At 38.7% G+C, this 144,179-nt stretch overlaps 2 protein-coding genes across 6 annotated transcripts; both read left to right on the forward strand.

The window, feature by feature from the left end:
* Positions 1-3,502: 3,502 nt before the first annotated feature.
* Positions 3,503-119,441, forward strand: LOC148851519 (protein GIGANTEA-like). Of its 5 annotated transcripts, none has more exons than XM_088946831.1 (13): positions 3,503-3,708; positions 4,139-4,495; positions 23,325-23,396; positions 23,620-23,674; positions 23,807-23,949; positions 24,172-24,440; positions 49,075-49,133; positions 89,558-89,798; positions 89,879-90,032; positions 91,019-91,228; positions 92,899-94,452; positions 118,157-118,225; positions 118,342-119,441. In XM_088946831.1, the coding sequence occupies exons 2-13, from the start codon at positions 4,409-4,411 to the stop codon at positions 118,654-118,656; spliced, it is 3,228 nt and encodes a 1,075-aa protein (XP_088802957.1). In that variant the 5' UTR covers positions 3,503-3,708; positions 4,139-4,408; the 3' UTR covers positions 118,657-119,441. The 5 variants fall into 5 exon arrangements, with proteins under 5 accessions (XP_088802957.1, XP_088802955.1, XP_088802958.1 ...); XM_088946832.1 differs by having other exon boundaries at positions 3,576-3,708; positions 4,258-4,495; XM_088946829.1 differs by lacking the exons at positions 118,157-118,225; positions 118,342-119,441 and adding an exon at positions 97,421-97,828.
* A 14,489-nt stretch (positions 119,442-133,930) lies between these two features.
* LOC148851520 (small ribosomal subunit protein uS13z/uS13y/uS13x) lies at positions 133,931-138,812 on the forward strand. Its single transcript, XM_088947323.1, has 4 exons — positions 133,931-134,001; positions 134,145-134,305; positions 134,583-134,771; positions 138,445-138,812. The coding sequence occupies exons 1-4, from the start codon at positions 133,999-134,001 to the stop codon at positions 138,548-138,550; spliced, it is 459 nt and encodes a 152-aa protein (XP_088803449.1). The 5' UTR covers positions 133,931-133,998; the 3' UTR covers positions 138,551-138,812.
* Positions 138,813-144,179: the final 5,367 nt, after the last annotated feature.

A 144,179-nucleotide genomic window follows, 5' to 3' on the forward strand; every position in this document is an offset into this window, starting at 1 on the left:
ATCCGTGCTCTATCATCAGCTATTGATTGATCCAGTTTGGAGTGCGTTGTCATTCTCAAGGCCAAACTTGTTCTTGTTAGGCATTCCATGTCACATGCTGTCAGGTAAAGTAGTTTTCTTCGGTAAGTGGGCAAGACACCAATATGCACGCATATACAAAAGATAGTTGGGCCAACTTGGGCAATATGCTATGCCACATCACTAGTTAGTTACAACAGTTTTGAATTCTTGATTTGGTTTCATCCTTCAGTATGGTGGGAGAGAAACCTAATGCTAATTTCGTCAAACCAGTACGGAGGGTCCTTGCCCCCCACCCCTCCCCCACCCCCACGTTTTTGTTAAAACGATGGTTTTCTTGGTCCCACCCAAACCCTCCCAACTTATTTCTCTCCAAACCTTACATCCTCTACTCCCTATTCCATTCCTTTCTTTTCTTTTTTGTCAAGAAGACTAAGGGAAAAATAATACCAGAATGCTCTCCCTCCCTCTCTCACTTTACTTGTGTTAAAAAGTTAAATAACTTGCCACCCCCTAAAATAAATTCCTGACCTCGCCACTGTTTTTTATGATGGTGTTATAGAGTAGGAATGGTAATAAGGTAGGTTTGACGAGGATTTTTCAAACCTAGAGGTGTAAAATGGGTTGTGCTAGATCATCACGACACAATCCGCATGTGGCCTATGGGCCATGCCTCCCTTCTTTGTGATATTTTGGGGGGTTGGCCAGGCATGGCCCATGGCCCGAGTCTGTACAGGTCGGTGTTGTGTTGTGCTATGCCATGGGCTGGGTTGGTTCATGGGCCGAGCCTTAGGCTTGGTTGATGATTGGGCTAAAGCTATTTATTTAAAAAAATTTAAAAAAAATCTTAAAATTTTTATTTTATATGAATTTTGATGTATACAATTGTTTATATGTACAATAATTAAATAAAATTGAAAATAATTGTTTATTTTATTAATATATTATATACTTATATTGTTATGTAATTATAATTTATATATATATATATATATAATATAACTATATTAATAAAATATAGGGAAAATTTCCGATAGGTACTTTGTACTTTAGGTTGAGTGCCAATTTAGTACCCAAACTTTACAATGCGACAATCTTGTACCCAAACTTTCATTTTGTGACAATCTAGTACCTATCGTTAATGGACTGTCAGTTATGTATATCATGTGACCTCATATGCGATTTAAGAATTTTGAAAATATCAAAATTACCCTTAGAAAATACATCGTTCATCATGGCTAGTGGGAGGATAAAGAGTTTAAGACCGTCCATCTAATGGACAACATACACATGCTGTTATCGTGATCTTCATCATTAGTCGCTCTTGCTTTCCTCATCTCTGTTACTCTTTTCCGATGGAAGCAGATGCAGGCGGAGTTGCACTTGCAGGTCCCACCTCCATCTCTCTCTTTGTATTTCTCTTCTCTTGGGGCTCTTCTCTCTCTCTCTCTCTCTGTAGCTTTGCAAAGATATAGGCAGATGAGTTTCACGATGGCATAGCGGCCATGTTGGGTCTCATCGCTTTGGCATTATTGATCTTGGCCTGCACTCACCGAAAGCCTTCCACTAATTTGCCTCATCTGCTCCATCATTAGTCCTCTATCTCTATCTGAAATGTAGGAAAGGATGGAGTTTGGTTTCTTGTGCCATTCGTCTAACACCGTAAATATAGCAAATGATTATTGTTTATATGTAATGCCGATTGTTAGGGCACAAGTCCGAACCATGGTAGCCAACTCCATGGTTAGTTCTGGTGTTTAGTTCTTTTTCTTCGCTCGATTTTTCTCTGGTTTTCACTTTTGTGTCTCAGATGTATTAACCTGCATTTTCTGGTGTGTTTGTTTTTGGTTCTAGTTTTTAAAATGAAGCATCTGGGTTATGTCCTAACCTGAACTCAGACAATGCGACAAGAGATGATTCTATTAGCTTTTTTTTGATTTTTTGTCTTTAGATAATGGTAAGGAATAGTGGCGGTGTTCAATGGAGACGATGAATAGTAAAAAATTAGATGAAACTTAAGGGACATTTGTGTCTTTTCCCATGATACTTAATGGTAAGTTAACGCCAGGTACTAGACTGTTGCAAAACGAAAGTTTGGGTACTACATTGTCGCATTTTAAAGTTTGAGGTACTAAATTGACACTCGACTTAAAGTACATGGTACCTATTGGGAATTTTCCCATATATATGTTTGTGTGTGTGTGGGGGGGGGGGCTAGCCCACGGGCCATGAGAGGCACGGTCCATACTGTCAGGGCATGCCGGCCTAGCACACGAATATGAAACCCCAAACTCGGCATGACTCGTGATAATCGAGACAAAGTGTAGGCAGCACGACCCAATTTACACTTCTATTCAAACCCTCTTGCACATGAAAATGCAAAATTATCTCCAACCCTACTCTCCCCACATTCAAGGGTAAGGTAGGTTAGGTTTAGAAATTGCATATAATTTCTTGTTATTTCTTGTTATATATAGGTAATAAATAGGTAAAATAACATGAACAAACAACAAATTTCCCAATTATTTGATGGAAACATGAAAAAAAAAAACACATATACTATTAATTATCTTTCACATAAGATTTAAAACATTATTAAATTAAATAACTAATCCAATCCATACCTATATGAGTTATAGAATCCCAAAACCTATTCTCGCCCCAAAATCCATCCACGGGTGTAACTTACCCACCGGATATGATATAAATTACCATCTACACACATATCATTGAGTCCCAATCTCCTGCCCCACAATACTTTTGCCTATGTCTACTCAGATATTATTGCAACCACAGATGAAGAGCATCTCATCCTCCTATATATCCTCATATAGAATTATGCGCGCGGAGATGTTCCCAGATGCACGAAGATGCACGAGGTAGTGATATGTGGCTGTAGACGTGGGCAAAAGTCGTAGGCAGGAGAATTTGATGCTATTATGCAAGGTCGATATGTGTCATGCTCTGGCTCAGCTACGACGTCGACGTGGATGCACGTTCTAAGGCCACCAAACTTCCTTTTGATAGTTTTGTTATATCCTTCTTTCATGTTTCTGGTGCTGTGAATGAGTTATCACACGTGCAGCTCGTTTACCCCACCTGATGTAAATGATGAACATGCGTCCATCTCTCTCAGGATGTACGACGTTGAGTAGGACATAATCCACGGAAGAGTTGCCAAAAATATCTAAGTAGATTTCTTAAGAAAATTAATTAACTATTCACCACAATCTTATTATCTCATTATTTTATTACTAAACATCTTCGGAAGGCCAATTTGGTCCTTTCACCGTCCACCCGAACTAGTTGACGGTTTTGACCACTTTGTCTCAGAAATATTTTAATATGGCATGTGGATGCATGTTCATCATGTATGTATGGGGTAAAAGTACATGCAGGTGGATGATAGACGATGCATGCAGTGACATCCATCTCCAATTGGTTGCAAAAATATCAATGCCACGTATGCAAAGATGCAGAGATCGGGTGTGCCAGCTTGGTTTAACTCGGAACCGGCGAAAGATTTTCCTCTCTCTCTCTCTCTCCATCCACAATCCCTTTAAAATGTTCTGAAAAAAAATCATTTTCGATTTTTCCATTAGCACAAGCTCAGAGAGAAGCAGACATAGAAAGCAAAGCCAAAAACAACAGAGTTTCGTGACTCTATACGTACTCAGAAAGCAAAACCAGGTAGGCTGTCATCGTCTTTTTTCTTATATTTTTTTTTTTCAGGATTTTTGTCAAGAATTCCGTGATTTTATATGTATATTTTTCTTCTGGAGTTCGGGTTCGACTGACATTGGTAAGGAGATGTTTCCTTTATCCTTTTCTTTTTTCTGCATTCTTTTGAATCCGGATGCGATGGATTCCAGTTGGAAGAAGGTTCTCTATTTGGATTATAGAGAGAAAAATGTCTCTGTTTCATGTTAGCTTTTGAAGTGGAGGCTCAGTGATAGATGTTTTTTTGTTCTCCTTTTTGGGCTTTTCTGATTAATTGATATTGTTTTATATTATGGTTTCTTTTACTGTTGATTCTGCATAAACTCAAAGTGGAATTATCTATCTGGATATTTTAAATGGGTTGAAAATTTTGAAGTGTAATTAGATTCATTTTCTGAAGCTATGAAGATGATGAAGATAAGAAACGTAGTTTTATGGAAAGACTCATGGGCGGAAGTTATTATTTTGTAATCGAGAATTGAGATTGATACTTTTGCCGTAAATAATTGTTTCGGAAAGGTGGAAGTGATGCTCTGCTTCGAGTGCCAAAATACAGATGTCTTATTATTGACTAGTAACCAGTTGAAGGTAAAGCTTGAGGTTTTACCGGCTTCTGTAGCATTTAAATTGCACCCATAGGCTTGGCGAGGTTTTTCTAGGAGAGACTCCCATGTCTAGTTCATGTGAAAGGTGGATTGATGGTCTCCAATTCTCCTCGTTGTTCTGGCCTTCATCACAAGATGCTCAGCAGCGGCAGGTACATTAAATTTCATAAGTCTCATCTATTATTATATTTATCTTTATTTTGTTGACTGACCATGTGCCAGATTATCTGTTTTACTCTTATATCTATTATGTCTTTGATTGGTTAACTGCAAAAATGGAAACAGGTGAAATAGGTTAATGGAATATATGAGCATAGCAATTTTATGATATAGCAGGAAGGAATGTTTCATGCTAATTGTGAAGTTCTAGATATCTTCTTTTCAGAAGCAATTCAATTTGGGTGGGAGAGGAAAACATAAATTTAAATGTACAGTTCAATTTGGCTTTCATATCAATGCAATATATCTACTGCAAAGTATATGATCGCTCTAAGAAGGAAACTGTTTCAAAAGCTCTATCGTTGGGCAAGCTGTTATATTTTTCTCCTTGTAGTCCATCTGGATATATATGGGCTCAAATCTTGACATTTGCAAGAGGATTTGGTAATTTTATTTTGCTGAGAGAGCTTTTCAGGGTTCCCTCTAATAAGTCTAGCAGTAATTCATATCTGACTTGTCAACAGATCTTATTTTCCTGTTCTTCCCCCCCTCAAATAGAGGGATGGATATGGTTCATCTGGATCAAATTATCAGTTGAGCCCAAGTAAGGTGTCTTTGGTTCAAAGTTCAAGCTTGCAGATTGTAAGTATAACTACCTTATACACTAGGGTGGGTGGGCTGCATATTTCCTATTATGAAGGAAGACAGCCTGGGTAGCATCACCTGTATTAGTTGCTTCCATGCATAGCTATCCAATTCCATATCAGGTACCAAGTGGAATAACTTGTGATGCAAGCAATTCCCCCCCCCCCCCCCAATGACTACTCTGTACTACACGGAAACTAAATCAGGTTTAATTTGTAATTAACAACCAATCTTATCCTAAAAAAGTGGGACCTAAATCCAAGAGTAAATCAAAGGAGGATATGATTGAAGCCATAACAGTTAGGACTGCACATTTGGTAAAGACTTTGGACCTTTTCTGAGAATTCTCAACCAATGACATACTAAGGTCTTGGGATGAAGTGGCACAAACAGTTAGAGTGTTTGGTATGTAGAAAATGTAAGATTGGAATGGAAACCTCCAACTTTAAATAGACTGGAGTTGAACTTTGATGGCCGCTTGTTGGGCAATCCAGGAAGAGCAGGCATAGGGGGAGTATTTAGATACAACTGAGGAGTGGTAGTGACCTTGTTTTCAGGACCAATTGGCTTTGGAGACTTGGTTCAGGCTGAAATATTGGCTCTTACAAGGAATAAGATTTGCAGTACAGCATGGAGTGAGGGAATTCGAAGTTGAAGGAGATTCACAATTAGTCATTTCATGGACCAAGAAAATCAATTCAGTCCCTTGGAAATATAGACATGATTTCAGGGAAACTGATCTCCTAGCAAAGAGGTTTAATTCTAATTTCAGATGGGTAAGGATACGAATGGGCAAAATTGTAATCTGATGTAATTTGGTATGGTGGATTGCTTTAATAACTGTACTAAGTATCTGAATTATTAATGAAATCTTTTTTGCTGATAAAAGAGAACACGACCTAAATCAATTAACATAGTGAAAGTCTTTATAGTGAGTCTTTTATTTGAGATAGGAAATTAAATTAGAAAGGTTGGTTATTAATAACATGGGTCTCACACCATTTGAAGTGGGTACTCTTTATTGAGAGATGGAGGATAAACACCCTTACCTTTTTTTGAGAGTGGAGGTAGCCATATGTCAAATAAAATTTCTCTTAGATTGGATACTCTTTTCTGAAAGGGGAGGTGGCCACATTTATTCTGAAGAAGCTCTTTGGTCTGAGGTCCTTTGATGAACTAACATGCTTATCTTTTGCATTTCATTACTTTTAGATTGAGCTCTGCATTGGTCTGTTTGCATTTCTGCTCTCTTCAAGAAGATTGTGCACGATGTGTTTTAGTTGCACTTTCCAAATAGAATACAATATAAAGAGGGGAAGTTATTGCTCTCACTTATGGGTTTAGAAATAACCTATTTGGGAATTAGTTACTGGCAAATAAAATCTGAAAATCATGTATAGTGGCACTCCTAATGACATATTAAGTATCTTCCCTTTTATGGTAACCGACTGTCCCTGAAAAATTCATGTACAATTGGTGCTGTTTATTCTTTTTACCTATATGTCCAGTGAACTGGGGTTTTCTAAGTACATTTGTTAGGACCATCCACACTCCTAGCCAGGTCAAGGCAGCCAGTGAACCAGTTACGGCTGGACCTAATGCTGAATCCAGAATGAAGCCCCCCATCGAGAAGTTTTATATCTGCAAGCCACATCAGCCATGCCAGCCTAACAGTCCTCCAAATTAGTTATGCGAATCAGAGGCAGCTACTGATTTTTGAATATTCTGGTTGTTATTCTGACAATCTGTTAAGATACGTAACGGTCCCTCTGTATATTTCCAGCTTCTTTAATGAAAGGCAGAATCGTTTTCCCCCGAAATCATTCCCTTTCGAGAAGAGTCTTACCTCCTATTTTGAGCAGTTTGGGGAGATGCAATCATTACAGCCATGTTAGGCCCAATTTGATCCAGCCCTTAAGGCTAGGCCCAAAATAAATTAGAGTGGAAAGCTTACGAGAGAAGGCTATACGCCAATAGGTTTTTGGCAGGAGGCCACATCAGCAGAAGTTAGCATAGATCCCAAGGCCTAACCAATTTGATTTGATGTAATAATGATTATATATGAGCGGGCTGTTATAAGGGAGGGTATGAAAAATCAGTGAATTCTCTTTATCTTCTCATTTCTTCTCTCTCTACTCCCTCATCTTTGTTTTCAAGAGAGTGGTTCCTCAAATAAACCCCGGTCAGGCAATTCCTAACATCTGGTATCAGAGCAAGGTTGATGCCTAACACTAGAGCAATGACTATGGATTCCCATATGGATTAGATGGAGGTTGAGCTACATTGTTTTAAAAGCGCAAGGGCCAATTTGCGCCTGAGGCGCAAGGTGAGGCGCACGCCTTTTTATGAAAGGCGCAAAATTACAAAAAAAAGCTAAAAATAAAAAAAGTCAAAAAATTCCAAAAAATTTAAAAAAATGCAAAAATTTAAAAAAATATTAAACATAATGCTAATAAAAATATAAACTTAAATTTTAAAATAAATGATTTAAAAAACCTATTATCTAAAATTAAAATACATAAACATAACATGTAAAGTGTATTCAAATGAAAATTTAAAAATAAAAGCAAACATATAAAGCATTTTCAAGCATGTAAAACCCACAATCTCTTTTTTTTCCTTAATTTCATTGCTTCATGTAGTTAATGTGATTTGAAACATATTACATTCTTGATTCTATGAGTCGTCTTTGTAGCCCGCCCCTTGAGGCAAGCCCGAACAAGTCTATGTTAGCGTCTGAAATTCTTATTTCTCACATAAAACGAGAAGACGTAGCTGCTCAAACCTGAGCAATCCAAACCACTTCCAACTGCAGCCACTCACTTTTGGAGTTAGAAAGGAACCCTCCAAGCCTTGAGTTCCACACCCAAACAACCTCTTCAACCTCTTCAACCTGTAACTGGAAACTCTGTAGTCGGCTAGGGTTTTGGGAAAAAATTCTGTAGTCCAACTTTCTTGGCAATATTCGGCCAGCTTCTGACTCTCCAAACCCTCTATCAACTAGGCAAACAAGATCTCTGATTGATCAGCAATTTATCTCTCCATACACCTTTCAAGTTATTTAAAAGAACAAGTTTGTCAAGTCTACGTTGTGAGTCTTGTGAGTTCTCAAAGCATTGTAAAAACACTTATCCTTCAAGTAATAAAATATCAACTATTCCTTTTAATATTGTTCACTTTGAAGTAAACCAGTCTTCTAAAATTGATATAAACTTGGTTAAAATTAGAGAGAAAAGTAGAAGAAAGGTAGAAGATAGTAGTACAAAGGGAGAAGATGGAGAAAAGAAGAGGAAGAAGAAGAAGAGTTCGATAATCTCCTTTCTCCCCTCTCTGATCCTTTTGTTAATCTTCATTCACTAAGTTAATTACAAGTATGCCCTAGATGTGATTCAGACCAATAAAATTAGCAGAAATCTTTAGATTAGAGTAGAAAGAAGGAAGAAGAATAAGACAAGAAGAAGAAGAAAGAAAAATGGAGAAGAAAGGAGGAGTTCGATAATCTCCTTTCCCCTACTCTAATCTTTTTATTAAACTTACTTAAGTTACATAATTTACAAGGAGTCCCTTAAGTAGGCATACACATCAGCAATACACTTAAAAAACAAAACAGAAGCTAAAGGCCCATAAAAAAAGAAGGCTCAATAAGAAAACATAACAAGAATAAAAGGATAGATACTAGGGCCCATTCGACCCAGTCTCTCTACAATAGTCATTTGGGTCATTTGTCTTTTTGTTCATTGAGTCAATTGTTTCCAGAGTTATTTAAAAGAATAAGTCTGCCAAGTCTACGTTGTGAGTCGTGTGAGTTCTCAAAGTATTGTAAAAACACTTATCCTCCAAGTAATAAAACATCGACTATTCCTTTTAATATTATTCACTCTAATGTGTGTGGGTCCTTCACAGCTATCCCCATTCACTTAGAGGGGTCCTCTTTTGAGGTCTTCCATTCTTGTTCCTCTCCCTCTTACTAGTCCTCCAGTTTTTACCACTCATCCTATTCCCCAAAGGTGGTACTAACAACAAAGGCTAAGGCAAACATAGGTTGATTCAACACCCCCAGTTGAGTCTTAGGTGCTTCTAATTATCGAAGAGAGGACATGTCCAATATCTTCACCACTAGCACCTTCGTTTGTAGACCTTGACCTACCCATTACTTTGAGAAAAGGTAAGAGGAATTGTACAACTCATTGCATTTCCAAACATCTTTCCTATTGCTTGTTGTCCCCATCCTACTATTCCTTTCTAACATTTTTTTCCTCTCAACCCATCCCAAGGTTAGTGCCAAAAGCCTCAGCCAAACTAGAGTGAAGGGATGCTATGAGGACTGAAATAGAAGTACTTCATAAAAATAATACATAGGATATTGTTGATTTGCCAGCTGGGGAGGAACTTGTTGGGTGCAAGTGGGTTTTCACTATCAAGCATCATGTAGATGGGTCAATTGAGAGATATAAGGCTCGTCTTGTTGCTAAGGAATATTCCCAGGTATATGGAATAGATTACATGGAGACTTTCTCTCCAATTGCTATAATGACTACTATGAGAGTTCTTTTATCCTTAGCATTGAGCTGTGTTTGGCCTCTTTATTAGTTTGATGTTAAGAATGCATTCCTGAATGGTGATCTCATTGAATAGGTATATATGACCCTTCTTTCCGGTATATATGGTAAGGAGATGCAAGGTAAGGTGTGCAGATTGAAGTCACTTTATGACCCGAAACAATCTCTGTGCTTGGTTTGATAGGTTTAGGGATACTCTTGTTTAGTTTGGCTACACTCAGACTTAATTAGGTCATACCCTCTTTGTTAAGAGGAGAAATACTTTGATTACATTTCTTATTGTTTATGTGGATGATATTGTGGTTATTGGCAATGATACAGAAGAAGTTGATGTTCTCAAGAAGTTCCTCAATTCTGAATTTGAGATTAAAGACTTAGGGGAGTTGCGATGTTTTCTTGGCATTGAGGTTGCTAGGTCCAAAGAAGGTATTTTTATTTCTTAGCGGAGGTATGTGTTGGATCTTCTTACTAAGACTGAAAAACTTGGTGCTAAACTTGCCTCCACCCCTACTGATGTGAATCATAAACTCTCGGCTAATGATGAAGAGCTTTTAGCTGACAGGGGAGTGTTTCAGAGACTATGGGGAAATTTCTTTTTCTATGTATGACTCGTCCAGACATTTCATACATTGTGAGTGTCGTCAGCCAGTTCATGCATACTCCTAGAGACACACATTTGGCTACTATAGAAAGGGTGCTATGCTATCTTAAGAGAACCCCCGGGAAGGGTATATTATTTGCTAAACATGGCCACATGAAGGTAGAAGCATATATACAGGTGCTGATTGGGCAGATAATGTGGGTGATAGAAGATCCACATCAAGCTATTGTGCTATAGTAGCTGGAAATATTGTTTCTTGGAGAAGTAAAAAGCAATTAGTGGTTGCTAGATCTTCAACTGAGGCTGAGTATAGGGTTATGGCTAATGGAGTTTGTGAGTTGTCATTGGCTTAAACCTCTCCTTGATGAGATGGGTGTTTTATGTGACCAATCATTGATGTTATATTATGATAGTTAAGATGCTATTAATATTGCTCACAACCCGTTTTATCATGATAGAACTAAGCACATTGAAGTAGACAAACACTTTATATGGGAGAGAGTGGCTTTAGGAGATGTATACCTTCATTTTGTTGCATCAAAAGAACAACTAGCAGATTTTCTGACTAAGGGAGTTCCAAAACAAAACTTCAACATTATGTAAGCATGTTGGGCATGATTGGTGTCTATGCTCACCTTGAGGGGGAGTGTAGTGAGAATGGGTTGAATGGACTTTAGTGATTTATTTCTTTTAAGTCATGTATTTAGTTTATGTTCTTTGTAGAGGAGATGGGCCGAATGGCCCATACACTGTTACTGTTATTTCATGTTATGTTTATGTTTCCCTCTGTAATGGGCCTTATTCTGGGCCCATACTCTATAATGTTCTGTTTTTGTAATTTCTTGCCCACTCAAGGGCCTCTCTATAATATTTCAAAATAAAATGTTTAGAGTGTTAGAAGGAGATTGAGTTCGAACCTCTCACTCTTTAACTCTCATTGCCGCTAGCTCTCTCTCTCTCTCTCTCAACTTTTTAATCTTCTCCTGTTCATTTTTCTAGTTTTGCATCTAATCTCAAGCAGTCCTATACTTCAAGGGGATTGTTTTCAACTTTGTATCAGAGCGGGCCAGAGTTTGGCGTGACCCTCATGTGGTTGTAGTCCAACCAACTGCATGAGGATGTTCTAGGGCTGGAAGTTTAAAGTCATTCACCTGGTTCTTGGAGGTCATTGGAGAAAAAGGTGTTTGGCCTGGTTTGAAGTTCAAATCAGAGATCCACTTACTGTAAGTTATCTCAGTTATTGATGGGTTATTTTTGTTGCTTGGGAGGGATGTTAAAGTATTCAAAACCCTCCTCCATTCTGCCCTACTATTCGGCTGTTGTTGGACTGATTCAACTAAGAGATTTCTGGGTTGTTTTGGAGTGCAGTTCGGCTGTTGTTGGACTATCAAGTTGCTGAAACTGATTTGGACTCAGTGGTACTAGTCCAAAAATTCTGTCCAACCTTTGTCAAGTTGCTGAAGTGGTTCCTACTAGTTAACAGTAGGGTGTTAACTACTGCACACAGAGTGTTTGTCAAAAGGCCTCTTAAGGATTGTGGACTGTTATTTCTTCTCTTTGGGACAACGGTTGTTGGGGACCTGAAATACTGTGTTTGGAGGTCTGTTGGTTGTCCCTTAAAGGCTGAAATAGTATTTCTTACTCTAGAAAGTGTTGCCACCGAGCTGGACTGTCACGGTTATCAAGACTGAACTGTTTTTTGTGAGCTGGTTGTTGTTGCCGATTCAGCTAAAACTAAGTTCATCAAGATTCCCTGTACCTTGGAAAACTTATTAAAACCCTAATTGGAGCCTTTGCGTGATGGATTCCTCGGACCTTGAAAGCAAGAGTGCTGCTGAATATGGACAGACTTTGGGAACCCCAGCCAATCCTATGTTGGCTGTAACTACATTTCAACTTGATGGGACCAACTACCTGGCATGGTCACAATCAGTGAAAATCCATATTTGTAGCAGAGGAAAATGGGGTTTTATTTCTGGGAGAAAGAAAGCTCCCCCAGAAAATGATTCATCTTATGAGAGATGGGTGCAAGAGAACTACACAGTGATTGGGTGGCTTGTGAATTTAATGCAGCCACAGATTAGTCAACACTATCTTTGAATGAACTCGGCTAAGGAAATCTAGGATAGTGTTGCAGAAACCTATTCCCAAAAATTGAATGTTGCCAGAGCCTATAAACTGAGGAGTGATGTGAAGAATCTAAGGCAGGGGGAGAAATCACTTGCAACATACTTCTCAACCCTAAAATCTCTATGGCAAGAGATTGATTTGATAGAGGCTGTGACATGGGATACCCCCAATGATGCTGAAACATACAGAAAATTAGTTGAAAGGAACAGGGTCTTTGAGTTCCTAACAAGGCTGAATCCTGAATATGACATCACAAAGTAGAACATTTTGTCCAAGGAAAGTGTTTCATTGTCACAAGCATATGCTTTGGTCAACAGTGAAGAGACTAGAAGACAAGTACAGGTTCAAGGAGTCAGCACCAATGATCATTTTGCAAATATGGGGTTTAAACCCAAAGGGATTATAGGAGCTCTCAATGGCACAGGAAAGAAGGAGGTGGTCTGTGAATATTGCAAAAGCCGAAACACACCAAGGACAAGTGCTGGAAATTGCATCCCAGTCTTGTCCCTATCCGATTCCAGAAGAAAAATGATAGTAGAAAGACAGGAAGTGCACATGCAGCCACAGGTACAGATACAGAGGTTGAGTCTGTCTGTGCACAGTTGACAGCCATGAAAGCTGAGTATGAGAAGTTTGGAAAGATGATCAACCAGCTTGAAGGTGTAATTTCATCATCCAACCCTTTGGAAGTTTAGCCACCACCGCATTTGCTCACTCAGGTATAAGAGCTTCCATTAACCATGCATCCACCTCAAGTAATCCCAAGACCCCTTAGATCATAGATTCAGGTGCTTCTGATCACATGAGCAACCTTTCCACTCTATTTGTTTCGTATGATTTGCTTCCTGGTCGTGACAAAATCACCTTAGCTGATGGTTCACTTGCCTATATTTTTGGCAAGGGAACTGTCAAGCCTACAGACTCCTTACTCTTATCTTCCACTCTTCATGTACCTAAATTGAATACCAATTTATTATCTGTTAGTAGCTTGACCAAGTCATTGAGTTGTTGTGTAACCTTTTTTCCTTGCTCGACACTCCTGGCCAATGCCTTGATCATCCCAAGAATTCTGCCTTTGGTTCTACTTTTTCAGAGTCTGTCAGTCAAATTATGTTGAGTCATTGTCGTTTTGGTCATTTACCTTTTTCTGCTTTGAGTCATTTACTTCCCGAATTGTTTAAGGGAGTCAGTGTGTCCAGTCTCAATTGTGAGTCATGTCAGTTGTCAAAGCATTGTAGAAACAATTACCCTGTAAGAAATAAAAGAGCTTCTTTTCCTTTTCATATTGTGCACTCTGATGTGTGGGGGCCTTACCACTTATCTTCTATGGGGGGCTACAGATATTTCATCCTGTTTATTGATGACTTTTCTAGATTCACTTGGATATACTTAATGAAATCCCATGATGAAGTCCCAAGACTTGCGAGGCAATTTCATGAGCTTGTTTTAATCCAATTTGATACCAGAATTAAAGTTTTCAGATCTGACAATGCAAAAGAGTACTTTGAGAAGAGCTTATCCTTGTATCTCTCTGACATGGGGGTTATTCATCAAAGCTCTTGTGTTAGAACCCCTGAACAAAATGAATCAAAGGAGGATCAACTATCTCATTCAGCTTGCCCTAGTGCTCCTATTTCTTTACCTCCTCGTCCTACCCATAATCCCAAGGTGTATCAAAGGCAAAGATCCTGGAATGAGCAAGTTGTTTCCCTTACAACAGATGAGGCTCATACACTCCCAATCACAGATGAGATAACAGGTACTGCTTCAGCCCCTTTGGAACCATCATTCCCAGATCTTGATGTCTCCATTGCTGTTAGGAAAGGAAAGCGGAAGTGCACTGCACATTGCATTTCCAAACACCTTTCCTATGATCTACTTTCTCCTTCATACTTTGTTTACCTCTCTTCAGTTGTTTCTAACCCCATTCCTAGGTCTGTGTCAGAAGCTCTTGGGATTCCAGAATGGAGAGATGCCATGAAGTCTGAAATGGATGCTCTACACAAGAATGATACTTGGGAGGTGGTGGATTTGCCTGAAGGGAAGGATCCAGTTGGGTGCAAGTGGGTCTTTACCATTAAATACAAGGCTGATGGGACTATTGAGAGGTACAAGGCCAGACTTGTTGCAAAAGGCTACACACAGACATATGGGATTGACTACTTGGAGACCTTTGCCCCTGTTGCCAAGATAACATCTGTGAGGGTTCTTTTATCTCTGGCAGCTCACTTTGATTGGCCTCTTTATCAGTTAGATGTAAAGAATGCATTTCTGAATGGTGACTTTCATGAGGAGGTCTACATGTGTCTCCCTCCAGGAATGTATGGGAAAGATATGCAAGGAAAGGTATGCAATTTGAAGAAATCACTTTATGGCCTCAAATAATCTCCTAGAGCCTGGTTTGAGAGATTTAGAGCTGCACTTGTTAAATTTGGCTATGTTCAGACACAGTCAGATCATACTCTCTTTGTGAAGAAAAGTGGATCTCCAGTAGTGTATCTCATTGTGTATGTTGATGACATGATAGTGACTGGTGATGATGCCTTAGGTATTCGGGCCCTTAAGTCTTTCCTCTGTGCAGAATTTGAGATTAAGGATCTGGGTGAGTTGAGATACTTCCTTGGCATAGAAGTTGCTAGATCCAAGGATGGGGTTCTTATTTCCCAGAGGAAATATGTCATTGATTTGTTGTCTGAAACTGGAAAAATGGGTGCTAGACCAACTGCAACTCCGATTGATATGAGTCATAAAATTTCAGCTTCGGATGGGACATTGTTGGAAGACAAAGGGGTCTTTCAGAGACTTATTGGGAAGCTTCTGTACCTGTGCATGATTAGGCCAGATATTGCATATGCTGTCAGTTGTATTAGCCAGTTCATGCATGCTCCTAGAGATACTCATATGGCAGTAGCAGAATGGATTTTGTGCTATTTGAAAGGCTCTCTAAGAAAAGGAATTCTATTTACCAAGCATGGTCATCTGAAACTTGAAGCCTATACTGATGCTGATTGGGCTGGAAATATTGATGATAGAAGACTTACTTCAGGGTATTGTAGTCTGGTGGCTGGTAATGTTGTCTCTTGGAGGAGTAAGAAACAGTCAGTTGTGGCCCGATCCTCTGCAGAAGCAGAGTATAGAGCCATGGCACATGGAGTATCGGAATTGTTGTGGCTAAGGTCCTTAATGGAAGGACTTGGGATTGATAATGACAAACCCATGATGTTGTATTGTGATAATCAGGCTGCCATCAACATTGCTCACAACCTAGTACAACATGATAGAACAAAACATATTGAGGTTGATAGACACTTTATTCGAGAAAGAGTCTTTTTCGGTGAAGTGTGTCTTCCATTCATTACTTCGGACGGACAATTGGTAAATTTCCTCACCAAGGGTATTTCCAAGGCAAGGCTTTCAACATGACACTAGCAAGCTGGGTATGATTAACATCTATGCTCAGCTTGAGGGGGAGTGTAGAGGAGATGGGCCGAATGGCCCATAGACTGTTATTTCATGTTATGTTTATGTTTCCCTCTATAATGGGCCTTATTTTGGGCCCATACTTTGTAATGTTCTGTTTTTGTAATTTCTTGCCCACTCAAGGGCCTCTATAATATTTCAAAGATTAATTTAATAAAATGTTTAGAGTGTTAGAGGGAGGTTGAGTTTGAACCTCTCACTCTCTAACTCTCATTGCCGCCAACTCTCTCTCTCTCAACTTCTTAATCTTCTCTTGTTCATTTTTTGGTTTTGCATCTAATCTCAAGCAGTCCTATACTTCAAGAGGACCGTTTTCAACTTTCTTTTAGTTATGGGTCTCCTTGTTTTCTTTTAATTATTTCTTTAGTGCTGGCCGCCCCATTAAGGGCATCCAGGGAATTGTACTCAGTTTAAAATTAAGAGAATAAAGGACATCTTGGGGGGGGGGGCTAGAGAGAAAGGATTGAACTCTTCTCTCTTCCCTTCTCTTTCTTCTTCCTTTCCTCTTCTTTTTTCTTAACAGTGTGGCTGGCCAGAAATAAGAGGAAGAGAAGAGAAGAGAAGAGAGGAGGGAAGAAAGAAGGGTTTTGCTATGTAACAGTGCTGGCAGTGCTAGGCTTTATTTTAATATATATAGGGCTGCAGAAATAACAAGGGAAAAGACCCTTGTGCCCCTGAGTACAATAACAGACATAACGGAAAGAAAAACGAAATAAAAAAACACTTTAATTTGCCAAATAGGCCTTAACATCTGCAACTAAGTTATTTTAACATTAACACTCCCCCTCAAGTTGGAGCATAGATGTCAATCATGCCCAACTTGTCACACAAATCTTTGTGCCGCACATGATGAAGACCTTTGGTGAAGATATCTGCAAGTTGCTCTTCCGAGTTGACATATGGTGTGCACACTTCTCCACTTTCAAGTTTCTCTCTAATAAAATGCTTGTCCACTTCAATGTGTTTCGTCCTATCATGCAGAACTGGATTAGCAACAATATTGATGGCAACTTTATTGTCATAGTAGAGTGACGTAGGATTGCTTACTGCGAAACCCAGTTCACCTAACAGATTTCTTATCCACATGATTTCTGCAACCCCATGAGCCATCGCTCTATACTTTGCTTCAGCACTGGATCTAGCCACCACACTTTGTTTTTTGCCTCTCCATGTGACAAGGTTTCCTCCTACAAAGGTACAATAACCACTGGTAGACTTTCGGTCATTGACTGCTCCTACCCAATCTGCATCAATATATACTTCCACTTTTAAGTGACTGTGTTTCTGGAACAACAAACCAGCTCAAGGAAACTTCTTGAGATATCTCAAGATCCTCTTTACAGCCTCAAAGTGAGTTGTCATCGGGCTGTGCATGAATTGACTAAGGACACCCACTACATAGGCAATATCAGGCCTGGTCATAGACAAATACAGAAGTCTTCCCACGAGTCTCTGGAACATCTTTACATCTTTCAAAAACTCTCCCAGATGGTGATTAGGTTCAACAGGTGAATCAGATGGTTTTACCCCCAACTTGCCTGTATCTTCTAGTAGATCTAGTACATACTTCCGTTGGGAAATAAAGATGCCCTTGTGAGAGTGGGCAACTTCAATTCCAAGAAAGTATCGTAAGGGGCCTAGATTCTTCACCTCAAATTTAGTGGCTAAGAATTTTTTTAGTCTCAGGATTTCAGCCTCCCAATCTCCTGTGATCACTATGTCATCCACATACACAATAAGAGCTGCAATTTTACCTTCACCTCTTTTTACAAACAAGGTATGATCTGACTGGCATTGTTTGAATTCCATTTGTTGGACTGCTAAATGGAACTTACTAAACCAAGCCCGAGGTGATTGTTTCAACCCATATAGGGACTTTTTCAACCTGCACACCTTTTGTTCATTGCCTTTGGCACAGAACCCTGGGGGTTGGGTCATGTACACCTCCTCTTCCAAGTCACCATTCAAGAAGGCATTCTTGATGTCCAATTGGTGAAGATCCCAGTCAAGATTTGCTGCCAAGGAAAGGAGAATCCGGATGGAGTTCATCTTCGCTACTGGAGCAAAAGTCTCTGCATAGTCCACTCCATATACCTGTGTGAAGCCTCTTGCTACCAGTCTAGCCTTGTACCTTTCAACAGTTCCATCAGTCTTGTGTTTCACTATGAACACCCACTTGCACCCCACTGGTTCCTTCCCTTCAAAAAGGTCTACCAACTCCCAAGTACCATTTTTGTGTAAGGCATCAATTTCTTCCTGCATTGCATCTGTCCATTCAGGTTTTGACAAAGCTTCTGCTACAATCTTAGGAACGGGAACACTATCCACACAAGAGAAAAAGGCACGGTGCGAAGGTGAAGCATGCTCATAGGACACAAAATTAGAGATATGATGATTAGTGGTACAAGATCTAACACCCTTTCTCTTAGCAATAGGAATATTAAGATCATTGGTGACAGGGGAATCGACATTTAAAGGAGCAGATATATCAATGGGAGCAAGTGTACCTGGCTGATGAGACGGATCTGCCTTGGGTGAATCCGATGATGTTGGTTGCATAGTGTCTGGCTCCATGGCTCTTGAACTCTGCTGGCTCTTATGGCGACGATGAAAAACCCGGAATGGAGGAGGATCGGGTAAAGGAGGTAATTGAATTTGAGTCGTCGCCTGTTTCTCCTCAACCCTACTCTCCCCTTGAGGAGAAATCGAGAAAAACGGTTGACTCTCAAAGAAAGAGACATCAATGGAAACATAGTACTTGCGAGCAATGGTATCATAGCAACGATACACCCAAAAACACGCATCGGAATGGTGGACAGCGGAGCTGTAGGGAACAAGAGCTGATGTGGGGCCTTATACTCTAGTAGCCGAGAGGGCATGCGATTTATGATATATGTCGCACACAAGACTGCATCCATCCAAAACTGTTTTGGCACATTCATATGAATCAGCAAGCCACGAGCAACTTCGAGAAGGAGACGGTTTTTCCGTTCAGCCACACCATTTTGTTGGGGTGTCCTGGCACAAGAGCTTCGCTGAAGTGACCCACTCGAAGCAAAGAACTTCGTGAGATCACTATGGAAATATTCCTTTGCATTGTCCGACTGGAAGATATGGATTTTCGTTTGGAACTGAGCGAACACCATGCGTTGAAAATCTTTCACAATTTGCGGCACTTCATAGCAGGTAACAAAATACTTATAGCCAGCCGCAGTAGGTAGAGTAACAGGGCCTCAAACATCAGAATAAACAATATGAAATGGAAATTCAGATCTTTTATTTCGTAAAGGTAAAGAACTTCTACAATGTTTACTCAACTGACAAGTTTGACACTGTAACTGACTCACTAACAAGGACTCAAACAACTTTGGGAACATAACTTTTAATGACTCAAAAGAAAGGTGACCTAAACGACGATGCCATAAATAGGCTTGACTCTCACTTGACGAACTCGTGGACTCAGTCGCCACTAGACCAGCATTATTCTCCAACATGTAGAGACCATCTACCATGCTTCCTCTACCAATCGTCTTCCCCGAGGTCAAATCCTGAAACACACATGAAAACGGAAAAAAAGTGACTGAGCAGTTCAAAGAGTCAGTAAGACTACTAATGGACAACAAATTAATAGGTAATTTCAGAACGTGCAGTACATTAGGAAGAGTAAGGCCAAGTGGGAGAGGTATGGTGCCTCGGCCAGCTATGGTAGAAAAAGAACCATCAGCCAGCCTTACCTTATCTCTCTTAGAGAGAAGTTTATATGTCTGAAACAAATTTGACTTACCGGTCATGTGATTTGAGGCTCCGGAGTCAATAATCCAAGGAGAATCAGTAGTATGAGATGACACATGGAAGGCTGTGGCATTACCTGATGTAGACGCAAATGAGGTAGGAGTAGGCCCAGAATCCATCTGGCGAAGAGTCCTACCATACAATTCCAAATGTTCACGGAAAGAGTTGATAATATCTTCCTTAGGGTCAGAACTGGGATGTCTCTCCTGAGTTACTGAAGGACTAGTCTCTGTCGATGCCATATTAGTTGAATTATACCTTTTTTGATTCTGCTGGCCTGGTTTCTTGCTCTGATCAGTTATTGACTTCTTTCCCAAATCCTATGCCCATTTAGGTTTTCCATGGAGATCCCAACATGTATCTTTCGTGTGTCGTGTCTTATGGCAGTGAGTGCACCAAAGCTTGCTCTTATCATCTGATTTTTTTTTTAGTGTCACCCCTTTTAAAGCCACCTCCGACATTTGTATCTGAATTTCCTCGGACAGCTAGGGCAACTGACTCCCCTTCTACACCATTCATCACACTTCTTCTGCTTTCTTCTGACTGTACCAAGGCATACACCTCCTGGACTGATGGCAAGTCTTTACTACCCAAGATCTGCACCCTAATGGACTCATATGACGGATTCAGCCCTAGGAGGAAGGCAAACACTCGTTGCTGTGATACAAGTGACTTATAGGCCTTTGCATCTTCATCACACTTTCAATTCACATTCTGATAGTGATCAAGTTTTTTCCATATTGATGTCAAATCAGAATAGTACATCGAGAGACTCCTCTCCCCCTGCTTGCAAGTAGAGGATTCAGCTTGTAGTTGATATATCTTGGCATAGTGTCTTTGCTCTGAATAGGTGGACTTCGCTTGTTCCCGTATCTCACAAGCAGTTTCAGCCCACATAAAGGTCTTCCTTACTTGTGGCAGCATTGAAACCAAGAGCCAAGACATCACCATACTGTTCTCTTGGTTCCACCTATCATGCTCAACACTTCCATACTTCGGTTCCTTCACTCTCCCATTGATGTATCCTATTTTCCCCCTAGCAGTGATGTAGAGTTTTATTCCCCTAGACCACTCAAGGTAATTCAGACCATCAAAGGGAATAACAGCCATGGGAAAGCTCATATCCATTCCCCCACTCACTCCATTGTGGCTCCCTGAAATCTCTGAAATAGCAGAATTCTCAGTCGACATGTTCAAGCAGTTAATCGGTCCCAAACACCGGACTTAGGACCCCTCCTTACTCCACAAAACAATGCTCCATGCAGTTCACACCCACACACTTGGGTTTAACAACCGGGTTTAGCACAAACAGTCCCAAACTCCGGACAAAACAGATGTAATATTCAGTAGCTTTCAGACCTGTATAGTTTTAACAGTCCCAACCTACCAGAATTCCAGAATGTCTAACAACCAGTAATCAGCAGGAGAGATCCTTCTTACTTATAGTCAACTAAAACAATTGAGAAGACAGGTCATCTTTGACCTACGTTTGTCTTAGCACATGAACAGGATCACACGATCCAAAAAAACAGGGGTTACACAGGTTCGACCGCATTCAGCCGCCCAAACTCATTGGGTTTTCACTCGGCACATGATCGAGGAGGGTAAAGAAGAAAAACAGGGAGAACTGTACCAGTTGTAGCTATTTTTTAGTCCAGAATCAGATTTCTGTTCTGCCCAGGTTCTGCTAGTCTGTTCGATCTGCTCTCTTTAATCAGTATTCCTGCTCTGATGCCATCTTGACAGTGTGGCTGGCCAGAAATAAGAGGAAGAGAAGAGAAGAGAAGAGGAGAAGAAGAGAAGAGAAGAGAGGAGGGAAGAAAGAAGGGTTTTGCTATGTAACAGTGCTGGCGGCGCGAGGCTTTATTTTAATATATATAGGGCGGCAGAAATAACAAGGGAAAAGACCCTTGTACCCCTGAGTACAATAACAGACATAACAGAAAGAAAAAACGAAATAAAAAACACTTTAATTTTCCAAACAGGCCTTAACATTTGCAACTAAGTTATTTTAACATTATTCTAACATTTTTTTTTATATTTTCTGAATTATTGCAGGTGTATTTCACAACTGATATTTCAGCAACTTTCCTCGATATAAGAAGGTTCTCTTAGAATCCCAAGTGATATTGACCTTGTATGGCATGGGACCCACCATAATCTTGGTTCAAAATAATTTTTTAAATAAAATCCAATACCTTATTGGTGTGGGGCCCACAATGGCCCAATATAGTGAATCGTCCACTAGTGTTTTGGGCATAAGTGAGCCCAATCCCAATAATGTCTAACATTATGTACTTGGGTTTTAGATATCCTATGAATGCAAGTCTATTATTCTGAATTGAGAAATGTCTATTAGGGATTAGCTTAATCAAACACTTGTACATAATCTCTCAACCATTAATATCAATACATTGCTGATAGGAAGGACCTCTTCCCCACTTGCGAAATGCGGTGTCACACTCCCCATTTAGATGGATCTCAAGATTAAAACCATTTGCAAACCTTTGACAAAATAAACTATTAATTAATATAAATACATTTTGCAAATCTGATTTCAAAACAAGTTGAAATCCACTACTTGTAGTTTTTGGTTTCCATTATATAGTGTAAACCCGGATATTCTATGTCCAACAAAGTCACTGATCCTATCACAATGATCACTCACTCAAATACCATTCTAATCTGCTCCAAATGCCCATGTATTTGACCCAAGAAGGATCTCACTGGTTGGTATATCAAAAGCGGATTAGTCTTACACAGTGCAATATCATTATCAAGCTAGGAGATCACTTGCAACTACTTTCTAGATAACCCACCATTCTCCAAGGTCCAGAACTAAACTACAAATTGTCTTGTTCAATGTTTCATAAATACCAATTCCTATGCCTTGGGTCCAACCCTAGTAGCCAAGACAAATTGCTCCACAGTCTTGGGTAGTACAAGAATGTCAACCTTGATGATAAACTCCCCAAGTTTATCCATTGGTTGAGAACATTTAATCTTAAATAATTATCATAAATTTACAACTTTATTCATAGAAATATACTAAATGGCACATGAAGTAATAAATGTAACTGATTTTATACATAATAAATCTCAGTTTACAACACACTATTGGAGCTAAGGGCCATCACATATGCCATTCATCTTAAAAGCTTCATCTTTCCAAGGATTGAAAGACATACTCAATAGTCTAACCATGATATCCATTGGAGTGCTCTCCTTAGGCCTCATATTCAGCCTTGACATCCAATGGTAAAGGAAATAATGCCTCCTTTGACTCACAATTAGTTCTATCGAGTAGATTAAGCACTCTGGCATTTGCTTCCTTTTACTAGTATCCAGAAAACTTGTGAAGGATTTGTGGTTTCATGCATACTGTGAACAGAAAATATATCTTTATCTTGAAACTCTGGTCTTATTAATTAATGGCATTTATTGACTGCTTACTTTTGCTCAAATGAATAAAAAAACTTATTTTATAAAAAATTATTTCCTAAATATATTTTTTAATCTTCTGATATTCTGTCAAGTATTGAATATGTTTTGCTAATTTCTCCTCTTACTCAACCATGTTTCTGCTATATTTACAAACTTACATCTTTCATTTAGGCTCAAATTACTGCCTATGTTGAATATTTTGGTCATTTCACATCAGAAAGGTTTGCTGAAGATATTGGTGAGGTATGTTGTAAATTTTCTTTTCATTTTTCTGTTACTTTTGGCTAGTTGGTAAATCTTGCAACAAGAATCTACCCAATTACTTGAATCATAATGGCTACAAAAATGAAAACATGCATAAAGAAATTAATGTAACAAAACTGCTAAGAATAAATTGTTACTGATGTGAAGATGTTTCTCTTTCTTAATTTCTTAATTTATACTTTTTCCCTTTTCCATATTACAGCTTATCCGGTGTCACTATCCATCACAAAACAAATGCCTATTCGATGAAGTTTTGGGTATGGGAATCTTCTATAGATATTATATGAGAACAGATAGACCTCAAAATATCAGTCTGATATTTTACTTTCCATTTCTTGTTTGAGGCAGTAATACAGTACACTGACCTTCCACATGTGCTTGATCTCCAGCAATGTTTGTACTTCATCATCCAGAACATGGGCATGCCGTTCTTCTTCCACTTATTTCATGTATAATTGATGATACATTGGCGTACAATAAGAATTCCCCCCCATTTAGTTCCTTCATTTCTTTAGTCTGCCCAAGCAACGAGGTATTGGAACTACCCGAGCATATTAATCTTAGAGTGCTTATCAATATTTTGTTTGTATTCTTCTATGGACTTTATTCTCATAGTGTACTCTAGATTGAGCTCATTGCTTGGGTTTTGAAAAGCTCATGTTTGTGTTGCTTTCGTCGCTGTTTATTTATTGAATAGAGAACGGACAGCTTATCGGACAGGAATACATTCTAACCAAACATTTTTTATTTACAGTATGAATATTCTGAACAATGGGCTATGGCATGTGGGGAAATTTTACGGGTATTAACTCATTACAATCGCCCAATTTACAAGGCTGAACACCAAAATAGTGTTGATAGAAGCAGCAGTGGTAGTCATGCTACAAGTAGCTCTACAAAGGAGGGAACCTGTCATTCAGCTCTGCCACAACAAGATAAAAAACCTTTACGTCCGCTGTCTCCCTGGATTACTGATATACTGCTTGCCGCACCTTTGGGTATTCGAAGTGACTATTTTCGTTGGTGAGTGGACTTGATTCCTTCTGTTCTTTTACTTTCTTCTTTAATATGGTATAGTTGCATTCATTTAGCAAATGCTTCCTGTGGAGTTATAGCACTTGTGGAAAAATGTCTTGGTCAACAGTAATCTAGCTATTTTCTTTCTTGACATGTAAGATGGGATAAGAAAGCTAATAACATGGTAGGAGAAGTGAACCAGTCTTCTAAAACTGATACAAACTGTTGTGGTAGTCGATCCCTTTGATCTTGATCTTCCCATTGCATTCCGCAAAGGGAAGAAAAAGTGTACAACCCATTGCATTTCACACTATCTCTCCTATAGTGCCTTATCACCCTCCTACAGACATGGGAAATAGTTGATCTTCCTACAAACAAAGAGACAGTCGGATGCAGATGGGTGTTCACTGTGAAGTATAGGGCTGATGGTAGTATAGAGAGGTACAAGGCAATGTTAGTTGCAAAACGGTATTCATAGACCTATGGTATTGATTACCTGGAGACTTTTGCACCAGTTGCTAAGATGAGCTCAGTTCGGATTCTCTTGTTTCGAACAACTACCTATTCATGTCCTCTATTCCAGTTTGATGTTAAAAATGCATTCTTTAATGGTGATCTACTTGAGGAGGTATATATGGACATTCTAGTTGGTTTTTATGAGAATGTTGGTAAGAGAAAAGTTTGTAGGCTAAAGAAATCACTATATGGTTTGAAACAATCACCTAGGGTATGGTTTGACAGGTTAAGAGAAGCATTTATCCGTTTTGGGTACACAGACTCAATCCGACCATACTCTCTTTGTAAAAAGGAGAGAGGCACTCTTGTCAATATTGATTGTATATGTAAATGATATAGTTGTTATAGGAAATGATCCGAAGGAGATTAATGCACTCAAGAAGTCACTACAACAAGAGTTTGAGATCAAGGATCTAGGTGAACTGAAATACTTTCTAGGGATTGAGGTTGCAAGATCTAAGTATGGGAGTTTTATCTCTTAGAGGAAGTATGTGTTGTATTTACTACAGGAGACTGGGAATCTAGGAACTAAACCAACTGATACTCCTATTGATCCAAATCCAGACATCTCCTATGTTGTTAGTTTTGTGAGTTATATATGCATGCTCATCAGATTCAGTACTAGGAAGCCATTGAGAGGATACTTGCATACTTGAAGAAGCATCTTGGCAGAGGGATTCTTTTCTCAGACCATGAAAATTTAAAGCTGGAGTCCTACACAGATGCAGATTGGGCAGGTTGTTTAGATGATAGGAGATCTTCATCAGGAGTATGCACCTTTGTGGAAGGAAACTTGGTCTCGTGGAAGAATAAAAAACAATTAGTTGTTGCTAGATCAAGTATAGAGGCTAAATATAGATCTATGGCTCATGGTGTTTCAAAACTACTTTGGGTGAGATCTCTACTGAGTGAGATTGGAATAAAAACTGAGGAGCCCATGATGTTATATTGTGACAACCAAGCTGCAATCAATGTTGCCCACAATCCAGTTTAGTATGACAGGACTAAACACATTGAGGTTGATAGTGGTACAATTGCTTGCCTTATGTTTCTTTTGAACTACAATTGGTTGATGTCTTCACCAAAGGGGTTGCAAAGAACAAGCTTGAATACAATCTACACAAGTTGGGAATGTGTGACATTATTCCCAACTTGAGGGGGAGTGTTGAGGTTTTAGACAAATTGTGTAGACTATAGTGGTGCTTTTTTATTATTTATTGTTTAAGTAGGAAGTGGGGACCACAACATTCATTTTGAGTCCTTTTTGAGTAGTTATTTTAATTGTTTTATGCTGTTTTATGTGTTAGCCGCCCTATAAGGGCATATTGGTCTTTGTACTCTATTATTTTAGATTATAAATAATAGGAAGAGGGCGGCCAACATGATTGCTCTCTTTTCTCTCTCAAATCTCTTCTCTTCCTTTTCTCCTTTATTTCAACACCTTTCTACTTAACAAACTCAAACAATTTTGGAAACAAACAATGCAAAGAGTTAAAAGAAAGATGATCCAAATGATTGTGCCATAGCATATTCTGACTCATTGAGGCAAAGCTATGGTTTAACTTCTAATATCATTTTATGAGCACATGGTTAACATCTAAAGCTAGGCCATTGTGTTGCATACATGGCTCACAATATCAGTGAGATTTGGCAAAATTCTAGCAAAATCTCTCCATTTTGATAGGTGGCATTACAAGGCATCTGTCAACAAGGCGATGAAATGAAGGAGCGAGCTGGAGATTTCCAAGTAGCTCTGAAATGGATAAGGAAGATGGAAATTAAAGCAAAAGCTTTTGTACTTGAGGAAGTAACGACCAATAGAACAACATTGATGAAGATCCGGGAAGACAAAAGAGCTTTTATTTCGTTAATAGGAGACGCCATCGGTTGGCTGAAAGGTTTTGTTGATGGAACAACGCATTTTGTTAAAAAACAAGATTGGAGAAGTTCCTTTGGTCTACTGGGAAGAGTTATGAAGTAGAAATGACAAGAAACATGAAAGGATGGTTTGTCGTTATTATAGAGTACTTTAGGGTTAATAGAAAATATTTGATTTGCGTCCCAGAGGGTAGGGAGAGAAGAGGCTGAATGGTTTTTGTTGATAGTTTATAGGAGTTGTTGACGAGACAGGAGGCAAATCAGTAGATGACAAAAGGGGTTTACTGTGAAGATGTGGAGATACCTGAACCGCATCTCTTTAGAAAGGAACCAAAGGGAGAAAATTCTGAAAGTATGAGCTCAAAGCTTGTTTTAGCTAGTTCAAATGGAAGCCAAAAATTGTTCTTGGGCGAGAAGAAAGAAGCTTCGAGGCTGCGGCTAGTTCTTACAACTACCAAAGATGTTACAACGGCTGGTTCTCACACTCAAGCACTTGTTTTTGTTATTCCTTTTGATGATCGAAGAGCTATTCTTGATGTTGGGGAAGAAAAGCTTGTAGTATCGAATAAAGAGTCGGTGGAGACCTTGGATGGTTCGGTGGTGATTGAACATTAGCACTTATCCTATAATCAGATGGAGGTTTCTCATGAGAGCTTTCTTGATAGTGTAGCCGGAAAGAGATAGGTGGAAGAGGAGAGAAGTGAAGAGAAGAGAAGAGAGGAGAGAAGAGAGAAGGTTTGCAATGTAACAGTACTAGCGGCGCCAGTGTTTATTTTACTATATATAGGGCGAAAGAAATAACAAGGGAAAAGACCCTTGTGCCCCTGAGTACAATAACAGACATAACATAAATAAAAAAACGAAATAAAAAACACTTTAATTAGCCAAACAGGCCCTAACAACTGCAACTAAGTTATTTTAACATTATTCCAACACTCCCCCTCAAGTTGGAGCATAGATGTCAATCATGCCCAACTTGTCACACAAATCTTTGTGCTGCACATGATGAAGACCTTTGGTGAAGATATCTACAAGTTGCTCTTCCGAGTTGACATATGGTGTACACACTTCTCCACTTTCAAGTTTGTCTCTAATAAAATGCTTGTCCACTTCAATGTGTTCCGTCCTATCATGCAGAATTGGATTAGCAGCAATATTGATGGCAACTTTATTGTCACAGTAGAGTGACGTAGGATTGCTTACTGCGAAACCCAGTTCACCTAACAGATTTCTTATCCACATGATTTCTGCAACCCCATGAGCCATCGCTCTATACTTTGCTTCAGCACTGGATCTAACCACCACACTTTGTTTTTTGCCTCTCCATGTGACAAGGTTTCCTCCTACAAAGGCACAATAACCACTGGTAGACTTTCGGTCATTGACTGCTCCTGCCCAATCTGCATCAATATATACTTCCACTTTTAAGTGACTATGTTTCTGGAACAACAAACCAGCTCCAGGAAACTTCTTGAGATATCTCAAGATCCTCTCTGCAGCCTCAAAGTGAGTTGTCATCGGGCTGTGCATGAATTGACTAAGGACACCCACTGCATAGGCAATATCAGGCCTGGTCATAGACAAATACAGAAGTCTTCCCACGAGTCTCTGGAACATCTTTACATCTTTCAAAAACTCTCCCAGATGGTGATTAGGTTCAACAGGTGAATCAGATGGTTTTACCCCCAACTTGCCTGTATCTTCTAGTAGATCTAGTACATACTTCCATTGGGAAATAAAGATGCCCTTGTGAGAGTGGGCAACTTCAATTCCAAGAAAGTATTGTAAGGGGCCTAGATTCTTCACCTCAAATTTAGTGGCTAAGAATTTTTTTAGTCTCTGGATTTCAGCCTCCCAATCTCCTGTGATCACTATGTCATCCACATACACAATAAGAGCTGCAATTTTACCTTCACCTCTTTTTACAAACAAGGTATGATCTGACTGGCATTGTTTGAATTCCATTTGTTGGACTGCTAAATGGAACTTACTAAACCAAGCCCGAGGTGATTGTTTCAACCCATATAGGGACTTTTTCAACCTGCACACCTTTTGTTCATTGCCTTTGGCACAGAACCCTGGGGGTTGGGTCATGTACACCTCCTCTTCCAAGTCACCATTCAAGAAGGCATTCTTGATGTCCAATTGGTGAAGATCCCAGTCAAGATTTGCTGCCAAGGAAAGGAGAATCCGGATGGAGTTCATCTTCGCTACTGGAGCAAAAGTCTCTGCATAGTCCACTCCATATACCTGTGTGAAGCCTCTTGCTACCAGTCTAGCCTTGTACCTTTCAACAGTTCCATCAGTCTTGTGTTTCACTATGAACACCCACTTGCACCCCACTGGTTCCTTCCCTTCAAAAAGGTCTACCAACTCCCAAGTACCATTTTTGTGTAAGGCATCAATTTCTTCCTGCATTGCATCTGTCCATTCAGGTTTTGACAAAGCTTCTGCTACAATCTTAGGAACGGGAACACTATCCACACAAGAGAAAAAGGCACGGTACGAAGGTGAAACATGCTCATAGGACACAAAGTTAGAGATAGGATGATTAGTGGTACAAGATCCAACACCCTTTCTCTTAGCAATAGGAATATTAAGATCAATGGGGACATGTGAATCAACATTTAAAGGAGTAATGGGAGCAAGTGTACTTGGCTGATGAGACGGATCTACCTCGGGTGAATCCAATGATGTTGGTTGCATAGTGTCCGACTCCATGGCTCTTGAACTCTGCTCGCTCTTATGGCAATGATGGAAAACCCGGAACAGAGGAGGATCGGGTAAAGGAGGTAGTTGAATTTGAGTCTTCGCCTGTTTCTCCTCAACCCTACTCTCCCCTTGAGGAGAAACCGAGAAGAACGGTTGACTCTCAAAGAATGAGACATCAATGGAAACATAGTACTTGCGGGCAATGGGATCATAGCAACGATACCCCTGTTGAGATGAGGGGTAACCAAGAAAAACACAAGGAATTGACCGAGGGTCAAGTTTACCACGAGTAGGTGATAGGTTGTGGACAAAACAACGACACCCAAAAACACGCATCGGAATGGTGGACAGCGGGGCTGTAGGGAACAAGAGCTGATGTGGGGCCTTATACTCTAGTAGCTGAGAGGGCATGCGATTGATGATATATGTCGCACACAAGACTGCATCCATCCAGAACTGTTTTGGCACATTCATATGAATCAGCAAGCCACGAGCAACTTTGAGAAGGTGACGATTTTTTTGTTCAGCCACACCATTTTGTTGGGGTGTCCTGGCACAAGAGCTTCGCTGAAGTGACCCACTCAAAGCAAAGAACTTTGTGAGATCACTATGGAAATATTCCTTTGCATTGTCCAACTGGAAAATATGAATTTCTGTTTGGAACTGAGCGAACACCATGCGTTGAAAATCTTTCACAATTTGTGGCACTTCATCTCGAGATCGCATAGGGTAAACCCAAGTGTATCGAGAATAATCATCAATCAAAGTAATAAAATACTTATAGTCAGCCGCAATAGGTAGAGTAACAGTGCCCCAAACATCAGAATAAACAATATGAAATGGAAATTCAGATCTTTTATTTCTTAAAGGTAAAGAACTTCTACAATGCTTACTCAACTGACAAGTTTGACACTGTAACTGACTCACTGACAAGGACTCAAACAACTTTGGGAACATAACTTTTAACGACTCAAAAGAAAGATGACCTAAACGACTATGCCATAAATAGGCCTGACTCTCACTTGACGAACTTGTGGACTTAGTCGCCACTAGACCAACATTATTCTCCAACACAGTGAGACCATCCACCATGCTTCCTCTACCAATTGTCTTCCCCGAGGTCAAATCCTGAAACACACATGAAGACAGAAAAAAGGTGATTGAGCAGTTCAAAGAGTGAGTAATACTATTAATGGACAACAAATTAATAGGTAATTTTGGAACATGCAGGACATTAGGTAGAGTAAGGCCAAGTGGGAGAGATATGGTGCCTCGGCCAGCTATGGTAGAAAAAGAACCATCAACCAGTCTTACCTTATCTCTCCCAGAGAGAAGGTTATATGTCTGGAACAAATTTGACTTACCAGTCATGTGATTTGAGGCTCCGGAGTCAATAATCCAAGGTGAATCAGTAGTATGAGATGACACATGGAAGGCTATGGCATTACCTGATGTAGACGCAAATGAGGTAGGAGTAGGCCCATAATCCATCTGGCGGAGAGTCCTACCATCCGATTCCAAATGTTCACGGAAGGAGTTGATAATATTTTCCTTAGGGTCAGAACTGGGATGTCTCTCCTGAGTTACTGAAGGACTAGTCTCTGTCGATGCCATATTAGCTGAGTTATACCTTTTTTGATTCTGCTGGCCTGGTTTCTTGCTCTGATCAGTTATTGACTTCTTTCCCAAATCCTGTGCCCATTTAGGTTTTCCATGGAGATCCCAACATGTATCTTTCGTGTGTCGTGTCTTATGGCAGTGAGTGCACCAAAGCTTGCTCTTATCATCTGATTTTTTTTTAGTGTCACCCCTTTTAAAGCCACCTCCGACATTTGTATCTGAATTTCCTCGGACAGCTAGGGCAACTGACTCCCCTTCTACACCATTCATCACACTTCTTCTGCTTTCTTCTGACTGCACCAAGGCATACACCTCCTGGACTGATGGCAAGTCTTTACTACCCAAGATCTGCACCCTAATGGACTCATATGACGGATTCAGCCCTAGGAGGAAGGCAAACACCCGTTGCTGTGATACAAGTGACTTATAGGCCTTTGCATCTTCATCACACTTTCAATTCACATTCTGATAGTGATTAAGTTCTTTCCATATTGATGTCAAATCAGAATAGTACAACGAGAGACTCCTCTCCCCCTGCTTGCAAGTAGAGGATTCAGCTTGTAGTTGATATATCTTGGCATAGTGTCTCTGCTCTGAATAGGTGGACTTCGCTTGTTCCCGTATCTCACAAGCAGTTTCAGCCCACATAAAGGTCTTCCTTACTTGTGGCAGCATTGAAACCAAGAGCCAAGACATCACCATACTGTTCTCTTGGTTCCACCTATCATGCTCAACACTTCCATACTTCGGTTCCTTCACTCTCCCATTGATGTATCCTATTTTCCCCCTAGCAGTGATGTAGAGTTTTATTCCCCTAGACCACTCAAGGTAATTCAGACCATCAAAGGGAATAACAGCCATGGGAAAGCTCATATCCATTCCCCCACTCACTCCATTGTGGCTCCCTGAAATCTCCGAAATAGCAGAATTCTCAATCGACATGTTCAAGCAGTTAATCGGTCCCAAACACCGGACTTGGGACCCCTCCTTACTCCACAAAACAATGCTCCATGCAGTTCACACCCACACACTTGGGTTTAACAACCGGGTTGAGCACAAACAGTACCAAACTCCGGACAAAACAGAGGTAATATTCGGCAGCTTTCAGACCTGTATAGTTTTAACAGTCCCAACCTACCAGAATTCCAGAATGGCTAACAGCCACTAATCAGCAGGAGAGATCCTTCTTACTTATAGTCAACACGTTGAGAAGAAATGTCGGGGGAGGTGAAAAGGTTGGAGGGGCAAGTGTTATGGGTAACTGAAAAGTTACTCATAAAGGATTTTTGGGGTCTCTACTCGTAAAGGAAAATAATTCAAATTGTTTTGAAATTAGAGAAAGGAAAGAGGGTAGGAATTCAATTATAGATGATTTACAATTTGGGGCCACGTCAGATCTGAGGTTGGGTCCAATTAATAATAAAAAGGAGCAGGTTGGGCCTTGGAGTCCTAAATCAATCGCGATAGGTGAGAACCATATTACTGAATTAGGCTGGGTTGTTGGACCAAGTAAGAGGAGATCACGCGAGGCTTTAAGTGGCCAGGCGAGTTGTGAACCCGAGTTATTGTATAGGCCATTAGAGGATGGTAATCTTTGTCCATTGTCTTCCCCAACCATTTTTTCAGAGAACATCGATTTGAAGAGGGACTTTTTACTGTGCTATCCAAGGGCTGATTCTCAAGGTTCCCATCACACTTGATCAGAAGCGTTTCAGTTTTACCTTAAGGGAGGACAGAGGGTGAGGGCAGGCACGACTAAGTAGCTGAGTGCGATAAAGGTGATAAGTTTTAAAAACCCAGCCCCCTCTCTCTTAAAGGAAAAAGGAAGAGATTTGTGAATGGTGATTACTAAGTTTGTTTGTTCTGGTGATTTGTGTGTCAAAGTGCTCAGAGATTGAGGCATCTTTAGAAAATATTGACTCCCAAGCACTGTTAGTGGCTACTGGAATCGACACTTCACAAGGAAGGGGCTACTGATTGATCCAAAAAAAGGGGGGCCTGCTGACAGGATTGGGTTTGTATCTTTTGGGAAAGGTTCTCACAGTGTCTTAGACGAGGTAAAGGAAGGAATTAAAAATGCTTCAGATGTGTAGTTTCTGTTTGTTAATGAGGTGGTAGATCAACATTTTAAGCTTAGAAGTAAGGGGGACATGGGAGACCATTTGGAGAGAATTGAGGTGGGAGAAAACGCTGAGGAGGAAGGTGATAAAAGAAAGAACTCTGACTTCAATGTTTTAAAGAGTACCCTTTGTCCCAGTGAGACTGTTAGCAGGGAGTTGGAGGAGCAAAGTGTTAATGCCGATGCTGAAGTTGAGAATGAAGATGGGATGGGAGGCTAGGAAATTTCAGGTGATAGTGAAGTGATCGGAAACCAAGTTGAATGCTACACCGAGGATGTTCGAAATTATGAGGAGGTAAAGATCGGAAGGTTGGGTGTTGCTTTGGGTTGAAGGAGCAAACCTGAAGAGGAGGGGGAACAAATCAATGAGATAATCAGCAAGAAATTGCCTAGTTCAAGAAATCATAATATTGTGCTATGACAAAGATTTTCTTTGGGCTAAAACTCAGCCTGAAAAGAGTAGGACCTACAAAAAAATACAAATGGGTTTACAGGAGGAAAAGTATGAGAGACAATGGGACACATGGTATTGATCATAGGGGGATATCGGGGCAGTTTCAGTCGTCAACCCCTTGTTGCCGAAGGAGCAACAAGAAAACAAATCGAGTTGTGGTGATTCCAAGTCTGTGGCGAGACAGATGCCACAAAATAATAAGAGTAGTGATGGGGAATCAGGTGGGGTGACCCTCCAAAAAATAGTGGATAGAGAGGAGTTTACAGTTGGAAAAAGCTTGGGTCTATTTCTTTTGGGGTGGTGAGGAGTTTGCTAGAAGGGCTTTTGAGGATTTTGAAAGGTAAAGAAAGGAAGAGAAGTTGAACAAAAATGCCCATTTGAAAGGAGACAAGGTTTGGGATGAGGACGTTTCAATCCAGGATGACATGTTCACAGAGGAAGACTGAAGTCATGGCTACAACAAGGAGGGGTTTATTTTTCTATTTAGTTGACGGGCTGATGGTCTATGTCTTATTGGGGATTGGCTTGGGGTCTTTTTCTTGACCTTAGCTTGGAGTTGATTGGGTGTTCCCTTTTGTTAGCAAGTAGCTTGGGTATTGGGCTTTTAAAGGGTCTTTGACACTGCTTTTCTTCTCTAGGTGATATCTTATCACCTCTTTTATGTATCTCTTTTGTTTTTAATAAAATTTTATCATTATTCTTCACAAAAAAAAAAAAAATTGACTCACTGACTTTGATCCATTACTTTTGCTACTAACATGATGACTCTGGTAATTCAGAAACGCATTTAGAAGGTAGACTCCATTCACTTCATTACCACTCCCAATCTTCTCCCTTGACTCTAGATCTTGCAAAACACAATTATTAGGAAGAAAAGTCACTAAACAGGATCACTTAATTAGATGGGAGGTGGTATGTAGGAGGAAAGTGTGGTGGTCTTCGGTTGGGGAGATTGAAGGAAAAGAATTGGGCTTTTTTAGGGAAATGGCTCTTGTTATCACATAATATAATTCACCCAATTAGACTAATAATTGGGTTTTTTTTTTGTTAATTGGGTAAGCCCCATTCAGGAAATCACGTAGATGTTTCCTTAATTATATCTCTGCTAGGGGCAGAGAAAACCTTTTGATTCCGATTCAGAAGTAAAAATGAATAGACTTGTAGAGAAGATGGGCCGAATGGCCCATAGACTATCATTTCAGGTTATGTTATGTTTCTCTCTGTTGTGGGCCTTATTCTGGGCCCATACTTTGTAATATTCTATTTTTTGTATTTTCCTGCTCACTCAAGGGCCTCTCTGTAATTTGTCAAAGATTAACTTATTAATAAGATGTTTAGAGTGTTAGAGAGGGGTTATGTTCGAACCTCTTACTCTCTAACACTCATTGCCGCCAGCTCTCTCTTCTCTTCCTCTCTTGTTTGTTCATTTTCTGGTTTGCATCTAATCTCAAACAGTTCCATACATCAAGTGGGCTGTTTTTCAACTTGGTATCAGAGCGGGCCATTGCTTGGCGTGTCCCTCATGTGGTTCTAGTTCAACCAACTACATGAGGAGGTTCTAGGGCTGAAAGTTTACAGTCATCCGCCTGGTTCTTGGAGGTCATTGGAGGGTGCCCAAGTTTCTATACACTTGGAGAAGGGTTCGGTGACCAGGAAGAATCAGAGAGCAAGTTGTTTGGCCTGATTTGAAATCAGAGAAAAGGACTTTCGAAGTTATCTCAGAGAACAAGTGTTCGGCCTGGTTTATAGTTCAAACCAGAGACTCTCTTGCTGTAAGTCTTTTCTCAGTCCTTTGCTGAGTTATTTTTGTTGTTTGGGAGGACTATTAAAGCATTCAAAGCCCACATACATTCGGCCCACTGTTGCTGGACTGTTTTTCCGGGTTGTTTTGGAAGTGCTATTCGGTTGATTATTGGACTGCCGAGCTGCTGAAACTGATCTAAAACTAAGTGGCACTAGTCTCATCTTCATCCCAGCCTCTTCTTGGACCTATACTGAACACCTTGAAGTGGTTTCTTCTAGTTAACAGTAGGCTGTTAACTACTACACTCTGAGTGTTCGACGAAAGGTCTCTTAAGGACTGTGGCCCTGTTTTCTTCTCTTTGGGACAACGGCTGTTGAGAACCTGAAATACCTTGTGATTGGAGGTTTGTTGAGTGTCCTTTAAAGGGTGAAACAGTAAAGAAAAAAACTACCACCGAACTGGACTGTCACAGTTATCAAGTCTGAACTGATTCTGTGAGCTAGTTGTTGTTGCCTATTCAGCTCAAACTAAACTCATCAAGACCCCAGTACCTTGAGAAACCTATTAAAAATCCTAATTGGAGCCTTTACATGATGGATTTCTCAAGCCTTGAAAACAAGAATGCTGCTGAATATGGACAGATTTTGGGAACCCCAACTGATTCTATGCTGGCTGTAACTACAGTTAAGCTTGATGGGACCAACTACTTGGCCTGGTCACAATCAGTGAAAATCCACATTTGTAGCAAAGGAAAATGGGGTTTTATTTCTGGGAGCAAGAAAGCTCCTCCAGAGGATGATCCATCTTATGAGAGATGGGTACAAGAAAACTACACAGTGATTGGGTGGCTTGTGAACTCAATGCAACCACAGATTAGTCAGCATTATCTGTGGATGAACTCGGCTAAAGAAATCTAGGATAGTGTTGCAGAAACTTACTCACAGAAGTTGAATGTTGCCAGATCTTACAAACTAAGAAGTGATGTGAAGAATCTAAGACAGGGGGAGAAGTCACTTGCAGCATACTTCTCAGCCCTAAAATCTATATGGCAAGAGATTGATTTGATAGAGGCCGTGACATGGGATACCCCTAAGGATGCTGAAACATATAGGAAATTGGTTGAAAGGAATAGGGTCTTTGAGTTCTTGACAGGGCTGAATTCTGAATATGACATTACAAAGCAAAACATCTTGTCCAAGGAAGATGTTTCATTGTCTCAAGCATATGCTTTGGTCAGCAGTGAAGAAAGCAGGAGGCAAGTGCAGGTTCAAGGGGTCAGTATCAATGATCATTTTGCAAATATGGGAATCAAACCCAAAGGGGTTACAGAAGCCCCCAGTGGCACAGGAAAGAAGGAGGTGGTGTGTGAATATTGCAAGAAGCCGAAACACACTAAGGAAAAGTGCTGGAAATTGCATCCCAGTCTTGTCCCTATCCGATTCCAGAAGAAGAATGACAGTAGAAAGACAGGAAGTGCACATACAGCCACAAGTACAAATACAGAGTTTGAGTCTGCAAGTGCACAATTGGCAGCCATGAAAGCTGATTATGAGAAGTTTGGAAGGATGATCAGCCAGCTTGAAGGTGTAACTTCATCATCCAACCCTTCTGGAAGTCCAGCCACCTCTGCATTTGCTCACTCAGGTATAAGGGCTTCTGCTAACCATGCATCTACCTCAGGTAATCCCAAGACCCCTTGGATCATTGACTCAGGTGCTTTTGATCACATGACCAACCTTTCCACTTTGTTTGTGTCATATGATTTGCTTCCTGGTCGTGACAAAATCACCTTAGCTGATGGTTCTCTTGCCCCCATTTCTGGCAAGGGAACTGTCAAGCCTACAGACTCTTTACTTTTATCTTCCACTCTTCATGTACCTAAGTTAAATACCAACTTGTTATCTGTAAGTAGCTTGACCAAGTCATTGAATTGTTGTGTATCCTTTTTCCCTTCTCACTGTGTGTTTCAGGACCTGAAGTCTCGGAAGGTGATTGGGAGTGGCCATGAAGTGAATGGAATATACTTGCTCGACACCCCTGGCCAATGCTTTGATCATCCCAAGAATGCTGCTTTTGGTTCTACTTCTTCAGAGTCAGTCAGTCAAATTATGTTGAGTCATTGTCGGTTGGGTCATTTACCTTTATCTGCTTTAAGTCATTTGCTTCCCAAACTGTTTAAGGGAGTCAGTGTGTCCAGTCTCAATTGTGAGTCATGTCAATTATCAAAGCATTGTAGAAAAAATTATCCTGTGAGCAATAAAAGATCCTCTTTTCTTTTTCATATTGTACACTCTGATGTGTGGGGGCCTTACCACTTATCCTCTATGGGGGGCTACAAATACTTTATCCTGTTCATTGATGACTTTTCTAGATTCACTTGGATATACTTAATGAAATCCCGAGACGAAGTCCCGAGACTTGTGAGGCAATTTCATGAGCTTGTTTTGACTCAATTTGGTACCAGAATTAAGGTTTTCAGATCTGACAATGCAAAAGAGTATTTTGAGAAGAGCTTATCCTTGTATCTCTCTGACATGGGGGTTATTCACCAAAGCTCCTGTGTTAGAACCCCTGAACAAAATGGAGTTGCTGAGAGAAAAAATAGACATATTGTTGAAGTTGCAAGGAGCCTTTTATTTGCCTCACATGTTCCCACAAGATTTTGGGGTGCTGCTATACTTACTGCTACCTATCTAATAAACCGTATGCCATCCAGGGTTTTAGGGTTTAAATCCCCCTTCAGTCTTCTTCATCCAGATAAGGATCTCTTCCCAATTCCTCTTCGTGTGTTTGGTTGTACCTGTTATGTTCACATTCCAAGTGTGCAGAGACACAAGTTTGAACCAAAAGCCCACAAATGCATCTTCCTCGGTTACTCCCCCACACAAAAGGGTTATTGTTGTTTTGATCCAAAGACTGGCACCAGACATGTCTCTATGGATGTTACCTTTGATGAACTTTCTCCTTTTTATGGTTCCTCTCAGGAAGGACATTGTCAACAGGGGGAGAGTCTGTCACAAGTTTTTGCTCTTCCCCTTCCTGTCCCAGTTCAGTCTCTTGACAAATCTGTATCCTCACAAAATGAATCAAAGGAGGATCAGCCACTTCATTCCTCTTGTCCTAGTGCTCCTATTTCTTTACCTCCTCGTCCTACCCATAATCCCAAAGTGTATCAAAGGCAGAGATCCAGGAATGAGCAAGTGGTTTCCCTTACAACAGATGAGGCTCATACTCTCCCAATCACAGATGAGATAACAGGTATTGCTTCAGCTCCTTTGGAATCCCCCTTCCCAGATCTTGATGTCCCCATTGCTGTTAGGAAAGGCAAGCGGAAGTGTACTGCACACTGCATTTCCAAACACCTTTCTTATGACCTACTCTCCCCTTCATATTGTGCCTACCTCTCTTCAGTTGCTTCTAACCCCATTCCTAGGTCTGTATCAGAAGCTCTTGGGATTCCAGAATGGAGAGATGCCATGCAGGCTGAAATGGATGCTCTACATGAAAATGGTACTTGGGAGGTGGTGGATTTGCCTGAAGGGAAGGATCCAGTTGGATGCAAGTGGGTTTTTACCATTAAATACAGGGCAGATGGGACTGTTGAGAGGTACAAGGCCAGACTTGTTGCAAAGGGCTACACACAGACATATGGGATTGACTATCTGGAGACTTTTGCCCCTGTTGCTAAGATGACATCTGTGAGGGTTCTTTTATCTCTGGCAGCTCACTTTGATTGGCCTCTCTATCAGTTAGATGTAAAGAATGCATTTCTGAATGGTGACTTACATGAGGAGGTCTACATGTGTCTTCCTCCAGGAATGTATGGGAAAGATATGCAAGGAAAGGTATGTAAACTGAAGAAATCTCTTTATGGCCTCAAACAATCTCCTAGAGCCTGGTTTGAGAGATTTAGAGCTGCACTTGTTAAATTTGGCTATGTTCAGACACAGTCAGATCATACTCTTTTTGTGAAGAAAAGTGGGTTTCTAGCAGTGTATCTCATTGTGTATGTTGATGACATTATAGTGACTGGTGATGATGCCTCTGGCATTCTGGGCCTTAAGTCTTTCCTCCGTACAGAATTTGAGATTAAGGATCTGGGGGAGTTGAGATATTTCCTTGGCATAGAAGTTGCCAGATCCAGGGATGGGATTCTTATTTCACAGAGGAAATATGTCCTTGATTTGTTGTCTGAAACTGGAAAATTGGGTGCAAGACCAGCTGCAACTCCTATTGATATGAGTCACAAACTTTCAGCTTCGGATGGAACTTTGTTGGAAGACAAAGGGGTCTTTCAGAGACTTCTTGGGAAGCTTTTGTACCTGTGCATGATTAAGCCAGATATCGCGTATGTTGTCAGTTGCATTAGCCAGTTCATGCATGCTCCTAGAGATACCCATATGGCAGCAGCAGAACGGATTTTGTGCTATCTGAAAGGCTCTCCAGGAAAAGGAATTCTATTTGCCAAACATGGTCATCTGAAACTCGAAGCCTATACTGATGCTGATTGGGCTGGAAATATTGATGATAGAAGATCTACTTCAGGGTATTGCAGTCTGGTGGCTGGTAATGTTGTCTCTTGGAGGAGTAAGAAACAAACAGTTGTGGCTCGATCCTCCGCAGAAGCAGAATATAGAGCCATGGCACATGGAGTCTCGGAATTATTGTGGCTAAGGTCCTTAATGGAAGAACTTGGGGTAGATCATGACAAACCCATGATGTTGTACTGTGATAATCAGGCTGCCATCAACATTGCTCACAACCCGGTACAACATGATAGAACCAAACATATTGAGGTTGATAGACACTTTATTCGTGAAAGAGTCTCCTCCGGTGAAGTGTGTCTTCCATTCATTACTTCTGAAGGACAACTGGCAGATTTTCTCACCAAGGGCATTTCCAAGGCAAGGCTTCAACATGACACTGGCAAGCTGGGCATGATTAACATCTATGCTCAGCTTGAGGGGGAGTGTAGAGAAGATGGGCCGAATGGCCCATAGACTGTCATTTCAGGTTATGTTATGTTTCTCTCTGTTGTGGGCCTTATTCTGGGCCCATACTCTGTAATATTCTATTTTTTGTATTTTCCTGCTCACTCAAGGGCCTCTCTGTAATTTGTCAAAGATTAACTTATTAATAAGATGTTTAGAGTGTTAGAGAGGGGTTATGTTCGAACCTCTTACTCTCTAACACTCATTGCCGCCAGCTCTCTCTTCTCTTCCTCTCTTGTTTGTTCATTTTCTGGTTTGCATCTAATCTCAAACAGTTCCATACATCAAGTGGGCTGTTTTTCAACTAGACTAAACTATCATTTTTCAACAGAAATTTCCTTTGAAAATTCTGGTATATATTCCCTCTTTGTTTGAGAGAAAACTAGCAAATAAATAAACAATTTTTTTGTACATAACAAGTAAATAGTCATATTTCATCAATTAGGCTGCAAATGGCCTTTAAATTGTGGTTATGTGCATTGCCATGCTGTGAGGAACCATAATCAGCCAACTTTCATGAACAAGGCTGTAGATGGTTGTCTCCCTCACATAAGGTAATGGTTTTCAGGGTCAAAATGAAGTAAGGAACCATAATTAGCCAAGTTTCATAGACAATACTATAGATGGTTATCTCCTTACATTTATTTAAATATGAAACAAGGAAGAAAGAAAGGAGTGAGGAATAGAAAGAATATGGTCTTCCATCTCATGTGGGAAGCACAAGGAGTATCATAGTGAAGGGGTGTAGGAAGAAAACAAGATTCCCTGCCTTCTTCTTCCATTTTTTTATGCTCTCCACTCCAATCTTCTTCTCTTTTTTCTCTGCACTTATTTCTTAGTGCTAGAAATCCTGCAGATAAATTAAATATTAGCCAACGAAATGGCATTAGCCCCAAGTTATTCAACAGGCCCCACATATGCTTATTGCATCTTTCTTTTCTTTTATTATTTGTTTTTACTACTGCTGAATCCTCAAATATTTAAATAGGATTGTCTTCTTCTTTTTTGACTGCTATTAAAAAAAGCTGAGTCATTAAATCATTAAATAGGATTGTTTTTTTTTTTTAATTTCATCCCTTTTTTTACTACGGTCACCAACAAAAGACTGAATCCTGAAATCATTAAATAGGATTTCATCATTTTTCTTGACTACTTAACAGAAAAAAAAAAGACTGAATCCTGAAGCTATTAAATAGGATTTCATCTTTTTTCTTGATTACTGTCAACAAAAAAAAAAAAATACTGAATCCTGAAGCCATTAAATAAGATTTCATCTTTTTTCTTGACTACTGTCAACAAAAAAAAAAAAATGAGACTAAATCCTGAAATTATTAAATAGGATTTGATCTTTTTTATTACTACTGTTAACAAAAAAAAAGGCTGAATATGATTTTGCCCCCTTTTTTTTTATTGCTGCCAACAAGAAAAGGCTGAATATGATTCAGCCTCTTTTTTTTTTTTTTTGATTTCTGTCAACAGAAAGAGAAATAAAGGCTGAATCTTTAAATCATTTAGTATGATTCTTTTTGAAAGGATTCAGTTCTAATATTCCCCTAATCTTGAAAATTTATTTATTTATCTAATGTTTAGAATTGTGATTTTTTTTTTTTATCACTGATGAGAGAGACTTTATTTGATCTTTAACATTGTGCTTTGAGGTTGTTTTACATACATTCCTATTCTCCCTGAGAATGTTTAGGGTTACCCCTATTTTAGTTCAAGAAATTTAGTGATCTCCAGGTGTAGATCACCATTAAAGATGAAAAAAAAAAACAGATTAACGATAATAAGATTATAAATTAGGATTTATAAAAAATTCTTTAAGATCAAAAAGTCTTTAATGGATTTGATGATCTCATTGATAATTAAGAACCCAAATAATTATCAAGGTATAGATGATTAGGGATGAGTGGTTCTAATGGTCTCCAGGTGTAGATCATCATATAGAACCAGTGATGATTAGCATCAAATATTAATAAAAATTATCAAGATTAATGAATTTCAAAGATTGGTCGAGATTAAGGCTCTGATGATTTAAGGAATGATTAGAATCTATCAAGATTCTATAAACGATTAGAATCACTTGTAGGTTCTAATGATCTCCAATTGTTGATCATCATATAGAATCTATCAAGGCTTAAGGAATTATGGAAACAAATGATTAAAATCAATTATAGGTTCTAATGATCTCCAAGTGTAGATCATCATATAGAACCCATAAAGATTAGAATCAAGAATCAATGTTTGAAGAGTTAGCAATATAATTGATTAAAATCAATCAAAGATTGAAAGTTTTGATAATATAGGCATAGAACCTATCAAGAATTAAATTAATCTCAAAGATTTAAAAGACTTTTTAAACAAATGATTAAGATCAAGTACAGGTTCTGATGATCTTCAAGTGTAGATCATCACATAGAACCCATCTAGAACCAATTTTTTTATCAATATCAAGAATCAAATTGTGATGAACAAAGATTTGAAGATGATTAAACAAATCAATCAAAAATAAAGGTTTTGATGATCTCCACGTGAAGATAATCATTAAGACTCACAAAATCAAGTTTTTTTTTCTAATTTAAAAAATCCATTTAAATAAAGGTTGAAGATTAAGAATATGGATGATTAAATGCATAGATCATTATATAGAACTGACCAAGCATTGACAAAAATCAAAGTAGATAAAAAAATCAAGATTAGAGGTTCTGATGATCTCTAAGTTTCATCATGCAGAACCTATAAAGATTAAAGCAAATGATTCAAATCAATTATAGGTTTTGATGATCTCCAAGAGTAGACCATATAGAACCTATAAAGGTTAAAAAAATCAAAGGTTCAAACAATTATCAAGATAGATGATTAAAGATCCAATATTTATAAAGATTAATCGAGACAAAAGGTTCTAGTGATCTCAAAGTGTAGATCATCATATAGAACCTACAAAGAATTAAAGAAAAAAAAGGTATGTTTAATGAAGATGTGGCTGGACCTGAATATAGGTTGTCTGCGTACCCATTTGCAATGTTCAAAATATCGATACGCTCGATACGCCAGTAGGGGCGTATTAGGCGAATCGATACTGTTTTTTTTTTTTTTTACTTTTTTTTTTCTGAAACCGGTTCAGGGCTCCTCCACCCCTTGAACCGGTCAAACCCCCGATACAGCCACTATAGGGGCGTATCGGAGGGGTCCCAGAATGATACGTATCGGTCGATATGGGCCGATATGTGTCTTTGAACCTTGCCCATTTGGGATTAAGCCAATGTAGTTCATGTGTTGCTCCAATAGTTTAACCATATGAGAGTGATTAGTGGGGTATTTTAGCAGTTTTACCACGTACTAATAACATTGGTGGTTTACCCAAGTAGTTTAGCCACATGTAGACATGGTGGTTTTACTCATTAGTTTAACCAAATAAGAGCAATTGGTGGTTTGCTTGCTTTGTTTTTCTTTTTTTGCCCTATGCCCATGTTTTTCTTGGGCTTATCTCAACAGTTTAACAATGTAAGAGAGATTGGTGGACTCTCTCATTAGTTTAACCACATAAGAGGCATCGGTGGGTGGTGAAGTTTATCTTCATGGTAGTAGAAAATTAAGCATAAAAATGCTTAAGGAATTTTCCATTCACACAAGGATATCTAGTTTGGCCTTCAGGGTTAGGTAACTCATATTCCCCCTTTTGGAAAACTTTAGTGATGATGTATGGACCCTCCCATTTGGGTTCAAATTTTCCCGAAGTCTTCCTTGTGATTATGATAGGCCTTTTGTGACAATTAGCAGTAAATCTCCCACTACAAATGATCGATATCTCACCCTTTTATTAAAGGTGCCTGCAACTTGGGCTTTGGTAGACTTCAAGTCTGTTGAGCTATAAGTCTCGTTTCATCAAGAGCTTCATGTTTAGCAAGCCTTATCTTTACATTTTCTTTTGGATGTATGGGTTGTGTTGCAATCCTTAAAGAGTCCAATTGAACTTCTAGAGGAAGAAAAACTTGCCCCAAATATCAAACTATATGGTATGCATGTAGTGGCTGTCTGCATTGTTGTTCGATATGTCTAAAGTGCTTCAGGGAGGCATTCATGCCAATCTCTTTTGTACTTTGATACTATCTTCTTAAGTATTTTTCAAAGAACTTTGTTGAAAGCTTTTGCTTGTCCATTTGATAAGGGGTTATAAGCTACAGATTTAGCATGCTGGAATTTATATTCCTCACCTAACTTTATAATAGCCTTGCACTTAAAGTACGAGAAATTATCCGATATAATTTTAGAGGGAATTCCATATTTGTATATGATATGGTTTTGAATGAAGTTGGCAATAGAGAATCAGACAAAGAAGAACTAAGTAAAACCGAGGATGCCCTGATTGAGATTTCTCGAACTCTAGTGTAAACAGACGGCCCAGCCTATGCCCCTTCCCTTTCACCTTCCCAGTGTACCGGTCCTATATCAAGCAACCATCATGAGAAAAAGGTAAGAACATTTCCTTCATCAACAAGCTGGCCAACAGAAATCGGTATAGTAGTAAGGTTGGGTACTAAGAGGGTTTTGGAGAGAGGGAAGGATCTGGTTAGTGACAGTTGAAGGGACAGATCATTACTACCAATGATGTCTAATTTTTCGCCATTAGCAGTAATAATATGTTTATGGTGAGTTTTAGTGGAAGGGTTTGGGTGATTGAGGTAGGCTCCTGTCATATGGTTGGTGGCACCTAAATTTATAATCCAAGCATGTGAAGGGGAAGAACAATATGCAAAAAACTTACCAAACAAGCCAATAGCAGAGAAAGTAGAGGAAATAGCAAAAGATACCAGTTGCCGAACCCTTTCTTCATCCATGACACCTGTTGTCCTTTCATTGAAGACTCACCCTTGGTGGATACAATGTCTGTTGCTTGCCCATTTGTTGCCTGGTAGGCCCGGGGCTAAGTCTTTTTCTAAGAGCCCTTAGTTGGTCGGACTGGACAGTCTGGAATGATGCGACCATGTTGCTTGCAATAGGTATAGACATTCTTCTTATAGTGAGATGCAATATGTCCAAAACCCTTACACTCATAGCACTGGGTTTTGGAGAAATCCTTGGAGGTTGGCTTCTTACCCCCATGAGCAACAAAGGCTGTTTCAGCCCCAACTTTAGTCATCTTCCCATCAAACCCGGCTGTAGTGAGAAGTCTAGTCTATTCCCTCAGAAGTTCCCCTAAAATAGAATCCATATCTGGAAGTGTTCCCCCACTCAGAATGTTGGACCTAGTTATCTCATATTCTGGTCTAAGTCTCATCAAGAACCGAGTCACCTTTCTCTTCTTAAAGTGCTTCTGAAGATATTTGACACACTATACTGGATCCAAGGGTTCAATGTGAACAATCTCATATTCAGCCCATAAATCAAGAAACCAGAATAATACTCCTGTATCCTTCTATCAATAGAACTCAAAATCCAAGAAACAAGTTTACCATTATCCAACTTTCATTGTTGTAAAGCCTTGGCCTTGGTCTCAGTTGGTTTGGTGACCATTCCATTTAGATATCCTTTTAAACCCTTTCCTTCAACACAAAAGTCAAAGTGGAACTTCCACATCCCATAGTTCTGTCCATTCATCTTCACAGGAATGATATCACCTCTGTCTGAAGCCATTACAACAAGAAAGTAGTACAAAATAGGGTTCGACTGAAATTTAAAGGAACTAAATTGAAGTAAAACTTGATCCAAAAATGAGCTAAATAAGCTGTAATCAATCCAAGAGAGTAAAAAAATTGAGAAAGAAACCCCTTACTTTCATTGGAGATTGTTTAAGATCCAATGAAAAGGAAAACTTAACACAGTCCAGAAACGTAGGGGTGGCAACGAGCCGAGCTTTTCACAAGCTGTTCGAGCTGGCTCAAATATATATATATATATATATATATATATATATATATTTGATATTTAATATATATAATAAAATTATAAAAAATAATAAATATATAATAAAAATATTATATTTATTAATTATTTTAATCCTTAACTTTTAAATATCAAATAAAAATATTTTTATATAATTTTTTATTTTTATAAAGTATTTTTCTCAAAATCGAGCTCGAGCTCGAGCTCAAATCGACCCCTATAGAAAAGGAAAGTCTGGGTGCAGCCGCCTAGAAGAAAGGTCCAGATCTCTCTCAAAACTTCACGGATCTCCGTAAAACTTTTAGAATATGTTGAGAAGGGCTAGGCAACAACTCCTTTCAAATCTTGCTGCAAACAGATGTCAAATGAGAGTGATCCAATAAAATCTCTCTCTCTAGATGTGCAGAAAACAAAAAAGAGGTTCCTGAAGAGATCAAAACAGTCTAGGACCATTCAGTAGAGATGTAAGCTCTCAATAGGTCACAAAAACAAGGTGGATCATAGAGAAAGAGGATCAAAGGGCAACCTGCTCTGATACCATGTGAACTGAATTGAGAGCAAGAAGAAAACAGATTTAGGGGTGTCAAGAATAGTTGACCCCCACCCCAAAGAGTCTCTTTTATATTAAAGAGATAAAAGATATGTACAGTTACAAAAATGCCCTTACAGGGCTGAAAGATAAAACGAACAAATAAAATAATAAGAATACGATACTATACAACAAGGACTACTCTAATAGTGTACATCAAGATATATCTTCACAGTAGCATTACTAAAAATCAAAACTGTCCCATGACCTTTTTCCCTAATCATTGCGTTTTCTAGGATCTAGTGAAAAAAAGGGCGATTGGGCAAACATAAGTTGTAAATAGAAGTTTGGGAGATTTACTATGTTGTTTAGTGAGTGATCATGTCACACAATGGGATTTGGTAATGCCTACAAATGAATTTGCCTATAATAGCTCTGTGGACTAGAGTACAGATTACAGTCCCTTCAAGAAAGAAATGGGAATTCAGCCTAAGAAGCTGATAGATCTAGTTCCTTTGCCATCAAAAGCAAGACCAAGTAGATCCATGATGAGGTTATAAGGAAGATTTCAACCATCAATGGAGCCTCTAAGTCTCATGCTGACCTACAATGCAGGTTAGTTAATTTTAATGGAGACATGGTAGTATAAAAATTAGGCTTGAATGTGTACCTAAAGGTGTTTACAAGAAGCTGCATTCAAGAATAGGGGGCAATTTATCCAGGTTAGGTTGGGTTGAGATCAACCCAAGCCCAACCCAAGTTTTTGAACTCCACCCTAACCTTCAACCCTACCTAGTCAACCCCAAACCAAACCCTCAACCCTAATGACCTAATTCACTTGGGTTGGACCCAACCCAAACTATCTCCTGTCTTCTTAAAATCTCTCAAACTATCTTAATCTTTGATGAGGCCAAAAAAAAAAGAAAGAAAAGGAGTAAACAAAAGAGAAAACGTGAATGTATTATGTATTTGTATGTTTTTTCGTAGTAGGACCCCAAATTGTTGCTTTTGGGTAGCTTTGTTGACAGTTTGCATCCAAGGGCATTTTCGTTACTTTTATAATTCAGATACTAGTCAGGGACAGTTGGGTGCACATCTGTTGGATTTCGGTTTCTTGGGTCTTTTTATAACAAAAGTTATCTTTTGGGCTTTTGTTTGATGTTAGTTTTGTTCTTAAGGAGTTGTTTGTGAAAGGGACACATTCTAGGGGCTTATGTGTAAATATATTAATTGGCTTCTCCAACAAATCTTTGAGTCTTATAAAAGAAGGGGGAGCCGTTTCTATAGAGGTCTTTTTGGTTCTTTCTCTCTTGTTTGAACTGTAGCTCAACTCCAACTAAGATTTTCAAGTATTTGGAGCTTAGGTTTTAAGGAGTCAACCCACTTTGGCATAGAGTACATACCTTCTATTGTCATGCTTACTTTGTTACTTTTCCCTTTTGTTATTTCATTGGCCAAGAGGGCATTCTTGTAATTATACATACATGGTTAATTTTCCTTTTGTTATTTCATTGACACCCTTTAGTTTGTACACTCTACTCCCCCATTCCACATTCTCCTTGGAAAGACCTTAGTATAGATTTGTGATAGGCCTCCTTAAAACTTATGGGGGAATGGTTCTATATATGTTGTGGTTGGTTGCTTCTGAAAATGACTCATTTCATTTTGGATGTCTTGCTGAATACTACATTTAAATAATAGTTGTGTAATGTATGCAACATCAGATGTCTTGCTGTAAGGAATGAAATGAGCCATTTTGGGAAGCAACCAACCACAACATATATAGAACCATTCCCCAATAAGTTTTAGGGAGGCCTATCACAAATCTATACTAAGGTCTTTCCAAGGAGAATGTGGAATGGGGGAGTAGAGTGTACAAACTAAAGGGTGTCAATGAAATAACAAAAGGAAAATTAACCATGTATGTATAATTACTAGAATGCCCTCTTGGCCAATGAAATAACAAAAGGGAAAAGTAACAAAGTAAACATGACAACAGGAGGTATGTACACTAATACTATGTTCAAGCATCTCTCTATTGAAATAGTTGACTTGTAACAAGAATTTTTTCATTATCAGTTTTTCTTTCTAGCCATCTACTCTTTTCATCTTACTTTAATTTTTATCAAATAGTGTATAGTTTGGTGGTAAATATTAATAGTCACGTCTCATTAGCATTTTTGTTTATTAATAGGTGTGGTGGGGTCATGGGTAAATATGCAGCTGGTGGAGAACTCAAGCCACCTACTATTGGTTAGTGAAAAGCATCTTTTATCATTAGTTCATAATGATGTAATTTAATATGTCCTCATTGATATCTTAAGTGGTACCTTCATTGTGCTAATATGGAATATTATTTTTTTCAGCAATATTGTATTTGCATTATCAATTAGGGCATAGTAGGACATTATATTCAAGCATTTAACATTTAATTGTGTCATCCATTTTCTTAATTTCATAATTTCTATATGGAGTGGAGTTGAATACCTACTCAGTCTCTAACATCATGTATAGTGTTGCATGCAGATAGGGTTTAGAGATGTTGCTATAAGAAAGGAATCTAGTATTTTGTATGTAAGAAATAAGAAGCTTAAGAACATTTAAGGACTACCTCTATAGAATGGTATAAAATGGTGTTGATGTTGTATGTGTCTATTGTTCTTACAAGTTTTACTTTATTTACTTGTAAGTTGTAAGCATAAATGGTGATTGAATAGAATTTAGAGAAGAATAAATAGTTTTGTTAGAAGTCCACTTAATCCCATCATGGCTTAGTTTATTAAGTTTTATACTAATGTAGAAGATTACATAAATACCCTTGATTAGTATAAAACATAAAAGGACAAAAAGGCCCATAACCATAAACATTAACACCCTCAAGCTAGGTGAAAATGTTGTACATCCCTAGCTTGCACAAATTATCTTCCAACTTCAACTGAGAGATTCTGGTTAACAATCAGCCAATTGATCACTTGACTTTACAAGTAGAGAAACCTCTCCCCCAGCAACCTTTTCACATATGAAGTGTCAATCAACTTCTATATGCTTTGTATTCTCATATCGAATAGGATTATTGGCTATGTTTATTGTAGCCTGATTGTCAAAAAATAGCTTCATAAGGCCTACAAAATCAATCCTCAATTTTGTAAGAAGCATTCTTAGCCAAAGCAACTCAAAATCTATGTCCATGGCTCTATACTTAGCCTCCACACTCAATTGGGCAATGGAAGATTATTTCTTGCTTCTCCAAGAAACAATGTTACTGCCAACAAAGGTACAATAACCCAAGGTCAATCTTCTATCCTCAACCAATCTAGCTCAATCAACATTGGTGTAGGATTCTATCCAAGGTTCAAGTATTGGAAATGCAAGGTGTCAAAAAGGCAATTTTAAGAGACGTATTGGGATACACTTTGGATCCACTAGAAAACTCAAGTAAATATTAAAAAATATATTAATAATAATAAATACAAGTTGATATGATTATAAATAAGTTATTTAAACATAGGAAATAATACTTTAATGGTTTTATAAAAAGTGTGAAACATCCATTGAAAAATGATGGAAGAAGTAAAATGTGTGTGTGTGTGTGTGTGTGTGTGTATATATATATATATATACCTTAATTTTCGGAAAATCAATATAATTTGTCTTAAAATATGTGATCAACACTACATTGTTGCAGTCCAAACTGTTGTATCATACTACTAAATTGACCAAACCAAACTTGCAGTGATTGCTCCATATACACTTCCTCCTAAAAATCATCACGGAGGAGGCATTCTTGACATCTAACTAAAATAACAACTACTCATAATGAACTGCCAAGGAAATAATTACATAATAACCTATACCATAAGTATGGGTATAACCACTTGCCACCCAATCGTGCTTTATCCCTCTCCACACTACCATCAGCCCAATGCTTCACTGTGTAAACCTAATGACAACCTACTACCTTCTTCCTAGGATGGAGAGGAGTGAAATCCCTTGTATGATTTGAGACGAGCATAAAATTTCTCATCCATTGCCCGCTTCTAGTTTAGTGACACAAGATTTTCCTTAACTGAGCTGGAGACATATACAAAAAAGACAAGGGACACAAACTTCCAATAGGAAAGAAACAAATGAGCAAAAGAAACATAACACGAGATAGGATGTTCAGTACAAGAGCGTTTACCTTTTTGAAAGGAAATAGGTTAAGTCAAAACCAAAAGGATCCTTCAATTGTGAAATCTGTGGTGGCTTGACAAAAGTTGGAGTTGTAGGTAAGATTAATCTGCATGGTACTTTCATGTACACTTTGAATGGTCATGTAGATGCGTCAATTGTTGAAATTGGTAGGGAAATCTCTATGGTAGGAATAGGAAGAGGATGTGGAGATAAGAGTGATGTAATGACTGAAAAATAGGGAATGTTTTGAAAGGAGACATTAGGAAGAACAAAGGACAGAGGAAGAGTAGGACTATTTCACTTAAGGGCTCAAGCATCAACTTTATCTAGCCTAAGGCGAGCCTATGAACAAAACAAACACATCCAAAAACATAAGGGTGAAGAGGAAATAGAGACAGAAGGAAAAAGGAGAGAAAAGGGAGATTCACTATTAAGGACCTCAGAGGCATACAATTAATAAGGAAACAAGACATAAGTACAACATCACTCCCATAAATTTTAGGATCCAGCATCAGAATTGGAAGGGCCCAAACACAAGCAATATCAAGTAAATGTCTATTATTTCATTCAGTTACACCATTTTGTTGAGGTGTATGCGAACAAGAAGATTGATGAATAAAACCCTAGGAATCAAAAGGAAAGAAATATATTGAACAATTTTGAATGGGATTTCATTAAATGAATCCATGTCTTTCTAGAATAATCGTCAATAAATGTAACAAAATGCTTAAATTCATTGTATGGATCAATACAACTTAGACCTCAAACATCAAAGTGAACAAGAACAAAAGGACTTGATTCTCTTTTATTTTCCCTTGGAACTAAGGATACTTGATGTGCTTTCTAAGTTAGCATGACTCACATTGTAATTCACTAATAGGCACTAAACCATAAGCTAGCTTTTTGAGAACAAGAAGAGATGGATGACCCAACCAACAATGCCATTGTAGAGGTGAAAGTGTTATACGTAAAGCTCTTTGTCAGCTGCCACCATCTAGTAGTACAATCCTCTAGATTCATGCCCGCTACCAATCGTCTTCCTTGTCTTGAGATCCTTAAACACACAATGAGAAGGGAAGAATGAGACATAGCAATTTAGAGATTGAATAAGTTTACTAACATACAAGGGACTAAACAGAAATTTAGGAACATATAATACAGAAGGTAAAGTTAAATTAGAATCAAAAGAGACACCACTTATACCGGAGATGATTAGTACCATTAGCTGAAGTAATGGTTTGGGAAGTGAGGGAGGGGATAGAGTTACAAAATGGTCTAGAGACCCAGTTGTATATGTTTGCTGACCTACAATGGTGATTAGAGCAAAAGAAAGAAAATAGAGAAGAGAGAAGATGGATGGGTGGCAAGTGTGTCCTCAGCCGGTCCTAAAGTAATATTTATATTATGAGGATAATAACACATAAAAAACATATTTACCCCTGATTAGTGAAAGCATACTTTAACACATAAAAAAAAGCTAATTTTGCCTAATAACTTCGGGCCCAATGTAGCAAAAATGTCTAAAACATAAAGAGGAAACAGCCCACTAATATTGTCACCCATTACAATACTCCCCTTTAAGTTGAGCATATATTTCCATCATGCCCAACTTGCAAGCAAACTGTAGAGAAGATGGGCCAAATGTCCCATAGCCCACAACTGTGCTTTATATTTTTTTTATGTTCTGTTCTGTTAATGGGCCTTTTCTTATGGGCTTGTTAGAATTAGTTTTCTCTTGTTTTAATTAACTAGCCGCCCTACTAAGGGCTTACTTGTAATTTTTTGATAATTAGTGGTTAATCATTTTTAATGAAAGGATTAGGGGAAGCAGTGATGTACGAACAACCCTTCTCACAACCGATCTCTTCTTCTTCTTCTTCTTCTTCTTGCTGCTGCTATCTCCTCTGTTTTCCCCCTTCTTTTAATCAGTATTCTTATTCTTTTGGGACTGTTTTTCTTCTTGGTATTAGAGCAGGTCTCTTTTTCTTTCCTTTTTTTTTTGTTTCCATACATAGTGTGTATGGAGAGTTGAATCAAATGATTGATTGAAGAAGATATTCAGCTCAATTGGTAGTGGTTTCTTGGAAAAAAAGAAGTGATATTCTTCTCATCTTTTTAATAGTTTTTGGTTTTGCCCAAAAACCCTAATCAACTGGAGAGTTTTTTATTGCGCGTCCCACAAGAAGCTTCACCTTGGCTCTCAGTGGCTGAAGGGGATCTTTTGGATTGCCTTGAAGATCAATCCAAGATCCAAGCTTTGCATAGTTTTGTGAAGCCTATAGGGAGCGACTGCCTTTTTTCTATTTCTCTCGAGTTCCGAGTGAGACGCAGTTGGCTGTTAGGGATATGTGAAGGTCGGTACTTGGTGTTATTTCCTGTCTTCTTTATGTGTCATCTGAAACTGTTTTAGGAGTTGTTTGAGGAAGATGGATGCTCTTGGAATTGAAAATAAGACGAGCTTAGAGTCTTAATAGGTTTTGGGAGCACCTATAGACTCTTTATTGGCTGTGACCACAGTCAAGCTTGATGGGACTAACTATCTAGCATGGTCACAATCAGTAAAGATACTTATTTATAGTAGAGGAAAGTGAAGATATATTTCCAGGAGCAAGAAAGCACCATAGGACGATAACATGTCGTATGATAAATGGTTGCAAGAGAATTATACAGTTATTGGGTGGTTGGTGAATTCGATGCAACCGCAAATTAGTCAGCACTATTTGTGGATGAATTCTACTAAGGAAATATGGGATAGTATTGATGAAACCTATTCACAAAAACTGAATGTGGATAGGGCTTATAAGTTGAGAAGTGATACGAACAATCTAAGGTAGGGGAAGAAACCTTTAGCAGTCTACTTCTCAATGCTGAAATCCTTGTGGCAAGAGAGATCTCATGGAAACAGTTGTTTGGGAAAGTACAAATGATGCAAAAACATATAGAAATTTAGTTGAGAGGAATGGTGTTTGAATTCCTGAGAAAGTTGAATCCAAAATTTGATATTATCAGACAGAACATCCTAGCTAAAGACAATGTATCTTTGTCTCAGGCTTATGCCATGGTGGTAGTGAGGAGAGCAAAAGGATGGTTCAGGTTCAAGGGACTAGTCCAGTTGACCATTTTGCTAATATGGGGTTGAAACCCAAGGTGACTATATGTGGTACAGGGAAGAAGGAGGTTATATGTGCATACTATAAGAAACCAAGACATACAAAGGATAAATGTTAGAAGCTACGTCCAAACCTTATTCCACTCTGTTTTCAAAAGAAGGTTGAAAATGGGAAGATTGGGAGTGCCAATGCAGCCATAGTGTCATATAATGACATTAGTGCCACAGATGAGAAAGCTGCTAGTGAGCAGTTAGCTGTTATGGAGGCAGAGTATAAGAAATATGGGAGGATGATCAGCCACCTTGAGAATGTAGCCACCTCCTCCAACTCTTCAGGAAATCCAGCTGTCTACATTTGCTTATTCAGGCATACGTGCTACTACCAACCATGCAGCCATATTAGGTAATCGTAGGATCCCTTGGATTATTGATTTAGGTGCTTCTGATCATATGACCAACATTTCTACTATATTCAGATCTTACTTTCTATCCATAATAAGATCATCCTAGCCGATGGTTCTCTTGCCCCTATTTTTGGCAAGGGAGTCATCAAGGCCACAGACTCCCTTTCCCTTACTTTTATCCTTCATGTCCCTAAACTGCATGCTAATTTGATGTCAGTGAGTATCTTAACTAAATCTTTAAACTGTAGTGTAACCTTCTTCCCTTCTTATTGTGTTTTCTAGGACTTGAAGTCTTAGAAAGTAATTAGGAGTGGCCATGAGGCGAATGGAATATATCTAATAGATACTCTTGGACAAAGCCAAGGATAGCCTGAAAGAATTGCTTTTGGGTCTACTTCTTCAAAATCTTTTAGTCGTGTCATGTTATGTCATTTTTGTTTGGGTCATTTATCCTTTTTTGCTTTGAGTCATTTATTCCCAGAGTTGTTTAAGGGAATTAACTTGTCTAGTCTTCATTGTGAGTCATGTAAGTTATCAAAACATTGTAGAAGCATTTATCTTTTAAGTAATAAGAGATCCACTTTTCCTTTTCATATTGTACACTCTAATGTGTGGGGCCATACCACTTGCCTTCTATGGGTGGTTATTGATATTTTATCTTGTTCATTGACAATTTTTCTTGGTATAGTTGGTTATTTTTTATGAGATCTCATGACAAAGTTTCCTGTTAGAATGTTAGAATGATGTCTCTTTGTATGAGTGTTCGGCTGATAAGAGTTCTTATTAGCCCATACTTAAGTTTAAGTTATCCTGTAACTGGGCCTGTGTTAATGGGCCTAAGCTTGTTTAATGTTTTAAGTTATCTGGGTGTCCCATCACTAATCAGGGGCATTCCAGTACTTTCTTGTATCTTGTACTACATTCAAATATAAATAATAGCATGGTCGATTGGCAAGGACAGTTCGACCTTACAGCATCTCTTCTCCTTTTTTCTGCTACTTCGACCACAGTGGTTCAGCTTTCTTTAGCAATGTTGTTTCTATGATTATGTAAGGGAATTCCAAGTCAAAGTTTAATTTGTGATGTGTGTCAAATGTTAAAACAATGTAGAACAATGTATCCAATTTCTAGTAATGAAATTCAAGCTCCTTTTGATTTGGTTCATTCTGATGTTTGGGGACCTTCACCCATTGTTTCCATTGATGGCTTCCGTTACTTTATCAGTTTTATTGACCATTATTCTCGATGCACTTGGATTTATCTGTTAAAAGGACGTGATGAAGTTCTACAAATAACCATGATTTTTTGCAAGATGATTAAAACACAATTTGAGAAGAAGATTAAGCAATTTCGGTCGGACAATGCAGCTGAGTACTTTGAAAGATCCATGAACTCATTCATGGAAGATGCAGGCATGTTACACCAATCATCATGTGCTTACATCCCTCAGCAAAATGGGGTTGTTGAGCGCAAGAACAGGCACCTATTGGAGACAACTCAAGCCCTACTTTTCCAGCACAAAGTGCCCAAGCAATATTGGTCTCAAGCTATACTCACCGCATCATACCTGATAAATCGGATGCCATCTAAGGTATTGGGTATGAAGACTCCTTTCTCTGTTTTGTGTCCCACTCTTCCAGAATTTCCTCTTCCTCCACGGGTTTTTGGCTGTACATGCTTCATACATGTGAAGGATCCAAAGAAAACCAAGCTGGATCCCAAGGCTATGAAGGGAATATTTTTGGGGTACTCTCTTACACAAAAGGGGTATAAGTGTTATGATCCTGTCTCCAAGAAAAAATGTCACCAGAGATGTTGTCTTTTTTGAGTCTCAACCCTATTTCCAATCTTCCCAGAATCCTCTTCAGGGGGAGACTTGTGGGTTGGAAGAGGATTCTCATTCTCCCTTCCTTTTTGTTCCCCTTTCATCACCTTCCACTACTCCTAGCTGTGACCTTCCGGATCAACGTAGTGAGGCTCCAACTGTGCCAGTTACTTCTCCTGATGCAACAGATGCTCCTGAAGGTTCTAGTAGGCAAGAGAAAGAGATACTTACATACAACAGAAGGAAAAAGGGCCATCAATCTCATGATTGCAACCAGTTGAACTCAGATCAATCTGTCTTTGCAATCCAAGGTAATTCTGACTCACTCACTTCGGATTTGTATCTTATTGCTCTCCATAAGCCTGTTCGTTCTTGTATCACTCGGCATCCCATTGTTGATTATGTTTCTTACTCACACTTATCTCCTGCCTATCACTCCTTTGTGTCTGCTCTTTCCTCTGTATGTGTCCCTTCTAGGTACTCTGAGGCGGCATCTGATCCAAGGTGGAAAGAAGCCATGAATGAAGAGATGAAAGCCCTAATGAAAGCAAGAACGTGGGAATTGGTGGACCTACCAGAGGGGAAAGGCACTGTTGGGTGCAAGTGGGTATTCACAATAAAGCACAGGGAAGATGTGTCAATCGAGAGGTACAAGGCCAGACTTGTGGCAAAGGGATTTACACAAAAGGAAGGATTTGACTACAAGGAAACCTTTGCTCCAGTAGCAAAGCTCAACGCAATCAGGGCTCTACTGTCACTAGCAGCAAATTTCTCTTGGGATCTCCATCAATTGGATGTGAAGAATGCTTTCCAAAATGGTGATCTTCATGAAGAGGTATTCATGGAACCTTCTCCTGGCTATGATGTTGGAAAGAAGGTGTGTAAATTAAGGAAAGCATTATATGGTTTGAAGCAGTCTCCCCGGGCATGGTTTGAGAGACTTTGTATGACCATGAAGAAAGTGGGGTACACTCAGAGCAGTGCAGATCATACATTGTTTACAAGGAGATAGGATGACAAATTTACGGCTCTCATTGTTTATGTGGATGATATGGTGATTACTGGAAATGATGTGGAAGAGATGAAGAGGACGAAGGAGTTCTTAGCTTCAGAATTTGAGATCAAAGACCTAGGAAATTTGAGATATTTTCTTGGGATTGAAGTTGCTAGATCAAGAGAAGGAATCTACATATGTCAACAGAAATATGTGCTAGATCTCCCAGAGGAAACATGTATGATGGGGTGTAGGCCAGTAGACATTTCAATAGAATCGAACCATGGACTACAAGAATCAATGGGTGAGGAATACTGTAATAAAGAGAGGTACCAAAAATTGGTAGGAAAACTGATATACTTATCCCTTACTCGGCCAGACATTGCCTATGTAGTGCATGTTGTCAGTCAATTCATGCACTCACCAAAGATCCCTCATATGAGAGCAGTGGAAAGAATTCTCAGATACTTGAAGACTTGGCCAAGGAAATGAATTCTATTCAGGAAAACAACAGATTTGAAATTGAAGCCTACACTGATGCTGATTGGGCTAGGTCTGTTGGAGACAGAAAATCAACCTCAGGTTACTGTACATTCTTGGGGGGAAACTTGGTCACATGGCGTAGTAAGAAGCAGAATGTTGTGGCTAGATCAAGTGCAAAGGCAGAATACCGAGCTATGGCACACGGGGTTGCTGAACTTTCATGGCTCAGAACTCTTCTTAATGAGCTTGGTATTAAGACTGAGAGTCCTCTCAGGCTGTATTGTGATAATAAAGCTCCTATCAACATTGCCAACAACCCCGTGCAGTATGACAAGACAAAACATATTGAAATTGATTGACACTTTGTCAGAGAGAGAATTGTTTCAAGAGAACTCTGTGTGCCTTATACTCCATCAGAGATGCAAATTGTAGATGTATTGACTAAAGGACTGGCAACAACAAAGTTCAGGGACATACTTGGCAAGCTAAACATGATTGATATCCATGCCTAGCTTGAGGGGGAGTGTTAGAATGTTAGAATGATGTCTCTTTGTATGAGTGTTCAGCTGATAAGAGTTCTTATTAGCCCATACTTAAGTTTAAGTTATCCTATAACTGGGCCTGTGTTAATGGGCCTAAGCCTGCTTAATGTTTTAAGTTAACAGGGTGTCCCATCACTAATCAGGGGCATTCCAGTACTTTCTTGCATCTTGTACTACATTCAAATATAAATAATAGCATGGTCGACTGGCAAGGACAGTTCGACATTCCAACATCTCTTTTTCTTCTCCTCTTTTTTGCTACTTCGACTACAGTGGTTCAGCTTTCATTTCCAAGCTTGTAAGGCAATTACATGAATTTGTTCTTACCCAGTTTGATAGAAGAATCAAGATATTTAGGTTTAATAATGCAAAAGAATACTTTGAGAAAAATCTAACCTCTTATCTCATTGACTTTGGGGTCATCCACTAAAGCTCTTGTACTCGTACTCTGAAACAAAATGGAGTAGCTAAAAGGAAGAATCGTCGCATAGTTGAAATTGCAAGAAGCATTTTTTTGCCTCACATGTTCCTACAAAGTTTTGGGGGGATGTTGTTCTCACTGCGACATATCTAATCAATCGTATGTCATCCAGAGTTTTGGGCTTTAAGTCTCATTTTAATCTTCTTTATTCAAATAAGGACCTTTGTTTCCTTCTCCTTCGTGTCTTTGGCTGCACTTGTTATGTAAACATTTCTAGTACCCAAAGACATAAATTTGAACCGGAGGCCCATAAGTGCATTTTTCTTGGTTATGCCTCCACATAGAAGGGTTATTGCTGTTTTGATCCTAGTAGTGGAACTCATTATGTCTCAATGGATGTTACTTTTGCCAAGTCCACTCCTTTCTATGGTTCATTTCAAGGGGAGCATCGTTCTCAGGGGGAGTATTTGTCACAGTTGCTTGCACTCCCCCTTCCTGTTCCTGTTGAGTCTTCTTCACATGAGTCTTCTTCTATTGAGTCCAAGAGGGAACAATCATCTCTGGATCCCTTCACTACTCTTGTTTCTCTTCCATTGCCTCCTCGTCTTCTTTCTACTCACTGGTGGTACCAAAGGCAAAAGCCAGGAATGAGTAGTTTGTTTCCTCTACACCATATGAGCCTCCTACACTTCCAAGTGCTGAAGAGACAACAGGTACTGAGGTCACACACCCTTGTAGCCTCCCTTCCCAAACCTTGATGTCCCTATTGCCATATGGAAAGGTAAGCGAAAGTGTACCGCACATTGCATTCCTAAACATCTTTCCTATGGCCTTCTTTCTCATTCATATTATTCCTTTCTTTCCTCTATTGCTTCTAGCCCTATACCCGGGTCTATATCAAAAGCTCTCTCTATTCCAGAATGGAGGGATACTATAAGAACCGAGATAGAGACTCTACACAAGAATGGCACATGGGAAGTGGTTGATTTGCCTGAAGGGAAGGATCTTATGGGTTGTAAATGGGTGTACACCATCAAATATCATGTTGATGGCTTTATTGAGAGATACGAAGCTCGATTGGTTGCAAAAGGCTACACACAGACTTATGGGATCGACTACCTAGAAACTTTTGCCCCTGTTACGAAGATGACCTCTATGAGGGTCCTACTATCTTTGGTAGCTCGTTCAGATTGACCCCTCTATTAGCTAGATGTGAAAAATGCCTTCTTGAATGGAGAATTACATGAGGTTTATATGTCTCTTCCACCAGGGATGTATGGCATAGACATGGAGGGTAAGTTGTGCAAGCTGAAGAAGTCTCTCTATGGGCTCAAACAGACACCTAGAGCCTGGTTTGAAAGGTTTAGGGCTGCTCTTGTTAAATTTGGTTACATACAGACTCAGTCTGACCATACCCTCTTTGTGAAGAGGAGAGGTTTATTGGTGGTATACCTTATAGTCTATGTGGATGACAAGTGATTGGCATTGATGTGATAGGGATTGATAACCTTAAATCCTTCATTCACGTAGAGTTTGAGATCAAATACCTAGGGGAATTGAGGTATTTCCTAGGCATTGAAGTGGTTCAGTCTAAAGATGAAATCTTTATTTCTCAACACAAGTATGTGCTAGACTTGCTCACTGAAACAAGTAAAATGGGTGCAAGACCAGTGGTATTGATATGAGTCACAAGCTTTTTGCCTCTAATGGAGGAGGATAAGGGAGTGTTTCAAAGGTTATTAGGGAAATTGCCATATCTTTGTATGACTCGTCCTAACATTGCATATGCTATTAGCTACATTAGCCAATTCATGCATGCTCCCAGAGATACATTGGCAGCGGAAAAGAGGATTTTATGTTACTTGAAGAGCACTCTTGGGAAGGATATTTTTTTTACTGAACATGGTCATATGAAACTGGAGGCCTATATAGATGCTAACTAGGCAGGCAACATTGATGATAGGAGGTCAACTTCAGGATACTGTAGTATGGTAGCAGGCAATATTGTTTCTTGGAGAAGCAAGAAACAATCAGTGGTTGCTAGATCTTCAGCTGGGGCAAAGTATAGAGCTATGGCTTATAAAGTTTGAGTTACTTTGGTTTCGATCCCTAATAGAGGAATTAGGTGTTGAGTATGGCATACCACTAATGTCGTATTGTGACAATCATGTTGCCATTAACATTTCCCACAATAGTACAACATGATAGAATGAAGCATATTGAGGTTGACAAGAATCTCATTAGAGAAAGAACAGTTAGTTGATATTTTTTACCAAAGGAGTCTCCAAGGTGAAGCTACAACATGATACAAGCAAGATGGGCATGATTAACATCTATGCTCAGCTTGAGGGGGAGTGTAGAGAAGATGGGCCAAATGTCCCATAGCCCACAATTGTACTTTATATAATTAGCATTAGTTTTCTCTTGTTTTAATTAACTAGCCGCCCCACTAAGGACTTACTTGTAATTTTTTGATAATTAGTGATTAATCGTTTTTAATGAAAGGATTAGAGGAAGCAATGATGTACAAACAACCCTTCTTCTTGTTGCTGCTATCTCCTTTGTTTTGCCCCTTCTTTTAATCAGTTTTTTTATTCTTTTGGGACTGTTTTCCTTCTCAAACCATGGAACTTCATTGAATGGAAACCTTTCATTAAAACATTAGCTAGCTACATCTTCGACGGTGTCTAGGGAACACAAAGCTTACCAGAGATGATCCTGTTGAGAATTTTGATGTATTGTACTATCATAGTCCCTGTTGTACCTTATATATTCTTTTATTTATTTTGTCTCCCATTCTCAAAAGAGAGATGTTTCTAAGGATGTTACCTTTCTGGAGTCCTTTTTCCAATCATCACGTCCTTCTCTTCAGGGGGGAGAATGCAAGTGAAGATAGGACTTTTGTCTTCATGTTCTTGTCCCTATACCTCCTCCTCCTTCCTCTCATCCTTGTAACAATGTTATTCCTTCTTCTCCTCCTCCTATGTATCGGCCTCAGTCCTAGCAACAGTTATTCATCAGGCTCTGTAAGAGGGTGGCTCTTGGAGCTAAATGCCCATCATAATCTCATCTCCTCAATTCACATAATCTTGAACCCCCTGACAATTTTGTTATTGATCTTGACTTTGATCTTCCCATTGTCATTTGAAAGGGAAAGAGGGCATGTTCTAATGCTCTCTCACCTTCCTATTGTGCCTATATTTTTGACATTTCTTTTGTTTCCATCCCTCGTAGTATTATAGAGGCAACGTAGTTCCCTCATTGGAAGGAATTTATGAATAAAGAGATGGAGGCTCTAATAAAGAACCAAACTTGGGAGATTGTTCCTTGTCCCAAGGATAAAATACTTGTTGGGTGTTGTTAGAGTGCTCGAGTCAGGGGTATTTTGGTCATTCTGGTTTATCTTCTTGGAAGTGAAAGGTCTATTGTATCTGAGTTTAAGTTATGCGTCCCATCTTATATGAGGGACAAAACTATCTTTCTTGTAACTCCAAGTTTATGAATAAAATCCAAGTGGGTCGGCTAGGAGAGTGATTTTTTTCACATTCTCTCTTCTAGTCTGGCCGAACATTCTTCTCCTTCTTTCTCTTTTCTTTCTTCTTCATTCTTCTCTACTTTGACCTAGAATCAACTAGGGTTTATTCACATGGTATTAGAGTTGTACGGTTGTATCCTTATTTCTTTCTTGCTGCTGTTCTCTTTCTGGGTTCGCCGCCAGCTTTCACAGTTGTCTTCTTCTTTCTCGATTGACCTGAGTGGAGATTCGATAAGGGGCTGAAAAGGAGCTGTCATTTTGTGGGTCTGGAGGTGAGAATGCCTCCAGTCGTTGCTATGGTGGTTGTTGAAGTGGTTTACTAAACCCTCTATTCAGTATCGAAGAGGGCTGAATGTGGACAGGTATGAACACTATTGTTGTTTGTCCAATTAAGGGACTGTGAATGTTTTCTTGTTGCTTCAAAAGTTGGTTGTGGTGATGCTCGGTGTGACTGATATGCATTTCAGTTGTATTCCTCTGCATTTCTCTTCATATGTATGCTGAAAGAAGAGTTGTCGACTGCTGAAGTTCATAACAGCAGTAGATTGGTGGTGGTGGTGGTTGTGTCCTAAACCTTGTGTGTAATCAGTTCTGCAGTGTGCAGCCCAAGTGTTTGATGTGAAGACTGAGTGATTTCAGTCTTAGTGTGGTGGTGAATGGTTTTGCAGTGTGCAGCCCAGGTGTTTGATGTGAAGACTGAGTGATTTCAGCCTTAGTGTGTGGTGTGTAATGTGTATTTAAAGCTGGGGTTGGTGGTGCTATAAGTGAGATAAGCCGTGTGAAAGAGTGTGTGGTTGTGTTGTATACTTGAAGGTGAAATAATGGAGATGGCCTCTCCCGTAGATGGGAATGACAACAAAACCAGCATCGTGCTTTCTTCAGATTATATAAGTGTTCAAATGACATCTATCAGGTTGAATGGTGAGAACTATGTACCGTGGGCAAAATCCGTGGAGGTGTTCTTGAAGGCCAAGAGGAAAGTAAAACATGTGAGGGAGGAGAAACCTTCCTCTAATGACATGGCTTTGGAACAGCATGGAACCAAAGATTAGTGTGAACTTCATGTTCCTAGATACAGCCAAAGAGATCTAGGATCATGCAAAAAAGTTGTACTCTGGACAAGACAACACAACTAGGGTGTATCAGTTATACCAAGAGTACTTCAATTTGAAGCAAGGAAGTCAAAGCTTAGAGGAGTATTATGCAAGTTTGAGGAACATCCGCAATGAGCTAAATGTGTATCACCCTCTAACATCAGATGTCCAGATCCAACAAAAGCAACGTGAACAGTTTGACGTGACTAGGTTTCTTGTGGGCTTGAAGGCTGAGTATGAGCCTGTCAGAGCACAGATATTGGGGGGATCAGCTCTCCCTTCACTTGAAGAAGTTTTTGCCCGTCTTAAAAGGACATCCATTGAGCCGGTGGAACATTCTTCCTTTTCTGATAGATCTGGTTTGGTAGTAACTAAAGGGAGTGGCCGTGGAAGTAGAAGTGGTGGTGGCAGCAGTGGCCCTCCAAGCAACCGTGGTGGACACATGTTTAACCAGGCTAGTGGCTGGACTGGAGGCCGAGAGTCAGGGGGAGGCCGTGGAAGAGGAAGGAGTAATGCTCAGAGAAAATGTACACATTGTGGCTTAGAGGGACACATAGTTAATTTCTGCTATGATTTGTGTGGTCCACCCAACACTTGGGCTAACCATGCTACATCTAAGAGTACTGAAAGCCAGCAAACTGCCCCAACCCCCTCCACACCCGCTTGTGCTTCCGGGCAGGAAATGGTGAGTGTACCACGGGTAGTATATGAGCAGTTCCTTCAAACATCTCAGCAGAACACAATTACACTTGCCCATTCAGGTATGGCTTGCTTAGCTTCCAAAGCCTCACCCTGGATCATTGATTCCGGAGCCTCGGACCATATGTTTGGGACTCTTGATGTATTTTCTTCCCTTTCTCGCTCCTCCACATCTCAGTCAGTTACTCTTGCTAATGGTTCTACGTCTCCTATTTGTGGTGTTGGTGATGTTGATTTCTCCTCCTTGTCTTTAGCATCTGTTTTATATGTTCCTAAGTTCCCATTTAATCTTATGTCTGTTAGCAGATTAACCAAGTCTCTTAATTGTTCTGTAACCTTCTATCCTTCTTCTTGTGTGTTTCAGGATCTCAAGACGGGGAAGAAGATTAGTGGAGGGCATGAAGCAAGTGGTTTGTATTACCTTGATGGTGGTGGCCCCCCAGTGGCTTTTCAGTCATCTCTTACTCCTCTCCAATGGCACTGCAGACTCGGTCATTCCTCTCTCAAGGCTCAGAAGCTGCTAGTTCCTTCTTTGAGTCATCTTTCATTGTTAGATTGTGAGTCATATCAGTTAGGCAAACATCATCGAGTCTCATTTAGTCCAAGAATTGATAGTTGTGTCTCTAGTCCTTTTGCTTTAGTTCATTCTAATGTATGGGGTCCAGTTAAAGTTGTGTCCTACAATGGGTTTAAGTACTTTGTAATATTTGTTGATGACTTTTCAAGGATGACATGGATCTACCTTATGAAAGACTGTAGTGAATTGTTCTCTATTTTTCAGAAATTTCATGCTGAAATACGCACTCAATTTGGTGTTCATATGAAAATACTTCGCTCCGATAATGCCAAAGAATACATCTCCTCACCATTTCAGCAATACCTAATCATGGAATAATTCATCAAACTTCTTGTGCCTACACCCCGCAACAAAACGGTGTAGCTGAACGGAAAAGTAAACATCTTCTTGAAACTGCTCGGTCCTTAATGATCAATATGCATGTCCCAAAACATTTTTGGAGTGATGTTGTTCTTACATCCTGTTTTTTGATAAATCGGATGCCCATGTCAATCATTGGAAGTCAATCCCTTTTCTCCGTGTTGTTTCCCACTTTGTCTCCATTTCCTCTCACCCCAAGAGTTTTTGGTTGTGTTTGTTTTGTTCAACACTTGGGGCCTGGAGTAGACAAGCTAGATGCTCGAGCTACGAAGTGTATTTTTCTTGGCTACTCGAGGACTTAGAAAGGGTATAAGTGTTATAACCCAAAATTTCATAAATCATTTTCTGATGTCACCTTCTTTGAATCAGTTCCTTTTTTCTCAGATGTCGGGGTCTCTTCTTCTCCCTCTATGGTTCCTCTTCCTGTAGCAGTTATGGACCCTCTCCCCGTAGCTCCCATTCCTACTGCAGATGCACATCATATGCCTGTTACTACAGAGAGGCCGCCAATTACTCAAGTGTATACCCGTAGAAGTGCTTTGGCCCCTCCTCCACTTCAGCACCTGTCGACAGATCCTGCTACTACTCCTCCCTCAAATCTTGATCTTCCTATTGCTTTGCGGAAAGGTAAACGCACTTGTACTTCTCATCCCATTTCAAACTATGTTTCCACTGCTCACCTTTCTGCTTCTCTTTGCAAGTTTATATCATTACTCTCATCGGTTCCCATTCCCAAGACTGTACAGGAAGCCCTTACCTCCCCAGGGTGGAGGCAAGCCATGGAAGAAGAACTCTCTGCTCTACAACATAATCACACGTGGGACCTCACAACCCTTCCTCCTGGTAAGCACACTATTGGGTGTAAATGGGTCTATAGAGTGAAGCATCTTCCTGATGGTAGTGTGGAACGATTGAAGGCACGGTTAGTGGCCAAGGGCTATTCTCAGTTATATAGTGTGGACTATATGGAGACATTCTCTCTTGTGGCTAAAATTGGTTCAGTTCGGGTGTTAATCTCATCAGCTGCTATATATGATTGGCCTCTTGTGCAACTTGACATCAAAAATGTCTTCCTACATGATGATCTTGTTGAGGAGGTGTATATGGAGCAACCACCAGGGTTTGTTGCTCAGGGGGAGGCTGGTAAGGTGTGTAGGCTCAAAAAGACAATCTATGGACTGAAACAATTTCCACGTGCATGGTTTGGTAGGTTCAGTGAAGTGGTAAAGGCCTTTGGGATGAAACAGTGTCAGGTTGATCATTCTGTGTTCAGCTATAACTCAAAGGATGGGACAATCTTGCTAGTCGTGTATGTAGATGATATTGTCATAACTGGAAGTGACAACAATGGCATTGACAAGCTGAAAAAATTCTTACAGGACTACTTCAATACGAAAGATCTAGGGAAGCTAAAGTATTTCCCAGGGATTGAGGTTGCGAGGTCAAAACAGGGGATCAACCTATGTCAGAGGAAATATGTTCTTGATCTACTTGAAGAAACAGGGTTATTAGGTGCTAAACCAGCAGAGACTCCTATGGAACTCAATGCCAAGTTAAGTGTGGATGCCAGTGAAGAGTTTGATGATCCTGGAAGATACAGAAGGTTGGTGGGAAAGTTGAACTATCTAACCATTACCCGACCAGATATATCATTTGTTGTGAGTGTGGTGAATCAGTTTATGCAACATCCCCAGGTTCCTCACTGGGAAGCTGTTCTGAGAATTGTTAGGTACCTAAAGGGTGCTCCAGGTCGTGGTTTGTTATACCAAAAGGGGGGAACTCTTGAGATAGTAGGATACATAGATGCTGACTGGGCTGGCTCTATATCAGATAGGAGATCAACCACAAGGTATTGTACCTTCCTGGGTGGCAATATTGTAACTTGGAAGAGCGAGAAGCAAGCAGTGGTGGCAAGAAGTAGTGCAGAAGCAGAGTACAGGGCTATGGCCCATACCACGTGTGAACTAGTATGGCTGAAGAACTTACTACAGGAGATGGGGTTCTCAATTGACAAACCCATGAAACTATACTGTGATAACCAAGCTGCTGTTCACATCTCATCCAATCCCGTCTTCCATGAAAGAACTAAACATATTGAAGTGGATTGTCACTTTGTGAGAGAGAAAGTGATAAGTGGGGTAATTACTACATCTCATGTAAGCTCAGGAAATCAGTGGGCAGATCTCTTCACAAAGGGATTGTCTCGGGGAAGAATAGATTACTTTTGTAACAAGCTGGGACTATATGATATATACTCTCCAGCTTGAGGGGGAGTGTTAGAGTGCTCGAGTCAGGGGTATTTTGGTCATTCTGGTTTATCTTCTTGGAAGTGAAAGGTCTATTGTCTCTGAGTTTAAGTTATGTGTCCCATCTTATATGAGGGACAAAACTATCTTTCTTGTAACTCCAAGTTTATGAATAAAATCCAAGTGGGTCGGCTAGGAGAGTGATTTTTTTTCACATTCTCTCTTCTAGTCTGGCCGAACATTCTTCTCCTTCTTTCTCTTTTCTTTTTTCTTCATTCTTCTCTACTTTGACCTAGAATCAACTAGGGTTTATTCACAGGTGCAAGTGGGTGTACACTATTAAACACAAGGCAAATGATTCAATTGAGAGGTGCAAGGGTTGACTTGTGGCCAAAGGATACACTTAGACCTATGGTATTTATTATTTGGAAACTGTTGAAACTGAAGAGAGGAGAGTTGAGTGTTCTACAATGAGGGTTTGAGAAGAGGATTTCGAACACACCTCTCTCAGTCCCCTAACACTGTTTTATTAGATATATTTGAATAATTACAAGGAGGCCCTTAGTTGGGCAAGAATTTACAAAGAACTTAATATTGACAGGATGGGCCCAAAATAACAAGAAGAATAAACAACCTATGGGCCATTCGGCCCATCTTCTCTACACTCCCCCTCAAGCTGAGCATAGATGTCAATCATGCCAAGTTTGCTGGTATCATGCTGAAGTTTTGCCTTGGGAATGCCTTTGGTAAGAAAATCTGCCAACTGTCCTTCAGATGTGATGAAAGGAAGACACACTTCACCCGAAGAGACCCTTTCCCTAATGAAGTGTTGATAAACTTCAATATGCTTGGTTCTATCATGTTGCACTGGGTTGTGAGCAATGTTGATGGCAGCCTGATTATCACAGTACAACATCATTGGCTTGTCATATTCAACTCCAAGTTCTTCCATCAAAGATTTTAGCCATAATAATTCAGAAACCCCATGTGCCATGGCCCTGTATTCTGCTTCAGCAAAAGACCGAGCAACAACCGATTGTTTCTTGCTTCTCCAAGAAACAACATTACCAGCTACCAAGCTGCAATACCCAGAGGTAGATCTTCTGTCATCAATGTTCCCAGCCCAGTCAGCATCGGTGTAAGTTTCAAGTTTCATATGACCATGCTTAGCAAACAGAATACCCTTTCCTAGGGAGCCCTTCAAATAACATAGGATTCTCTCTGCAGCTGCCAAATGAGTGTCTCAAGGAGCATGCATGAATTGGCTAATGCAACTGACTGCATATGCAATATCTGGCCGAGTCATGCATAGGTACAAAAGTTTCCCAAGAAGTCTCTGAAAGATTCTTTTGTTTTCTAACAATGTCCCTTCTGAAGCTGAGAGTTTATGACTCATATCAATAGGAGTAGCAACTGGTTTAGCACCCATCTTTCTAGTTTCAGAGAGCAAGTCAAGAACATACTTCCTTTGGGAGATAAGAATCCCACCCTTGGATCGAGCCACTTCTATGCCAAGAAAGTATCTCAATTCCCCCAAATATTTAATCTCAAACTCTGTATGGAGAAAAGATTTTAGATCATGAATTGCTGAGGCATCATTACCTGTCACTACAATATCATCTACATACACAATGAGGTATACTGCCAGAGGTCCATTCCTCTTCACAAAAAGAGTATGATCGGACTGTGTCTACACATAACCAAAGTTAACAAGTGCTGTTCTAAATCTCTCAAACCATGCTCTAGGGGACTGTTTTAGTCCATAAAGAGATTTCTTCAGCCTGCATACCTTCCCTTTCATATCAGTTCCATACATCCCTGGAGGAAGAGACATGTAAACCTCCTCATGTAATTCACCATTCAGAAATGCATTCTTCACATCCAATTGAAAAAGGGGTCAGTCAAAGTGAGCAGCTAAAGATAGAAGAACCCTCACAGATGTCATCTTGGCAACAGGTGCAAAAGTCTCTAAATAATCAATCCCATATGTCTGTGTATAGCCTTTTGCAACCAGCCTGGCCTTGTACCTTTCAATGGTGCCATCAACTCTGTATTTGATAGTAAAGACCCACTTGCAACCAATAGGATCCTTCCCTTCAGGCAAATCCACCACTTCCCATGTGTCATTCTTGTGTAGTGCATCGATTTCAGATTTCATAGCATCCCTCCATTCTGGAATCTTAAGAGCTTCTGACATAGACCTGGGAATAGGATGAGAAGCAACAGAAGAGAGATAGGCAAAGTATGAAGGTGAAAGCAAACTGTAAGAAAGGTGCTTGGAAATGCAGTGTGCAGTGCACTTCCGTTTTCCTTTTCTAACAGCAATGGGAATATCAAGGTCAGGGAAGGATGAATCCAAAGGTGTTGAACCAGTACCTGTTGTCTCTTCTGTGACTAGAAGTGTATGAGGCTCATGTGTTGGAGGAGAAACAACCTGCACATTTCTAGATCTTTGCCTTTGATACACCTTGGGATTGAGGATAGGACGAGAAGGTAGAGTACTGGGACAAGGAGAATGGAACGATTGATCTACCCTTGATTCATTTGAAGGAGAGGTAGACACATCAAGGAACTCAATAGGGACAGGAAGAGGAAGAGCAAACACCTATGTCAAATCCTCCCCCTGTGGACAATGTCCTTCTGGAGAGGAACCATAAAAAAGGGAAAACTCATCAAAGGTGACATCCATTGAGACATACCGATTGCCAGACTTTGGATCAAAACAACAATAACCCTTCTGTGTGGGGGAATAACCAAGGAAGATACACTTTTTGAGCTTTGGGTTCAAACTTATGCCTTTGGACACTTGGAACATGTACATAACTGGTGCAGCCAAAGACACAAATAGGAACAGGAAAAAGGTCTTTGTCCGGATGAAGAAGAGTGAAGGGAGACTTAAACCCCAAAACCCTGGATGGCATGCGGTTTATAAGATAGGTAGCAGTAAGTACAGCATCACCCCAAAACCTGGTAGGAACATGTGAGGCAAATAAGATACTTCTTGCAACCTCAACAATATGCATGTTTTTCCTCTTAGCAACCCCATTCTGTTCTGGGGTCCTAGCACATGAGCTTTGTTGAATAACCCCCATGTCAGAAAGATAGCAGGATAGGTTTTTCTCAAGGTATTCTTTTGCATTGTCCGATCTGAAGATTTTAATCCTGGTATCAAATTGGGTTAGAACAAATTCATGGAATTGTTTTACAAGTCTTGGAATTTCATCACGGGATTTCATCAAGAATATCCAAGTGAACCGTGAAAAGTCATCAATAAACAGGATAAAATATTTGTAGCCACCCATGGAGGGTAAGTGGTAAGGTCCCCACACATCAGAATGCACAATATTAAAAGGAATAGAAGATCTTTTATTGCTCAAAGGATACTTGCTTCTACAATGCTTTGACAATTCACAAGACTCACAATGAAGACTGGACAGACTAATTCCCTTAAACATTTCAGGGAATAGATGACTCAAGGCGGAAAAAGACAGATGACCAAAACGACAATGACACAACATAATCTGACTAACAGACTCTGAAGAGACAGATCCAAGAGCAGCATTCCCAAGATGATCAGTGCATTGTCCCGGAGTATCAAGCAGGTATATTCCGTTTGCTTCATGGCCACTCCCAATCACCTTCTGAGACTCCAGATCCTGAAAAACACTGTAGGAAGGAAAAAAGGTTACACAATAGTTTAGTGACTTGGTTAAACTGCTCACAGACAACAAATTTGTATTTAGTTTAGGTACATGAAGGGCAGAAGGTAGGTACAAGGAATCCGTAGCCTTGATGGTTCCCTACCAGAGATAGGGGCAAGTGAACCATCAGCTAAAGTGATTTGATCACGTCCAGGAAGTAAGTCATATGAAACAAACAAGGTAGACAAATTGGTTATATGGTCAGAAGCACTTGAGTCAATAATCCAAGGGATCTTGAGATTACCTGAAGAGGTAGCATGATTAGCAGAAGTCCTTATACCCGAATGAGCAAATGTTGAAGTAGTAGAATTTCCTAAAGGGTCGGAAGGAGAGGTCACATCACTCAGCTGACTAATCATCTTCCCAAACTTTTCATATTCTGCTCTCATGGCTGCCAACTGTGCAAAAGCAGACATCTCTTCACTATCTGGCCCGACAGGTACATTTGCACTTCTTGATCTTTTACTATCATGTTTTTTTCTGAAACCGAATGGGAACAAGATTAGGATGTAACTTCCAGCACTTGTCTTTGGTGTGCTTCGGCTTCTTGCAGTACTCACATATAACTTATTTCTTTCCTGTGCCACTAGAAGTTCCAACATTCCCTTTAGGTTTAATCCCCATATTGGCAAAGTGATCATTAATATCAGCCCCTTGAACCTGGACAGCCCTTCTGCTCTCTTCACTACTCACCAATGCATAAGCTTGTGACAAAGAGACACTCCTTGGAAAGAATATTTTGTTTTGTGATATCATATTCTGGATTTAGTCCAGTTAAGAACTCAAAAACCCTGTTCCTTTCAACCAATTTCCTGTAGGTTTCTGCATCATTGGTGGTGTCCCAAGTTACAACTCTATTAGGTCAATCTCTTGCCATAGGGATTTCAGGGTTGAGAAATATACCGCAAGAAGTTTCTCTCCTTGCCTTAAATTCTTTACATCACTTCTCAATTTATATGCCCGGGCCACATTGAGTTTTTGGGAATAGGTTTCTGCAACACTGTCCCAAATTTCTTTTGCTGAATTCATCCATAGGTAGTGTTGACTGATTTGTGGCTGCATTGAGTTCACAAGCCACCCAATGACAGTGTAATTTTCTTGCATCCACTTCTCATAGGATGGATCATCTTCTGGGGGAGCCTTCTTACTCCCGGAAATGAACCCCTACTTTCCTCTACTACATACATGAATCTTTACTGATTGTGACCATGCTAGATAATTAGTTCCATCTAGTTTAACTGTGGTCACAGTCAATAAGGAATCACTTGGAGTCCCCTGAACCAGTCCATATTCAGCACCACTTTTGTTTTCAAACTCTGAGGAGTACATCATGTAAACACTCCAAATATGATTTCAGATGACTTCTACAAGTATACTGAATAAGGACAAGCAATAACTGAGTTCAGCCGACCACAAGGAGGCAACACACTGAGTTCAGCCGACCACAAGAAGACAATACACTGAGTTCAGGCTTCAAGAAGTAATCAAAAACTCCTAGGCACTGTGCACTCAGCCGAAGTACCTTTTCAAAGTTGTACACTCAGCCAAGAAGAGTAAGTACCAATCAGTATTGCTGAATAGGCCTTTTCACAAACACAGTGTGGGCAATAGAGACAACCCCACTGTCAAGGAAGAGAAAAGACCCCAAAAACAGTTCGTACAGCCCCCTAAAACAGCCAAACAAGAGTAACAATACACAGCCTTGTTACAAGAATGTTTCGGCAGGTTTTAACAGTCCAAGAAGAAGAGAAAAACAGCCCAGAAATTTCTGGGTTAAACCAGATTTAATGCAGTCGAAGGTAGTACAGAACAGCTAGGATTTTCGGACACTTCAACAGTCCAAACACAATCGAAGGTAATACAAAACAGAACCAGAAAACTGAGCACAACTTACAGTTCGAGCTTCAACAGTCCAAACACAGTCGAGCTTCAAAAACAGAACCAGAAAACTGAGCACAACTTATTGTTCGAGCTTCAACAGTCCAAACACAGTCGAGCTTCAAAATAGAACCGAGCTGTTCCCCTCCCCCCCCCCCCCCCTTTTTTTCTTCTTCTTTGATTCTTCCTGGTCACTGAACCCCTTCTCCAAGAGATTCTAGTCTTGGGCTCGTCCAGTGACCTCCAAGAATCAGGCAATACATGACTAAGCCTCCAGCCCTAGGATATTCAAGTTCATATACGCTCTGATACCATGTTGAAACTGAAGAGAGGAGAGTTGAGTGTTCTGCAATGAGGGTTTGAGAAGAGGATTTCGAACACACCTCTCTCAGCCCCCTAACACTGTTTTATTAGATATATTTGAATAATTACAAGGAGGCCCTTAGTTGGGCAAGAATTTACAAAGAACTTAATATTGGCTGGATGGGCCCAAAATAACAAGAAGAATAAACAACCTATGGGTCATTTGGCCCATCTTCTCTACAGAAACATTGGCTTCTATTGCTAAAATGAAATCTATTTGGGTGGTCATGTCTCTTGTTGCCCATTACTCTTGCCCTTTATATCATATGGATGTGAAGAATGTCTTTCTTAATGGGGACCTATAGGAAGAAATTTATATGGACTTACCACCTAGGGATAAGCCTTCCTAACAATGTAGGGAAAGTTTGCTTGTTGAAGAAGTCTTTGTACGAGCTCAAGCAATCCCTGAAAGCTTGGTTTGACAAATTTATAAAATTTTCATTGGATTCTCTCAATCTCAATTTTTGACTTGTAGTAGAAAGTGCTGTTTTAGTGGAGTTTTAGAGAAACCTTCTAATCGATGTATTGAAGAGGGACTGTCAATGATCAGTTTATGTGCAATAATTCATGTGGGGTGTTTAAATGATCTAAAAAGTCACAGTTGTGAATTTTTGGACTTCTTGTAGTCGACCTATTGATAGGTATGCATAAGAAGTGGATTTCCGTGCATTTCATGTTAATAGAAGTGAGTGATAGGTGTGAGTATAGTGATGAAATCAGTTACAACACATGTTCTAGCTGTAGTTGATTGGTTGTGGTATAGTGTGGTGTTGTGAAGTGAGTTTTTCTTTCTTTTTATATACCCATGGCAACCCTTGGAGAGAACAGTGATAAAAAATCCAGTGTTATGATTCCCCCTAATTTTATGAACGTACAAATGACATCCATCAAGCTAAATGGTGAGAATTGTCTGCCATGGGCCATGTTAGTGGAGGTCTTTCTTAGAGCTATGAAGGTGAAACATGTGAAAGAGGAAAAACCCTCAATCATAGTTTTCAAGGTGCCAAGGTGAGGCTAGGCGACCACAGGGTGCCTAGGCATTGGAATTTTAAAATGTTAGTTTTCTTAGTTTGTACTTTATTTATGCTTTTCTAAGCTATTTTATTGGTTTTGTGTGCTAACTAGCAAGCATGTACACTAACTATTAACACTTAAATCATTCAAATGAGTATAAATTTCATGTAAAAAGCTAAAAATATAAAATATTATCAATTTAGCAATTAGCATGTATTCATGACTTCATGTTCAACATTAAATATATTATTTTCAATAAAAAGGAGTCTAAACCAACTAGGCAACTACACTATAAAACTAAACTAATAAATACTAAAAATATTTTTTAAATTCATAAAGAGTCAAAGACATACCTTTGAGTTTGAAGTGAACATTGAACATTGTCCTTCTTGAGTGCTCTCTTTTCTCATTTTTCCTTTAACACACACAAAAAAAAATCAATAATAAATTAAAAAAAAGGCATTGTAAATTTACAATAAAAAACTTATAAAAAAAATAAGAGTACAAAACATCCTAATTTTATTCAATGAAAAGAAGAAAAGAAGAAGAAGAATTTAAGAAGAGAAGAGTGTGGTTCGACTGTTTCTATTTGAAAACTGAAAAAAAAAAAATAAATGTAGGAACTAGGAAGGGAGGAGAGGAGTATAGGGGCAGAAGAAGGGGAAGAAGAAGAAGAAGAGGAGGGGAAGGGGATTAGGGGCAAAGAGGAATATAGGGGTGGAGCCCCTATTTTTTCAAAACAAAAGAGATCGAGACTAGCAATTGAGAATAGTCAGGGGCGAATGAGTGGAGCTGTGGAGGAAGGGTGGAGTATAGGGGCGGAGCCCCTATTTTTTTGAAAAAAAAAAGCAAAAAATGACTGAAGCTGGGCTGGAAGAAGAAGAAGAAACTTACGAATTGAAGTTGGAAGTTGGGCTGGAGATGGAGTTGGAAGCCTTCAGTTCTCCTCCCTCTTTAGTCAAGCAAAAGCCCTTGCAAGACAACTATAGAGGAGATGGGCCGAATGGCCCATAAACTGTCACTTCATGTTATGTTATGTTTCTCTCTGTTATGGGCCTTATTCTGGGCCCATACTCTGTAGTGTTTTGTTTTTTTGTATTTTTCTGCCCACTCAAGGGCCTCTCTGTAATTTATCAAAGATTAACTTAAATAAAAGAGTATTAGAGTGTTAGAGGGAGGTTAAGTTTGAACTCCTCATCCTCTAACTCTCCTTGCCGCAGTTCTCTCTCTCTCTCTTCTTCTCTAATCTTCTATTGTTAGTTTTTCTGGTTTTCTAGCACAGTCCCATACTTCTAGGACTGTTTTTCAACTTGGTATCAGAGCGGGTCGTTACTTGGGGTCCCTCATGTGGTTCTAGTTCAGCCAACTGCATGAGGAGGTTCTAGGGCTGAATGTTTACAGTCATTTGCCTGGTTCTTGGAGGTCATTGGAGGGTGCCCAAGTTTCTATACACTTGGAGAAGGGTTCGGTGACCAGGAGGAATCAGAGAGCAAGTTTTTTTTTCAGCCTGATTTGAAATAAAAAAAAAAGGGATTTCGAAGCTAGCTCAGAGAGCAAAGAGTTCGACCTAGTTTGAAGTTCAAACCAGAGATACTGTAAGTTGTTTTCTCAGTTCTTTGCTGAGTTATTTTTTGTTATTTGGGAGGACTGTTAAAGCATTCAAAGCACACCTCCATTCGGCCCACTGTTGCTAGACTGATTTCTGGGTTATTCTAGAAGTATTGTTCGGTTGTTATTGGGCTTCCAAACAGCTGAAAAACTGATTTAAATTAAGTGGTACAAGCCTTTACTTTAGTTCAGCTGCCTCTTGGACCTAGACAAAGTGTTCTTGAAGTGATTTCTGCTTGTTAACAGTGAAGTGTTGACTGTTGCATACATAGTGTTTGTAAAAGGTCCTCTTAGGTACTGTGGACTGTTTTCTTTGTTCTCCTTGGGAAATTATTGTTGGGAACCAAGAATACATATTGTTTGGAGGCCTGTTGATTGTTCCTTGAAGGCTGAATCAGGGTTTCTTCTCTTTGAAAGTGCTGCCACCGAACTTGGTTCTCACGGCTGTCAGTTCTGAACTGAGTTTGTGTGTTGCTGTGTTTGCTATTATTTCAACTCAATCTGAGTTCTTTGAAGTCAGATCACTTTTAAAGGCTCGCCGAAACCCTAATTGAAACTATTACATAATGGACTACTCAGAAATTGAGAACAAGAGCACTGCTGAATATGGACATAATTCGGGAACTACAACTGATTCCTTGTTGGCTGTAACTACAGTTAAATTGGATGGAACCAATTATTTGGCCTGGTCACAATCCGTAAAAATTCATATTTACAGTAGAGGAAAGTGGGGGTTTATGTCTGGGAGCAAGAAAGCTCCCCCAGAGGAGGATCCCTCCTATGAGAAATGAGTGCAGGAGAATTACACAGTGATTGGGTGGCTTGTGAACTCAATGCAGCCACAGATTAGCCAACATTACCTGTGGATGAACTCGGCTAAAGAAATCTGGGATAGTGTTGTAGAAACTTACTCCCAGAAGTTGAATGTGACATGGGATACCCCCAAGGATGCTGAAACCTACAGGAAATTGGTTGAAAGGAATAGGGTCTTTGAGTTCTTGACAGGGCTGAACTCTGAATACGACATTAAAAGCAAAACATCTTGTCCAAGGAAGATGTTTCATTGTCACAAGCATATACTTTGGTCAGCAGTGAAGAAAGTAGGAGGCAAGTGCAGGTTCAAGGAGTCGGTATCAATGATCATTTTGCAAATATGGGAATTAAACCCAAAGGGGTTACAGGAACTCACAGTGGCAAAGGAAGGAAGGAGGTGGTGTGTGAATATTGTAAGAAGCCGAAACACACAAAGGACAAGTGCTGGAAATTGCATCCCAATCTTGTACCTATCAGATTCCAGAAGAAGAATGATAGTAGAAAGACAGGAAGTGCACATGCAGCCACAAGCACAAATACAGAGGTTGAGTCTACCAGTGCACAGTTGGCAGCCATGAAAGCTAAATATGAGAAGTTTGGAAAGATGATCAGCCAACTTGAAAGTGTATCTTCATCATCCATCCCTTCTGGAAGTCCAGCCACCATTGCATTTGCTCACTCAGGTATAAGGGCTTCCGCTAACCATGCATCCACTTCAGGTAATCACAAAACCCCTTGGATCATAGACTCCGGTGCTTCTGATCACATGACCAACATTTCCACTTTGTTTGTTTCATATGATTTATTTCCTGGTCGTGACAAAATCACCTTAGCTGATGGTTCTCTAGCCCCTATTTCTGGCAAGGGAACTGTCAAGGCTACAGACTCCTTACTCGTATCTTCCACTCTTCATGTGCCTAAATTAAATACCAACTTATTATCTGTAAGTAGGCTGACCAAGTCATTGAATTGTTGTGTAACCTTTTTCCCTTCTCACTGTGTGTTTCAGGACATGAAGTCTTAGAAGGTGATTGAGAGTGGCCATGAAGCAAATGGAATATACTTGCTCGACACCCCTGGCCAATGCTTTGATCATCCCAAGAATGTTGCTTTTGGTTCTATTTTTTCAGAGTCTGTTAGTCAAATTATGTTTAGTCATTGTCGATTGGGTCATTTACCTTTTTCTGCTTTAAGCCATTTGTTTCCAAAACTGTTTAAGGGAGTCAGTGTGTCCAGTCTCAATTGTGAGTCCTGTCAGTTGTCAAAGCATTGTAGAAAAAATTACCCTGTGAGCAATAAAAGATCCTCTTTTCCTTTTCATATTGTGCACTCGGATGTGTGGGGGCCTTACCACTTATCCTCTATGGGGGGTTACAGATATTTAATCTTGTTTATTGATGACTTTTCTAGATTTACTTGGATATACTTAATGAAATCCCGGGATGAAGTCCCAAGACTTGTGAGGCAATTTCATGAGCTTGTTTTAACTCAATTTGAAACCAGAATTAAGGTTTTCAGGTCTGACAATGCAAAAGAGTATTTTAAGAAGAGTTTATCCTTGTATCTCTCTGACATGGGGGTTATTCATCAAAGCTCTTGTGTTAGAACCCCTGAACAAAATGGAGTTGCTGAGAGAAAAAATAGACATATTGTTGAAGTTGCAAGGAGCCTTTTGTTTGCCTCACATGTTCCCACAAGATTTTGGGGTGATGTTGTACTTACTACTACTTATCTCATAAACCGTATGCCATCCAGGGTTTTAGGGTTTAAATCCCCCTTCTGTCTTCTTCATTCAAACAAGGATCTCTTCCCAATTCCTCTTCGTGTGTTTGGCTGTACCTGTTATGTTCACATTCCAAGTGTGCTGAGACATAAGTTTGAACCAAAAGCCCACAAATGCATCTTCCTTGGTTACTCCCCCACACAAAAGGGTTATTGTTATTTTGATCCAAAGACTGGCACCCGACATGTCTCTATGGATGTTACCTTTGATGCACTTTCTCCTTTTTATGGTTCCTCTCAGGAAGGACATTGTCCACAGGGGGAGAGTCTGTCACAAGTTTTTGCCCTTCCTCTTCCTGTCCCAGTTGAGTCTCTTGACAAACCTGTATCCTCACTAAATGAATCAAAGGAAGATCAATCACTTCATACCTCTTGTCCTAGTGCCCCTATTTCTTTACCTCCTCATCCTCTCCATAATCCCAAAGTGTATCAAAGGCAGAGATCCAGGAATGAGCAAGTTGTTTCCCTTACAACAGATGAGACTCATACATTCCTAATCACAGATGAGATAACAGGTACTGCTTCAGCTCCTTTGGAATCATCCTTCCCAGACCTTGATGTCCCCATTGCTGTTAGGAAAGGGAAGCGGAAGTGTACTGCACACTGCATTTCCAAACACCTTTCTTATGACCTGCTTTCTCCTTCATACTTTGCCTATCTCTCTTCTGTTGCTTCTAACCCCATTCCTAGGTCTGTCTCAGAAGCTCTTGGGATTCCAGAATGGAGAGATGCCATGGAGATCGAAATGGATGCTCTACATGCAAATGGTACTTGGGAGGTGGTGGATTTGCCTGAAGGGAAGGATCCAGTTGGGTGCAAGTGGGTTTTTACCATTAAATACAGGGCTGATGGAACTATTGAGAGGTACAAGGCCAGACTTGTTTTAAAAGGCTACACACAGACATATGGGATTGACTACCTGGAGACTTTTGCCCCTGTTGCCATGATGACATCTGTGAGGGTTCTTTTATCTCTGGCAGTTCACTTTGATTGGCCTCTCTATCAGTTAGATGTAAAGAATGCATTTCTGAATGGTGACTTACATGAGGAGGTCTACATGTGTCTTCCTCCAGGGATGTATGGGAAAGATATGCAAGGAAAGGTATGTAAATTGAAGAAATCACTTTATGGTCTCAAACAATTTCCTAGAGCCTGGTTTGGGAGATTTAGAGCTGCACTTGTTAAATTCGGCTATGTTCAGACACAGTTAGATCATACTCTGTTTGTGAAGAAAAGTAAATCTCTAGCAATGTATCTCATTGTGTATGCTGATGACATTATAGTGACCGGTGATGATGCCTCAAGCATTCTGGCCCTTAAGTCTTTCCTCCGTACAGAATTTGAGATTAAGGATCTGGGGGAGTTGAGATATTTCCTTGGCATAGAAGTTGCCAGATCCAAGGATGGGATTCTTATTTCCCAAAGGAAATATGTTCTTGATTTGTTGTTTGAAACTGGAAAACTGGGTGCAAGACCAGCTGAACTCCCATTGATATGAGTCACAAACTTTCAGCTTCGGATGGAACTTTGTTGGAAGACAAAGGGGTTTTTCAGAGACTTCTTGGGAAGCTTCTGTACCTGTGCATGACTAGGCCAGATATTGCGTATGCTGTCAATTGCATTAGCCAGTTTATGCATGCTCCTAGAGATACTCATATGGCAGCAGCAGAACGGATTTTGTGCTATCTGAAAGGCTCTCCAGGGAAAGGAATTCTATTACCAAGCATGGTCATCTGAAACTTGAAGCCTATACTGATGCTGATTGGGCTGGAAATATTGATGATAGAAGATCTACTTCAGGGTATTGCAGTCTGGTGGCTGGTAATGTTGTCTCTTGGAGGAGTAAGAAACAATCTGTTGTGGCCCGATCCTCCGCACGGAGTATAGAGCCATGGCACATGGAGTCTCAGAATTGCTGTGGCTAAGGTCCTTAATGGAAGAACTTGGGATTGATCATGACAAACCCATGATGTTGTACTGTGATAATCAGGATGCCATCAATATTGCTCACAACCCGGTACAACATGATCGAACCAAACATATTGAAGTTGATCGACACTTTATTCGAGAAAGAGTCTTCTCCGGAGAAGTGTGTCTTCCATTCATTACTTCTGAAGGACAATCAGCAGACTTTCTCACCAAGGGCATTTCCAAGGCAAGGCTTCATCATGACACTGGCAAGCTTGGCATGATTAACATCTATGCTTAGCTTGAGGGGAAGTGTAGAGGAGATGGGTCACATAGTCTGTCACTTCATGTTTTGTTATGTTTCTCTCTGTTATGGGCCTTATTTTGGGCCCATACTCTGTAGTGTTCTGTTTTTTGTATTTTTCTGCCCACTCAAGGGCCTCTCTGTAATTTATCAAAGATTAACTTAAATAAAAGAGTATTAGAGTGTTAGAGGGAGGTTAATTTCGAACTCCTCATCCTCTAACTCTCCTTGCTGCAGTTCTCTCTCTCTCTCTTCTTCTCTAATCTTCTCTTGTTAGTTTTTCTGGTTTTCTAGCGCAGTCCCATACTTCTAGGACTGTTTTTCAACTATAACAAAACAAATGAACAATGTATTCTATTAGTATTGGCTTAATAATAAAATGTTAATATGTAACCAATTCTATTTTAAAACAATATATTAGCCAATAAAAATATCAGAATAATAAATATGAAAAAAAATTCTTAAATTTATTTAGGCACCCGCATAAGTCTCTAGGTTGTCACCTAGTATACAAAACCAGGTGTTTGGGTGAGGCGACACTATAAAACCGCTTAGTCGCCTAGGTGACACCTAGGTGCCACCTTGACAACAATGCCCTCAACTTCCCAAGGATATAGTGATTGGGAACAAGAAGATGTACAAATAATAACATGGTTATTGAATAGTATGGAACCCAAAATCAATTTGAATTTTATGTTTCTTGATACAGCTAAGGAGATGTGAAACCATGTCAAGAAGCTTTATTCTGGACAAGATAATACTACAAGCGTATATCAGCTCTATCAAGAATATTTTAATCTACAACAAGGAAATCAAACACTTGGGGAGTATTATGCTAGTATGAGAACCTTCAGAATGAGCTAAATATCTATCATCCTTTGACATTAGATGTTAAAATTCAACAGAAACAAAGAGAGCAACTGGATGTGACTAGATTTGTAATGGGTTTGAAGGCTGAGTATGAACGAACCAATAGAGCTCAGATTCTAAGAGGCTCTACTCTTCCCTCTCTTGAGAGGTGTTTGCACGACTCTATATGATTAATATTGGGTCTTCAAAGAGTTCCACGGTTTCAAATAGATCAGCCTTTGCAGTGATGAGAGGAGGAGGCCGTGGAAATAAATGAGGAGGTCGCAAAGTTTAGGGAGGTCGTGGTGGTGGATGTAATGGAGGTCGAGACTCAAGGGGAGGTCATGGTGGAGGTAGTAGTTATGGGCCTAGAAAGTGTACACACTGTAGGATGGAAGGACACACTATTAATTTTTTCTATGATCTACATGGACCACCTTCTACATGGGCTAATCATGTGACAACAAGATGCGGTGGTGAAGCAATTGATACCCAGCTAACTGACCAAGCACCTTCTACATCTACTAGTGCTTTTGGGAAGGAGGTAACGAGTATGAAAGGTTTCTTTAGGATACTTCCCAACAGAATACGACTACTCTTCCCTACTCAAGTATGGCTTGTCTGGCTTCCAAAATTTCACCCTGGATTATGGATTCTAGAGCTACCAATTATATGACTAGGACTCCATGTTTGTTTTCCTTCTTTTCTCCATCTTCTACATCACAAACAGTTACTTTAGCTAATGGTCTACCTCTCTCATTTGTGGTGTTGGCAATGTAGACATTGCATCATTATCTTTATCTTCAGCTTTGTATGTGCCCAACTTCCCTTTCAATCTTATGTTTATTAGAAAATTGACCAAATCTCTAAATTTTTCTATAACTTTCTTTCCTGTCTCTTGTATTTTTAGGATCTCAAGACGGGGATGAAGATTGGTGGAGGGCATGAAGCCGGTGGATTGTATTATCTTGATTATATTATTCGTTTTGATAATGGGAAATATTTCTATACCTTGTTTCAAGAATACTTAGAACAACACGGAATCATCCATCAAAAACCTCTTGCACTTATACACCTCAAAAAAATGGGGTGGTTGAACGCAAGAACCGTCATCTGCTTGAAACTACTCGGTCCTTTTGCATCATATGAGTGTTCCTAAACGTTTTTTGAGTGATGTTATTCTTATAGCTTGTTTTCTCATTAACCAAATGCCATTGTCTATCTTTAAAGCTCGATCTCCCTTCTTAGTTTTGTTTCCTACATTTGTCTCCCTTTCCCCTTATTCCCAAGGTTTTCGGGTGTGTATACTTTGTTCATAATCTACGCCTAGGAATGGACAAGTTAGATGCACGCTCTACAAAGTGTATCTTTCTTGGATACTTTCAAACGCAGAAGGGCTATAAGTGTTATAATCCTTCTTCTCAATGTTCTTTTGTGTGCCCTGATATTACCTTCTTTGAATCTATTCTGTTCTTTACAAGTGGTGATGTTTCTTCTTGATCTTGTGTGCTTCCACTTCCAATTTCTATTGATAACCCCATTCCTCTTATTCTTGTTTCTCCCAAGTCTTCACTTCATTGCAGGTTCTTACTAAGCGACTACAAATTAGGCACGTGTATACACATGGACAAATTCTGGCTCCTCTAATTTCTTCTCCGTTAATAGATCCAATAGTTGTTTCTAACCCTATGGTGCCCTCTCAGTTTGACCTTAACCTTCCCATTACCTTGCGAAAAGGTAAACATAGTTGTACTTTGCATCCTATTTCTAACTATGTTTCTATCTCTCATTTTTTTTGCTTCCCATCATTAGTTTATTTCCCTTTTGTTTATTGTTTATATTCCTAAGAATGTCCAGGAAGCTATTATCTTCCCAAAGTGGCATCAAGCAATGGAAGAACTCTTAGCCCTTGATCACAATCACACGTGGGAGCCTACCATTTTTTCTCCTAGTAAGCATGTTGTAGGTTGTAAGTGAGTGTATACCATCAAATACTTGCTAGATGGAAGAATAGAGTGCCTAATGGCTAGGTTGGTTGCGAAAGGGTACTCTTAGTTGTATGGTGTAGATTATATAGAGATATTCTATCTTGTTTCCAAGATTGGCTCAGTTCGTAAGTTGATATCCTTAGCAACTATGTATGATTGGCCCCTATTTCAACTTGGCATTAAAAATGCCTTACTACGCAATGATCTTAGTGAAGAAGTGTGTATGGAGCAACCACCAGGGTTTGTTGCTCAGGGGGAGGATGGTAAGGTGTGCAAACTTAAGAAGGAAATTTATGGACTGAAAAAATCTTTGCATGCCTGGTTTGGTAGATTCAATGAGGTAGTTAAAGATTTTGGTATCAAGCAATGTCAAGTTGATTATTCGATGTTCAGCTATGATTCTAAAGCTGGAAAGGTTCTATTTGTGGTTTATGTAGATGACATTGTCATTACAGGTAGTGATAAGTTGGGGGTTGATTAATTGAAGGGCTTTTTGCATGATCACTTTCATACAAAATACCTCGGCAAACTAAAATACTTCTTAGGCCTAGAAGTTGCAAGGTTGAAGCATGACATAAATTTTTATTTGAGGAAGTATATGCTTAACTTGTTAGAAGAGATAGGATATAGAACTATGGCATACACAACTTTCTAGTGTGAAGAGTCCTAATGAGGAAGGGGGTATTTATAGATTTTTGACAAGGGAATGGAGGGGCTGAAATAGGGAGACAAGGGAGATCAAGGGCTGAGGTTTAAATTACTTTTTTTTTTGAAGGAAATGAATAGGGGAAGGGGCTGTCAAGACAGCTTTGGGGGAGATTCTCTCAATCAAGTTAATAAGAGGAAAATTTCACCAATTTACCTAAATTGAACATTTCAAGTTTAGGAGATTGCCTTGATTGATTGAAAGCTCCTTAGCTGGTTAAATCTTGAATTTTAAGATAATTCTAGAGTATGGGGGGAAGTTCTGGTCGTGAGATGCCTTAGGTTCAAAGTTGTAGTGAAGAGGATACCAAATAGAAGACTTGAGTAGAGTTTAACTTCGGGTCTCAAGATGGAGGGGTTAACAGTGTCAGAATTGGACGACCTTAGTACTGTTAGACTCGGAATTTTGAGCTCTATCCATCTCCAAGGTTGAATTTCAGATTTAATGTGGGATATGGTTCAGGATAAAAAATGATCCCAATCGGACGACCAGAATCTGTTCCAGCTTTGGGTCTTAAGATGAAGGGGTAAACGGTGTTGGATTTGGGTGATCTTGGTGTCATCGGATTTGGATTTTCAAGCTCTATGTACCTATGGTTTTGTATTTCTGATTTGGCATGAGATTAAGTTCAAGACCAAAATGACCCCGATTGGACGATCGAAATCAGTTCCGTCTTTGGGTCTTAAGACGAAGGGGTAAACGGTGTTGGATTTGAATGATCTTGGAGTCATCAGATTTGAATTTTTGGGCTCTACATATCTATGGTCTCGAATTTCTGATTTGATGTGAGATGAGGTTAAAGATCAAAATGACCCTAATCAAACAATCGAAATCGGTTCCAGCTTCGGGTCTTATGACGAAGGGGTAAACGATGTTGGATTCGGGTGATCTTGGTGTCATAGGATTTGGATTTTTCAAGCTCTACATACTTATGGTTTTGGATTTCTGACTTGATGCGAGATGAGGTTCAAGATCAAAATAACCCCGATCGGACGATCAGAATCGGTTTCGGCTTCGGGTCTTAAGATGGTGTTGGATTCGAGTGGTCTTGGAGTTGTCGGATTTGGATTTTTGGGCTCTACATACCTATGGTCTCGGATTTCTGATTTGATGTGAGATAAGGTTTAGGATCAAAATGACCCCGATCGGACGATTAGAATCAATTCTAGCTTTGGGTGTTAGGGTGAATGGCTAAATGGTGTCGGGTCTAGGTGACCGTGATCTAGGTGTTGTCGAATTTGGATTTTTGGGCTCTACGTACCTATGGTCTTGTATTTCTGATTTGACATGAAATGAGGTTTAGGATCAAAATGACTTTGATCGGACAATCGGAATTGGTTCTAGCTTTGGGTTTCAAGATGATGGGGTAAATGATGTTGGATTTTGGTGATCATGGTGTCATCGGACTTGGATTTACATGAAATGAGGTTAAGGATCAAAATGACTCTGATTGGACAATCAGAATTAGTTCCAACTTCGGGTCTTAAGATGAAGGGGAAAACGATGTCGGATTTGGGTGATCTTGGTTTCATCGGACTTGGATTTTTGGGCTCTATGTATCTATGGTGTTGGATCTTTGATTTGACGTGAAATGAGGTTAAGGATCAAAATGACTCTGATCGGACAAGCGGAATCGGTTCTAGCTCCGGGTCTTAAGATGGAATAAATAGTATCGAATTTCAGTGATCTTGGTGTCGTTAGGTTTGGATTTTTGGGCTCTATGTACCTATGGTTTTAGATCCTTGAGGCCCCATTGTAAAATTCCAAAAATGCCCCTAGATCAATTAAGTGGTTAGCTAAAGCTTGAAGCTTGAAGTGCTTCTAATTACTTCTTATTGTTTAGAAAAGATCCCAGGGTATTACAATTCTCCTCTTGTATGTGGATGACATGTTGTTGACCGAAGATGATAGAGAGGGAATTCAAGACCTGAAGTTTCTTCTTCAGAGTTACCTTCACATGAAGGATTTGGGTCCTCTTACCTATTTCTTAGGACTTGAAGTTCAAAGGAGTCACCAAGGATATTTCATTTGCCAACACAAGTATGCCTTTGATCTTGTTAAGTTGGCCAGCCTTACTGATGATAAACAGGTTGATACTCCCTTGGAGCTGAATGTTAAATTGTCCAAGTCAAAAGGTTCCTTACTTATTGACTATCAACAACTTGTGGGGTCTCTCGTTTATGTCACTATGACTCGTCCTGGCATCTTACATGCGGTTCAGGTTGTAAGTCAGTTTGTTTCTGCCCCCCATCAACCCCATTCCCCATTTGATTGTTGTATATCGGATTATTAGCTATGTTTGGGGCACTTTATCACAGGGACTATTCTTCTCTTCGTCCTCCCCTATCCAATTGAGGGCCTATGCTGATGCAGATTGGGCAGGCTGCCCCAACACACGGCATTCCACTACCAAGTGGTGTGTCTTCATGAGTGGTTCTCTTATCTCATGGAAATGCAAGAAACAACAAACTATCTCCAAGTCATCTACAGAAGTGGAGTACAAGGAAATGTCATTTGTATGTAGTGAAATTGTTTGACTTCAATCTCTATTTAGGGAACTCGGTCACTCCTCTACTCCTATCCCTCTGTATACAAACAACACTATTGCTATAAAGATTGCTTCTAACCCTGTCTTTCATGAAAGGACGAAGCACATTGAGGTGGATTGCCACTTTATCTGAGACTTGTTTCTTGTTGGCTTTATCTCTCTCCCTCATGCCGCCTTCAATGCGCAAGTTGCTTATATCTTCACAAAGTCCATGATGAGATCCAGACATTTATTCCTTGTGGGTTGCATCAGTTTGAGGGGGAGTGTGTAGAGTCCCAATGATGTATCTTATTCTGTAGTCCCTATTGTATTGTATTTTCCTTGTTATTTTCTTCTTTAGTCCTGTGAGGACTTTTATGTATATATATATATATATGTTGGATCTTGGGGAGGGATCAATTGATTCAGTTTTTCACCCCAGAATTGTGTTCTCTTCTCTTGTATGAACTGGTTGTATGATAGTGAGTTAGTGTGATTAATGAACCTCCTCCAAGAGATTGGGTATACACTCAACAATACTATGAAGTCGCATTGTGACAACCAAGCTGCTGTTCACATCGCATAATCCAGTTTTCCGCGAGAGAACAAAACACATAGAAACTAACTATCATTTTGTAAGAGAAAAGTGCTCAATGGAGTGATAAATACATTATATGTGAACACAGGGAGTCAGTGGGCTGATTTGTTTACAAAAGGGTTGAGTTGAGGAAAAGTGGATTATGTACGTAACAAGCTGGGATTATATGATATATAGTCACCAGATTGAGGGGGAGTGTTAGAGTCGACAGTCTAGGGGTATTTGAGTCATTTCATAATGTTTTACTTTAAGTTATTTTATCTATTGTGTTTGAGGTTGAGTAGAGTGCCCCATACATAAAGAAGGGTAGAAAGGTCTTTGTGCTTAAAGTTTGAAATCTCTCTCTCTCTCTCTCTCTCTCTCTATTTGATGTCATTGTATAGAGATTGTTCACACCAACTGGTGTTTCCTGTGGTTATTTTCATTTTAGATAAAACAGTTTTTGCATCTGAGAATAACATAGCCTGAGTATCCCCCAGAGAGAGGAATCTTCTGAGACCTCTGATGACTGCCCAGATTTCAGCTTTGGCTAGGGCCTTTTCACAAGGTTGTCATACAATAATTTGTGCTTCCCGTGAGCCTAAGAAAAGCCATGGACTTCAAAAACTACCTATATCTTAATGAAATGTGCTATGATATTATGTTTAAACACAATGCACACAAAAACTTTTGTTTCAATTTATCAATCATTTCGTTATGCTTATTTTATATTTATGGTAATTTGATAAGGACATAACCAATGCTGGTTCTTGCTACCTGAGATCTTGGAAGGGGTAGAATTGATTTGGACCTAACCTCTGGCATTTATTGCTCAGAATAGATTTTACCTTTGGACAAGAAGAGATCCCCTTTAACAAGGCATTCTAGTTGATATGCCATCATTTTGGTCTCTTGGCCCAAAAGTGGGTCTTTGATGATTTGTCTATATATTCGATCATCCAAAAGAGATAACAGACCTGATCGATTGCTATTAGGAGAGGTTATTTGTACTCCATCATGGTCAGGTGTTTTTGGTTTCTAGGTGCTGCAGATTTGTGGATGTGAGGGTTTAAGGCTGCAATTTCACTTAGAACATTCTTCATTGAAGTTCTTGTCTTTTACATCTAGTTCTTACTGCATTTTTTTAATTAATAGAATGCCATCATCTATTCTGCATAGTAATACTCTGTTTTTTTCCTTCTCAATCTCCTTTTCCTTTGGCTCCACGTATCTTGGGTTGTGACTATTTTGTTCAACTCCTTGGTCCAGGTATAAATTGGATGCCAAGGCTGTAAAATGTGTTTCTTGGCCATCCTTGTACAAAGAATAGAAATAAGTGTTACAATCCTACTTTTAGAAAGTCCTTTGTCTGTTCCAATGTTACTTTCTTTGAATTTATGCCCTAATTTGCTCTCGATATTGTTTCTACTAATGATTCTATGGTGTCTTTGCCTATTCTCATCATCATCATCATCACCCATGCCTTGTCCCAACTATATGGGGTCAGCCACATGAATCCTGTTTTGTCAATCTGTTCTATTCATGCCATATTCACTGTTGAATTTTTTAGTGATTAAATCATTTCTTACTACTTCTACCCATGTCCTCTTTGGTCTACCCCAAGCAAGCTCTTCTAGCCCCTTCAATGTGTAACAAATCACTTTTTCTAACTAGTGCAATAGGTGTTTGATGCACATGCCCAAACCATCTTAGTCTACTCTCTCTCATTTATCACCTATTGAGCTACTCCCAGGTTCCTATGGTAAGTTCATTCCTAATCCTATCTTTCTAGTTTTCCCACTCATCCATCTTAACATTCGCATTTCTGCGACATTCATTTTGCGGACATGTTGCTTGACTGCCCAACTCTCTGATCCATACAACATAGTTCCCCTATCACATAAAAGTCCAAATATACCCCTCCATTTTGCCTATCCTTCTCTAATTCTTTGGGTGACATCCTCCTCAATCTCCCCCTTGTTATGAATTATCTCTCCCCTAGTTGTATCTCTTTTTTTGGGGGCGGGGGTGGGGGGGGTGGGGGATTGGGTGTTTTTGAATTGGATACTTCTCTGTTTGATTAAGGTGTCTCTTCACTATAATAATATTTTTGACCAAGATATTTATTATGTTAATATGCTTTACATTTTGACTACAAAGTCAAGTCTCACTGTTTGTAATTGTATTTGCTTTTTAGTATGTGGTGGTGGATCTGGAAAGCATCCTCAGTTTATTCCATCAACTCCAAGGTGGGCTGTTGCTAATGGTGCAGCTGTTATATTAAGTGTCTGTGATGAGGAAGTTGCTCGCTATGAAACTGCTACCTTAACAGCAGCTGCTGTACCTGCACTTTTGCTTCCTCCTCCAACAACACCTCTCGATGAGCACTTAGTGGCTGGATTGCCAGCTCTTGAGCCATATGCACGCTTATTCCATCGGTAGATATCTAGTTCTTTCATTGTTTTTCACTGCTTTTTCCATAATAATATTTCTAAAGCTGTTTTTTTCTCCTCATTAGGTATTATGCAGTTGCTACCCCAAGTGCTACTCAGAGACTTCTGCTTGGACTTCTAGAAGCACCACCATCATGGGCTCCAGATGCACTTGATGCTGCTGTACAACTTGTTGAGCTCCTTAGGGCAGCTGAAGATTATGCATCTGGTGGCATGAGGGTAAGGCCCAAAGGGCACAATATGCTTGTTTTAACTACATATAGCTTGCATGATGAATATCATGCTGAATAGATGCATTTGCACAAATAGAATTAGATTGTTTTTCCTGATAAGATTTCACTAGGGGTGATGTTTATTTTATGTCTTGAATTCCATGTTCTTGGGAGATCCAAGGTTCCTATGAAAACCTCATAATGCAGGATGTCTAAGGGAATTATATTAAGCTGGTGTTGGACAGATTCATAAAGTAGACAACATCCACTCTAAATTGGATTAGGTTGATGAAGTCTTGGAAAGGTGATGGATCATGTAACTCATGTACCCACGTTTAGATATTGAATCTTTGAACTTTGAATATGGGGAAGGAGTTGTCCATCTCTTTATGTACATTTTTTCTATAGTTAGTGTTTCTGAGGTTTGGTTAAGTCAATAGTAGTACTCATAGTCAAATGGAATGTTTATGGTGTTCCTGGAAGGCAGGAATAGAAAAGCAACTACTGCCTTTGTTGGTTAGGTCAATTGATAACGTAGTGCTTTCAAGCAATTCTGCCTTAGCTGAGTGACAGTTCCTGGTTTTATTGGGCGTACTTACTTCAAGTCTTATTTCCATTGTTGGGTTGACCTCATCTCGCATTTTTTACCTAATAAGAGTTGTTTCATGGAAGCACTAGTTAAACTCCATTTCCCCTTTAGTTTGTTAGTTGCATTTCACTTGTTTTACTCTTTTTAGTACTGGAATGATAATATTATAATACCATTTTACTGGAGAGAAAAGTGCAGCCTTTGTTTTGTATTTCTTCCATATGTTCTTTGTTGTCTTGATTTCTTGATACAGCTCCTTTAGTTTGTTAGTTGCATTTCACTTGTTTTACTCTTTTTAGTACTGGAATGATAATATTATAATACCATTTTACTGGAGAGAAAAGTGCAGCCTTTGTTTTGTATTTCTTCCATATGTTCTTTGTTGTCTTGATTTCTTGATACAGCTCCCAAGGAATTGGATGCATTTGCATTTCTTGCGTGCAATTGGGATTGCAATGTCCATGCGAGCAGGTATTGCTGCAGATGCAGCAGCAGCTTTACTTTTTCGTATACTTTCACAGCATGCATTGCTTTTTCCTCCACTGAGGCATGCTGAAGGAGTTGAGGTTCAACATGAACCTCTTGGTGGTTATATTTCATGCTATCGGAAACAGGTAATTAAGTCCATTTATTATTTGTACATGACTCTTACATTCTAAGGATTCAATATAATTTAGGATAAAATATAAAAACATCCCCTGGATTTTCTGACAATCATATAAACCTCCCTTGTGTTTTGACTGTAACATAAACCTCCCCAGTAGTTTTGAAAACATGTAGAGTTACCTTCCTTTCGTACTGACGTAATGCATTTTCAAATATCAGATTTACCCTCGAGTCAAACTGACATTCTACCTGATTAACTTTAATAACAAATAAATAAACAAAAATGAAGAATTGATTTCGTTTTCTCATGCTTGTTCTCCTCTGTTACAGATGGTATCCTTCTACCTCTAAAATTCCCTCCAAAACCAGGTTTTCCCAAGTTCAAATTGAACTCATCCCACCTCCCCACTCCATCAGGTACAACTTCAAAAGGTTGTTCATTTACTAACTCCTTCCTGGCACACTTTGTTCTTCTATATTCATCTTTCATGTTTCTCCAACCACTCTCAACAGCAGCTAATTTCCCCCCGCACCCCTCTTATTTTTTGGATGTGGTCTTCCACTACCACGATTTACCACTGGGAAGCAGCCATCTCCTAGTGCTGGGTCCATTAATTCCTCAGCACATGCCTCTCTTCTATACTTGGTTCCCAAACCACTCTCATCAGCAAATGTTTCCAGTCATGTCTTGGAAATGGCCTTTCCACAGTATTATTTGCTGCTGGATGACCCATCAATCTGTGTCCAAAGTTATTTCTTTTCTAGTTCGAATCCATGTTCTCACACTCTTAGATTTCTCTCTGAACTGACATACATTCATGGCCTTCATGTTATGTGCTGTCCCAACTGATCAACATATTAGTCCTCCACGTTCTTGGGAAGTTGGAGATGTCTCTGAGACAAAGGAGCTCAACTACTGAGGAGTCCTAGCCCATTGGACTTGTTGTAAGGCCACTACCTCCCCTTGTCATGGATCTTATTTTCTGACTTTGGATGTGGGGTTCATTTTGTCTCATGCTTTTGGAAGCACAGTTGATGATAATCCAATCCATTAAAGTTGTGAGGATGCTGCCGCATACCCTCCATCAATTCCATGACATTTTTAGGTGGATACATCAATTGTGGTATAGAGGTGGCAAGATTCGAAATAGTTAGAGGCCACAATGGAGCAGCTCTGTTTCTATCACAATTCACAATCATATCTTGTGACTTTTTATTCGAGGAGGTGTTCCAACAAGGTGGGCAATGGAGATTTTGGAGAAAAAATGATGAAGTAGCAGCAAACAAAAAGAAATGCTTGGAAGCTAAAGCAAAAGATAGGTGTGAATTAAAAAATAGAACTAAATAGAAAATACAGTTCATTTGAAGACGGTGGTTGAATGTCAGCTTGACCCCAAGGGTAAAACTGGTATTTTAAAAATTAATGCATTACCTCAGTAAGAAAGAGAGGTAACTGTGTGTTTTTTCAAAACTATAGGGGAGATTTTTGTTACAGTCAAAACAAGGGAGTTTTTTATGATTGTCAGAAAACCAAGGGGATGTTTTTATATTTTACCCTATAATTTACCTGGCTGTAATTATTTCATCATTTTGATGTCATTGTCCTCATGTCTGCTTGATTTTCCAAGTCAGTTTGATGGAACTGTCGTTAAAATATGTGAAAATGTCTTCCAAGCAGATAGAAGTGCCAGGAGCAGAAGCCACTATTGAAGCCACAGCCCAAGGGATTGCATCTATGTTTTGTGCCCATGGCCCTGAGGTTGAATGGAGAATTTGTACCATCTGGGAGGTTGCTTATGGCCTGATTCCATTAAGCTCCTCAGCTGTTGATTTGCCAGAGATAATTGTTGCAACCCCACTGCAACCTCCTGTTTTATCATGGAACCTGTACTTACCACTGCTGAAAGTGTTAGAATATCTTCCTCGTGGTAGTCCATCTGAAGCATGCCTTATGAGGATATTTGTTGCTACAGTGGAAGCAATTCTGCGAAGAACATTTCCTCCCAAATCCTCCAGAGAACAAATAAGGAAATCAAGATTTTTGCTTGACATTGGGTCTGCCTCCAAGAACCTTGCTGTGGCAGAACTTCGTACTATGGTTCATTCACTATTTTTAGAATCACGTGCCTCCATAGATCTTGCTTCACGCCTTCTGTTTGTTGTGTTAACTGTGTGTGTCAGTCATGAAGCTCAGCCTAATGGGAGTAAGAGACCAAGATGTGATGATATTTATCCTACAAATGAAGTTACTGAGGACTCTCAGGTGATAAATGAGAAAAATGGGGAGGTGAGAACTAGAAAAGTGAAAAGACAAGGGCCTGTTGCAGCATTTGATTCTTATGTTCTTGCTGCTATTTGTGCTTTAGCTTGTGAACTGCAGCTGTGTCCTTTGATTTTAAAAAGTGATAAACGCTCAAATTTTAAAGATGCATCAAGCACACCCAAGCATGAAAAAGTAAATGGATCATCTAATGACTTGCGTAATGGTATGGGAGCTGCAATCTGTCATACTCATAGGATATTAAGAATTTTAGAGGCACTTTTTTCTTTGAAGCCATCTTCTGTTGGCACCTCATGGAGTTATAGTTCAAATGAGATTGTTGCTGCAGCCATGGTTGCTGCTCATGTTTCTGAACTTTTCAGACGTTCAAAGGTTTGTATGCATGCTCTCTCTATCCTGATGCAGTGCAAGTGGGACAATGAGATTTACACCCGAGCATCTTCTCTTTATAACCTCATTGATATTCATGGAAAAGCTGTTGCATCCATTGCTGTGAAGGCAGAGCCCCTAGCAGCACACTTGGTACAGGCACCATTATGGAAAGATTCCTCAGTATGTAACACTGGTAGAAAACAAGTAAATTATTCAAAGACTAACTGCTTCAAATCAGAGTCATCATCAACTAGTTGGCCTGAAGGTGATAGTGATTCAACTCATTCAAAAAGCTTCCTAAAATGTGAGAAAGCATCACTTTCAAATGACAGAATTGTGAATACAATGGCAAAAAGTATAGAAAATTTTTCAATGGACGCTTCCGATTTGGCCCATTTCCTGACAATGGACAGGCATATAGGACTTAATTGCAGTGCAAAAGTTCTTCTAAGATCTGTGCTTGCGGAGAAACAAGAATTGTGCTTCTCTGTTGTTTCACTTTTGTGGCATAAGTTAATTGCATCCCCAGAAACACAGCCAAGTGCCGAAAGCACTTCTGCTCATCAGGGGTGGAGGCAGGTACTGTTCATCTACACTGACATACACATGTGGCTAGTTCTAAGGTTGTTCAAGTTTTTTCTGGTTGATGTAAATGAAAAAACAAAATAGATTTCTAAAATGAAAATATTGGAATTTTTTCACAAAAACAAATGTGATTCAGTCCAATAAAAATCTGTAAAATATTTTCAGATTATAACAAAAAGAGAAAAAGAAAGAACAAGAAAACAAGAAGATGGAGAAGGGAAAAAAGAAGTGTTCCATGGTCTCCTGTTCCACCTCTCTTATCTTTTATTAATCTTACTAAGATTGAGCAAATTACAAGTCTGCCCTTAAGTGGGCGGCCAGTTCATCAACATACTTAAAAAGCACAAAAGGAATTAATAGGCCCATAGAGGAAAGGCCCATTAGCAAACAAAGCAACTAGAAAGAACTAATAATAAATACTGATGGGATAGGGCCCATTTGACCTAGTCTCTCTACACTCCCCCTTAAGCTAAGCATAGATATCAATCATGCCTAGCTTGCTTATATAGTGAACCAGCTTTCCTTAGGAACACCTTTTGTTAAAACATCAACCAACTGTTCTTCAAAAGCAATAAATGGTAGGTAGACTTCTCCTGAAGCAACTCTCTCCCATATAAAATGCTTATCAACCTCTATGTGCTTAGTTTTGTCATGTTGAACAGGATCATGTGCAATGTTGATAGCAACCTGGTTGTTAGAATATTTTTTTTTATTGGACTGGTTGTCAGAATATAGCATCATTAACTTCTCACAAACAATACCCAATTCTTTTAAAAGTGATCTTAACCACAAAAATTCTAAAACTCCATGTGTTGTTGCCTTGTACTCTACTTCAGCCAAGGATCTAGCCACTACAAATTGCTTCTTACTCCTCTATGACACAATGTTCCCTACCACCATAGCACAAAAACCTGAAGTGGATCTCCTATCATCAATACATCCAACCCAATCAGCATTACCATATGCTTCTAACTTCATGTGTCCATGTTTATCAAACAAGTTACCCTTCCCTAGAGTTCCTTTCAAGTAACACAGAACCCTCTCTGCAGCTGCTAAATGTGTATCTCTGGGAGAATGCATGAACTGATAAATGACACTAATTGCAAAGGAAATATCTGGCCAAGCCATGCAAAGATATAATAATTTCCAAGCAGTCTCTAGAACACTCCCCTATCAGTTAGTATTCAACCATCAATAGCTGAGAGCTTGTGATTGAGGTCTATAGGAATGGATGCTGGTTTAGCACCTAGTTTGTCAGCTTCTATAAATAGATCAAGGGCATACTTACATTGAGAAACGAAGATACCATCCTTAGACCGAGCAACGTCAATTCCCAAGAAATATCTTTCACCCAAATGTTTAATCTCAAACTCAGTGTTAAGAAACCTTTTGAGATGAAACACTTCCTGAGCATCAATACCAATAACCACAATGTCATCAACATAAACAATTAGAAGAGTTACCAAGGAAACTTTCTTCTTAACAAATAGGGTATGATCATACTGAGCTTGTATGTAACCAAAAGTAACAAGGGCAGCCCAAAATCTCTCAAACCAGGATCTAGGAGACTACTTGAGGCCATAAAGAGACTTCCTCAATTTACACAATTTCCCTTACATCTCCTCCCCATACACCCCTGGAGGTCTCCATTCAAGAAAGCATTTTTAACATCAAATTGATGAAGTGGCCAATCAAAAGTAGCAGCCAGAGATGGCAAAACCCAAACTGAAGTCATTTTAGCCACAGGGGCAAAAGTCTCCAACAAGTATATTCCATTCACCTCATGGCTACTCCCAATCGTCCTTTAAGATTTCAAGTCCTGAAAAACACAATGAGTAGGGAAGAAGGTTACGCTACAATTCATTGATTTAGTCAAACTACTAATAGATAAAAGGTTTGTATTGAGTTTGGGAACATGAAGAACAAAGGACAATCAAGGGAGTCAGAGGCTTTGATATTTCCTTTGTCGGAGATGGGAGAAAGAGACCCAGCAGCAAGGGATATCTTCTCTCTACCTGACAGGAGCTTATATGAACAAAAAAAAAGGTTTGACACACTGGTCATATGGTTAGATGCATCAGAAATAGAGTCTTTCTATTTCTTGCTAGCCTTAATCTCAAATATAACATTGCAAGGCAACATATCCTTTCCAGAGATAGTGTTACTCTCTCTTAGGCATATGCCTTTGTATCAGGAGAAGAGAGTAGGTGGAATGTGATGATGAAGCATTCGGATCTTGATCAGTCGGCTATGGTTAGTACTTTGAAACCTAAACAGAGTGAAGACAGGGGTGGATATGAAATCAGGAAGGAAGATAAGGACCGGATCTATGACTATTGTAAAAAGCCTAAATACACGAGAGATACCTACTAGAAGCTTCACCCTCACCTTGTGCCGAATAGACTCAAAAACAACAAGGGAAATGTGAACATGGCAGTAATTGGTGACTTACCTGGACCTCCTACTACAGCTACTTTGGAGTCTATTCCAACTGCTACAGTGAGGGCCGAGCTTGAGAGATATGGGCAGTTACTTAGTCAGCAAGATACAATCAACCCTAAGCCATTATCAAGTGGACACCTAGGTACAAGTTGATCTAATGGTGGACATTCTACTTCTTTTGCCCATACAGGTAGTTCACATGCCTCTACAAACTATGTTTCTACTACATGTAAGGAGGGACCTCCTTGGATTATAGATTCTGGAGCCTCAGAGCATATGACCCATATTTCCACCATTTTCTCCTCTTACCAACTCTGCTCTAGTAGAGATAGAGTTTCAACAATTGATGGATCTCATGTTCCCATTGTTGGGAAGGGGTCTGTCAAGATAATCGATTCCATTTCCCTACCCTTTGTCCTTCATGTACCCAGATTAAGTACTAACTTGTTATCTGTTAGTAGTTTGACCAAGAATTTGAATTGCTCAATGATTTTTTTCTCCTGGCCATTGTGTTTTGCAGGATCTGGTTTCAAAGAGGACAATTGGGAGTGGTCATGAGGTGAATGGAATCTACCTTCTGGATGCGCATCTCAGTCATCAGAGTCATCATGTTAGCAGGGATTTTGAGTCAGAGTCTGTGGGTCAGATTATGCTTTGGCATAATCGGTTGGGACATTTGTCTTTTTCTTCTTTGTGTTTCTTATTTCAAAAGTTATTTGAGTTTGTTAATTCATCCAGCTTAGAGTGTGAAGGTTGTCATCTTGGAAAACATTGTAGACATTCCTTTAAAACTAGTAGTAAAAGATGTTCATCTGCTTTTGATGTTATTCATACTGATGTGTGGGGACCATACCATGTTCCTTCTATGGGTGGCTACCAATACTTTTTTTTATTTGTGGATGATTTTTCTTAGTATTCTTGGATTTACTTGATGAGATCTCGTGATGAGGTGCCATCCTTGGTTCAATAGTTTCATCAGACGGTGCTAACACAATTTGGGTACGAGTGAAAGTGTTCAAGTTAGACAATGCCAAGGAATATTTTGAGAAGAACCTTGCTTCGTATCTATCAGAGTATGGAGTAATTCATCAGTGCAGTTGTTCTTACACTCAACAATAAAATGGTGTGGTAGAAAGGAAGAACAGAACATTTTTGAGATTGCGAGGAGCATGATGATAACATCTACTATTCCAGTTCGATTTTGGGGTGATGCAATTCTCACAGCAGTCTTTCTGATTAATAAGGTTCCTTCTCATGTTCTTGGATACGGCACCCCATTCAGCCTCTTTTTTCCTGGGGGGGAGATGTTCCACATTCCTCTCAAGATTTTTGGTTGTTTTTGCTTTGCACATGTTCTTGGTCCTCCCTGCTTGAAGCTTGATTCGAAGGCAAAGAAGTGTGTTTTCCTTGGGTATGTAGAAAATCAAAAAGGATATTGTTGCTATGACCCAATCTTTGGGAGTCGGTATGTCACTATGGATGTCACCTTTTTTTAGTCCACACCTTTCTTCCAGAAGGGTTCTTCTCAGAGGGAGTGCTTTGGGGAAGGATGTGAGCAGTGTTTTGGAGAAGGAAGTGAGCATTCTATTCCTCTTCTGGTTCTAGTCCCTGTGTCCATTCCTATGTCTTACTCTCCTGTGTCTAATCCCCCTATGTCACCTACTTTACCACCTCCCTTGCATCCTATTTCTCACGACAACGCCTTCGACTTCACAGGGAGGTTGATTCCACAGCAAGACCCACATCACTTTCTATTGGCTCCTTGGAGACTCCAGATTCGGCTAACACTGACTCAGGTAATCCTCTTGCTCCCTCTGATGTTTTAGTTCCTATTGATTCCACTAACCCCATTACAAATGACCTTGACCTTCCTATTGCACTCAAACAAGGAAAGAGAAAGTGTATTGCTCATTGCATCTCATAGTATCTCTCCTACAGTGGACTTTCTCGTTCTTATCGAGCCTTCTTTTCTTCCCTTGATTCTGTGTCTATACCCAAGGGGGTCAGTGAGGCTCTCTCCAAACCTGAGTGGAAGACAGCTATGCAGGAAGAAATGGAAGCTTTAATTAAAAATAATACGTGGGAGACTATGGATCCTCCAAAGGGCAAGGACACAATTGGATACAATTGGGTTTATATAGTTAAATACAAGGAAGATGGAAGTATAGAAAGGTATAAGGCAAGACTAGTTGCAAAAGGGTACACTCAAACCTATGGCATTAACTACTTAGAGACTTTTGCACCAGTTGCAAAAATGAACTATGTTCGGATCCTTCTCTCTCTTGTTGCTACATACTCTTGGCCCATTTTTCCAACTTGATGTGAAAAATGCCTTTCTTAATGGGGACCTACAAGAAGTATATATGGATCTCCCTGTTGGTTTCTACAATGATGCTGAAAAGGGAAAGGTATGTAGATTGAAGAAGTCTCTTTATGGTTTGAAACAATCACCCAAAGCGTGGTTTGACCGATTCAGAAAGGCCTTGATTGCTTTTGGTTATACTCAGACTCAATCAGACCATACTTTATTTGTGAAGTGGAGGGGGTCCCTTGTGTCAGTTCTAATAGTTTATGTGGATGACATTGTAGTTATAGGAAATGACCTAAGTGAGATTGATAGTTTGAAGAACAATCTGTACAGAGAATTTGAAATTAAGGATCTTGGGGAGTTGAGGTATTTCTTGGGCATTGAGGTAGTGAGATCAAAACATGGCATTTTTATCTCACAGAGGAAGTATGTTCTGGACCTTTTACAAGAGACAGGAAAACTTGGGACAGAGGCAGCTAGTATTCCTATTGATCAAAATCACAAAATTAATGCATCAGAAGGTGAGCTGGTGAAGGACATTGGAAGATATCAAAGACTAGTGGGGCGGTTGTTATATTTATGTATGACAAAACCAGACATCTCTTATGTAGTGAGTGTGGTGGGTCAATACATGCATGCCCCACGAGTTCAGCATTGGGAGGCTGTTGACAGGATTCTTGCTTATCTGAAGGGACACCCAAGTAAAGGTATACTATTTGCTAGCCATGGATAGTTGAAGCTAGAAGCTTACATAGATGCCGATTGGACTGGATGCTTAGATGATAGGAGATCTACATCAGGAGTTTGCACTCTTGTTGGAGACAATCTGGTTTCTTGGAAAAGTAAGAAACAAACAGTTGTGGCAAGGTCAAGTGCAGAAGCTAGATACAGAGCCATGGCACATGGAGTTTCAGAGCTTCTCTGGATCCATTCCTTGTTAGGAGAAATTGGTATTCAGGCAGAAGAACCTATGCTGTTGTACTGTGATAATCAGGCAACAATTAACATTGCACACAACCCAGTTCAGCATGACAAGACAAAGCACATTGAAGTGGACAGACATTTTATAAGAGAAAGGGTGACTTCAAAGGAAGTTTGTCTTCCATACATTGCTTCTGATTTGTAGTTTGCTGATGTTCTTACAAAAGGTGTTGCAAGAAACAAGCTAGAGCATGATCTACACAAGTTAGGAATGTGTGACATCTACTCCCAACTTGAGGGGGAGTGTTGAGATTGGGCCGATTTTAAGTTATTTGGCCCAACTTTGTTTTATTTTTATTTACTTAATTCAGTTAGGAGGTTATTGGGCCTTAGGCCCATTAGTTTATGTTAAGTTAAGTTGTGACTGCTCAGCTACTTCAAGTAGCCGACCTACTAAGGGTATCATTGTACTTTTCTATTCTTTTTATAAAGTATATAAATCAAAAGGGGGGCGGCCAGATCTGTTCAATTCTGGCGACATCCCATTCTTCTCTTCTTCTCTTCTTTCTCTTGCTGAAACTCTTCAACTTCTTCTTTTCTTCACAAAGATCACACTAAAACAACTTTCAGCAACTTCTACTAGAAGATGTTGAGTCTTCAGTAGTCATTAGGCAAACAATTTTACTGCTGGTTTCTCAAGGAAAATTAAGGTTCTAGTTCGACACCCCTACACCACAGTTACAAAGCTGTAACAGTCCAAACCAACCAAACCGAAAGTGAGGACAGCACACCGAATGAGGGAAAGACAGTGCCTTTGTCAAACTTCATCAAAAAAACCCAAAAGGAAGCAAAGACAGCATCTGTAAGCCCTAGCCGAATAGATACCAGGCCATTAAACTTCATAACAAGGAGATAACAAACTCCCACAACTCCAAACTGTAACATTCACAGCTTACTGCACATTTACAGCTTGAATGTAACAGTACATACCTGGAGTAGAAAAAAGGATCCCATGATCCACAGTCCAAAAAAGGAAGGGCACACCCCAAATATGCTAATCATTGCATTTGGCTGTCACCACAAGTACCACAGCACCTCTTCTTGGTGTAACAACCAAGAGAGAAAAGAAAAAAAAAAAGGTGCAAAGAGTGTGTCTAGATCAGTCTGATGGAGTTGTCTCCCCTTCCAGCCAAAAAAGGTAAGTTTTAGTTAGAAATCTCAATCTGAAATACTTTATCCCAGATCAAATGCTCTGATGCCATGTAATCCTACAAGGAAAAAGAAGAAGAAGAGAAAGGAAGAGGGAAGAAGAAAGGAATAAGAGAGAAGATGACGGAGCTTTTGATAATAACAGAACTATGAATGGCCTATTTAAGCCCATTAAACAAGTGTATACCCGGGGGCCTCGCAAGATGGCCCATTATGGCTGAAAAGGGGGTAACCGGCATCTATAAATAGCCCATGAAATAATGAGAAAGGCATCAAGCCATTTTCAGAATTCTCTCTCTCTCTCTCTCTCTCTCTCTCTCTCTCTCTCTCTCTCTCTCTCTCTCTATATATATATATATATATATATATATATATATTTTTTTTTTTTTTTTTTTTTTTTTTTTTTTTTTTTCTGATTTCAGGAGGCAGAGTCTCCCTCGAAGAAGACTCCTGTAGTGAGCAGGTGTTATCAGTGCAGTGATGGAAGAGAAGAGGAAAAGAGAGAAGAGAGAGAGCAGAAGAGAGGAGAAAAGATTGAGAGTCAAAAGCATGCTGGCGGCGCTAGCTATTTTGTTATATATACTAGGGCGACAACAACTAAAAAATAAAAGGGGTAAAAGTTGGGACAGAAGAAGTTGGGACATAGATGTCAATCATGCCCAACTTGTCACATAAGTCATGATGTCGTGAATGGTGTAGCCCTTTTGTAAAGATGTCTTCAAGTGGATCCTCAAAGCTGACATAAGAAGTACACTTCCCCTAGAGCTGACATAAGAAGTACACACTTACCCTGTGATAACTTTCTCTTGATAAAGTGTTTGTCGACTTCGATGTGTTTAGTTCTATCGTGCAGCATTGGATTAGCAGCAATGTTTATGGCTGCTTTGTTATCACAGAATATGGTCATAGATCTGTTCACTAGAAAACCCAACTCACTCAACAGATTCTTTAGCCACATAATTTCAACCATTCCATGAGCCATTGCCCGATATTCAGCTTCAGCACTGGATCGAGCTACCACATTCTACTTTTTGCTTCTCCAGGTAACTAGGATTCCTCCTATGAAGGCACAGTAGCCACTAGTTGATTTTCTATCATTTAGGGATCTTGCCCAATCTGCATCATTGTACACTTCAACTTTTAAATGTCCGTTCTTTTGAAACAACAAACCAGCGCCTAGGAACTTCTTAAGATATTTGAGAACTCTTTCTGTTGCTTTAAGGTGAGTGGTCTTGGGAGCATGCATGAATTGGCTAAGAACACCGACTGCATAAGCAATGTTGGGGCAGGTCATAGAAAGATATAACAATCTTCCAATAAGTCTCTGAAACTATTTCACATCCTTGATAGGTTTGCCTTGGCAGTCACCTAATTTGTGGTTAGGATCAATAGGGGAATCAACTGGCTTTACTCCCAATTTTTCTGTATCCTGGAGTAGATCTAGGACATACTTCTTTTGGGAAATGAAGATACCCTTTTGTGAGCGGGCAACTTCAATTCCAAGAAAGTATCTTAGAGGACCTAGATCCTTTACCTCAAACTATGTAGCAAGAAAAATCTTCAACTTTTGGATTTCATCATTCCAATCACCAGTGATAATTATATCATCAACAAATACTATCAGAGCAGCAATTTTCCCTTCCCCTCTTTTCACAAACAATGTGTGATCAGATTGACATTGTTTGTATCCTTTCTATTGAACCACTGCATGGAACCTGCTGAACTAGGCTCTCCATGATTGTTCCAGCCCGTATAAAGACTTCTTCAACCTACACACTTTCTGTTCATTGCCTTGATCTCGAAAACCGGGGGTTGTACCATGTAAACTTCCTCTTCAAGGTCACCATTCAGGAATGCATTCTTGATATCAAGCTGATGTAGATCCCAGCCAAGATTAGCAACAAGGGAGAACAGGACTCTAATGGAGTTCATCTTGGCAACGGGTGCAAAAGTCTCTACGTAATCAACTCCATACACTTGTGTAAACCCCTTTGCCACTAAACGAGCTTTATACCTCTCCACAGTGCCATCAGCCCTATGTTTGACTGTGAACACCCATTTACATCCATCTGGATCCTTTCCCTTAGGAAATCTACTAGTTCCCATGTGCCATTTTTATGTAGAGCATTAATTTCTTCCTTCATAACATTTGTCCATTCAGTTACTGAAAGAGCTTCTGCCACATTCTTAGGGATAGGAGCACTATCAATGGAAGTGAGAAAGACCCGAAAAGAGGGTGAAATGGTTTCATAGGAAACAAAGTGGGAAATGGGGTGTTTAGTTGTGCAAGATCTAACACCTTTCCTGTGAGCAATAGGAAGGTCAAGGTCATTACCAACAAAGGTATCAATAGCAATAGGGTCAAGGACATCAATAGGAACCAAGATACCCGAGTGAGTACGATCCGCCCCCGGAGAGTTTGATGGCATTGGAGCTATAGCTTCTAGATTGTCCACAGCTCCTGAATTTGGTTGGCCTTTGTAACGACAAAAGAAGACAAAAAAAGGAGGAGGATCGAGAAGAGGAGGGAGCTGAACCAGTTTCTCCTCATTCCTACACTCCCCTTAAGGAGAAACAGGGAAAAAAAGGATCACTCTCAAAGAAAGATACGTCCATGGAAACATAAAACTTTTGAGAAACGGGATCAAAACAACGGTATCCCTTTTGAGTGAAAGAATACCCCAGGAAAATGCAAGGAATAGCACGGGGGTCTAATTTTCCACGAGTGGGTGACAGATTTTGGACAAAACAACAACAACCAAACACACGAGGAGGAATGGAAAGAAGGGGAGCCTTAGGAAAAAGAAGCTGATGTGGGGCTTTGTACTATAACCAACGAGAGGGCATACAGTTCAAGGAGGTTTCGGTTTTTTCTTTCAGCAACACCATCTTGTTGTGGTGTTCGAGCACAAGAACTACAGTGAAGTGAACCACATGAAGCAAAAAATCCCATGATATCACTATGAAAATACTCTTTGGCATTATCTGATTGAAAATTTTGGATTTCAGTTTGAAATTGGGTGAAGATCATCCGTCGAAAGTCTTTGATAATTTTTGGTACTTCATCCCTTGTCCGCATGGGATATACCCATGTATATATAGAGTAATCATCAATAATGGTAATAAAATACTTGTAGCCACTCTCAAATGGTAAAGTAATCAGGCCCCACACATCAGAATGAACAATGTGGAAAGGAAATCTTTGAAGGAAAGTGAGTTCTACATTGCTTACTCAATTGACAAGTTTGACAAGAATAATCTGAAACTGACACTAACTTCAACAATTCTTGAAACACCACTTTTAAAGACTCAAAAGATAAATAACCAAGACGACAATGCCATAAATAGACTTGACTCTTATAGGAATGACTCTTAGACTCTATGACTTGAAGACCAACCTTATTTTCCAACATGTAAACTCCATCCACCATACACCCTCTACCAATTGTCTTCCCCGAGGCCAGATCCTGGATCACACAGTAAGAAGGGAAAAAGGTAACTGAGCAGTTTAAGGAATTTGTAATACCACTAGTAGAGAACAAATTAATGGGAAATTTTGGGACATGTAAAACATCAGAGTGTAAGGCCAAAAGGAAGAGAAATGGTTCCTTGACCAGCTATGGTAGTATATGATCCATTAGCTAGTCTCACCTTGTCTCTTCTGGAAAGGAGGTGATAGGTTTGAAAGTAAGAGGACCTACCAGTCATGTGTTTAGACGCTTCAAAATCAATGATCTAGGGAGTGTCAGGGGTATGAGATGCAACATGGAAGGTTGTGGTAGAATTACCTAATGTAGAAACAAATGATGTTGAGAGAGGAGCATCCTTTGACGAATTGCTCTACTATACAACTCTAAATGGTCATGGAAGGAATTAATAATATCCTACCTTGGGTCATATCCAAAGACGTGAGTCGGTGTCACAATAGTAATGGGGGGGGGGGGGCTAAGTCTCCTGAGAGGCCATGTTTGCCATAGTGTTTTTTCTTGTACTTTGCTGTCCTGACTTTTTATTCAGATCTGAACCTTGCTTCTTATTCAAATCTTGAGCCCATTTTGGCCTCCCATGGAGATCCCAGCATGTATCTCGGGTGTGTCGGGGTTTCTGGCAATGAATACACCACAGTTTGTCTTTGTCATCCGCCCTTTTTTGAGAGTCCCCTCTCTTAAAAGTGTTCCCACCACCTGTAATCACACTTCCTTTTGTTGCCAACCCAACTGCATCCCCTTTAGAACTGTTCATCAAGTTCCTTATACTTTCTTCTGATTGTACAAGAGCATAAACTTCCTGGGCAAAGGGAAGATCATTGCTTCCTAGGATCTGAACTCTGATGGATTCATATGCCGGATTCAAGCCATGTAGAAAAGCAAACACTCTCTGTTGAGATGCAAGTTTCTTGTATAATTTCGCATCTTCATCACACTTCCAGTCTACACTCAGATAATGATCTAGCTCCTTCCAGACAGAGGTCAAGTCGGAGTAGTACATAGAAAGACACCTCTCCCCCTGTTTACAAGTGGACGATTCTGCCTGTAACTGATAAATCTTTGCATAGTGACACAGCTCAGAATAGGTTGATTTTGCCTATTCTCATATTTCATTTGTTGTCCACATAAAGTTCCTTCTTATTTGGGGTTGCATAGACACTAAAATCCAGGACATAACCATGCTGTTCTCCTGGTTCCATCTGTCATATTCAGCACTCCCAGAATTGAGTTCTTTGATTCTCCCATTTATATAACCTATCTTCCCCCTTAGAGTAATGAATAACTCGTTCCCTCTTAACCATTCCAAATAATTTAAACCGTTGAGAGGAATAACAGCCATGGGAAAGGATAGGTCCGCACCCCCACTCATTCCATTCGGCATTGAGGAAACACTAGATGTAGCAGAATCTTCACCACTCATGATTTCAAATTCGATAAAACACTCTTACAGGGAAAGGATAGGTCCACACCCCCACTCATTCCATTCGGCATTGAGGAAACACTGGATGTAGCAGAATCTTCACCACTCATGATTTCAGATTCGATAAAACACTCTTACAGGGGTACACAGCCTTAAAAAAAAATCTTAACACAGGGTACCAAGGAGAACCCCTTTTTTTCCTTCAGAAAACACCCCTCTTTTCTGTAAAACACAGGTGTTGTAACAGCACTAACAAGTCATCCTTTGACCTACGTATCAACAGGAAGGCAATTACAACAACTACAGGTCACTTTCTGACCTCCAGTTCACCAAAGAAGCCGCTGTTGCAGCACACAAAATCTGTTACAGCAAGTACAGTCACTTTCTTACCTCTAGTTCACCATAAAAGTTGCTGTTGCAGCCCACGAAAGGTCCTCACGACCTACAGTTTTACAGGGATCAGCCGACCCCACAAAAAAGGAAAGAAAAGGGACTGCTTGCCTCACATTAACAGTTTGAGCCTACTACAGGTTCTGTTCTGGCACACGAGAAAAAATAAAAAAGAAGGGAGAGAGGGTACTTCAGTCCGATCTGGATCTGGATTTGGCAAATGGAGAAGACAGGGAAGCTGTGCTCGATTTCTTCTTTCGGATCTAACAGTCCCGCTCTGATACCATGTTATCAGTGCAGTGATGGAAGAGAAGAGGAGAAGAGAGAAGAGAGGAGAAAAGATCGAGAGTCAAAAGCATGCTGGCGGTGCTAGCTATTTTGTTATATATACTAGGGTGACAACAACTAAAAAATAAAAGGGGTAAAAGTGCAATAGTACCCCTGCGGTACTATACTTAGGAAAATACAAGCTTTCAACAGCAGGCTCTCATCAATTCTGGTATCAGAGCTTGAGATTTCATCCGGCAAATTGGTTCTCCATGCTGCATATCAGATCAGCATCAATAGAAGAGAGAGTGGATCGAATTGACGTCGATCTGCACAAATTCTCCAGCGACCTGCGAGAGATCATGGAAGCAATCTCAGTGGTGATGTCACAGTGTGAGAAGATGAATGCATCAGCAAACAACAAAGAAAATGGTGGCGAGAGTTCCAGTCAAGACAGTGCTCGCCGATTCGGCGGAAATAATCATCGGCAGATCAGAGTGGACTTCCCTTCTTTCAGTGGAGAAGATCCTCTTTCTTGGATCTACAAAGCAAAGCGATACTTTGATATCCAGGAGATCGCGAGCCATCAGAGAGTGGTGATCGCTTCGGTGTACTTAGGAGAGGCAATCAACTGGTTTCAGTGATATAAACGACCTCATCCTCAGATGACATGGAAAGAATTTTCAGAAGCCCTCTGTATCCGTTTTGGTTCGTCGTCTTTCAAAAATTTTGATGAAGCTCTGTCTAAGCTGTGACAAGTAGGCACTGTGCGGGAATACCAGGTTGCATTTGAGCGACAGGCAACGAGAGTGCATGGTTGGATGGAGAACGCGCTCGTAGAATGCTTCATTGGCGGTCTCTGAGACGAGATACAGGTAGAGGTGAAGGCTATGCAACCCACCACCATGTCCGCAGCCATCGGATTGGGTAGACTCCATGAGGACAGGCTAGACAGCTTGAGGAAAATAAACCGAGGCGTAGGACTGATCTTGAAGACTCCACCAGGTCATCTTGAAGGTCTGGCCACTAAGGCAATGCCAGTACCAACTCAAACCCTTCCCCTGAAAAAGATTTCATGGTTGGAAATGCAGGCCTGTAGGGAATGAGGACTCTGCTACAATTGCGACGAGAAATTCTTCCCTGGACACAAGTGTAAGCGACATCAGGTATTCACCTTACAAATCAATCCTGAGGGAGACTATGAAGACGACTGGGCCAACAACAAGGATGAACCGAGCCAACTAGGAGAACCGGGAGTGCCGGCCATTTCCTTACAAGCTCTAATGGGGAGACATTCAGCCCAGGCAATGCGGGTGATGGGCCAGCTTATGGGCCAACGGATCGCAGTGTTAATTGATAGTAGTAGTACTTTGAATTTCATTACCGTTGTGCTGGCTAGGCAGCTGGGGCTAGCGACTGAACCGACCATCCCGTTCTTTCACCATGTAGTTGATGGTAACTGTATCCAGTGTGACGGAGTATGCGAAGGGCTTAAGTTACAGATGCAAGTATGTGAATTCCAAGTGAATTTGTATCTATTGGAATTTTGTGAGGCTGATGTGGTGTTAGGGATTCAATGGTTAAAAGAGTTGGGGCTGGTAACATGTGATTGGGCCCACCTCACAATGGATTTCCAGAGCCAAGGCAAGCGGTGTCACCTTAAAGGTTGGGAACCCAAGCCGATACAACTAGAGTAGTTGAACCTTATTCTAAAGGCGGGAACTGGTGCGAAGGGAGCTATACTAACAAGCCTGGGCATGAGTCAGCCAGGCCCAACCTTGTTTGGGAGCTGAAAGCTAAACTACTGTAGCCGAAGTAGCAGAAAGAAGAAGAAGAAGAAGAAGAAGAGATGCTAGAATGTCGAACTGCCCTAGCCAGTCGACCATGTTATTATTTATATTTGAATGTAGTACAAGATACAAGTAATTATTGGAATGCCCCTGATTAGTGATGGGACACCCAGTAACTTAAAACATTAAACAGGCTTAGGCCCATTAACACAGGCCCAGTTACAGGATAGCTTGAACTTAAGTATGAGCTAATAAGAACTCTTATCAGTCGAACACTCGTATAAAAAGACATCATTCAACATTCTAACACTCCCCCTCAAGCTAAGCATGGATATCAATCATGTTTAGCTTGCCAAGTATGTCCATGAACTTTGTTGTTGCCAACCCTTTAGTCAATACATCTGCAATTTGCATCTCTGATGGAGTATAAGGCACACAGAGTTCTCCTGAAACAATTCTCTCTCTGATAAAGTGTCGATCAATTTCAATATGTTTTGTCCTGTAATGCTGCACGGGATTGTTGGCAATGTTGATAGCAGCTTTATTATCACAATACAGCCTGAGAGGATCCATAAGAGTTCAGCCACCCCGTGTGTCATAGCTCGGTATTCTGCTTCTGCACTTGATCTAGCCACAATATTCTGCTTCTTACTGCACAATGTGACCAGGTTCCCTCCCACAAATGTACAATATCCTGAAGTTGATTTTCTGTTTCCCACAGAACCAACCCAATCTGCATCAGTATAAGCTTCAATTTCAATTCTATTGTTTTTCCTGAAGAGAATTCCCTTTCCTAGGCAAGTCTTCAAGTACCTGAGAATCCTTTCAACTGCTTTCATATGAGGGATTTTTGGAGAGTGCATAAATTGACTGACAACATGCACAGCATAAGCAATATCTGACCGAGTGAGGGATAAGTATATCAGCTTCCCTACCAATTTTTGGTATCTCTCTTTATCACAGTAGTCCTCCCCTACTGATTCCTGCAGGCCATGATTCTATTCTATTGGAGTATCTGCTGGCCTGCACCCCATCATGCCTGTTTCCTCTAGGAGGTCAAGAACATACTTCTGCTGACGTATGTAGATTCCCTCTCTTGACTTGGCAACTTCAATCCCAATAAAATATCTCAAATGACCCAAGTCTTTGATCTCAAATTCAGAAGCTAGAAACTCCTTCAGTCTTTTTATCTCTTCCAAGTCATTCCCGGTAATTACCATATCATCCACATAAACAATGAGTGCAGTAAGTTTGCTATCCTATCTCCTTATGAACAAGGTATGGTCTGCACCACTCTGAGTGTACCCCACTTTCTTCATGGCCCCACAGAGCCTCTCAAACCGTGCACGGGGAGATTGCTTCAACCCATATAATGCTTTCCTCAGTTTGCACACCTTTTTACCAAAGTCATAGCCTGGTGGAGGTTCCATAAATACCTCTTCATGAAGGTCACCATTTAAGAATGCATTCTTCACATCTAGCTGATGAAGTTCCCATGAAAAATTTGCTGCTAGTGACAATAGAACCCGAATTGTGTTGAGCTTTGCTACTGGGGCAAAGGTTTCTTTGTAGTCAATCACTTCTTTCTGAGTAAACCCCTTTGCCACAAGTCTGGCCTTGTACCTTTCAATGGACCCATTCTCCCTGTGCTTTACAGTAAACACCCACTTGCACCCAACAGTGGTCTTCCCATCTGGCAGATCCACTAATTCCCAAGTTCTTGCTTTCATTAGGGCTTTCATCTCTTCGTTCATAGCTTCTTTCCACCTTGGATCAGACACAACCTCTGAGTACCTAGAAGGAACACTTACAGAGGAAAGAGCATACACAAAGGAGTGATAGACAGGAGATAAATGTGAGTAAGAAACAAAATCAGCAATGGGGTGTTGGGTGGTGCAAGAGTGGATAGGCTTACAGAGAGCAATAGGAAGATCCAAATCAGAAGTATGAGAGTTGGAATTACCTTGGATTGTAGAGACAGATTGATCCAAGTTCAACTGATTGTTGTCATGAGATTGAGGGCCCCTTTTTCTTTTGTTGTATGTAAGTATCTCTTTTTGTTGCCTACTGGAACCTTCAGGAACATCTGCAGCATTAGGAGAGGTAACCGGCACAGTGGGAGCCTCACTAGGTTGACCCGGAATGCCACAAAAAGGAGTAGGAGGAGAGGATGGAACACCCGAGGCAGATAGGGGAACAAAAAAAGGAGGGAGAATGAGAATCCTCTTCCATCCCACTAGTCTCCCCCTGAAGAGGATTCTGAGAAGACTGAAAATAGGGTTGAGACTCAAAGAAGACCGCATCTCTGGTGACATACTTTCTCTTGGAGATAGGGTCATAACACTTGTAACCCTTTTGTGTAGGAGAGTACCCCAAGAATATTCCCTTTGTAGCCTTAGGATCCAGTTTGGTCTTCTTTGGATCCTTCACATGTACGAAACATATACAGTCAAAGACCTGAGGAGGAAGGGGAAAGTCTGGAAGAGTGGGGCACAAAACAGAGAAAGGGGTTTTCATACCCAACACCTTAGATGGCATTTGGTTTATCAGATATGATGCAGAAAGTACAGCTTGAGACCAGTATTGCTTGGGGACTTTGTGCTTGAATAGTAAGGCTCGAGCTGTCTCTAATAGATGTCTATTCTTGCACTCAGCAACCCCATTCTGCTGAGGAGTATTAGCACAGGATGACTGATGTAGTATGCCAGCATCTTCCATGAATAAGTTCAAGGATTTTTCAAAGTATTCAGCAGCATTGTCTGACCTGAATTGCTTAATCTTCTTATTAAACTGTGTTTCAATCATCTTGCAAAATGCCATGGTTATCCGTGGTACTTCATCCCATCCTTTTAACAGGTAGATCCATGTGCAACGAGAGTAGTGGTCAATAAAACTGATAAAGTACCAGAAGCCATCAAAGAAAACAACGGGTGAAGGGCCCCAGACATTAGAATGAACCAAATCAAAAGGAGCGCAAATTTCATTACTGAAAATTGGATACACAGTTCTACATTGTTTTGACATTTGACATACTTCACAGGTTAGACTCTGACTTGGAATGCCCTTAAACAATTCAGGAAACAACATTTCTAATGAAGAGAAAGACACATGACCTAGCCTAGCATGCCAAACATGCAACTTAGCTATTGACTCCACACTCTCCGGACTACTGGCAGCAGATGCTTGTAAGGCTGAACCGATGTCTGCATCAAGATAGTAGAGGCTTCCATACTCATGACCGCACCCAATCGTTCTCCTTGTCAATTTGTCCTGGAAGACACAATGAGTAGGAAAAAAGGTTATACTACAATTCAAATTTTTGGTAAGTTTTGAAACAGACAAAAGATTTGAGGTAAGACTGGGAACATGTAAAACTGATTTAAGAGAGAGGTCCTTGCTTAGGTCAACCACTCCCTTTCCAGAGATAGTGGAGAAAGACCCATCAGCAACTCTCATCTTATCCTGACCAGACAACAAATGATATGAAGAGAATAGGGAAGACATATGTGTCATGTGGTCAGTAGCACCGGAATCAATAACCCAAGAAGTAGAGTCAATAGAGCCAGTGGCACTGAAGGCAGAGGCTGTACCTGATCTGGCAAGAGATGTAGAAGCAAAAGAATTATTCCTTAGACGGGCTAATGCCCTGCTAAGGACCTCTACCTCACTAGCAGTGAAGCCCAAAGTACCAATTCCAAAGGAATCAGCAACCTGTCCCATAGGAGAAGAAGACACTGTTGGTGTATTTTGTGAGTTGTCATCATTGTTGCTGGTGATAAGATTCCCACTTGCCGCAGGCCTGTTATCTCTAGAAGAAACTTCTCTGGGTATTGAAGACATCTTGACTGCAGCCACTGTGTAGGTGACACTGATTAAGACTAGCCGAAGCAGTTCTGAAGGTTCTGAATCAGTTCTGGAGCAGATTCTGATTAGCCGAAATGATCACAGCAGGTTCTGACAGCACTCGACACAGTTCCAGACTTGCCGAGACTGCCACGGTTCTGAAACAGTTCAGTTACAGCAGCAAGCAAGGAGTTCTGTTAACCGACCTGAAGCAAAGGATTCTCAACTATTGTGCTATGAGACTCCACTTGAACTTCGAGTACTGCAACTGTAAAGAGAGTGCCCCTCCTTGCCAATACTAGGACTGCTGACATCAGTCCTCAACTAGGGTTCACAGTGCTGAACAACTCACAGCAGTGGTGAGGGGTTTCGGACTGATGACCAACCTGAACTTGGAGCTGTTTACCACTTTGCTATGCTGGTAGAAGTGTTCACAGTGCTGGTAGAACACTAGATAGACTTCACTTGGGCTGAACCGAAACCGCAACAATTCGGGTACAGTAGCAAGTGAACAGTTCGAGGCTGCAACACTAGCAAGTGAACAGTGGGCTCTGTAGAAGAAGTTAAGTCTGTGTGAGTCTTGCTGGAGCACCGAAGCTGCAACTGTAGAGGAAGCTCTCCCCCTTTCGGCTAGTGCTAGGACTGCTGAAATCAGTCCTCAACTAGGTCTGTCCTATACAGACCTCTCTTGTAGCCAAATAGCTACTATTTGCTGGAAATAACCTAGTAGGACATCTACTTCTGGGTCTTCCCTTGAGTCCTACAACCAAGAGAAACCCTAGGTTCGAACTTGCTTTACTCTCTTACACCCCTAGGTCTTCACTGCAGCAACTTAGAAAAGGAAGAGAGAAGACGAAAAGACAGCAAGAGAAGAGAGTGTGTGCCGGCTGAAACCAAGAAGAAGCTAATGCTCTGATACCATGAAAGCTAAACTACTGTAGCTGAAGTAGCAGAAAGAAGAAGAAGAAGAAGAAGAAGAAGAGATACTAGAATGTCGAACTGCCCTAGCCAGTCGACCATGTTATTATTTATATTTGAATGTAGTACAAGATACAAGTAATTACTGGAATGCCCCTGATTAGTGATGGGACACCCAGTAACTTAAAACATTAAACAGGCTTAGGCCCATTAACACAGGCCCAGTTACAGGATAGCTTGAACTTAAGTATGAGCTAATAAGAACTCTTATCAGCCGAACACTCATATAAAGAGACATCATTCAACATTCTAACAGGAGCGACATTGAAACTATTTCTGAAACATGCAGTTACTGCTCACTGATTACTCAGATGTTTTCCAAGAACCCTCTGGCTTACCACCAGTGTGGTCGCATGACCATCGGATTCCAATCCAACTGGGTGCTGCGCCTACTAATGTGCGGCCCTATCAGTATCCACATTGCCAGAAAACAGAAATAGAAAAATTGGTGAAGGAACTTAGGGACAAAGGCATGATAGAGATTAGTAACAGTCTGTATTCAGCACCTGTCCTCTTGGTTAAGAAGAAAGACGGCACATGGCATTTTTGCATTGACTACCATGCCCTAAATAAAATTACAGTCCGGGATCAGTTTCCGATATGTGTAATTGATGAACTGTTGGATGAGCTTGGCATGGCTAAGATTTTTTCCAAGTTAGATTTACGGGTAGGGTACAATCAAATTATAGTACATGCTCAAGACAACTATAAGACGGCATTTAGGATGCACGAGGGCCTCTATGAATTTTTGGTGATGCCTTTTGGCCTAACTAATGCCCGTCTACTTTTCAGTCCTTAATGAATGAGATCTTTCGTACATATTTACGGCGTTTTATTCTGGTTTTTTATGACATTTTAGTTTACAGCACGGATTGGAAGTCTCACATGCAGCATTTGCGCTCCACCTTTGACATTCTTAGAGCCAATCAGTTGTATGCTAAAAGGTCAAAATGTGATTTTGTACAGATGCAAATCCACTATTTGGGACACATTGTCACAGCAGGCAGTCAGCTGATCCAGACAAGATAAATTTATGTTGCAGTGGCCCAAGCCCGCAACTGTCAAGGATCTTAGGGGTTTTTTGGGCCTTACTGGGTATTACAGGTGGTTCATTAGGGGGTATGGCACTATGACGGCCCCACTAACAGACTTGCTCAAGAAGAATGCTTTCCATTGGTCGGAAGAAGCGGAGAACACCTTCACGACACTGAAGATGGCCCTTACGATCCCTCCCATCTTGTCCCTGCCAGATTTTTCTAAACCATTTGTAGTAGAATCGGATGCATGAGGAAAGGGCATAGGGGCAGTATTGTTACAAGACGAAAAGCCCATTGCCTATTTCAGCAAGGTTCTCTCACCACTGGCCCAGGGTAAATCCATGTCTGAAAAGGAGTTGATGGTGGTTATTTTGGCTGTGCAAAAGTGGAGGGGATACTTGCTGGATGATCTTTTACCATCCGCTCTGATCAAAGAAGCTTAAGATATCTAATAGAGCAATCTGCTCTGAACGAGGTACAGCAAAAGTGGCTATATAAGTTGCTAGGCTTTGACTTCACAGTAGAGTACAAAACAGGTCCATCCAATCTGGTTGGTATGCTTTGTCAAGGCAACATGAGTGCTGTCAGATGGTAGCTTCTAAGCTCAGTTATCCATTTATGACTCAGCTGAGGGAGGAAGCCTCTGATTAAATTCTGATGCTCAAGGGCAGAATGGTGTTACCGGATAACTCAACCCACATTCTGGCCCTCTTAGAGCTTTTTCATGCTTCTCCAGTAGGGGGACATTCAGGCATCCTACGAACCTATCGTAGGGTATCCTCTCATTTTTATTGGGTGGGAATGAAGAGACAGATCTGGGAGTATGTTGCCACGTGTACGATATGTCAACGGCATAAATATGACAATCTGTCCCCGGCTAGGCTGTTACAGCCTATACCGCTCCCGGAACAAGTGTGGGATGAGGTAACTATGGATTTCATTACTGGTTTACCTCTTTCCAGTGGGAAGACAGTCATTGTTGTTTTTGTGGATCGGCTGTCCAAGTATGCGCATTTTGCACCACTATCCCATCCATACACTACAGCACAAGTAGCCAAAATTTTTGTCCAGGAGGTCTCCCGTTTACATGGCATGCCCAAGACGATTATCTCTGATCGGGACTCAGCTTTCATGAGCCATTTCTGATCTGAATACTTCTGGCTGCAAGGAACAAAACTCCATCATTCCACCAGCTATCATCCACAATCCGACAGACAGACAGAGGTGGTTAATCGTTCCCTTGAGACCTACCTACAGTGCTTTACTAGCGATTACCCCAGGAAGTGGGTCAAGTGGCTTCCGTGGGCAGAATACTGGTATAACACTTCTTTTCATGTTTCAATTGGCATGTCGCCTTTTCATGCTCTATATGGAAGGGAACCACCTTCCCTACAACCCTATGAGAAGGGATCCACGGCTGTGGCTGAAGTAGATACACATCTAACGGACAGAGATCAATCCTTAAGGACTTAAAGGCCAACTTGCTAAAGGCTCAACAACAAATGAAGGCCCACTATGATAAGAAACACCGAGATGTTCAGTTTGAGGTAGGAGACTAGGTTTATTTGAAGCTAAGGCCCTACAGGCAGAGTAGCTTGGCTAAACAGTCCTCCCAAAAGTTGGCTCCCAGATTTTATGATCCATTCCATGTTATAGTGAGGGTGGGTAAGGTGGCTTATAAGTTAGACGTCCCTAGCACTTCCAAGATACACTCCACATTTCATGTATCTCTATTGAGGAAACATTTAGGGCCAGTCCCTTCGGTTTCAGCTTGCTTACCAGAATTTTCTGAGGGGGCTCTACAGCCGGAGCTGGATCATGTTGCTGGTTTCAGGTGGATCCGAGATGGCAATAAGTCAGTTCAACAAGCCTTGGTGGTCTGGAAACACCTCCCACCTGAAGACGCCACCTGGGAAGACTACTATCAGGTGCAACAATGCTACCCCAGCATTAACCTTGAGGACAAGGTTGTTATAAAGGGGGGAGGAGTTGATGGAGCTGTTGATAATAACAGAACTGTGAATGGCCCATTTAGGCCCATTAAACAAGTGTATACCCGGGGACCTCGCAAGATGGCCCATTATGGCTGAAAAGGGGGTAACTGGCATCTATAAATAGCCCATGAAATAATGAGAAAGGCATCGAGCCATTTTCAGAATCTCTCTCTCTCTCTCTCTCCCTCTCTCTCCCTCTCTATTTTCTGATTTCAGGAGGCAGAGTCTCCCTCAAAGAAGACTCCTGTAGTGAGCAGGCTCTCATCAGAAGAAAAGAGATGAGAAAAAGGCACCAAAAGTCATTAGCTGGCTGCGTCTAAGTTGTTATTTATACTTAGATTGGCTGCTTACAATAAAAAAGAAAAAAAATTAAAATACCCCTACGACAATATACTAACAGATTACAACATGGACCAAGCCTGTTGGAATCATATCTCCAACATTACCTATTTTTTTTCAACAATGGCCAGTTTGTTACAAATCCTGCACATATCATTGATTTCCGGTTGGTATGTCATGGCCTTCACGTCATTCTTGAGGCATTAGTGGTCCGGGATCACCTTCCTGAGGAGTATTCCACATGTATTCTTACCAAGGGAGTCACCAAAGTGCATCTATTGGAGACTGTAAGCAAATTGGACATGATAGATATATTTGCCCCAACTTGAGGGGGAGTGTTTGAAGTATTGGGAGTCTTATATTCATGTATAAATGGGGTATTTTGGTAATTTTATATGTAATGGGCTGAGGAGGAGATATACCTCTTAAGCCCTGTTCACTTTTCAGTAAGTTACTTACCCATGTTCTTTTATTTCCCATGTAAATAAGGCAATAACCACTTTAGCCATAAAAATCCATTATTAAAAGGGGCATTTTTGTCCCATTCAAGTGTTGGCAACTTTACCCCAGGTGGGAAAGTTATATACCCAGGGAAATAAACTTTCCCTGGTCCCAACATAAATCTGATAAAAGAGCATGGGTTTCTTGGTCAATGGGATTTTGATTCTCATTGACCAACTTTCCTCCCTCTCAAAATCCGGAAAAAAAAGAATGCCCCCTTATTGTAAGGGCAGAATTGTACTTTTACATGTGATTCTTAGTTGGAACAGAACATACTGAGGGGGTTAGGTGGAACTCATCAAACCCTACTCAAAACAAAATCAGATTAGCTGAGCAAGATGGTTGTTCAGCGGGCTGTGGAACCAATGATAACACCCCACACCAGTAATAAAACACATGGGCCCACAGTGAGAAGTTAAATGGTTGTGGGTTTGATATATTTTATTACTGGCATGGAGCATTATCATTGGTTCCACAGACCACTGAACAGCTATTGTGTTCAGCTAATCCTTTCTCACTCAAACCCTAAACTACTGCTTCAAACAGACATAACAAGTTTAACTCTCATCACTCAAGTTTGATCCTAAAGCCACCAAATGCATTTTTATTGGTTATGCACAAGGGAGCCTACTGAAATAAAAAATTAAAAAATAAAAATAAAACATGGTAGTAACTTTGCAAATTACGATCTCCCTCAATCCAATACACAACTTATCATATATTTTGCTTTGATAATGTGTATGAGTTGATTAACATTCATGTTGTATAAAGGTAATCGATGCCCTATGTAATGTTGTCTCAGCATCACCAGCTAAAGCATCAACAGCAATTGTTCTTCAGGTCAAATTTTCTTCCTTGTGAATTCTGAAACTGTTATAAGAGCTAATTCTGTTAATTTCTTTTTTTTAATCACTTAATTTGTTTAGTCACTTTTGGTGGCCATGTATCCTTGTTAGGCGGAGAGGGAATTGCAACCTTGGATTGCTAGAGATGATGAGCAAGGCCAAAAGATGTGGAGAATTAACCAGCGAATTGTAAAATTAATAGCAGAGCTAATGAGAAACCATGATAGCCCTGAATCCTTGGTAATTCTGGCAAGTGCTTCAGATCTTCTTCTACGTGCAACAGATGGAATGCTCGTTGATGGGGAAGCATGTACTTTACCTCAGTTAGAGGTAATATCCAAAGAAATTAGATTTTATTCTTTCTATTATGATTTCAAAGATCGATGCTATATATATATATATATGGTAGCTCTTGGGTGCAAATGATTTCATATCCTGGTTTTCTTTCTTTTTTTAACATGGTAAATAATCTTTTCTAGTTTGGTTTTTACCAGGGTACTTACAAGCACTTGTTGCCATCTCATATCTAAATCTTAATGTCGTCTAGGATTGCATATGAGCCAAGCTAGATTGACTTGTTTGTGATCTTAGCTTACATGAGACAGACCTCAACTCATTATTAAGGCCCCAAAGCCAAGCCTGAACATCAACTTAAGCTCATTTAGATAAATGAGCCTGAGCCAATCATTTGTGTGCTAGGCTTGGTTTAGGATCACATTGTTAGATGCTATATATTTTATATAATTAACATCACATATATAATAAATTATAATTTCTTGGTACTTTTCTTTTTCTTATGATAATTATCAGGTTAGGATCTCAAAATCATGGGCCTAAAAAATAATTGAGTTAAATGAGCTGAGTTAAGCCAAACCCAAGCCTGGCAAAAGCTTGATGATCTGAGCCTGAGGTCAACTGCTTGGCTGAGCAATTCTGACCTCATCTTAGCTTGTCTGCACCCTAGTCAGTGTTACCTTACTACTCCCCAAGGGTGAAAAGCATTCGGGTATCAAGGTGTCGGGCACATCAACCTCCAAAAATTATATCTTGGATACATAGAAATTTGCATATAAAATTTGAACAGTAAAAAAGAGAATCAAGAAATCTTTTGATGTTTCCTTTCTCATGATATCTTATCTGAGTGTCAAGGTTCTTTGTGGACTTCAGCTTGGAGTATCATTAAGATGCTACAAAAAGTTTCATGCCCAGCATTACTTCCCCTAAATTATATCTTATCATTTCAACACTTTTTAATGGACCTCCATGGTTTTCTTTGATAACCTTTGGTCACGAAGATAACACCCTGTAGTCTGATTTACTTGGCGCCGCTGCCAAGGAGTTGGGCTGTACTATTTCCACTTGAGATCCCCTCCGAGGACCATCTAAGATTTGTTCATTCAGATGCATCACAAATTGCCAATATATCTTTATTTTATAGTCAATTTGTAGTTTCTTATGGGTACATTCATTCAAGTGAAATTTAGAGACAGAAACAGATAATGACGTATTTGAAGGATTAGGCCAAAGAAATAATGACGGTATTGTATCTCTTGTCATTGTCAATCGGAAGTTGAGGTTCTTTTGCGTTCTTCTAACCATTTTACATGGAAAGATGATAATAGTGAGAGGGGGAAGGGGGCTGTTTGTCTAATGCTGTGTTAGTTTTATTTTGTTTGTCTCGTATTCCTGTGTGTTATAAAACTCTCTCCCTATTCTGAATTGCATAAACGTAGAATGGATCCCTGTCTAGTTCCCATTAATTATGTAATAATATCTTTCGGTTCCAGTCTAAGTTATTGTTAAATCAGTACATTGATCTATCATCTATGTATAAAGTGCAAATTTGGTTTGAACTTTGAAGTAGTTAAGATATTCAGACATGGAAGAAGAAGAAGAAGAGATTTTGTCGAGAGCAATTGATGTGTTACAGTTCACACCAAGAAACCATTCATTAACATATTGAGTAAATTTTCAAAGAGGCCCTTGAATAGGTGCCCTAATAAAAAAGAACATAAAATTATAAAAATGCCCTTACACTCTCAACACTTTCCCTCAAGCTGAGCATAGATATTTGTCATGCGCAGCTTTGTTCAAACTGTTGTCAAGCTTTGATTGGAACACCTTTAGTAAGACAATCAATTAGCTGATCTTTAGACTTCACAAAAGGTAAATAAATCTTTTCAATAGCAATTCTTTTTTGAATGAAGTGTCAATTAACCTCTATATGTTTTGTATTATCATGTTAAATAGAATTGTGGGTTATGTTTATGGCAGTTTGATTGTCACGATATAATATCATTGTAGCATCAATTTGTACTCCATTTTTTGTCAACAAGTTTTTTAACCACAACAATTTAGAAACTCTATGAGCCATAGCTTTATACTCTGCCCCTACACTAAATTGAGCTATGATGGATTGTTTTTTACTTTTCCAAGATATAACATTACCATCCTCCAAGGTACAATAGCATAGAGTAGGCTGCCTATCATCAATAGAACATGTACAATCAATATTAGAATAGGCATCTACTTTTAAATGTCAATTACTAGAATACAACATTCCTTTTTTCTATACATCTTTTCAAATAGACAAGTATTCTATTCACCACTTGCATATGAGATGATCTAGGCTTATGCATATATTGGCGATTAATAAGTCTTTGATACACAGAAAATATCCATCATAAACTCCCAATTTATAGTTGAGATCAATTGAAGTTTCAATTGATTTACAATCCAACTTTCTTGTCTCCTAAAACAAATCAATGACATATTTCTTTTGAGAAATATAAATGCCCCTCTTTGGCTGTACGACCTCAATCCTTGTGAAATACCAAAAATTCTCAAGGTCATTGATTTCAAATTCAGTAGAAAAAGAAGACTTTATTTCAACAATTCCAAAGATATCATATGATAACAATATCATTGACATATACTATCAACATAGTCATTTTTTTTTTAATTTGCTCTCTTAATAAACAATGTATGGTCGTGAGATTGTAAGAAAATTAATTTTAAAGAAAGTTTTTCTATGTATGTCAAACTAAGGTCTAGGGGATTATTTAATGCCATAAAGGGATTCTTCAAACAACAAACATTTCCTTCACTCCCAATGATGCTCACTCCTAGATGAGGTATCATGTAAAATTTTTCTTGAAGGTCGCCATCAAGGAAGGCATTCTTAATATCTATTTGATACAAAGGCCAAGAATACTAGGTAGCAAGAGACATGATAACTCAAATTAAATTCATTTTGGCTAATGGAGCAAAGTTTTCCTAGTAAGGAGCTTTATACCATTCAATTAAGCCATCAGCTTTATCCTTTCACTATGTAAACTCACTAACACCCAACAAGAACTTTGCCTTATGGGAGAGAGATAATTCTCATGTCTAGGTTTTTTTAAGTGCCTCGATTTCTTGGTTAATAGCATCCTTCTAATGAGGGGATTACATTTTCTCAATAGCACTGTAAGGGATAAAAAAAAATCAATAGAAGAGATATAGGAACAATAAGACGGAGATAAGGTATCATAAGAGACATAATTTGAAAAAAAATATTTAGCACATGTTCTTTTTGCTTTATGAACTTCAACAGAAAGGTCATGGTTAGGACCCACACTAGGAAGCTCAATAACATATTCAACACAAGCATATAAACAAAATGAGGTTTATAATCCAAGTTACCTAAATCTGAGCAGTCAAATTATAATGGACGTTCATTCTCTAGAGTCATCCTCTTTTCATTTGGCGAACCAATGGTGCCAAGACCAAAGAATAAGAAGAGGAAAAAGAGGCACAAGAAGAGCAGAGGAATGATTGACAACATCAATTGTAGATAGAACAAGAATCAACATACTAAAAGGAGTCTAATCTTCACTTTCTCCCCTTGAAAAAAAGGACAATAGAAAGAGAACAAGGGAGTAAACTCAAATGATGTGACATCTTTGGACACAACTTTTTTTAGAACATGGGTCATAGCAATGTTACCATTTTTGAATTGAAAAATATCCCAAGAAAACACACTTAATAGAATTTGAATTAAATTTCACCCTAGAATAACTCATGTCATGGACAAAATAGATACACACCCAAAGACCTTAGGAGGAAGATGAAAGGCATTCTCATCAGGAAAAAGAAGCTAATGAGACTGGAGATGAAGGGTTTGCGAAGACAGTTTGTTAATAAGATATACAATTGTTTGTATAGCATGCCCCCAAAACAGAGTTGGGACATGCATATGGAATAAAAATCCTCTGTTAACTTCAACCACATGTCTATTTTTCCTCTATGATACCACATTTTGTTGGTGAGTATGAGGATAGGAACTTTAGTGAATTACACATTTCTCTTCAAGGAAAGTTTGTAAGTGCTTCTCAAAGTATTCATTGGCATTATCAAATTCAATAATCTTAATATTCTTTTCAAATTGTATCTCCACCATACTGAAGAAGTCTTTTATAATTGAACTTCATCTCAGCTCTTCATCAAATACAATTAAGTATATCATGAGTAGTCATCAACAAAAAGAATGAAATATTTATAGCCACCCATACATGGAATAAAATAAGGTCCCCAAACATTAATATGTATTAAATGAAAAGCAACATTTTTTCTCTTATTACTTGCAAAATATGTAGTTCTACATTGCTTTGATAGTTGACAAATTTCACACTATAAACCAAAACTAGACAATGACTCGAACAAACTAGAAAACAAAAATTCAAATTAACCAAAAGACACATGCCCAAAACAGTAATGCCACGATTTCAATTGACTTACTTAGATTGACACATTAACCCTAACTTTGGAGACTGATTAAGAAGATAAAGTCCATCGACTTCATGTCCACTACCAATCGTCTTCTCCATACTCAGTTCTTGAAAGGCACAATAAGGTATAAGGAAGGTTACTGAACAATTATGAGACTTTGTAAGTGAACTAACATATAAGAGACTTCTATGCAGTTGTGGGGTGGAAACAAATTTCAAAGGAAGGTGATTAGTAAGTTTAATTTTATTCCAATCCGAGATTGGGGCCTAAGATCCATTAGCAACAGTAATCATACATTTCCCTAAACAAAGTTTATAAGTGGTAAAGTAGGAAGGCCAATCATATGATCATTGGCTCATGTGTCGATATCCAAGAGCTAAAGGGTGAGCCATGACAAGCAATTGCAATACCTTCATATGAAATTTCTTGAAGGCCCACTTCCAACAAATGAAAAAAGGTGGCTTCTGTGGATGAGGAATTCTCATCCGCTCAATCCCCACCATGGTAATCTCCAAATAACAAACACATACGAAAGGAAAACACATGAAAGAAAGGGCATTTCACTAAATGTGCCATAAATTACAAGCAGTGTCAAGAAAAATGCCCAGTATGTACAAAGTCATTTTCTTCCTCTCACTCAACGGTTAGTCAGTTATCTTCTCTCAAACCACAGGTAAGTATCTCTTGCATTCAATTTTTTTTTTAAGAAACAACTTCGGTCATCTTTTCATGGCAACTACCTCTGTGTTAGATCTAAATTCAAAATTTCATATTTTATACTCCATTTCATTTTCCTATCTAAATCCCCAAATAGATTTTCTTCTTCTTACTTCTTTTCCGGCTCACGATCTCATTTACATGCTTACATCCCTAGCAGCTATCTAGGAGCCATGTCCCTCAAAGAAGTTCTTGATCCACTTGGCCTTTAGCAACGTGATAAGTGCTTAACTTCCTTTTGCTCTTTGTGCTCTAAACATTGTTGCTTGTTGAAAGATGCCGAAGGCTCCATTTGGAAGGAGTATAAATACAAATATGTACTGTGCAAATACATACAAAATGAAAGATTTTGCGCTCTACATATTTGTATTTGTACTCCTTTCAAATTGAGCTGAAAGGTCAGGGTTTGTAATCAGAACCGGTTTGTATCTGATGCACCTAATGTTGGGGTTTGTGGCTTCATCCTCCAGCATGGCCAGCGAGGTCGCTTACATTGGGCTTAGGGGAAATTCTCATGTGTGGTGGTGTAAGATCTGCTCCATCTACAACAATTCTGTCGGCATGTTAGGAGTTCTGTTGCAATCTCTATTTGCTTCCATTATCCTTGTGTTGCTCGTTATGCTCTCGATGTACTCCTTTTACCACTCCAAGAAATCAATCAGATTCCTAAGCTATAAATCTTTAACTAGCGGGGACCCATGCGATGCACGGGATTTGTCAAAATTAATAAATCTGATAATTACAATGTTGTTTCAAACAATTGATCTTTATTTTTGTTATTTGTTACAAAAATAATAAATTACTACTAATTATTTAATAAAATATTTATGTTTCCATATTATCCATTAGCATTCTATTTTATTTATTTGGCTTTATTAGCAAATAAATATTATATTTTTTTGTAAACGTTACTTAAATATTAATAAATACATAAATTAAGTTGTAGTCATAATTAAATTAATGTAAGCCCGAGCTTGCCATTTAAAAATTCGAGTTGGCCTTTGGTTGATCCTCAACCTAACCCAACCCCCTAAGTTGAAACCTCAAGAGCAATGTGACATTTGTAAATTATTTGAACCAAACTGAGCTATGGGGGATGGGCTACCCCCCACTGTGTAGCCCAATGAACCAAAAACACAAAAGATATTGGGCCAGATTTTCATAGTATATTAATAATTTTATAGGTTGCCTAGATAATTTTTTTATAAATTTATTATAATAAACTAAAATTAAATAAAATTTGTAATTTATAAAAGAAATCATAGTAGTTTTATAATTAACAATTTAACACAAGCAAGCTTGTCCCTATCCCAAGATCAAACAAATATTATTACACTTGGGGTGTGTCGAGTTGGGCAAGGCAACCTTAAAAACTATTAATACAATATTAAAGTATAGCCCAAGATCTTTTATTTTTTAGTTCAATTGGCTACACAAATGAGGGTAGCCCATCCCCCATAGTTCTTTTAGCTTGAAAATTAATAATTTTTATCTAAAATTAGTTAAAACCTCAAAAATAATGTATGGATGGGTTGTCCTTGTTTTAGTTCAATCCAATTACGAATGCCACATTTTACTTGGGTGGATTTAGTTGAGTTGAGGATCAACAAAAGCCTAACTCGTAGTCTTGAAGCTCAAACTTGGGCTTAGATTTATTTAATTATGACTACAACCTAACTTTATATATTTACTATTATTTAAATATTTTAAATATTTAAGTAACAATTTAGTAATTAGCAATAATTTATTGTTAGCTATACTTGTGTTAATTTTTATTAACTTTTCTATTATTGTTTATTAATTTTCATCATGGTTAGATAAATTGTTATTAATTTTTATAATTCTAAAATGAATTTAAATGAATGTTATTTTTATTAACTTCTATTAATTTGTGTTATAATTTTGTTTTGATACTAAATTTTATTAGATTTTATTCATTTTCATTTATTTTGAGTGGAATTTAAATATATGTGCACTATACAAATAATAATTTCAAATTAAATGGCTAATTTAAACATCTATTGAAATATTACACATATATACTTATTTTAATTTTCATAACTTATCTTAGTGGTATTTTATTGTTACTAACTTCATTTGCTGGTATTATTAATTTTTATCTAATTTTTTATTAATTTAATATCTTAACATGGAGGAATTTAAGAATGGAAATAGGGCATGGACCACACTCACCTCCTTGTCCCCAATCCCCACTGGGGAGGAAAATGAACCCCCATCCCTAATGGAGATGGGTTCTCTTTGAGGACCTGAAGCCTTGAATTTTTTTTTTTTTTCAATTAAAACATACTTTAGGAAAAAAATATTTACTTAAGAGAAAAGAAATTGAGGAAGATGAAAAAGTTTAACTTCTCCAACAAAGCAGAAATTACGATATTCCAACCCTCTCATCAAATTCTGTAGAACAACTACAACATAAGTATGAGGAAGATTATTGGCTACCCAAGTATTCCTCTTTTTTAGTTTGTGTACCACTGATATAGAACCAATTTTCATTAATCATTCAACATAGAGTTGAAATGTTACAAAAGCTAAAAATAGAATTTAAAACAACAAAACTCAAGTCTCTAAAGCAAAATAAATAAATAACATAATTAAAGAAATAAAAGTTTTCCTAAAAGGCTAAAACCTACAACTATGAAAAAGTTTAATTTGCTTCTTCAATGATGTACCCAACCCCATAAGCCCCTCATGTGGAACTTTTGCAACTTTTACTAACGAATAAAGCTCATCGACATCTTCCTTATCATCCCTCTTTCGATCAATGAGAACTTGAACTCATCTAGTTACACTCTGGACCCCCTTTGTTTTCTATGTAAACTTTTTTTATTTCATGTATGGCTCTATTGAAAGTGAAATAATGGAAATACATCATAGTAAACACATTTTTTCTATTTTCCATTGTAATACTATGAACTAATATCATCATAGGCAAGGATTATAATGTTTAAATTATATAATTTATAATTTATATGAAAAAAACAAATGTATTTTAAATTCACTATGAGCTAATTACATTTATTTCTTGAAGATTATTGATAATTAGTACATCTTTTTTAAAAGTAATTTTAAAGGTTATATATTTTTAATTTTTGGTAATTTATCATATTTAGTAGAAATCATGTTAATCCATTTGTTGGTAATTTCTTGGATAATTTTTGGTAATTATGACAAAATTATTGGTACTTTATTTTTGCTTATTTTCTTGGCTAATTTCTGTTCATTAAATGTAATTTGTTGCTATTTATAGCTTAAATTAATTTAAATATAATTACTTTTAATTTCAATTTAAAATTTAATTATATTATTTACAGTTTCAAATATAATTTAAATAATATTTAAAATACAATTTATATTATAACTTACATTAATTAACAATTTAAAAACTATTAATTAACAAATTATAAAAATATTAATATTTTTTAATAAATACAGTATTTTAATAAACACTATTAATTTATAAATATTGTAATTAGTGATACTACAGTTATTGAAAATACTATAAAATGCGGTTAATTATTAAAAATACTATTAATAAAAAATACATTATTTATAATAAATAATGATAGTTATTTAAAATACTATAATTATTAAAGATGTTGTAATTATTAAAAGTACTATATTAATTAAAAATATTGTATTAATTAAAAGTATAGTTAATGTTGTTAATTAATAAAATACTGTAATTATTTAATTAATAAATACTGTAATTGTTAATACTGTTTTTTAATAATTTATAACTTACATTATATTAATTAAAAATACATTATTTAATACTAATTTTGAATAAACACTAATAATTATTGAAAAATATTATAATTATTAAAAATGCTATTAGTTAATAAATATATTATTTTTAATAAATATGGTCAATACTGTTAATTATTAAAAATATTATAATTATTATTAATATTGTAAATATCTTTTTTAAATGTAATAATAACATGCATTAAAATAAGATGCCTCATAAAACCCAAAGGTCTCTCTCTCTAATAGTGTGCAGCTTTATTAATCTAATCAAGATAAGCACTAATTACATTTTTATATTTTTAAAACAAAAGAAAATAAGAAAAATTCAAAAAAAATGAGAAAATAGATAAATAGCTTCTCTCAAAAAGTAATTTTAATAGTTATATTTTTAATTTTTGGTAATTTATCATATTTATTAGAAAGCATGTTAATCGATTTTTGGTAATTCTTGCATAATATTTGGTAGTTATGACAAAATTATTGGTACTTTATTTTTTGTTATTTTCTTTGCTAATTTAATTATATTACTTATAGTTTATAATTACTTTTAATTAAAGTTTATAATTTAATTATATTACTTATAGTTTCAAATATAATTTAATAAACATTTTTAATTAATAAATATTGTAATTAATAATACTACAATTATTTAAAATGTTGTAATTATTAAAAGTACTATATTAATTAAAAATACTATAAAAATTAAAAGTACAGTTCTTATTGTTAATTAATAAAATACTGTAATTATTTTATTACTGTTAATTAACAAATACTGTAATTGTTAATACTATTTTTCATAAATTATAACTTAAATTATATTAATTAATAAATGCATTACTTAATATTATTTTTTGAATAAATACTAATAATTATTTAAAAAATACTATAGTTTTTAAAAATATTGCTAATTAATAAATACAATATTTTTAATAAATACAATTAATTAATAAAATGGCTGTTAATTATTAAAAATATTGTAATTATTATTAATACTATGAATTTTAAAATACAATAATTTGAAGCTAGTGTTTTCCAATTGTCTAGGATAACTCTTTAAGTTTTGAAGCTAGTGTTTTTCAAATGGAGGACCCATGAATAGGAAATTTCCTTGGCATACACTAGGGATTTGGAAGATACTTACATTCCAAAAGCTACACCCATAGGTTATTTTTCTTCTTGAGGAATCTCCAAGCTAATTTACATAGAAGAGCCTTATTCATAGCACCTAGGGGTGTTCACATTAAATGTCAAATTGATCAAACCGGCCCGACCCAACCCGAGTTGGTCAGTTTTTCGAAACCACTGGCCAGTTTCGGTTTATATGAGAAAATAAACCAACAACTCAATTCGATTTCGGTTTTCATACATGAAAGCCAAAACCAAACCAAACCGAAATGAACCGGTCCTATACGTTTAAATAATTATTAATTAGTCCCTACCCTATATGTTAATCGTTGATATATTTTATTTGTATTTTGTTTGAACTTTGAAAAAAAATAGTTATTTATGATAAAAACTAAAAATGCAAAACCAATACAAATATAATACAATAGTATAATATTTAATTCAGTTTTGTATACATTTAAATATATATTGACAAAAAATCACTTTTGCATAAAAAACTAATTGATTTAAATATATATTTTGATTTTGCATAATAACTAAAAAAGAAAAAAAAACTTAAATATAAATAGATATTTTAGTTTAAAATATATATAAAAACTGACTAAACCGATAAACTGACCCAAACCGACCCTTCAGGGTCAGTCGGTTTCGGTTTAGTCAATAAGTAAACAGACTAGGTCGGGTCGGTTGAAGAAAATGACTCAAACCAACCCAACCCAACCCAACCTGTGAACATCCCTAATAGCACTCATTCTTTTAAGGCCCAAAGCCCAAACTAAACAAGAAAGGCAAATATTCTTCCAATTAACCCATTTCAACCTTTTCTCTCTTCACCTTCATTCGTCCAAAAATTCCTTTGAATTTTTTTTCATGACCTCAATTGTTTTCTTTGGATATTTAATGACACTCATATAGTGAGGAGGGATAACCGATTGAATATTACCTTCTTTCGTGCAAAGCTTTCCAATTATTTAGTCTATCATTAAGATGTTGTATAATAAAGTCTAGAAAAATCACATTTACTTTTTTTCCAAAGTAAAGGCACCCCCAAATACTTAGCATTTCTGTTAAGAGCCGACATCTTAAGTTATCTTCTAATCATCCTAGCTCTTTTGATTGGAGTTCTTTTATTGAAGAAAATCCTTGATTTTTGTTAGTTGACATTAAGGCTAGAGAGATCTTGAAATTAGTCAATAATTTCCTTAAGGTACTAGTTAGGCTTCCTCCCTGATAGTTTGTGAGAGATTGGAGGGGCATGCCTACAGAATTTATTCCCTAATAACCCTTCTCACTTACCTTAACAAGCAATCTAGAAAGACATTTCATTTCCAAGACAAAAAGGTAGGTTGATATAGGATCACCTTGCCTAATTTTCTTGAGATCTCAAAATGACCCTTTAGAGAACCATTAATGAGGATCTAGAAACAAAAAACAAAAAAACAAAAAACAAAAACAAAACAAAACAAAACTGATGAGATACAATATTGGATCATTTGACACCAAAGAGAAACCCAAAGCTTTCTAACACCTACATAAGTTATTCCCATTATAACGAATCATATGCCTTTGGGATATATAACTTGATAGCCATAGGCCTACCCCCCAGTTTTTTTTTTTTTTTTTTTTTTTTTCATATGGTGAATTAAGTCTTGGGCAACAGTTACATTATCTTGTAATTGTCTACCAAGAACAAAAGCACCATGAAATGGAGAAGTATACTTGGGAAGAAGGGGTTTAAACATATTTGCTAACAATTTCATGAATATCTTGTACAAAACATTACAAAGACTAATGAACCTAAAATGACACACCAAACTAGGCTTATTAATTTAGGCAAGAGGATAATAAAGGTATGATTCTATCTCCTCACAAACCTCTTATTCATAAAGAATTCCACTACAAAATCAAAGATGCCACCCCCCATAATGTCCTAAAACTTTTAATAAACAAAAGTTGGGATACCACTAGGACCCAGGGCTTTCAAAAGAGCCAAATGACATCACCACCTCCCTAACTTCTTCTCTAGAAGGAAGGTTTCTCATCATTTCATTATCTAGGTCAGCAATAATAGCTTGGAATTGTTCTTCAAAATGATTAATAAAGATCCTCGCTATCCCACTATGATCATCCACCCCTTCCCCATTTCCATCCATAACCCAAGAGAATTGATTTATTTGTTTCCTACACATGATTAACAAAATTATGAAAAAATTAGTATTTTGATTCCCTTCATTAATCCAACATTTCCTTGATTTTTGTCTCCAATTTAAATCTTTTTGAAGGAGCAAATTGTATTATTTGTTCGCTATCCTTAATCATTCTTTAGATATCCATTATTATTAATTCCACTTGTTTTCTAAGGGATTTTTAGCTTATTTTTTATGCATTTCACTACGAGCAGGGAATCCCCTTCTATTATTATGCTATCTTTGTGCGTCTATAGAGTTGCCCAGATTGTTTCCTTTGCCAATCTCACCTCCACCACTTATATGGAGCACAAACTGATCTTCATGTGTGTAGTTTTACAATTTAACCTCAAAAATATCTTTCCACCCATCCTATGGTTTGTACCATTCTTTCTCTTTCTTCGACATAGGAAACATCAAAGTATATTTTGATTTGATTGTAGCATGGAAGATTCGACTTGATAAAATGCACAATTTTAATAACATTGGATGTATTTGAAGATCGAGTAATTTCAGTTTTGCTTATAGTTCTTTACAAGTGAAACAGAATAGAATATACTGCAACGTTGAATTACTTGCACTTATGGTCGTTTTGGCTAGACTTCATTTTGTTGTCCTACCTTACTACTTTTTTAATTGAAATGATCTATAGTAATACAGGTTCAACTATATATGACGCCAAAAAGACATGAAACTGGAAAAGCTTAAAACCAATCAATCAACATCATAAAAGTAATAACCAATCAAGTGTGGGTTTTCATCAAAATTCAAGTGGAGAGTTGGTTGATCAAAGCTTTTCCGGTATCATAGATTTTTTTCCATGAAAACCCTAGCTATGTGTAAAATGGCAAATCTATATCTATATCTATACTATCTATACTAGTATTAATTAAGGTGCAAATGAGAATGTGGAACTTTTGTTTGACTAAAATACCCCAACTGTTTATTTTAGTATCTCTCTAATTATAAGGATAGACATATAATTTAAACAACCACTTGTCTCCTTATTCAAATCACTCTCATTAAGTCTTATGTTTAAGGCAATAACTCCCATTAACATTCATTAAATCATATTTTTACTAGAATACCCTTTTTTTTTTTTTATTTGGTTCCTCTCTAATCATGAGGCATAAAATGTAATTTGAACTATTACATTTTTCCTCATTCAATTCTCTTTCATTAAATTTTGTATTTAGGATATTAACCAATTCTTTCATTGAGTCTTATATTAATTAAGAATATTAAAGAAAAATAAGTGTAATAAAGAATAACTGTTTTTATTGATGATATAAATAAAAAACAAATGTAAAACTAACCCAAAAATTGGAGTTGTTTTCCTATTTGGTGGTCAGCCAATAATTCAACCTTTTGGGTGAAAATGTGTCAACCTTTGATGTCATTGTTAAATAATAAAAATTAAAAAAAAAATGAAAATAATACAAACGTATAAAAAATACAAAAAAAAAATTGTAAAAACATTTGAACGCAATTCTAATATTGTATATTCATCACATTAAACAAAAAGTGTGACAAATAAGAATATTTTTTATAGAGATAAAAATATAAAAAAATATATAAAAAAATTTGAAAATATATCATTCACTATCACCATCATAAAAAAATTGTTACGTGCAAAGCACATGCATACTTACTAGTCTATATAAGAAAGAGGAAAGAGAAGAGGCAAGGGTCCTCTCACCATATTGCTTACACTTAGGCATTGCTTTTCTTAGTTCTTACACGATTGAATTTTCTATATTGAAAGTACCAAAATGATCCTTTTTATGTCCATAAATGACCTCTTCAGTCCTTTTGGGCCTCCCTACTATAAATGTTCATTTCTTTCCTTTTTAGATAAAAATTCAATGCCAAAAACCATTATTTCCTAAAAATACTTTCTCTCTCTTTCACATGCATACACACTCCCTAAAAAGTAATGTATGCTCAATTTCTCTAATTAACCATTTAATCTTTTCAAACCTTCCTTCCCTTTTACCTCTTTCATCATCCCTTCTACTTCCGAACTCTTTCCAATTGCCATGAACAATGAAAATTTTATTATCATGAATAGATATCAAGAGATGGTCTCTCTCTCTCTCTCTCTCTCTCTCTCTCTGCCATGAAGAATGAAAATTTTACCATCACAAGTAGATATTAATGAAAATTCTGAGCTCTTTCTAATTTAATATAGTTTTGTTTGATGGATTGTTCTGGTTCAATAATAAAATGCAATAAGAAAGCACTTAATGTGAGCCTTTGGTTATATTTGTCAATTTAATTTTGAAATTATTTTTTTACTTGGTTATTGATCTCATGTTGAGCAAATTTTTTGGCATTATAAGGCTACATAATGTGGGGTAGCTCATCCCCTAAATCTTTAACCCCAACCTTAGTGGTATTGGGATTTGATCGCAAGTCCCACTACAACCAGCCAAAGAACCTACCAATTGAGCCACCATCATGCTAAGCAATTGATTTATGTATTTCCCACTATGTATATATACAACTTATATAAAAAGGAATAAATTTGAAGCTCAATAATTAAAAGAAAATTATTTTTCTTCTTTTTATATGTAAAGAGCTAGAAATATTTAAAAGCTTTGATGAGTAACTGCTACTTCATTTTTGTCCTTAAAAAAAAAAAAATTTTAAACAACAACCCATGTGATCACTGGTCACCACTAATTAAAACTAAACAAAATCTAAAAAATTTTCTAGTAGGCACAATATAGTAAGCACGTTCAGTGAGCACTTGATAAAATATTTTGACAACCGTACAAAGTGGTTTTCTCCTTTTCAAGGGTAAACTAGGGGTATTTTAAGGGACAGGTGTTAAAAAAATTTCTAAATGCTCATTAAACATACTTCCAATATTCTGCCTACCTGATCCGAGCTGGGAAGGGAGTGGGGAGATGCCATTGACTCTACGGGCGATCATTCTTAGCCCGGCCCGGCCCAGCCCGCAAATTGCTAGGCCCAGTTTGTCTTAGGCCCAGCCGGTATGGGTTCGTCTTAACCCCAGAAATTTGCAGGCTGAACCCGGGCCCAAGCCCGACAAAATGGCTTGACGAAATACAAAACCCTAAGCCGTTCTCTTGAATAAGAATTGCCAAACCCTAATTTTACCCCCTCTTGGCTCTCTGTGCTTGCTTGCGCGACGCGAAGATCCAATCTATATCTATCGAACAATCTCGCCGGCAAAATGGTGCTTTTCCGTTTGTCATGTCTTAACTTTCTTGTTTGATTTTCGTAGGCTTTATATGCTGATCTGTCGTTCATGTTACAGAGATTTATGTATTCTTTTGATTGTCTTAGTAATTCGATCTGAGTTCGTTTGAATATTTTCAGTCTCTGGTTGCAAACGAAGATTTCCAACACATTTTGCGTGTTCTGAACACCAATGTGGACGGAAAGCAGAAGATTATGTTCGCCCTTACCTCAGTCAAAGGTATTGGGAGGCGATTTGCTAACATCGTCTGCAAGAAGGCCGACGTAGACATGAACAAGAGGTTGGTTTTCACTTGAACTTTATTTGTTTATTTTCCCGTGCTATTTTATCTTTCTATGTATTTTTGTTTTTCTGATTTTTACTAGTTTCGAGCACTTTATTTCTTTCTGTTTATATGCAAATGTTAATGACCTTTTTTTTTTTTCGTTGTTATTATTTAACGGGCATCTTTTCTTTTCTTTTTTTCGGGGGGGGGGGGGTGTTCTGGTAGTTCATTACAATTTTTATGGTTTGATTTTTTGTTAGAGATTAAGGAAATACTGGCATGGTTTTGTTAGGGCTGGTGAACTGTCCGCAGCAGAGCTTGAGAATCTCATGGTGATTGTTGCGAACCCCCGTCAATTCAAAATCCCAGACTGGTTTTTGAACAGAAAGAAGGATTACAAGGATGGGAGGTATTCTCAGGTGGTGTCAAATGCATTGGACATGAAGTTGAGAGATGATTTGGAGCGTTTGAAGAAGATCAGGTAATTTCTATTTTGCTGTACGGTTCTCTACGAGTGAAATGGAATTTATTGCAATGTTGAATTATTTGCACTTATGGTCGTTTTGTCTAGATTGTGTTTTGTTTTTTTTATCTGCCTTGCTGTTCTTGCAAACTACAATCGTTGCATTTTACTTGGTGATGATTTCTAAACCTCTGGCCATGAAATGACCTATGATACCCCCGCTACATGTACGTGGCGCTTCTTGTTGGGTTCTTCAATTTTACTGCAAATTCTAGCTGTTTCCTTGCCAGATTTTTGTAACATAGGACATGATTCCTTCAAGCCTTTTTTTTTTTTGCATTATGGCTTTACTGTTTAGTGCCAAGGCATTCTAGCATTTTCTCTTTTTTTTTTTTTTTTTTGAGAAAAGGTAACATATGATTATATTAATAATAGGTCCTGTGTACATTGAGAAGCTGTACAAAAGAAGGCCATCCTCAAAAAAGTATAATCAGAAAACCTATCCTTAAAAACCGTATGTATAGACATTCAACTTTCAAAACTTCTATTGACCAGTTAATGACCTCCGCTTCTTTAGAAGATTGTTTTTCAAAAATCCTCTTTTTTCTTTTTGACCACACAGCCCACAGCACTGCCAAAGGGATGGAGTTCCAGCATGATTTTCCTTTTTTAGACATCCCCTGAATCTGCCATTCATCAAACAGAGCTCTAACTGAGGCTGGCATACACCAACTTAGATTCAGAGATTTGAAGAAGTGAGACCAAACTGCAGAACTAAACTTGCAGTGAAGGAAGAGATGCCCGGATGATTCCACTTGCTCATTGCAAAGACAGCACATCCAATCTGACAAAAGATCCCTTTTTTCATCAGCATTTCTTTGGACAAACACATGTCCAGAATTGACACCCAAACAAAAAACTTGACTTCTGGAGAAGCCAAAGTCCCCCAAATTGCCTGACTAGGGAAAGGGGTTTCAGACCTCCCTACTACAAAATTGTAAAATGATTTGACTGAGTATTCTCCTGACTTCGACGATTTCCACACTCTTGAGTCTTGCATCTGAACATCTAGTTGTTGGTCTTGTAACAGATTGAGAAACTCTGCTACCTGCTGAATTTCCCAGTCATGTTAGTAATATAGAAAATCTCAGTGAACAACATGGCTCTATTATTTAGTACTAAGGTTGCTTCCAATTGCCTTTGGCCTGTCCCTCTTAAAGCAAGAACTTGAATGTAGTATCAGTATCAAGTTCTATTAGTAAAATCTGATGTTGTCATTGAGATGGACCATTGTTCAAAGTGGAGTACATTTTCTGTTCTCTACCCACTTTCTAACTTCTTTTTCGTTGTTGTGACTTGTAAAGTGATAGTAATAGGCTAATAGCATGCTTGCATTTGAAGAACAGGAAAATTTAACTAGAATCTTTAGCCATGTTACCCAGATATGGCAAGGAAACAGATGGGTACCATTATCAGATCTGAAATTTACACTAAAGATGAAGCATCCAACACAATATAGCACCCTTATACAAGTATCCAGGTATTATAGATAATTAGGTACTGATTTGAATTTGCATGTTATGGTACTAGAAGTAGATTTGGTATGTCATGTGAGCTCATGTTGACATGTCACCTAGGCAATGGGTTTGGGAGTGGTTATTTGAAAATTAAGTGTTTATTAAGCATTCATGAGTGTTTGATGAAAAAACACTTATTTCACAGTGGTAGTATAGGTATTTTCAAAATGATGTAGCTGGCCAAGACAGACCAGAAACTAACTCAGGAATAAGCACTTATTCAGGCTTATTTCCCAAACACAAATAAGTGCTTATTGGTATGGTCCCAGCCCAAAACAAGTGCTTATTCAAAATAGTGCTTATTTTTAAGCACTCCCAAACTTAGCCTAGGGTAGTTCCTTAGGTTTCATAGTAATAAATAGGGATCTTTAACTAATAATTATCATAATCCTCATGAAATAAGTATAAACCCCATAACAAAAGATAGAAAATCAACATATTTATGAGAAGAAAAATAATAAAGGAAAGAAAAATACAAAACATAAGGGTCAAGCCCTTTTCTTGGTCCTAGGAGGAGGAGGAGAAGTCCTATTGATTATTCTTGTGTGTCAATTGGATAACATCTTCAAGTGATTTCTTACTTGTAAGTGAGGGGTTCATGACTATGCGACTGACTTGTGCATCAGTGACAATTCCTAGAATTAGTGATCTAATTCTTCGAGTTCTATTTTTTGTGCATTGATTGAACCCATACAAATAAGAAAATAATAAAAAGGAACTAGTATAAAAATTAATAATATAAATACTATAAACCCACAATATGAATAATTTAGTCTAATAATATCTATTACACTGTTATTAATAACATAAAATAAAAATATAAAAATATTGCACGATGTCTTACATATAAATATGTAGACGTTTGGGCGAGACAACCCTCCAAGAATTTCTTGTTGCCTAGGTATCACCTTGACAACTATGATTCTACATTAAGTATAGAAACTAGTATCCTTTATCAAACCCCAGCAAATATATCATATTTATACTACACAAAGACAGTACTAAGTACTAACTACTTGTATATTCACCAGCGCTGGCCCATGTAGTGTCTTATCATGCTGGGTCTGTATATGTTTTTTTTGAAGTAATAAAGCAATACTTCTTTCTCAAAATAAAAAAAGTACATTAACTAGTTCTGAACTTGGAATGGGAAGGTTGAAGCTGAAGGAGAGGGGAAATAAGGAAAAAAATAAAGCGATTTTTGGGGGGAGTAGGAGAAGGATCAGTGATGGATCATTGATTTGGTTGATAAAAAAAAGGATCATTGATCTGGTAGTTGGTCTTTTAGGTGTCTTAGTGTTTTCTTTGTAATGTAAGAAGGTAGTGCCTGCCTTTATTTTTTTGGTGAAAGTTGATTTTTTTTTTGGTTATTCAAATATTCTGAGTATGGTGGGGTGATAGTTATTTGTTTTCTTTTTTATGATTCTTTATCACTGCTTCTTGTACCCTATCTTTTTTTTTTAATGGATTTTTTTCTTTACTGTCAAATAAAAAGGGAAAAAATGTTCCCAATTCTCAACCTCACAGCCTTGATCAAGAAAATAAGGCGATGGATGCTCAGTTTTTGTGTAATGACGTCCTAGTTTATCCTAATTCTTGTCTGTTAATTTTGTGTATGTAAATAGGTCTTTGCAAATAAGTTGGCCTACTCGTTGGCTCAAAAAGGTCTAGCAGACTCTGGCTCTTTCTGTTTTGAGTGTCCTAGGTGGTTGGTCATTTAGTGAACCCAGACTTGAATAGGCCTTGTTAGTGGTGTTCCTTCTGTTGTCTTCAATATGTGATCACTTATTTACCAAAAAAACCCCAAAATTGTCAAGAATTTGATGTAATGTCTCATTTTTTACTTTACAGTTAATACTTTCCTTCATACAACTCAGCTCAACTCAACCTTAACCGCAAGTATTTGGGTTCGGCTGCTGCTTTCTTTCATGTCTTTACTATGTTTAGTCCATTACTTGGGTTTTGCTTTCCAGTTAACTTCTGCTTTCCTTCATACAATTCAGCTCAACTCAACCTTAATACCGAGTATTGGGGGTTGGCTGATGTTTTCGTCCATGTGTTTACAATGTTTATTCCATTATTTGGTTTTTTACTCCTTATTTTCTATTACGCAGGAACCATCGTGGTCTTAGGCACTACTGGGGTCTTCGTGTCCGTGGCCAACATACCAAGACTACAGGCCGCAGGGGGAAGACTGTTGGTGTTTCCAAGAAGCGTTGAGATTTTTGTTCTAATCTTTATTTTGAAAGTCATACTATCTAGGTGATCGGGTGAGGGTTCTGTGTCATGAGTTTTCAAACTGTGATCATTTCTTGAAATTTTGAGATGTTATTTGCTTGTGGTGTAGTGATTGACCATGGAAATACACTAGAATTAGTGATAGGTAACTGTGGATTCATTACCTTAGTACCTTAGGTTATCTTTCTTTGTAAGTTTATATTATACATGAAATCTTCCGTTCAACATATTTTCATCTTTATTATGTCTGAGTTTGAATCTACAATAGTTCTTTTTAGTTCCTTATATTTTTCTTGATCGTAGCCTGTAGGGTTGTGATTTTCATTGCAAGCAAATGGCCAAGGTTTTTGAGTCCTGGATCTTAACGAGCGGCAACCATGGTTCAAACTTCACAGTATCTATACGCAGATACGCTAAAATTGCGTATCATGTGTTTTGAACGAGTGATACACTTGGATTAAAAGAAAAGGAATTAGGTTTCAGGAGTTGAGCCAGAATTCTCTTTGGAAGACCAAGAGAGTTCTGCAGACTCCATGTATTTAGCGGGAAGATGTCCAAACTCCATGTATTTAGCGTTTTGGGTATCTTAGTACTTCGATTCATTGAACCTTGGGAGCAACGGTAACCAAGAATTTGAATCAGTCAGTGACTGCGAACATATGAATAGGGTGTCCAACCCAAAACCAATCAAATTCGATTAACCATATATTTCGGTTCTATTAACAGCCCCATCAAATGGTTGCTCACCCCTCTTCATCAGATTCAAAGGAAAACTACCAAATGGGAAACAGTCATGGGTCAAAGTTGGAACGGCTCCAATTCCGACGATGACTATTTCTAGTAAAATCAGATTTGGTCCTCGTAAAACCATGCTCACACTTTGCAGTCTCTTGCAGTTTTGCATTGGCATGAAGAAAAAGCATGATATTCCCAATCCACGGTTGTAAAAGGCTGTGAGAACGGGGATCTTGCGAGCACTCAAGCCCATCTCATTTCTTGTTCACAGTGGAGTTCTCTTCTTAACCTGACATAGATTACCCTTATACGTGGAATAATTTCGTTGGCCTGTTTGAGTGAAAAAAAAACCCACCTCAATACAAACTTGTGAACCAAAGTGAACTGATGAGTTCAATCCCAACGCTCCGGGTGAGAATTATCAATTATGCACACGGAAAGCCAGCAGTCTCATATGCCACCAAATGTTCTACTAGATAGCAGTTAAGCCATTGGTTGGCCCAAAACAAGCCAGAGGGAACAGCAAACGAATCCATGGCAGGCTTGTCCGTCTCGCCTGTCTTGGTGGCTGGGTCAGCTCTATATCCAGCTATTGGGGTGTCTTGGTTTAACCCAAACAGAGCTTATTACAAGTAGGGAAAAGGAAGAAAGAAACAAGCGAGGCCATTTGATAGACCAAAGTGTCTGTGGTGCATTATTCTTTTTGCAGATGCATTGACGGAAAGACCCACACACACCCAACACAAGTGGAGGCTTGGAGGTTGGAGCAACTCTGAGTTACCATATCATTCTCCTAATACAACAAGCAGAGATATGGGATGGAGAGGTCTGCCATTTAGTGAACAAGAGACTAAGTGATGTCCTCTTTGTTGCAGCAGGCTAGCAGCATGTTCAGGGTCCCCAAACCCCACCTCTCCGGACTCCGGCCCTCAATGTTCCAACTTCCACTCTCTCTTCACTTCTTAAATTTCAGTCTGACGTTTCATTCTCCAATGGGGTATTCGCCATTATGTATGCATATGAAAGTTGAAGCAAAGTTCTTAATCCTCCATTCCAGAAGAGTGCAAATCCTCCAACAAAATTCATTCCAACAGGATCTCACACTGCACATCTCATACATCGCGGGTTGGAACGTATGGTGTTAGATCAAGTTGATAGAGGATTGGAAGTGTTTTATTGGTAGAAGGATCCCTATTGCAATCACCTCTGAACTTTCTAACATAATTACAATTAGACCATCTTTGTTATAATTTTCTAAATAGAGGCATAAAAATGTCTAAAATACCTATACAATTGCGTTTGACAAAAAAAATGTTTATTTTTTCAAGTTTTCTCTTCATATGAAATTTCTAGACCAAACCCTTCTAATCTCTTTTCTGAATTTGATTTATTTTTCATATCAATTGCTCAAAGGTAAAGTTGCAAAATAAGGCTATGTTTGGTTTGAAGAAAAAAGTAGGGAAAAGAAAGGAAAGGGAGGGAAAACTTTACAAACCTTGTATAGATTTCCCTACCTTTCCTTTCCTTTCCTTTCCCTACCTTTTCCTTCAAACCAAACATGGCCTTAAGTTCTCTATTTTTCGTTGATTATAAAGTTTGTATTGTTTTTTTTTAGAAACCAGCCTAACATAAGAATACAAACAGGCTGCGTGTAAAGTCTTGTTTACGTTTTCTTTCTTTTAGATTTGATTTTGTCTTATTTGTTTGCAAGAACTAAAATAGACTAGTACCCACTTTATATAAAAGAAAATGGAGGTTAGAATAGGAGTGTTACTTGTTTAAGAATGAGGTTGGAAGTAACATGATGTAGTTCACTGAGATAGAATCGAAATAGGAGGAAGGTGAAGCAAATTTTACATCAATTTTTGACATACGAAATTTGCACTGCTAGTGAGTGCAAATGAGACATAAGCACAATTTTTGTATCAGGAATGAATTCAAATCGATGTGACAAACAAGAGTTTGGATTTCATCCTTACAAAATTCATCCTCGCATCCCTTACAACCATGCATTGGGAATATCTCCCCATGAATAGAAACATACAAGTTTGAAGATGTTTGTGATGCACAGCTGTAAAGGCCGTAAGGATAGTATGAGAACAGATTTTCTAAGGACAAAATCCAAAATTCTACAAACTGAACTTGTTTCAAAATTTGTACCCAGTTCAGATTTACACTACAAATGATTAAAAGATAAGGCATGTGTTTTGTTCCATTGGTGTTTCATGATAGGTGTATCAAAATGCTGCAATGTCATCATCAAATCAACATTTAGCCCATCATAGTGATCTGTACGCATAGATACTTACAAAAGCTGGCTTTGATTTATGGGCATGCCTACTGTTGGGGAAGCTTCATTTGCTTCCCCCAACGGTTAGGCGTTCATTCACAGTTCTGCTGATGTGGCACCTACTTGGCATAACCAGTTGATATTATTACTTTTCTCAGTTTTGAAGATAAATCAAGTACAAATGTTTAGTTAATAAATGGAAGCTCTACCAAACACATACAAGGAATCTTTCTTATTTTATATCAAGCAAAAGATAGCCTTAGAGATGATACTTTACACTAAAACCCAAAAATCCCTTTCCTTATTTTTTTCCCTCAAACCAAATACAGCCTAAAGGTTAGATCTCACACACACACATGAAAAAGGCCATTTTTGCTTTCAAACTATGGTAAATTGCCATTTTAAAGTAAAAACAGATGATGTTAGAGATATGGTTCCATTAGACATATGGTATTGTTCAAATAAAAAAATGATTTGACTTCTTCTTCCCCTACTCTCTCTTTTGTCGTAACCATTGAAAAAACTGATGGTTTTTTATTTCTATTAATAATTCGTTTTTTGATTTATTAATTACTATCTTATTAATAATTCGTTCATAAATAATTATTTTCATTAATAATTAATTAATAAAAATAATTATTTTGTTTTTATTCTTGCTGAAATGTGAATAAGTGGGAATTTTAGTGGGATCCACTTGTTATTTTTTCCCTAGAAATTACTTAAATTGAAAGAGCAGATTTTTTTTTGTTTTTATTAATAATTCATTATTCTATTAATAAAAATATTTTTTCTTTTTATTCTTGACCACATCAGCGAGCCTTATTATTTTATTATTTGTCTAACAATACCATCAATGTCTCTAATGTTGCAGATTTTTGCCTTAAATGGCTTTTTCACCATGGTTTGAGGGCAACAATGGCCTTTTTGAAACTTTAGGGGCCCAAGTATCCTACTTGCAAAGTTGAAGGGTCATCAGAGCCAAAAATCCTAAATAAAAGACAATCTCTCTCTCTCTCTCTCTCTCTCTCTCTCTCTTGACCCCCTAATGCACATATATCTGATTATCCAAATTTAACTCCAAAATTCAATTTGATTAATCTGAATTTGGATTTTAAAAACCAGATCTGTTAGTGGTTGGATCAGACCTCGAACTAAATGATAATCCCATCCAACTGAGATATGGGTATGATAATATCGGTAATATATACATATGCGTAATGTGTATATAAAATTAATATATATATTTATTGATAAACTCCTTTTAAAATATATTTTTGTTAAATGATGCCATTTTTGGTTTTTTAATTTAATTATATATATATATATAAAGTGATCTAAGTTTGATCAAAATCCGACAGATAAAATTCAATTCAAATTTGAATATTATCAGGATATGATCCAACTGGGTAGCTTGGGTCCAATTACATCCCTAATAGCGGCCCATTTGTTTTTTCAGGCAAAACCCTGTGAGCCCATCCAAATGTTATGGACCAAAAAGACTGGGCCAGAACAACCCAACCCAAATGTTGGGAATTGGGATGATCCAGAGCAGTCTGCATAGTAGATATGATGATTACAGCAAGATAATCTTTCCATACATCACCTCCATGTCCCCCATATCAATCCTATCACTAACTCTCTACTCAGACATGATTCAATGCAATCATATTAACCACACGAGGGGCTGCGTTCTCTCAATGGAATTGCCCAAATCCACTTTGTTGGCTACAAAAGTAACAATCAACTGAATCGAAACTAGCATCATTGTGTCAATGGAATTGAATCCCTAATGCAAGCATTTCATCAAAAGAAAGGATAAAGTTCAAATCATCTCCAGGCTCCAGGTATAAATATAAAACAAGTCAACAACACTGCTTTTCTAGCTTTGTAGGCCACAAAAAGCAAGTAGGAAGACAAGCCTAGTTATGCCTTCTATCATTGTTTCTGAGCTCGATAAAAGCAAGTAACCAAAATCACTTATTTTCCAGTGACAAAAGAAAGGAAAAGAAGAAAAGGGGTTGATCTGTCTGTGGACTGTACGAAGTCCGACAACATAACCAAACACTTGTTGTGTGTAGGGTACCATGCATAAGATGGATAGTCCTGATCCAGACCATTCAAATGGCTGATCTGATGTTCTTGCAATTTGGGGCTTCTGGGGAGCTTAAAACATTGATAAAAATTGGAGGCCCACCTGTGGCTTCAAATTGTCCAGCTTGGTTTGAAGCTTGTCTGATCGATGGTGCTAAAAAAAGTATGGTTTCTGGGAAATTGACACCCTAAATTTTCAACGACAGCCATGACTGCTTTTTGGGTAGACTTATCCATTGATGATTTCACCAAAAACAAAGGAGAAGAAAAGGAATAGGAAGGATTTGAACTACTTCTGTCAAAATTTAAAAGGGTACAATTTGCCAGATGGATTGTTAGCAAAGAGGACAATCTGATCTGACCAACCCAATAATCTTACTTTCCTTGTGGGCAGCTAGGCAGTGGCCAGGGGCCCAGTGCTCTAGCTAAGCAGCTAGCTTCCATGTTATATTTACTCATGATGGGTTGGGACCTGGAAGCATAATTCTAGCCCTA

Source organism: Nelumbo lutea, chromosome 5 (assembly GCF_056320005.1).
Source record: "Nelumbo lutea isolate HS-2025 chromosome 5, American lotus-T2T, whole genome shotgun sequence".
Lineage (NCBI taxonomy): Eukaryota > Viridiplantae > Streptophyta > Magnoliopsida > Proteales > Nelumbonaceae > Nelumbo > Nelumbo lutea.

What these genes read in the sequence shown, in the direction of transcription:
- LOC148851519 (XM_088946829.1), top strand. Translation starts at nt 4,409, where the DNA reads ATGTCTAGTTCATGTGAAAGGTGGATTGATGGTCTCCAATTCTCCTCG. An exon ending in TATGCACGCTTATTCCATCG is followed by an intron (nt 89,799 to 89,878) that starts GTAGATATCTAG and finishes TCTCCTCATTAG; the next exon opens with GTATTATGCAGTTGCTACCC. An exon ending in CTCATCAGGGGTGGAGGCAG is followed by an intron (nt 94,453 to 97,420) that starts GTACTGTTCATC and finishes TGTGTTTTGCAG; the next exon opens with GATCTGGTTTCAAAGAGGAC.
- LOC148851520 (XM_088947323.1), top strand. An exon ending in GACGTAGACATGAACAAGAG is followed by an intron (nt 134,306 to 134,582) that starts GTTGGTTTTCAC and finishes TGGTTTTGTTAG; the next exon opens with GGCTGGTGAACTGTCCGCAG. An exon ending in GAGCGTTTGAAGAAGATCAG is followed by an intron (nt 134,772 to 138,444) that starts GTAATTTCTATT and finishes TCTATTACGCAG; the next exon opens with GAACCATCGTGGTCTTAGGC.